Genomic DNA, 136,558 nt, shown 5'->3' with positions numbered 1-136,558 from the left:
GGCTGATGCTGTGGCCTGCTCCAGAGACAGTTTTCTTTTGAAAAATAACCAAATATTTGAAGGGGAGTGAAAAATCCGCATTGTATGTAGTGACCTGAGGATACCAGTAGATGTCAGCATTGTACAGGCCCAGTACGAGCCCACAGTAGATGCACACAGTACAAAATACTGCACACAAGGACAACGTCCCTTATTAAATCCTGCAGAACTTCTGCGGCACAGGGTCACAGAACTGCTTCATTCCATAAATATTTAGACCTTTTCCACATATAAACCGGTCACCTTTCTAAAGAAAAGGATAGGGAATTGATGAATTGAAATTTGCTGGTCCACCAATTACATGGACCTGATCAAAAATAGCCCAGATCAGAGTAAGTGCCCTTAGAATCCAAAATTACAAACTTAGTAAACCAATTAGTCAGAGAGCAGTGAAACTGTCGTTTAGAAGTAAACTGGTATGTCCCATTTCCCTTATCAACTGAAGATAATATGATGTCTGAAGCTAATCCCATTTTCTAAACATTTACTGATACCCAAACAGCCTAACACCAAGCCTTCTGCTACCAGGTCCTTCAGCTCCTTGCCATCGTGTAAGCAGGACTGTTCCTTCAATAATATTCACTCCCTTTGTGCATTTACAACATAGAACGTAAATAGGAGTATCTGATAAAGTTTAGATGCTGGAGATATGCCGATGAAAAACCAACAATCCAAATATTCACACTGTTTTGCTCCCTATCGATGCCGTCTGACCTGCTGGGTGTTTCTATCATTTTGTGAAGTACCCTTACTTATTAGACGTTGACCCTCTCGATGGTTGCTCTTTGAGGATAACTGTAGAACATAGAACAGTACAGCAGAGTGCAGGCCCTTTGGCCATGATTTTGTGCTGAACTTTTAACTCACCCCAAGATCAATCAAACTCTCTCCTCCCACATAGCCCTCCATATTTCTTTCATCTGTGTGCCTATCTAAGAGCCTCTTCCATCTCCCTAATGTAACTGTCTCTACCACCATCACTGGAAGTGCATTCCATACACCTACCATTCCCTCTGTTAAAAAACATACCTCTGATACCCCCCATACTTTCCTCCAATCACACTGAAATTATATCCCCTCATATTAGCCATTTCTGCCCTGGGAAAAGTCTTATCACCTTGGACACCGCTATCAAATCTACCATCTCGAACCCTCCTTTGCTCCAGAGAGAAAAGTCCTGGCTCACTCAACCTATCCTCATTAGACATGCCCTCTAATCCAGGCAGCATCCTGGTAGATCTCCTCTGCACCCTCTCTAAAGCTTCCACATCATTCCTATATTGAGGAGACCAGAACGGAACACGATTGTCCACTCCAATCTCTCCAATGTATCCCCAGAGTGGGATGCAAACGGTCAATGAATTGAAAGGAAGGAAGAGTACGCGTTTGACAAAGTGGCAACAAATGGCACCGAGACTCCAACCACAAACACAAGGAGCAATTATTCCACAGCGTTCAAACATGCTCATGAACTCAGCTCCCAGCCCTGCCCCCTGTCCTAGTGATGGGGATGGAGCAGCACGTTGGGTGTGGTCGCTCTGTACCTTAATAAAATACTACAGATGCTGGAAATTCAAAATAAAGGAGAAAATTCTGGAAGAAATCAGTGGTCAAGTAGTATCTGTTTTTCTTCATCTTCTTCTGCTTCTCCTTTTTCTTCTTCTTCTATTTCTTCTTCTCCTTCTTCATCTCCTTCTTCAGCCCATCAGGCCTACGGAGGCATAGGTCACCAACAGCAGCTTGCCACAGTGCTCTGTCTTTTGCGTTTTCTGATGCGGTGTAGCCCATCTTCTTGGTCTTCGCCTCCTCTGCCAGGGATGAGGAGCTTGGAGTTTTTGTTGGTGTTTCTGTTGCACGGTGTGTGTACGGGATAGGGTTGCTAGCCCCCTGCCCAACCCTCCTCCTTTCACAGCCGGGCTTCGTACCGTCCATGGTAGAGTTGTGTCTGCTCAGGAAATGTTTATGCTTTTTGCTTGAAGTGCCTTTCAACAGAGCTGGAGGAGAGATGAGCAGATTAAACACGGAAGGGGTGATTGGGAACTAGTGTGGTGATTGGGATGAATGGCAGAGGGGGGGGTGAGGGAGAGGTTAATGAAAAGCAAAGGATCTGTCAATATCTGTTACCAATAGAAGGAGATGAATCAAATCAGAAGAGCGGAAGGGACTGACAGCAGTGATTGCCAGAAATAGAAAATAAAAGAAGGGGCTGATTATCTGAAGTTGTTTAATCCCATATTGAGTCTGCAAAGCTGTAATCTGCTGTTGTGTCTGGAATTTGCAATGGCTTTCATTGTGATAGGAGAGAAGACAGTGTGGAAATGGGGCTGAGAATTAAATTGACTTTCAGCTGGAAGTTCAGGGTGATAGACTGAATTAACCATAGCTTTAATGAAAGGTTTCTCCTCCAGGCAACCAAATTTAGATTTGAGTTGAGGTCTCAGTTCCTCTTCTGAATAAACCCCCATTCAACAGAGTAAAATCTCTCCTCTAAGTAAAACATAGCTCATTGTTGCTCTGTGTTTCGGGGAGGGGGCATTACCTGCCTCAGGCTGCTGTTTGTTGACTACAGCTCAGCATTCAACATCATCAGCCTCCCAGCACGAATCAACACAATCAAAACCTGAGCCTTTGTATCCCCATCCGCAACTGGATCTTTGACTTACTCATCAGGGAACCTCAGTCAGTATAAACTGGTAATAGCGTCTCCTCCTCGCTGACAATCAGCGCAGGCTCACCTCAGTGATGAGTGCTCTATGCTCTCTACGCTCAGGACTGTGAGATGAGGCACAGCTCAAATGCCATCTGTAAATGGCACCACTGTCGTTGGCAGAATCTCAGATGCCAGTGAGGGGATGTACAGATGTGAGATAGACTTGGTTAGTTGAGTGGTGTCACAACAACAAGTTTCCTCTCAACTTTACTTTACTTTATTGTCGCCAAACAATTGATACTAGAGCGTACAATCATCACAGCGATATTTGATTCTGCGCTTCGTGCTCCCTGGAGTACAAATGGATAGTAAATATTAAAAATTTAAATTATAAATCATAAATAGAAAACAGAAAAGGGAAAGTAGGGTAGTGCAAAAAAAAACAAGAGGCAGGTCCAGATATTTGGAGGGTACGGCCCAGATCCGGGTCGGGATCTGTTCAGCAGTCATAGAAACATAGAAACATAGAAAATAGGTGCAGGAGTAGGCCATTCGGCCCTTCGAGCCTGCACCGCCATTTATTATGATTATGGCTGATCATCCAACTCAGAACCCTGCACCAGCCTTCCCTCCATACCCCCTGATCCCCCTAGCCACAAGGGCCATATCTAACTCCCTCTTAAGTATAGCCAATGAACTGGCCTCAACTGTTTCCTGTGGCAGAGAATTCCACAGATTCACCACTCTCTGTGTGAAGAAGTTTTTCCTAATTTCAGTCCTAAAAGGTTTCGCCTTTATCCTCAAACCGTGACCCCTCGTTCTGGACTTCCCCAACATCGGGAACAATCTTCCTGCATTTAGCCTGTCCAATCCCTTTAGGACTTTATACGTTTCAATCAGATCCCCCCTCAATCTTCTAAATTCCAACGAGTACAAGCCTAGTTCATCCAGTCTTTCTTCATATGAAAGTCCTGCCATCCCAGGAATCAATCTGGTGAACCTTCTTTGTACTCCCTCTATGGTAAGGATGTTTTTCCTCAGATTAGGGGACCAAAACTGCACACAATACTCCAGGTGTGGTCTCACCAAGGCCTTGTACAACTGCAGTAGTACCTCCCTGCTCCTGTACTCGAATCCTCTTGCTATAAATGCCAGCATACCATTCGCCTTTTTCACCGCCTGCTGTGCCTGCATGCCCACTTTCAATGACTGGTGTATAATGACACCTAGGTCTCGTTGCACCTCCCCTTTTCCTAATCGGCCACCATTCAGATAATAATCTGTTTTCCTATTTTTGCCACCAAAGTGGATAACTTCACATTTATCCACATTAAATTGCATCTGCCATGAATTTTCCCACTCACCCAACCTATCCAAGTCACCCTGCATCCTCTTAGCATCCTCCTCACAGCTAACACTGCCACCCAGCTTCGTGACATCCGCAAACTTGGAGATGCTTCATTTAATTCCCTCATCCAAGTCATTAATATATATTGTAAACAACTGGGGTCCCAGCACTAAGCCTTATCACAGTCTTATCACAGTTGGAAAGAAGCTGTTCCTAAATCTGGCTGTATGAGTCTTCAAGCTCCTGAGCCTTCTCCCGGAGGGAAGAGGGACGAAAAATGTGTTGGCTGGTTGGGTCGTGTCCTTGATTATCCTGGCAGCACTGCTCCGACAGCGTGCAGTGTAAAATGAGTCCAAGAAAGACATCAGCAAAACTAGGGAATTGATTGGGATTTTAGGAAAGGGAAGTAGAGAGGACACACAGCAGTCATATTTGAAGAGTCAGAGGTGGAAAGGACGAGTACCTTCAAGTTCCTGGGGCAACAGAGAGATATAGACAGGTTAAGTGAACGGCAAGGGTCTGGCAGGTGGAGTACAATGTTGGTAAATATGAGGTCATCCACTTTGGAAGGGAAACTGGAAGATCGGATTATTATTTGAAAGATTGCAGCACGCTGCTGTGCAGAGGGATTTGGGAGTGCTTGTATATGAATCACAGAAGGTTGGTTTTCAGGAGCTGCAGGCTATCAAGAGGGCAAATGGAATGTAGGCCTTCATTGCTAGAGGGATTGAATTGAAGAGCGGGGAGGTTATGCTGCAACTGTACAGGGTACTGGTGAGGCTGCACCTGGAGTTCTGTGTGCAGTTCTGGTCTCCTTACTTGAGGAAGGATATACTGGCTTCGGAGGCAGTGCAGAGCAGGTTCACCAGGTTGATTCCAGAGATGAGGGGGTTAGACTATAAGGAGAGATTGAATCGCCTGGGACTGTACTCACTGGAATTCAGAAGAATGAGAGGAGATCTTATAAAAACATATAAAATTATGAAAGGGATAGAGAAGATGGAGGCAGGAAAGTTGCTTCCACTGGTAGGAGAGACTATGACTGGGGAACATAGCCTCAAGATTCAGGGGAGTAAATTTAGGATAGAGATGAGGAGGAACTCCTTTTCCCAAAGCGTGGTGAATCTGCAGAATTCTCTGCCCAATGAAGCAGTGGAGGCTACCTCAGTAAATATATTTCAGACAAAGTTGGATAGATTTTTGCATAGTAGGAGAACTAAGGGTTATGGGGGAAAGGCAGATAGGTGGAGATGAGTCCATAGTCAGATCAGCCATGATCTTATGGAATGGTGGAGCAGGCTCGATGGGCCAAATGGCCTACTCCTGCTCCTCTTTCTTAAATTGTTGTGCTCTGTCCTATGCCAACATATTGATGTAAGGCACTAGGCTGAAGGCACACCAGCAGCTGTACTTCATTAAGAGTTTGAGCAAATTCACTGTCACCAAAGACTCTGACAAATTTCTACAGATGCACCATGCAGAGTATTCTGATGGGTTGCAGGACAGCCTGGTCCGTCAGCCCAGTACAGACGGCCTGATACAGACAGCCCGGTACGGACAGCCTGGCCCGTCAGCCCGGTACGGACAGCCCGGTACGGACAGCCCGGTACGGACGGCCTGGTACGGACAGCCTGGTCCGTCAGCCCAGTACGGACAGCCTGGTCCATCAGCCCGGTACAGACAGCCCGGTACAGACGGCCCGGTATGGACAGCCCGGTACGGACAGCCCGGTCCGTCAGCCTGGTACGGACAGCCCGGTATGGACGGCCCAGTACGGACAGCCTGGTACGGACAGCCTGGTACGGACAGCCTGGTCCGTCAGCCCGGTACGGACAGCCCAGTACGGATGGCCCGGTACGGACAGCCCAGTATGGACAGCCCGGTACAGACAGCCCGGTACAGACAGCCCGGTATGGGCAGCCTGGTACGGGCGGCCCGGTACGGAGGTACCAATGCACAGGATCAACAGAGACTGCCAAGGGCTGTAGACTCAGCCAGCTCCACCATGGACACAAGCTTCCTCACCATTGAGGACATCTTCAAAAGGCAGAGCCTCATGAAGGCAGCATCAATCGTTAAGGACCATCACCATCTGAGATGTACCCTCCTCTCATTACTACCATCAGGGAGGACGTACAGGAGCCTGAATGTTTTAGGAACACCATCATCCCCTCGGCCAGCAGATTTGTGAATGGTCTATGAACTTCGTATTCCTCTTTTGCACTGGGTGTTTGTTTTATGTTAACTTGTAACTTTTTTATATCTTGGACTGTACTGCTGCCACAAAAACAACATATTTCACAACATATGTCAGTGATAAACGTGATTCTGAATCTGATCATGCTGTCACTGTGCCAAAGAGTTGTGTAAAGTATCAAAAAGTGCTTTGCTGATTTCTCAAAAGATATTTCTGCATTAGCAAATAGAATAAATTTTCAATTCCTGGTTGCCTGTTATTCTCTTTATCAGATGCAGGCTTTCTAATTACAACTGGAAACGCAGGGAAGGAGCTCGATGTTTAAGTGCGTACAAGGAGGTATTGGAGACATATTACTGAATGCTGCCATCCTGGCCAAGATGCTGAACTCAGTGAACACTAAGCAGTGAATAAACTGAGCTGATCCTTGTTCAGTGTTGGGACTTGTCTCAGACGAAGGGTGTGTTCAGTTTCACCCTCGTATCAGCCAGGGGTAAGAGAAAGGGGAATGAAGTTCTCATTAAACTATAAGACATAGGAACTGAATTAAGCCATTCAGCCCATTGAGTCTGCTCTGTCATTCAATCATGGCTGATTTATTATCCCTCTCAACCCCATTCTCCTGCCTTCTCCCCATAACCTTGGACAGCCTTATCAATTTCCATTTTAAAGATATGCACTGACTTGGCCTCCACGGCCATCTGTGGCAATGAATTTCACAGATTCGGCACCCTCTGGTTTCAGAAGTCCTCCTCATTGCTGTTCTAAAGAGGCACCCTTCTACTCTGAGGCTGTGCCCTCTGGTCCAAGGCTCCTCCACTGGGGAAATATCCTCTCCACATTGACTCTGTCCAGGCTTTTTCAGCATGCTTCTCCATCAAGTTTAATGCTCAGAGTTAGTACAGAACGAAAACTAAGTGACTTCCCCACCCTGTGAGGAATATGTTAACACGAATTTGCAATATCGGATTCTGGAAATTACAGGATATTCTTAAAGAAGAAGATTAGCTTTATTTGTCACATGAACATGGGAACGTACCGCAAAATGCGTCATTTGTGACAGATCAACTCAATCAGGATCGTACTGAGCAGCCCGTAAGCGTCTCTACATCTCTCGTGCCAACATAGCATGCCCACAACCCACTAATCCTAACACCACATCTGTGGGAGGAAACCGGATCACCCAGAGGAAATCCATACGGTCGTGGGCAGAATGTACAATCATCTCACAGACAGCAGCAGGAACCGAACCCTGATCTCACAGCTGAGGCTGTAAAACCATTACACTACCCACTATGCTGAGCTTTCTTCTGCATGTTGGTTGTTTGACAGTCTTTGTTTGTGTGTAGGCTTTTTATTGATTCTATTATATTTCTTTGTTCTACTGTGAACACCTGCAAGAACATAAATCTCAGCTCAATATATGATGACATATACATACAGGTACTTTGATAATAAATTTTCCTTGAACTTTTAATGCTACCACATGTCATCCCTTTTCCAAAATTTTAAAAAATGGATATTCACCCTTTTCCAAAGCAAAAACTGGTGAAGTACTTAGAGAGCGATGAACTGGTGTAACACCCCTAGCACCCACAAAATGCTGGAGGAACCCAGCAGGTCAGGCCAAGGCCCTTCGTCAAGATCTGATGAAGAGACTCAGCCTGAAACATTGACAGTTTGTTTCCCTCCATAGATGCTGCCTGACCTGCCGAGTTCCTCCAGGGTTTTATGTGTGTCATTCTGCATTTCCAGCATCTGCAGAATTTATTGTTTTTCCGATATCTCACCTGCTCCTCTGTCCCAATGAAATGTGTGTTGACTTCAACTGTGACCTCTTATATTCTTGTGTTCTAATGACACAAGAACTATTGGTGTTTATAAATACTATTCTTGATATCAGTCAGCAAAAGTAATCTCTTACTGTACTTTGACGAGTGACGTTTCTCTCATGAATGAATTATTTTTCGATAGCAGGTCAGAGGGTGCAGATTGATTCTGAACCCATGTGGGTATGAAATGGCGCCTTACAGCCACAGTGCAAACTGGGCCCACCTGGTGGTCGTGGGGTTTTTTTGAGATATGGCAAGTTAACAGGCCCTTCCAGTCCAAAGAGCTGACAATACCTAGTTTACACCCGTGTGACCAACTCATCTACTAATCCAAATGTCTTTGGAACGTGGGAGGAAACTGGAGCACCCAGAGGAAACCCACACATTCACGGGGAGAATGTACAAACTCCTTACAAACAGTGTCAGAATTGAACCCAGGTCACCGACTCTATAATAGTGTGAAACTAACCACTACGTGTTGCCCCCAAGTGATTAAAACATGCTTGGTTTAAGTGGTGGTCCTTGCTGAGGGGAATGGGGGGTTTAATGAAACGATGGTATCCTCGGGCGTTGGGATTCAGTGGTCTCAGACGTTCCTTGTTTCAATGTCAGCTTATTAAAAACAGGAGGAGGGAGAAGTGGCGGTCATTCATGTTCTGCGGCTCGGAGATGACACGGCACACTCTAGTCTACCATCACCATGATGGGAAAGTTGTAAGTTCACATTTGATGAGAGTTGAAGTGTAAAAATGGATTGATCTCAGTGAGCTGTTGCAATCCGTGATCTGGTGTCTCCAGTACAGGAATGTCCCATATGTTTCTATTGGATTGCTGCACAGTATTCCCAAATTATTATCACCCCAGACAGGAAAATCAAACTAAAATCAGTAAACTTGACTTCTGTAACTTTAGCAGTAACGTTAAATGATTACTCGAGTGATGCAAAAGCTCCAGGTACATGTCCTTTCTTCAGAAATGAAAAAAGTGCTAAGTTACTGAGAGAGGGAGGAGTGGAGAGAACTCAGACAGAAACACAAACACGACAAGACAGAAGAAAATTGAGGGAGAACAATTTCTATTTGAAATCACTCGGTAAAGAGCTCATTTTATTTTATGGAGTTTAACCATTGACATTCAGACACTTGAACTGCAGTCTGTTCCAAACTTCAATGTGTCTGCTGTCAAATACAGATGTTACAACAGCACAGTAGAGCAGCAGTTAGTGTAATGCCATTACAGAGCCTGTGACCCAGATTCAGTCCTGCTGGTGTCTGTAAGACGTTTGTACATTCTCCCCATGACCGTGTGGGTTTCCTCCAGGAGCCACAGTTTCCTCCCACATTCCTACTGGTTAGTAGGTGAATTGGTCACATGAGTGTCTTTGTGCGGCGAGAACTCATCTTGGACTGAAAGGGATTGTTCCCATACGGCATCTCTGAACAAAAGACAGATAACAAGGAGAAAGTCTGTGGCAGCTTGGTGTTTCCATAGCAGCCAGTCAGGATACTCTCCACTGAGCATCTATTGAGGTTTGTCAACATTTTTGGTGACTTGCCGAATCTACACAAAATTCTCAGAAATAGAGATGCGATTGTGCCTTCCGTGTGATGACACTTACGTACTGGTCCCAGGAAAGATCCTCTTAGAACTTAAGGCTGGGTATTTAATACTTCAATAATATTTGAGGAGTCTTGTATATATATTGTATGATTAAGCATTCTTGTTCATTTAAATAATTAATTACGGGTTATATGTGCAATATATTAATTGCGTACGTTATCATGCTACATGCACGCCTTGCTTAAAGTAAAGTCTAACCACACCCACATTTCTTAGACTCCCGTGTTTCCTGGAATTACTTTCATGTTTTGAAGTTACAAAACATAACATTGGCAATGAGGAATTTTTAAAATGAACCCGACATGGCTATCAACCTGTTAAAGTGGAGCGAGACATTCAAAATACTAAAAAAATGCTTCGAGAGCATCGGCAAGTGAAAAAGGCACCCAGCATGTGGAAAGATAGTCAAGTTTAAAACAAAAGCAGCCAACACATGTTCTTAGAAGGGAAGACACAATCGAATTTTTTTGAAAGCCATGAAGCAAAAGAAGTCACGGGTTTATAAACAATGAATACTGGTTTATAATAATCAATAAGAAATTATCAGAAATAGCTGGCTACATCAGAAAAATTGATGAGTTGGATTACCCCACAGATAATTGCCTCATGTATACTGAACTATTGGAACAGCATTTTGAAGCAAATGAAATAACCAATGAGAAGTGAGTGCCAATTTTAGTAAGTACATTAGGTTTAAAGGTGTATACCGTTTGCTTCAAAGTTTGACTGCTCCAACAAAACCATCAGAAATGAACTTGGCTGGAATTGTAAAAGTGATACAGGAGCATTTAGAACCAAAGCCACTGGTCATTGCAAAATGCTTTAGTCTCATAAGCAGAATTAAAAAGAAGGGGGGTCAAATTCAGTGTACATGACTAAATTGTCTGAGCAATGTCAGCTTAATGAATCACTAAGATATTGTTTAGTTTGTAGAATCTTAGAAGAAAGCATTCAAAAACAGCTTCTAACTGAAGCACAGCTTACGTTCAAATGAGCAGTGGAATTGCTGTTTCAATGGAAACCGCAGACAGAAATGCAATTAAGTTGCAGCCAGGAATGAAAGTGGGCGTGAATAAAATTGCATTGTCTAAACAGAAACCAGCCAGGCCAAACAAATTGTGTGACAGTTGTGACAAGGTCTCACATTCTCAGAACAAATGCAGATCCAAGGCAAATCTTGCAGAGAATGCAACAAAGTAGGAAAGATAAAAAGAGCATCTTGGGCAGACAAAAATAAATAGACTGTTCAGGGAAGGGAAAAAGCCAAAGTCAAGTTATAGTTTCAAAAGGAGCACTAATCTGCATACTGTTGACGAAAAATCTGATAATGATGAGAGTGGTGCAGGATTGTGCAGCCTTGAGATTAACATTGTGAAAATTAACAATAGATAAACGATAAGTAAATTGGGCACTGACTCGGTTGTTTCAGTCATTCTACAAAATGAGTTTGAACAAATTTCAAAAATAACAAACTGAAGCCTGCAGATATCCAATTAAGAACTTTTTCTGGAGAAAAGATGAGCCCTGTGGGAATGACACTTGTAACAGTGAAATGCAACAACCAACAAGCCACATATGTTGTAGAAACAGAAGGACCAGAATTGCAGAGGCAGGATTAGCTGAGACAACTACAGTTTGATTGCAGATCCATCCACCATTTACACGCCACATTCCCTGCACTGAAGCCATCTGAAAGTGAATTAAGAAAGCTACTGGATGCTACAATAGTGTTCAAGGATGGTACTGGGAAACTCAAATATATCCAAGATAGAAGTGTTAAATGATAATGCCACACCTAAATTTTGCAAAGCCAGTCCTGCTCTTTACACTATCCATGATAAAGTTGCCAGTGAGCTAGAGCACATGGAGGCTGAAGGAATTCTTTCCAAGGTTGAGTGGAGCCCATGGGCAACACCAGTGGTCCCAGTAGCCAGGAAGAATGGGCTTGTTGGGACCTTCAGTGATTTTAAGATCACCATCAAACCAATACTGGAAGTAAATCCATATTCTCTGCTTTGGATGGAGGATATCTTTGCAAGCTTTTCTGGAGGAAAACACTTCAGCAAAGTGGACACAGAAAGAGACAGAAGAGGAGTTCAAAGTATTTCTCATTATAAACACTCACAGAGGGCTTTATTGCCATAACAGGCTTATTTTTGGAGTAGCCTCTGCACCTGCACGCTGGCAGTAAGCTGTGGACCAGATTCTGCAAGGCTGTACAGCACTCAGTGTTACCTGGATGACATCATTGTTGCCAATAAGATGACAAGAAACATCTCCAAAATCTCAAGACAGTGTTAAAAAGATCAGAAGATTATGGCCCCAGAGCACAATGTAATAAGTGTGAATTCTTTAAACCAAGCATCACTAACTGTGGTCACACAACTGATGTACAAGGATTACACAAGGGTGCAGAGAAAATTCAAGCCATGGTGGATGCCCCAAGGCCAAAGGACATGTCACAGTTGTGGTCCTTTTTAGGATTTGTCAACTACTATAACAGGTTCCTGCCAAACCCAGCAACTGTGCTCCACTCCTTGAATTCAACACAGATTGGTAAGAAATGACAATGGACAAAGCAATGGGAGTTGTCTTTCAAAAAGGTAAAATGAATGGTGATGTCAGACACTGTACTCACACATTATGATCCACATCATTCAGAGAAGCGTGCCTTTGATGCCTCGATTTATGGTATAAGTGAAGTCGTGTCACATGTTATGAGTGATGGAAGTGAGTGCCCCATAGCCTTTATATCACTTCCCCTTACCGCTGCAGAGAAAATATTATGCACAAATTGACAGAGCGTCCTTGAGTTTGGTTTGGGGTGTAAAACATTTCGACCTGTACTTGAATGGGAGAGAGTTCACCCTGATTACTGATCATCACCCACTTGTGTCCATTTTCAATCCACGGAAGGGCGTCCACTAACAGCAGCAACAAGAATGCAGAGATGGGCTGTTTCTTGGAGAAGACAATTGCAAAATTGGATTACAAAATGCTGGAGGAGCTCAGCAGGCCAGGCAGCATCCATGGAAAAGAATAAACAGTCCAAGTTTCGGGCCGAGAACCTTCATCCGGATGACTGTTTACTCTTTTCCATGGATGCTGCCTGACCTGCTGAGTTCCTCAACATTTTGTGTGTGTTGCTTTGGATTTCCAGCATCTGTAGATTTTCTTGAGTTTCAGACTATCAATTTTCCTCCAATTTGCTGATTCATTACCATCTCTGATTGTCATCAGCAAACTTAAATGAAAGGGGGCAACAACTCCACGGGGAGTTTTTTATAGAGGGATATTGAGGAGTAGATAGGGAGGCAGATTCTGGAATGGTGCAATAATAGTAGGGTTGTTGTGATGGTTGTTGTGTTTCTAATATTAATTGGCATCTCCTTAGTACAAGGGGGTTAAATGGGGTGGAGTTTGTTAGGTGTGTTCAGGAAGGTTTCCTGACACAATATGTAGATAAGCCAACTAGAGGAGAGGCTTTCCTTGATGTGGTATTGGGAAATGAACCTGGTCAGATGTCAGATCTCTCAGTAGGAGAGCATGTTGGAGATAGTGATCACAACTCTGTCTCCTTTACCAGAATGCTGGAAGGGGATAGGAGCAGGCAATTTGGGAAAACATTTAATTGGGATAGGGGGAAATATGATGATATTAGGCAGGAACTTGGAAGTATAAATTGGGAGCAGATGTTCTCAGGGAACTGCACAGCAGAAATGTGGCAAATGTTCAGGGAACATTTGCATGGAGTTCTGCATATGTATATTGCTTTGAGGCAGGGAAAGGATGGTAGGATTAAAGAACCATAGTGTACAAAATATGTAGAAAATCTAGTTAAGAAGAAAAGAAAAGCTTACTAAAGGTTCAAGAAACTAGGTACTGTTGGAGCTCTAGAAAACTACGAAGTTGCTAGGAAGGAGCTTAAGAATGGAATTAGGAGAGACAGAAGGGGCCATGAGAAGGCCTTAGTAAGCAGGATTACTGAAAACTCCAAGGCATTCAACTAGTATGTGAAGAGCAAGAGGATGAGCCGTGTGAGAATAGGACCAATCAGGTGTGACAGTGGAAGCATGTGTGTGGAGTTGGAGGAGATAGCGGAGGTACTTAATGAATACTTTGCTTCAGCATTCACCAGGGTAAAAGACCTTGGCAATTGTGGGGATGACTTACGGTGGACTGAAACACTTGAGCATATAGAGATTAAGAAAGAGGACGTGCTGGAGCTTTTGAAAAGCATTAAGTTAGATAAGTCACAAGGACCAGATGAGATATACCCCAGGCTACTGTGGGAAGTGAGGGAGGAGATTGCATCATCAAAAGGGACAGGAGAAGTACCGGAGGATTGGAGGGTTGCAAATGTTGTTCCCTTGTTCAAAGAAAAAGAAGAATAGCCCTTAACTCGGCAGTGGAATTACCAGGGCACCGTCATGACAGTGTTTCCATAGCAAGCTATTCTTGTTTTTACGAGGCCCAGTTGCTAGCTCGACACTGAACCTGACTTGGACTCGAACTCGAGAACCTTCGCTCCGGAGTCCAGCGCTGATATTATTGCGCCACCAAGTGGGATTCCCTTGTTCAAGAAAGGGAATAAAGATAACCCAGGAAATTATAGACCAGTGAATCTGAATACAGTGGTGAGCAAGTTGTTGGAGAAGATCCTGAGAGGCAGGATTTATGAGCATTTGGAGAGACATAAGCTGATTAGGGATAGGCAGCATGGTTTTGTCAAGGGCAGGTCATACCTTGCGAGCCTGATTGAACTCTTAGAGGATGTAACAAGACACATTGATGAAGGTAGAGCAGTGGATGTAGTGTGTATAGATTTCAGTAAGGCACTTGATAAGGTTCCCCATGCCAGGCACCTTCAGAAAGTAAGAAGAAATGGGATCCAAGGAGAGCTTGCTTTGTGGATCCAGAATTGGCTTACCCGCAGAAGGCAAAGGGTGATTGTAGATGGTCCGTATTCTGCATGGAGGTCGGTGACCAGTGGTGTTCCGCAGGGATCTGCTCTGGCAATCCTCCTTTTTGGGATTTTTATAAATGACCTGGATGAAGAAGTTGAAGGGTGGGTTAGTACGTTTGCTGATGACACTAAGGTTGGGGGTGTTGTGGATAGTCTGGAGGGTTGTCAGAGGTTACAGCAGGACATCAATAGGATGCAGAACTGGGCTGAGAAATGGCAGATGGACTTCAACACAGATAAGTGTGAAGTAGTTCATTTTGGTAGGTCAAATTTGAAGACAGAATATTAATGGTAAGACTCTTGGCATTGTGGAGGATCAGAGAGATCTTGGGGTCCATGTCCATGGGACGCTCAAAGCTGCTGCACAGGTTGACAGTGTTGTTAAGAAGGCGTATGATGTGTTGGCCTTCATCAACCATGGGATTGAATTCAAGAGCCGTGAAGTAATATTAGGGCTATATAGGACACTGGCAGGACCCCACTTGGAGTACTGTGTTCAGTTCTGGTCACCTCATTACAGGAAGGATGTGGATACTATAGAGAGAGTGCAGAGGAGATTACAAGGATGTTGCTTGGATTGGAGGGCGTAGCTTATGAGAATAGGCTGAGTAAACTTGGCCTTTTCTCCTTAGAGCAACAGAGTATGAGAGGTGACTTGACAGAGATATATAAGATGATGAGGGGCATTGATCATGTGTATAGCCAGAGGCTTTTTCCCAGAGCTGAAATGGCTAACATGAGAGGGCACAGTTTTAAGGTGTTTGGAAATAGGTACCGAGGGGATGTCAGGGGTAAGTTTTCACACAGAGAGTGGTGGGTGCGTGGAATGCACTGCTGGCGGTGGTGGTGGAAGCGGATACAATAGGGTCTTTTGAGAGACTCTTAGGTACTTGGAACTAAGGAAAATAGAGGGCTATGCACTAGAGAAATTCTAGGCAGACCCTAGAGTAAATCACATGGTCGGCACAGCATTGTGGGCCGAGGGGCCTGTAATGTGCTGTAAATTTCTATGTTCTGTGGTCTATATACTTTTTTTTTAGGATTTGTGGAATTTGATGACCTGTCAAAACCAGTGACATGTGTAGTGCCTATTATAACTTCCACCCCTTTTTTCCAGGCAGACCCTGGCTGATAATATATTTTCCCTTGTTAGGGGTCTAAATGGTTTAGAGTTTGTAAAATGTGTTCAGGAAAGTTTTCTAAATCAATATATAGAGGGACCAACTAGAGGGGATGCAATATTGGATCTCCTGTTAGGAAACGAGTTAGGACAAGTGACAGAAGTCTGTGTAGGGGAGCACTTTGGTTCCAGTGATCATAACACCATTAGTTTCAACTTGATCATGGACAAGGATAGATCTGGCCCTAGAATTGAGGTTCTGAACTGGAAGAAGGCCAAATTTGAAGAAGTGAGAAAGGATCTGAAAAGCGTGGATTGGGACAGGTTGTTCTCTGGCAAGGATGTGATCGGTAGGTGGGAAGCCTTCAAAGGAGAAATTTTGAGAGTGCAGAATTTGTATGTTCCTGTCAAGATTAAAGGCAAAATGAATAGGAATAAGGAAACTTGGTTCTCAAGGGATATTGCAACACTGATAAAGAAAAAGAGGGAGTTGTATGACATGTATAGGAAGCAGGGAGTAAATAAGGTGCTTGAGGAGTATAAGAAGTGCAAGAAAATACTTAAGAAAGAAATCAGGAGGGCTAAAAGAAGACATGAGGTTGCCTTGCCAGTCAAAGTGAAGGATAATCCAAAGAGCTTTTACAGGTATATTAAGAGCAAAAGGATTGTAAGGGATAAAATTGGTCCTCTTGAAGATCAGAGTGGTCGGCTATGTGTGGAACCAAAGGAAATGGGGGAGATCTTAAATAGGTTTTTTTGCGTCTGTATTTACTAAGGAAACTGGCATGAAGTCTATGGAATTAGGGGAAACAAGTAGTGAGATCATGGAAACTGTACAGATCGAAAAGGAGGAGGTCCTTGCTGTCTTGAGGAAAATTAAAGTGGATAAATCCCTGGGACCTGACAGGGTGTTCCCTCGGACCTTGAAGGATGCTAGTGTTGAAATTGCGGGGGTCCTGGCAGAAATATTTAAAATGTCGCTGTCTACAAGTGAGGTGCCGGAGGATTGGAGAGCGGCTCATGTTGTTCAGTTGTTTAAAAAAGGATCGAAAAGTAATCCAGGAAATTATAGGCCGGTAAGATTAACGTCGGTAGTAGGTAAGTTATTGGAGGGAGTACTAAGAGACAGAATCTACAAGCATTTGGATAGACTGGGACTTATTAGGGAGAGTCAACATGGCTTTGTGCGTGGTAGGTCATGTTTGACCAATCTATTGGAGTTTTTTGAGGAGGTTACCAGGAAAGTGGATGAAGGGAAGGCAGTGGATATTGTCTACATGGCCTTTGACAAGGTCCCGCATGGGAGGTTAGTTAGGAAAATTCAGTCGCTAGGTATACATGGAGAGGTGGTAAATTGGATCAGACATTGGCTCGATGGAAGAAGCCAGAGAGTGGTGGTAGAGAATTGCTTCTCAGAGTGGAGGCCTGTGACTAGTGGTGTGCCACTGGGATCAGTGCTGGGTCCATTGTTATCTGTCGTCTATATCAATGATCTGGATGATAATGTGGTAAATTGGATCAGCAAATTTGCTGATGATACAAAGATTGGAGGTGTAGTAGACAGTGAGGAAGGTTTTCAGAGCCTGCAGAGTGACTTGGACCAGCTGGAAAAATGGGCTGAAAAATGGCAGATGGAGTTTAATGCAGACAAGTGTGAGGTATTGCACGTTGGAAGCTCACTATAGGAAGGATGTGGAAGCATTGGAAAGGGTACAGAGGAGATTTACCAGGATGCTGCCTGGTTTAGAACGTATGCATTATGATCAGAGATTAAGGTAGCTAGAGCTTTACTCTTTGGAGAGAAGGAGGATGAGAGGAGACTTGATAGAGGTGTACAAGATAATAAGAGGAATAGATAGAGTGGATAGCCAGCGCCTCTTCCCCAGGGCACCACTGCTCAATACAAGAGGACATGGCTTTAAGGTAAGGGGTGGGAAGTTCAAGGGGGATGTTAGAGGAAGGGTTTTTACTCAGAGAGTGGTTGGTGCGTGGAATGCACTGCCTGAGTCAGTGGTGGAGGCAGATACAATAGTGAAGTTTAAGAGACTACTAGACAGGTATATGGAGGAATCTAAGGTGGGGGCTTATATGGGAGGCAGGGTTTGAGGGTCGGCACAACATTGTGGGCCGAAGGACCTGTACTGTGCTGTACTATTCTATGTTCTATGTTCTATGTTCAAACCAAGGTAGAACACACAGGGTTAATGGTAAGGCACTGAAGAGTGCAATAGAACAGAGGGTCTGGGAATACAGATACAAAATTCCCTAAAAGTGGCGTCACAGGTAGATAGGGTCGTAAAGAGAGCTTTTGGTACATTGGCCTTTATTAATCAAAGTATTGAGTATAAGAGCTAGAATGTTATGATGAGGTTGTATAAAGCATTGGTGAGGCCGAATCTGGAGTATTGTGTTCAGTTTTGGTCACCAAATTACAGGAAGGATATAAATAAGGTTGAAAGAGTGCAGAGAAGGTTTACAAGGATGTTGCCGGGACTTGAGAAACTCAGTTACAGAGAAAGGTTGAATAGGTTAGGACTTTATTCCCTGGAGCATAGAAGAATGAGGGGAGATTTGATAGAGGTATATAAAATTATGATGGGTATAGATAGAGTGAATGCAAGCAGGCTTTTTCCACTGAGGCAAGGGGAGAAAAAAACCAGAGGACATGGGTTAAGGGTGAGGGGGGAAAAGTTTAAAGGGAACATTAGGAGGGGCTTCTTCACACAGAGAGTGGTGGGAGTATGGAATGAGCTGCCAAACGAGGTGGTAAATGCGGGTTCTTTTTTAACATTTAAGAATAAATTGGACAGATACATGGATGGGAAGTGTATGGAGGGATATGGTCCGTGTGCAGGTCAGTGGGACTAGGCAGAAAATGGTTCGGCACAGCCAAGAAGGGCCAAAAGGCCTGTTTCTGTGCTGTAGTTTCTATGGTTCTATGGTTCTATGGTTCTTTGGTTAAGTCCAATCAATAACAGTCATTGTTTCTATCACCCACTCATTTTCCTCTGAACTACTCCAAGCCTTACAATAGCTCTCTCACAGACATACTCTGATTATCATTTCCATCAAAGGAACTGAGAAAGAAGTATTCCAAGTTTCCAAACCATTAACCAATCTCATGGAGTGCCTTTCATTTTACTTCCAATTTATCAGGGCACTAGAACTTGCCATGGCAGTATATTGGGTTAGATTTGTTAAATCTGATCCTTTATCCTTGACTTTTCTCCCTAGAAGTACTTATCGTTTAAGTTACTCAGGAAATGTTAATATAATGAAAGTTTTGTGATTCCAGTCACAAACTGGGAGTTTAATTGGATGTGCATCTTTCCAATGTTTTTTGCACAGCATTTCTTTGATGATTTGAATAAAGGTTTTTAAAAAGGTTACTAGAAGCACAAGCAGCTGTGTAGAGGGAAGGACAGAAAATGTAGGGAACTAGAAAACGAAGGGGAGGGTCCTGCAGATGCAGAAAGAAGGAACTCACTGTAGAAAAGTATCAGGTTCCTCAGAGAGAGAGTGCCTTTGTATCAAGTTGGCATGTACTCGCACATGTCCTACTGATACTCAGCGTTACCATGGAGTAGGACGACTACAAAACCGGAGTTTGTTTATGGAAGCACCCGAGGGCATACCTCAGCCATATACATGCCTGATCTAATACCTGTGAGAGTCATAATCTACAATGATCTTGTAATTACTAGTCCCTACCCAGTCATTGCACTACACCGTGTTTATGGGTCAGCAAGTGCAAAGCTGCATTACTGGCTGGTTGTTATGGCCCTCGGTCCCCATTCATAGCCTGCACTCAATGGCAGTTCCCTTCCGGTTCCAGTGTTTATATTTATCTCCCGAGCTGGGTGCCAGCATCAATGCACTTGCTTTATCCCTTGTGCCAAACTGCTGTTACCCTAAACACAGCATGAACATTTGGACGGAGACAGACAAAGGCTTGGTTTCCAGGGCACCGTCTCATCTAGGAAATGATGCATGTTACAAACAATCTGTTGCAGCTGAAATGCTCATTCATGTGACTGGATTTCACATTCTGCTTCCATCACTCCTGGCGCTGGGATAAATAAATAGTTCCCCTTTGAAATTACGCAATGTTAATACTAATATGTATGTTTCACTTGCCTCTGGCTTTACACCAGCTTACTTTTCAGTGTCTCAAGCATATACAGAGTTTGCATTAAAACATGTTGTTATATTTATTACATTTAAATGAAAGTTGTTGCAGACATTAGACAATAAACAATAGGTGCAGGAGTAGGCCATTCGGCCCTTCGAGACAGCACCGCCATTCACTGTGATCATGGCTGATCATCCACAATCAGTATCCAGTTTCTGCCTTATCCCCATAACCTTTGATTCCACTATCTTTAAGAGCTCTGTCCATCTCTTTCTTGAAAGCATCCAGAGACTTGGCCTCCACAGCCTTCTGGGGCAGAACATTCCATATATCCACCACTCTCTGGGTGAAAAAGTTTTTCCTCAACTCCGTTCTAAATGGCCTACCCCTAATTCTTAAACTGTGGCCTCTGGTTCTGGACCCACCCATCAGCAGGAACATGCTTCCTGCCTCCAGCATGTCCAAACCCTTAATAATCTTACATGTTTCAGTAAGATCCCCTGTCAGTCTTCTAAATTCCAGGGTATACAGGCCCAGTCGCTCCAATCTTTCGACATATGACAGTCCCGCCATCCCGGGAATTAACCTTGTGAACCTACGCTGCATTCCCTCAATAGCAAGAATGTCCTTCCTCAAATTTGGAGACCAAAGCTGCACACAGTACTCTAGGTGTGGTCTCACCAGGGCCCTGTACAGCTGCAGAAGGACCTCTTTGCTCTTATACTCAATTCCCCTTGTTATGAAGACCAGCATGCCATTAGCTTTCTTCACTACCCGCTGTACTTGCATGCTTGCTTTCAGTGACTGATGTACAAGAACACCTAGATCTCATTGTGCTTCCCCTTTTCCTAACTTGACTCCATTTAGATAATAATCTGCCTTCCCGTTCTTACCACCAAAGTGGATAACCACATTTATCCACATTAAACTGCATCTGCCATGCATCTGCCCACTCACCCAGCCTGTCCAAGTCACCCTGCATTCTCATAACATCCTCCTCACATTTCACACTGCCATTCAGCTTTGTGTCATTGGCAAATTTGCTAATGTTACTTTTAATTCTCTCATCTAAATGATTAATATATATTGTAAACAGCTGCGGTCCCAACACTGAACCCTGCGGTACCCCACTGGTCACTGCATGCCATTCCGAAAGGGACCCGTTAATCGCTACACTTTGTTTTTTGTCAGCCAGCCAATTTTCAATCCATGTCAGTACTCTGCCCCCGATACCATGTGCCCTAATTTTGCCCACTAGTCTCCTATGTGGGACTTTATCAAAGGCTTTTTGAAAGTCCAGGTACATTACATCCACTGGCTCTCCCTTGTCCATTTTCATAGTTACATCCTGAAAAAATTCCAGAAGATTAGTCAAGCACAATTTCCCCTTCGTAAATCCATGCTGACTCAGACCTATCCTGTTACTGCTATCCAGATGTGTCGTAATTTCATCTTTTATAATTGACTCCAGCATTTTTCCCACCACCGACATCAGGCTAACCGGTCTATTATTCCCTGTTTTCTCTCTTCCTCCCTTCTTGAAGAGAGCAATAACATTAGCCACCCTCCAATTCACAGGAACTGATCCTGAATCTATAGAACATTGGAAAATGATTACCAATGCATCCACGATCTCTAAAGCCACCTCTTTAAGCACCCTGGGATGCAGACCATCAGGTCCTGGGGACTTATCAGCCTTCAGACCCAACAGCCTATCCAACACCATTTCCTGCCTAATATAAATTTCCTTCAATTCATCCATTACCCTAGGTCCTTTGGCCACTATTACATCTGGGAGATTGTTTGTGTCTTCTCTGGTGAAGACAGATCCAAAGTACCTGTTCAACTCGTCTGCCATTTCCTTGTTCCCCATAATAAATTCACCCGTTTCTGTCTTCAAGGGCCCAATTTTGGTCTTCACTATTTTTTTTCCTTTGTACGTACCTAGAGAAGCTTTTACTATCCTCCTTTATATTCTTGGCTAGTTTACCTTCGTATCTCATTTTTTCTCCGAGTATTGCCTTTTTAGTTACCTTCTGTTGCTCTTTAAAAGTTTCCCAATCCTCCAGCTTCCCACTTGTCTTTGCTATGTTATACCTCTTCTCTTTGATTTTTATACTGTCCATTACTTCCCTTGTCAGCCACGGCCTCCCCTTACTTCCCTTAGGATCTTTCTTCCTCTTTGGAATGAACTGATCCTGCACCTTCCGCATTATTCCCAGAAACACTTGCCGTGCTGTTCCACTGTCATCCCTGCTAGGGTATTGTTCCATTGAACTTTGGACAGCTCCTCCCTCATAGCTCCATAGTTCCCTTTGTTCAACTGTAATACTGACACTTCCGAGTTTCCCTTCTCCCTCTCAAATTGTAGATTAAAACTTATCATATTATGGTCACTATCTCCTAATGGCTCCTTTACCTCGAGGTCCCTGATCAAATCCGATTCATTGCACAACACTAAATCTAGAATTGCGTTCTCTCTGGTAGGCTTCAGTACAAGCTGTTCTAAGAATCCATCTCGGAGGGACTCCACAAACTCCCTTTCTTGGGGTCCAGCACCAACCTGATTCCTCCAGTCTACCTGCATGTTGAAGTCCCCCATAACAACTGTAGCATTACCTTTGTGACATGCCAGTTTTAACTCTTGATTCAACTTACACCCTACATCCAGACCAGATTAGAGCTCATTGGTCTGTACAACAGCATCCACAACAATGTGATGATGTGTAATAATGTGTCGCAACTACAACAACTTCAGGAACTCTGCGGCTTGTGTTCTCAGTATTATTTATTTATTTTTTATCTGCACAATTGGTCTTTCTTTGCACATTGATTAGTTGTCAGGCTCTATGTATGGTTCTTTTTCATGATTTCTATTGTATACCTTTATCTTGTATTCACTTACTGGCAGGAAAATTAAAAAATATACCTTTCTGTAAATCACAATCAAGAGAAAGTCTGCAGTTGCTGGAAATCAAAGCAAAACACAGAAAATGCTGGAGGAACTCAACAGGCCGGGCAGCATCTATGGAAAAGAGTTAACAGTCAATGTTTCGGGTTGAGATCCTTCATCAGGACTTCCTGTAAATGCTTGCAAAGGAATGAATATGAAGGTAGTATATACATACAGTGAGTACTTTAATAATAACTTACTTTGACTTTGAGAGTATGTGAGAGCTGGTGGAAATTGTTATGGCCCATGGCAAACACAAGTGCATGTCTCAAGGTAGTTTGGCTCAGAGCCGGAGACAAGTGACAAGCATAAAGAAAGTGCTGGAGGAACACAGTGGCCAGGCAACATATGTGAAGGGAATGGACAGCTGATGTTTAGGGTCAGGCAGCTCAGAGCTGATGAATTTGAGATTGGGATTTGCACATTTTGTGAGACCGGAATGGTTAACAAAAAGCAGAATTCTTCTGTTGAGTTGGAATTCATAAATCATGCTGAGTCTAGTTTTATAGTGAATCATATAATTGAGACTAGGGGTATTGATCTAAGCTAAGCAGAATAAGGGAGAAGGTTCTGGTGAAGGCAGTCACAGAAAGTTAAAAGAAAAGGTGATAGTGCAATAAGAAGTGGGCAATGATAACCACAGGCTACCAGGAGGGGACAAAACAAACAATTACAAGACTACTCCATCCAAGTCAGCACAGGTGAAACAGGGTAAGACGACAAAACTGAAGTGTTTTAATCTGAATGCGCATAACAATGATAATAAAGCATAAAGAGAATAAATGCATATTTTGTAGTTATTATAGAGACATGGTTAAAAAGTGACCAATGTTGGGAATTAAATGTTCCAGGATCCTTAATTTTAAGAGGAGATATAGAAAGTGGCTCCATAGAGATGAAGGATTCTAGCTCAGAATATTAGGAGGTCGAATTACTTTATGTGAATCTCGGAAACAACAAGCACAGAGAACATTGGAGAGATTATCTTCTTCCGCAGTTCTTCACTCCCATTCTTGGTTTAGTGCTTTTGTGCTAGTTGATGAAGCCAAAGACAGGGAGGCAGCGGATTGTTTACTTGCCTGCACCAAGGCTTACTCTCGATGCCGGATTACACTGTGGAATTCAGGAACATCACGGTTGAGTGTGGCTGGAATGCAGAAACGCTGTTGGGCCATTACTATCACAACATCTGCAGAGCTTGAAAGACAATCTTTCTACCTGAGTGACGCCCACTGGCTTTGAAAGCCTCGTCACTCTGGTCCTCCGTGTTGACAAGTGTGTACTGGAAAGACCCTCCAGATCACCAGCCGGAACCCTAGTCCAATCCCAGAATGATTTCAGGTGGCTGGACCCTCATCTTAATGCTATTCCTCCAGAACCCACGGAGTTAGGGAGAGCTCCCTTAACACCACCCCCCCCACCACCCCACACACACACACACACACACACACACACACACACACACACACACACACACACACACACAAAGAGCATAACTGCTGGTGGAGAAACAATTTGTGCACTAACTGTGGAGCAGCTGATCACCCAGGCATCAGGTGCCCACAGCATCTGGGAAACAGCACCACCAGGTAGAGATGAGGGGCCTTCTATCTGGTATGCTTTCCCCAGCACCACAGCCTGACTCATTCTCTCTGTCCTTGCCCATGCCCCAGCAGCTCTACGCACACAGGAGCCTCTGATGGGTTCCAGTGCAGAAGACAGCTTCCTGGACCGGGCTCTCTGTGTGCAGCTTGGACTCCGTACCGAGCCTGTCTTTCACCCTTTCTGCATCATGGCCATTGATGAATGTCCCTTGGGGTCTGGGATGGGCAGAGAGCACACACAGCCTGTGCACATGAGCATTGGAGAGTACCGTGAGTCTATCCAATTCCTCCTTCTCAACTCACCCAACACTCCTCTCATCTTGCGTTACCCCAACTCTCCACTGAAGACCCCCACTTTGCCTGGTCATCTGGTTCACTACTGACTTGGGGACCCACCTGCCAGACCATCTGCCAGACAGCCTCAGCTGACTTCACCCCGTAAGTCCAAGGAGATGGAGGAAACCCTTGACCTCACTGAACTGCCGCAGGAATAACACAACCAAGCCATCACTTTCAGTAAGGGGGAAGCCAATACCCTGTCACCCCAGACCACATTGACTGCATGATTGACCTCCTCCTGGGCACCACCCTCCCCAAGGTCATCTGTTCCCCTTCTCCCCTCTGAGACACAAGCCATCTCTGAAGTGCTACAGAATGGCTTCATTCAACCATCCCAGTCTCCAGCCGGTGCAGGGTTCTTCTCCGTCAAAAAAACTGGGGTTTCTGTCCCTACATTGAGTACCGTTGACTCAATGAAATCACCGTTAAGAACAGCTACCCACTCCCCTTGATGCACTTGAAATACTCCATAGGCCCAGATTTTCACCAAACTGGATCTATGAAATGCCTACAACTTAATCCACATCCACTGAGGGAATGTTCATAGCACTATGAATACTTGGTGATGCCATTCAGGCTTTTCAATGGTCCAGCTGTTTTCCAAGCCTCCATGAATGAAATCTTCTGCGACATGCTACAGAGGCCTGTGTTCACCTACCTTGGCAACATTCTCATCCTCTCCGGGGACACCCAAGACCTCGTCTGTCACTTTCATTCAGTCCTTCAGCATCTCCTCAAAAACCTACTCTACTGCAAGCTGGAGAAATTCCAGATCCACACTCCAGTCATTTCCTTCCTGGGTTATGACCTTTCATCCCAAGGCCCAGAGACATTGTGCACCATTGTTGAATGGCCCCAGCCACACTCCCTCAAACAGCTACAGCGCTTCCTTAGCTTCTCCAACTTCTACTGCCATTTCATCAGAACCTACAGCCAAATCACCATTCCTCACACCTCCCTCACCAAATCACCTCCCTCATGGACGACCTGGTCTGCTGCCATGGACCACATTTTCAAGGCGCTCAAGAGACTCTTCACCACCGCTCCCATTCTCTGCCATCCGAACCCCTCTGGACCTTTTGTGGTAGAGCTGGACTCATCTGATGTGAGTGCTGGAGCCATCCTCTCCCAGCAAGGACCGGACAGTAAGGCACACCTTTGTGCCTCCTTCTTGTGCAAGTTCAACCCTACCCAGCACCGCTATCGAGTAGGAGACAGGGAGCTACTTACCATCAAATGGGCCTTGGAAGAATGGAGACATTGGCTGATGGGAAACACCAAGCCCTTCCTGACCACCAGAACCTCATATCCATTCAACAGACCCACCAGCTCAACCCACATCAGGCTTGGTGGCCCTCTTCTTCCAGCGATTCATCAATTTCACCATCTCCTACTGACTGGGCTCTAAGAATGCTAAGGTGGATCCCCTGTCACGATAATTCGACCCAGCTGAAACAGAGATCCACCCATTCCATCCTTGCCCCAATCGTCTGGGATCTTGACAACCGCCTATACATGCTGGCAGCTGTGCTCACCCATCTCTGGCCATCCAGGCACACAACAGTCTCTGGACTTTCTGCAACACTAGTTCTGCTGGCCCATCATGATTGCAGAAGTATCTCAGTTTGCCTCTGCCTGCTGTCTGTGTGCTTAGTCCAATTCCTCCAAACAGAGGCCCTCAGGGATTCTGCAGCCTCTACCAGTCCCTCGATACCCACGTCCCACATCACCATGGATTTCATCACAGGTTTGCCACCTTCCAATGGGGCCACAGTGGTGGATGGTTCTCCAAGGCAGCCCACTTCATTGCATTCCCCAAACTCCTGTCAGCTGCTGAAATGGTGGACCTGGTTCTCCAAAATATAGTTCACCTCCACAGTTTCCCTCTCGACATTGTGTCAGACTAGGACCCACAATTCGTCTCCCACTTCTAGCCGGCCTTCTGCTCCTTCTTCCGCACCTCAGTGAGATTGTCCTCTGACGATCATCTGAAAACCAACGCTCAGAAGGAGCAGTCAGAGAAACTTCTGTGATGCTTCACTGTCTCTGACTCTTCCACATGGAGGAAATAACTGCTGAGGGCCGAACTGTCCCACAGTCTACCTTCTCTGCCATGGGTTTGTCATCCTTTGAAGTGCTTCATGGCTACCAACCCCTGTCTGTCCCCACAGAGCAGCCAATGGTGGAGGTCCCGTCCACCAGGCCCTGGTTCACCATTGTCAGAATGCTTGGAAGAGGGCACAGAGAGCCATTCTGGCTTCCTAACAGCGCCTACCTCTAGCAGAGCCCAGCCAGACCCCTCCGACCTGGGAAGTGTCTGGCTGTCCACCTGAAATCTGCCCCCGCGTACCACCTCCCACCAGCTCTCGCCCTAGTTCATCAGACCTTTCAGGATTCACTCACTGCATCAATCTCATCACTTCCTGTCTCCAGCTGCCAGCCCTCAGGATCACACCAACCCTCCACATATCCTACCTCAAGCTCGTTGTCTGTGGGCCACTCTGTCCAGCTGAGCCTGCACCTCTGGAACCGAGGATGGTCAAGGCGGTCCTGTGTACATGGTTCACCAATTGATGGATTCTCGTCATCATGGACAGGGTGTGTAGTACAGCCCAGAGGAGAGGTCTTGGATCCATCTCTCATGGAGGAGTTCCACTGGACCCATTGGGATCATCTTGGGCCATGAGGAGCCGTCGGTAGGAGGGGGAGTACTGTCAGACCGACAACTCCCAATGTCCACCAGCTAAGGGGAGTCGCCTGCCACTCATTATCACCTGCAGCCTATTTGAACCCAGCTGTCATCCACAGTCCTTGTTCACCAGCCAGCCAGCCTCAAATAGTTGCTCCTAGCCTTCAGTTAGCTCATTGCCTGTGTGTTTAGTATCCGTACTCTATTGTTTTGTGGCCCCCTTGTGGCTGGTTATTTTTGCAGTCTATTATTAAAGTTATCGCTTATTGCTGAATCATCTCTGCTATTCTGCTTTTGGGTCAAACCTCCTCTACATTTCCTGACATCTAGGGTAATCCCAAAATCCCAGCACCCATGGACAACTGACTTACACTGGCTCTTGGCCAAGATCAAGGCCTTGGTCACTCGCTCTTGCTATTCAGCTAAACCTTGTTTACAAACACCTCCACGGTCTTTTCCTTTCTCGTGTTGCAATATCCTCCAACACATTTTCTGAAATAGGTATGCTCTCCATTGCTGACTTCTTGCTCAAGAACTGGAAAGCTATATTCTCAGTGGCCGAATCTCCAGGTTTAGGAGTTAACTCTCAGTCTCAATTTTCCCCCTTAAGATGTTCCTTAAAACCGGTATCTTTGACCAAGCTTTTGTTCATCTAACCTAATAGCTCCATTGGTTATTTTTGTTCATTCCTTTTGTTTGCTCAGTGACAGGCCTCAGGATTGTTCTACAATATTACAAGTGCTCCACAATCATAATTGTTGTTATACATAATTGTATAAGGGCTAAGAGTGTTGTAAAAGCGAGCCTGAAGGCTTTGTGTGTCAATGGAAGGAGCATTCGTAACAAGGTGGATGAATTAAAAGTGCAGTTTGTTATTAATGAATATGATATAGTTGGGATCACAAAGACATGGCTCCAGGGTGACCAAGGATGGGAGCTCAACATTCAGGGATATTCAATATTCAGGAGGGATGGACATGAAAGAAAAGGAGGTGGGGTAGCATTGCTGCTTAGAGAGGAGATTAATGCAATAGAAAGGAAGGACATTAGCCGGGAGGATGTGGAATCGATATGGGTAGAGCTGCATAATACTAAGGGGCAGAAAACGCTGGTGGGAGTTGTGTACAGGCCACCTAACAGTAGTAGTGAGGGTGGGGATGGTATTAAACAGGAAATTAGAAATGTGTGCAATAAAGGAACAGCAGTTATAATGGGTGACTTCAATCTACATATAGATTGGGTGAACCAAATTGGTAAGGGTGCTGAGGAAGAGGATTTCTTGGAATGTATGCAGGATGGTTTTTTGAACCAACATGTCCAGGAACCAACTAGAGAGCAGGCTGTTCTAGACTGGGTTTTGAGCAATGAGGAAGGGTTAATTAGCAATCTTGTCGTGAGAGGCCCCTCGGGTAAGAGTGACCATAATATGCTGGAATTCTTCATTAAGATGGAGAGTGACATAGTTAATTCAGAAACAAAGGTTCTGAACTTAAAGAAGGATAACTTTGAAGGTATGAGACGTGAATTAGCGAAGATAGACTTGCAAATGATACTTGTTGATGGTGGATATGCAATGGCAAGCATTTAAAGATCGCATGGATGAACTACAACAATTGTTCAGCCCAGTTTGGCAAAAGAATAAATCAGGGAAGGTAGTGCACCTGTGGTTGACAAGGGAAATTAGGGATAGTATCAATTCCAAGGAAGAAACATACAAATTAGCCAGAAAAAGTGGCTCACCTGAGGACTGGGAGAAATTCAGAGTTCAGCAGAGGAGGACAAAGGGCTTAATTAGGAAGGGAAAAAAAGATTATGAGAGAAAACTGGCAGGGAACATAAAAACTGACTGTAAAAGCTTTTATACATCGTCCATATTATTTCTCCCTTTCCCGAATCTATAACAGTTCCTGCTTCCCTTAGGATGTCTATTCCAAGGATTGTGCCTTCATTATTTGGACATACCCAAAAATACACTGGAAGCTGCACTCCCCCAATTTCTAGTATTTGCGACTCGCTTCTTTCCACTTTTGCTGTTTTCCCTCCTACACCTCTGATATAACTAGCCTGTCCAGTTGTTGGTAAGGATAAGTCCGTTATCGATACCAATGCCCCTGTGTCCACTAACATATTGCATTGCCGTCCCCCTAACAATGCTGTTATGTACATCTGCAGGTCACCAGTGCTAGCGGTGAAGCGCACTACCACATCATTTTCTGCCTTAAGAGGCGCCGTTACTAGCTCTTTGATCTGATCGACAGACTATTTGCTGATGGGGTGAGCGACTGGGTGTCTGCCGTGACCTTCACCTGGGTTTTCCCCCTCCCTTTTGGACATTGTCTCCAGCCTTGTCCCGATAGGGCACAGCTGTGGCATATCAACTGCTTCACTGTCTTATACCTGGTCCGGCAGTGCTTTGCTGGTGCCCTGGCTGCCGGCAAGCAAAACAAACTCTCCAGGACATCACAGCAGCTGCATCCACCATACCCACTTTACGATTTCTCTTGCCTTTTCTTTGGTCCATCTCACTGGCCCACAAAATTATCGCAGAGTAGTCGGACCCCACTGTTACACCTAAATCTAAAACTTCCTGGTGGGCTGAGCTCAGGCCTTCCTTCAGCATTTTTAGGAAGACTGGGTCATCCCTCCCTGGATTATCCAACCCTGAATACTCCTCATATGCTTGATATTTACGTTCTGCATAATCCATGGCTGTCTTGTCAGCTTTTTGAATCGCTGCCATTATCGTTCCCCAGCTACTCTCGCCTCCCCCCAGCCGCTGCCTCACTTCCCCTTTAAAAGAGCGATATCTTTCTTCATTACTGGTGCTCCCAGTTGTTGCCCATGTACCATCCTGCACCCCCTGGGCCATATAGACCCACATATTCCTTGGGCACTTCGCTTTCACCAACACGTGTATATCTTTAGGGTGCATCTGGTGAATTTCAACCATTTCCCTGAGCTTACACCAGAATTCTGAATTCCCACAGGCGACTTTAAGTGAGGACAACTCAAACAAGATGTTCTGTTTCTCCCCGAGGGTGAAGGACTTATGAATAGTTGTAATCAAGGTCAAGGGCTGGCTCGGATCATCAGGGTTCTCAACCTGACGTTGCCTGACCTCAATAGGTGCCATTCTGGTAGATATATCTGGACCTCTCCCTGAGATATCCCCACACTATGCAAAATATAGAACATAGAATAGTACAGCAAAGTACAGGCCCTTCAGCCCACATTGTCATGCCGACCCTCAAACCTTGCCTCCCATATAACCCCCACCTTAAATTCCTCCATATACCTGTCTAGTAGTCTCCTAAATTTCACTAGTGTATCTGCCTCCACCACTGACTCAGGTAGTGTATTCCATGCACCAACCACTCTCTGAGTAAAAAAACCTTCCTCTAATATCCCCCTTGAACTTCCTGCTCCTTACCTTAAAGCCATGAACTCTTGTATTGAACAGTGGTGCCCTGGGGAAAAGGCGCTAGCTATCCACTCTATCTATTCCTCTTAATATCTAGTATACCACTATAATTTCTCTTCTTATCCTCCTTCTCTCCAAAGAGTAAAGCCCTAGCTCCCTTAATCTCTGATCATAATCCATGAGAATCCTGGTAAATCTCCTCTGTACCCTTTCCAATGCTTCCACATCCTTCCTATAGTGAGGCGACCAGAAATGGTCACAATGCTCCAAGTGTGGCTTAACCAGAGTTTTATAGAGCTGCATCATTACCCTGCGACTCTTAAACTCTATCCCTCGACTTACGAAAGCTAACACTCCATAAGCTTTCTCAACTACCCTATCCACCTGTGAGGCAACTTTCAGGGATCTATGGACATGTACCCCGAGATCCCTCTGCTCCTCCACACTACCAAGTATCCTGCCATTTACTTTGTACTCTGCCTTGGAGTTTGTCCTTCCAAAGTGTACCACCTCACACTTCTCCGGGTTGAACTCCATCTGACACTTCTCAACCCACTTCTGCATCCTATCAATGTCTCTCTGCAATCTTTGACAATCCTCTACACTATCTGCAACACCACCAACCTTTGTGTCGTCTGCAAACTTGCCAACCCACCCTTCTACCCCCACATCCAGGTCGTTAATACAAATCACAAAAAGTAGAGGTCCCAGAACCGATCCTTGTGGGATACCACTAGTCACAACCCTCCAATCCAAAAGTACTTCCTCCGCCAGGGCCCTCTGCCTTCTGCAGGCAAGCCAATTATGAATCCACCTGGCCAAACTTAACTGGACCCCATGCCTTCGGACTTTCTGAATAAGCCTATCATGTAGAACCTTGTCAAATGCCTTACTAAAATCCCTATAGATCACATCCACTGCACCACCCTCATCTATATGCCTGGTCACCTCCTCAAGGAACTCTATCAGGCTTGTTAGACATGATCTGCCCTTCACAAAGCCATGCTGACTGTCCCTGATCAGACCATGATTCTCTGAATGCCCATAGATCCTATCTCTAAGAATCTTTTCCAACAGCTTTCCCACCACAGACGTAAGGCTCACTGGTCTATAATTACCTGGACTATCCCTACTACCCTTTTTGAACAAGGGAACAACATTCGCCTCCCTCCAATCGTCCGGTACCATTCTCGTGGACAACGAGGACATAAAGTTCCTAGCCAGAGGCTCATCAATCTCTTCCCTCGCCTCGTGGAGCAGCCTGGGGAATATTCTGTCAGGCCCCGGCATCTTATCCATCCTAATGTATTTTAATAACTCCAACACTTCCTCCCCCTTAATATCAACATGCTCCATAACATCAACCTCACTCATATTGTCCTCACTGTCATCAAGTTCCCTCTCATTGGTGAATACCGAAGAGAAGTATTCATTGAGGACCTCGCTCACTTCCACAGCCTTCAGGCACATCTTCCCACTTTTATCTCCAATCGGTCCTACCTTCACTCCTGTCATCCTTTTGTTCTTCACATAACTGAAGAATGCCTTGGGGTTTTCCTTTACGCTACTCGCCAAGGCCTTCTCATGCCCCCTTCTTGCTCTTCTCAGCCCCTTCTTAAGCTCCTTTCTTGCTACCCTATATTCCTCAATAGACCCATCTGATCCTTGCTTCTTAAACCTCATGTATGCTGCTTCTCCCACCTGATTAGATTTTCCACCTCACTTGTCAGCCATGGTTCCTTCACCCTACCATTCTTTATCTTCCTCACCAAGACAAATTTATCCCTAACATCCTGCAAGAGATCTCTAAACATCGACCACATGTCCATAGTACATTTCCCTGCAAAAACATCATCCAAATTCACGCCCACAACTTCTAGCCTTATAGCCTCATAATTTGTCCTTCCCCAATTAAAAATTTTCCTGTCCTCTCTGATTCTATCCTTTTCCATGATAATGCTAAAGGCCAGGGAGCGGTGGTCACTGTCCCCCAGATGCTCACACACTGAGAGATCTGTGACCTGACCCGGTTCGTTACCTAATACTAGATCTAGTATGGCATTCCCCCTAGTCGGCCTGTCTACATATTGTGACAGGAATCCATCCTGGATGCACTTAACAAATTCTGCGCCGTCCAGACCCTTGGAACTAATCAGGTGCCAATCAATATTAGGGAAGTTAAAGTCACCCATGATAACAACCCTGTTATTTTTGCACCTTTCCAAAATCTGCCTCCTAATCTGCTCCTCTGTATCTCTGCTGCTACCAGGGGGCCTACAGAATACTCCCAACAGAGTAACTGCTCCCTTCCTGTTCCTGACTTCCACCCATACTGACTCAAAAGAGGATCCTGCTACATTACCCGCCCTTTCTGTAGCTGTAATAGTATCCCTGACCAGTAATACCACCGCTCCTCCCCTTTCCCCCACCCTTTCTATCCCTTTTAAAGCACTGAAATCCAGGAATATTGAGAATCCATTCCTGCCCTGGTACCAACCAAGTCTCTGTAATGGCCACTACATCATAACTCCAAGCTCTCAGTTCATCACCTTTGTTCCTGATGCTTCTTGCATTGAAGTACACACACTTTAGCTTTACTACCTTACCATCTTTACACCGTTCATTCTGCTCCTCTTTCCTCAAAGCCTCTCTATATGTTAGATCTGGCTTTACTCCATGCAAGGTTGCACCCTGGAGAGGACACTCCAATGTCGCCTCACCACGACGGCACAACACGGAAAGCAGCAGTCTACCGGTTATAAGCCTGCGCTCAATTGGCGTAGAGCAAGGCGCCAGGAGTTGCTTTTGATGGAGGGAGAGACCATCGCGTCTCACTGGACAGCTACCGCCCACCTCAAGCTGGGCAGCCCCCAGCCAACTAGGTGCTCTCCCGCCACGGTCTGCCTGCTCCACTGGGTGCGTGGGGCTTAGGGGTACAAGTAGCCCGAACTGCAGACTGTAAACGCTGCACCAAGCACAACTAGTAGACAAAGAAAGAAGCCAGCACTCAGACTAGGATGCTGGAATATACGGACCATAACAACTGGTATACCAGATGGCCTTCAGGAGATCAGCGACACAGGCAAGATAGCAGTGATTAACAATGAACTGTCGAGACTCCAAGTAACCATCGCAACACTCCAAAAGACACGTCTCGCAGAATCGGGAACCCTACGTGAGTGAGACTATACCTTCTTCTGGCAGGAGAAGGCTCAGACGAGACCAGAGAGCATGGTGTCGGCTTTGCCGTGAAGAACTGGCTGCTGAAGATGGTAGAGCCTAGCAGGAAAGGGACAGAGCGGATTTTCTCACTTCGACTCCACACATCCGACTGGCCTGTCAACCTTGTCAGCGTCTATGCCCCAACCCTCTACTCTACACAAGACGCAAAGGACAAGTTTTACGATGAGCTCTCATTGACGATACAGGAGATCCCAAGTCAGGAACAGTTGCTGCTTCTTGGCGACTTCCACGCCAGAGTGGGCGCCGACCACGACTCCTGGCCAAGCTGCCTGGGGCGGTATGGGATTGGCAGCATGAATGACAACGGGCAACGACTGCTCGAGCTTTGCATGCTCCACGAATTGTGTGTCACCAACACCTACTTCCAGACCAAAGCTTAGCACAAAGTGTCTTGGCGGCATCCCCGCTCCAAACACTGGCACCAGCTAGACCTGATAGTCACAAGACGCCGTCACCTGAGAAACGTGCTCATGACTCGCTCCTTTCAGAGTAGCGACTGCGACACGGATCACCCTCTGGTTTGCTGCAAGATCAGACTTCGGCCGAAGAAGGTGCACTGCGCCAAGCCTCCAGGCAACCAGCGCATCGATGCCAGTAAGACACAACACCCAGACAAAGTTGCGGAGTTCATCAAGTCACTGGAGGATGCTCTCCTTGCAGACCCACCAGAAGGAGATGCTCAGCAGAGGTGGGATACTATCCACAGCACTGCACTCAAGGCCTTTGGGAAGAAACGGGGCAAGACACAGGACTGGTTTGAAGCGAGCTCAAGTAAGCTCACCGCTGTCATTGAGGTGAAGCCTGTTGCACTACTAGAGCACAAATGCCACCCCACCCAGGCAACACTGCAAGTGCTTAGGACAGCAAGAAACAAGGCCCAGGTAACAGCCAGGCGCTGTGCAAATGACCACTGGCTACAACTATGCGAATGCATTCTGTCATCATTTGACACAGGCAACATCCGTGGAGTGTACGAGGGGATCAAGAAAGCTATCGGGCCAACCCAGAGCAAGACAGCACCGTTGAAAACCATAACAGGCGAGACCATCAATGACAAAGGCAAGCAGATGGAGAGATGGGTGGAGCATTACTCTGAACTCTTCTCCAGAGAAAGCAGCATCTTGGACAGCATGCTAGATGACGTGGAATGCCTGCCTGTCATGGAGGAATTTGATGCATTGCCGACTGTCAAAGAGCTGAGTAAAGCCATCGACAGCCTGCCCACTGGGAAGGCACCAGGATTGGATGGCATTCCACCAGAGGCCATCAAATGTGCAAAGGTCATCCTGCTAAACCACCTGCACGATCTACTGTGACAGTGCTGGATAGAGCAGCAGTGCCGCAAGACATGAGAGGCTGAAACGTTGTCACCATATATAAGAACAAAGGGGACAGAAGCGACTGTAACAGCTACAGGGAAATCTCCTTGCTGAGCATCGTTGGGAAGGTCTTTGCCCACATGGTCCTGAACAGACTGCAGAAAATAGCTGAAAGGGTATAACCCGAGTCTCAGTGCGGTTTCAGGTCAGAACGCTCCACAATCGACGTGATCTTCTCCCTTCGACAGCTACAAGAGAAATGCAGAGAGCAAAGACAACCACTCTATGTCACTTTCATTGACCTTATGAAGGGTTTCGACCTTGTGAGCAGAGACGGCTTGTTCAATATCCTCGCCAGGATTGGTTGTCCCCTGAGGCTCCTCAGGATAGTTCAATCATTCCACACAGACATGAAGGGCGTCGTTCAGTTCGACGGCTCTTCTTCGGAGGCCTTCAACATCCGCAGCGGTGTGAAGCAGGGCTGTGTGTTTGCCCCCACCCTGTTCAGCATCTTCTTCACAGTCATGCTGAAGCACGCCTTTGGAACGTCAACTGATGGTGTCTACCTCCACACCAGATCGGACGGGAGGCTGTTCAGTCTGTCCCGGCTGAGGGTGAAAACCAAGGTTCATGAAGTACTCATCAGGGACATGTTGTTTGCAGACGACGCAGCCCTGGCAACACACTCTGAGGAGCAACTGCAACGCCTCATGGACAGCTTCTCAAGAGCCGGCCAGGACTTCAGCTTGACCATCAGCATGAAGAAGACCAACGTGTTGGGCCAAGGTGTTGAGCACCCTCTTGCCATTACCATCAACAACTACGAGCTGGAGGTAGTTCACGAGTTTACGTACCTTGGCTCCACCATCACGGACAGCCTTTCCCTAGACCCCGAGATCAATAGATGGATCAGACGAGCAGCCTCAACATTCGCCAGGCTGACCAGAGAGTCTGGGAGAACAGAAAGCTGACGACGCACACCAGAGTTGCAGTCTACAGGGCCTGCGTCCTCAGCACACTGCTTTACGGCAGCGAAGCCTGAAGCCTCTACTACAGACAACAGCAGCGTCTCAACGCCTTCCATCTTCGCAGCCTAAGACGCATCCTGGACATCAGGTGGACTGACGGAGTCACCAATAATGAGGTCCTGGCCCGCGCCCAGATACCCAGCCTCTTCACCCTGCTCCAACAAAGCAGTCTCCGCTGGCTGGGCCACGTACACCACATGGCAGACCGGAGGATCCCGAAAGACCTGATGTACAGGGAACTGGCCTCCGACTAGTCAGTACAAGGGTGGCCCCACCTTCGTTTCAAAGACGTTTTCAAGAGAAACATGAAGTCACTGAAAATGAACGTCGAGAGGTGGGAGGACATCGCAAGCGATTGCTCTCACTGGAGGCTGGAACTACGCAGAGGTCTAAAAAGAGGAGAAGAGAAGCTGAGGCTTGCTGCTGAAGAAAAGCGCACTCGTCCGAAAAACAGCACCAAGACAACACTGGAGGACAGTGCCTTCAAGTGCGGTCATTGCAGCCGAGACTGTCACTCCCGTGTGGGACTCTACAGCCACGACAGGCGCTGCTCTAACATAGACTGAAGCAAGACCTTCCAGGCGCAGAGCCATGGTCTCGCGAGACTAACGGATGCCACCACCATCACCATGCACTTCTTTCACTGCTCTACCGTTCCCGATCCCATTCCCTTGCAAATTAGTTTAAACCCTCCCCAACCATGCTAGCAAACCTACCTGCAAGGTTATTGCTCCCCCTCGAGTTCAGGTGCAACCCGTCCAATCTGTACAGGTCCCACTTGCCCCAGAAGAGATCCCAATGATCCAAAAATCTAAAACCCTGCTCCCTGCACCAACTCCTCAGCCACACATTCAACTGCCATCTCCTCCAATTCTTACCATCTCTGTCACGTAGCACTGGCAGCAATCCTGAGAACGCCACCCTTGAGGTCCTGTTCTTCAGCCTTCTGCCTAGTTCCCGAAACTCACACTTCAGGACCTCGTCCCTCTTCCTGCCTATGTCGTTGGTACCAACATGTATCACGACTTCTGGTTGCTTTACCTCTCATACTAGGATGTCGTGCACCCGGTCAGAGACATCCCGGACCCTGGCACCCGGGAGGCAACAAACCATGCGGGTGTCCCTCTCACGTCCACAAAATCTCCTGTCTGCTCCCCTGACTATAGAGTCTCCAATGGCGACAGCTCTCATTAGAAATCTATTAAATCATTAGAAAGAGGTGATATAGGATCGGAAGGTGCAGAATCTTTATGGGTTGGGCTAGGAAATCAGAGGAGTAAAAGGACCCTGATGGCAGTTATTTATAGGCCTCCAAACAGCTGCAGTGATGTGGACTACAAATTACAACAGGAAATAGAAAAGGCTTGTCAGAAGGGCAGTGTTATGATAATTGTGGGGGATTTTAACATGTGAGTGGATTGGGAAAATCAGGTCGGCACTGGATCTCAAGAGAGAGAATTTGTAGAATGCCTGCGAGATGGCTTTTTAGAACAGCTTGTTGTTGAGCCCACTAGGGGATCGGCTGTACTGGATTGGGTATTGTGTAATGAACTGGAGGTGATTAGAGAGATTGAGGTGAAGGAACCCTTAGGAGGCAGTGATCATAACATGATTGAGTTCACTGTGAAATTTGAAAAAGAAAAGCCAAAATCTGATGTGTTTGTATTTCAGTGGAGTAAAGGAAATTACAGTGGCATGAGAGAGAAACTGGCCAAAGTTGACTGGAAAGGGACACTGGTGGGAAAGACGGCAGAGCAGCAGTGGCTGGAGTTTATGCGAGAAGTGAGGAAGGTGCAAGACAGGTATATTCTATAAAAAGAAGAAATTTTTGAATGGAAAAAGGATGCAACCATGGTTGACAAGAGAAGTCAAAGCTAAAGTTAAAGCAAAGGAGAGGGCGTACAAGGAAGCAAATATTAGTGGGAACAGAGAGGATTGGGAAGTTTTTAAAAGCTTACAAAAGGAAACTAAGAAGGTCATTAAGAGGGAAAAGATTAATTATGAAAGGAAGCTAGCAAATAATATCAAAGAGGATACTAAAAGCTTTTTCAAGTATATATAGAGTAAAAGATAGGTGAGAGTAGATATAGGACCGATAGAAAATGATGCTGGAGAAATTGTAATGGGAGATAAGGAGATGGCGGAGGAACTGAACGAGTATTTTGCATCAGTCTTCACCGAGGAAGATATCAGCAGTATACCGGACACTCAAGGGTGGCAGGGAAGAGAAGTGTGCGCAGTCACAATTATGACAGAGAAAGTACTCAGGAAGCTGAATACTCTAAAGGTAGATAAATCTCCCGGACCAGATGGAATGCACCTTCGTGTTCTGAAGGAAGTAGCTGTGGAGATTGCGGAGGCACTAGCGATGATCTTTCAAAAGTCGTTAGGTTCTGGCATGGTTCCGGAGGACTGGAAGATTGCAAATGTCACTCCGCTATTTAAGAAGGGGGCAAGGAAGCAAAAAGGAAATGATAGACCTGTTAGTTTAACATCGGTGGTTGGGAAGTTGTTGGAGTGGATTGTCAAGGATGAGGTTACGGAGTACCTGGAGGCATATGACAAGATAGGCAGAACTCAGCATGGATTCCTTAAAGGAAAATCCTGCCAGATGAACCTATTACAATTTTTTGAGCAAATTACCAGTAGGCTAGACAAGGGAGTTGTAGTGGATGTTGTATATTTGGATTTTCAGAAGGCCTTTGACAAGGTGCCACACATGAGGCTACTTAACAAGATAAGAACCCATGGAATTACAGGAAAGTTACATACGTGGATAGAGCGTTGGCTGATTGGCAGGAAACAGAGAGTGAGAATAAAGGGATGTTATTCTGGTTGGCTGCCGGTTACCAGTGGTGTTCCACAGGGGTACGTGTTGGGGCCGCTTCTTTTTGCATTGTACATCAATGATTCGGATTATGGAATAGATGGCTATGTGGCTAAGTTTGCTGATGATATGAAGATAGGCGGAGGGGCCGGTAGTGCTGAGGAAACAGCGAGTCTGCAGAGAGACTTGGATAGATTGGAAGAATGGGCAAAGAAGTGGCAAATGAAATACAATGTTGGAAAGTGTATGGTTATACACTTTGGCAGCAGAAATAAACGGGCAGACTATTACTTAAATGGGGAAAGAATTCAAAGTTCTGAGATGCAACGGGACTTGGGAGTCCTCGTACAGGATACCCTTAAGGTTAACCTCCAGGTTGAGTTGGTGGTGAAGAAGGCGAATGCAATGTTGGCATTCATTTCTAGAGGAATAGAGTATAGGAGCAGGGATGTGATGTTGAGGCTCTATAAGGCGCTGGAGAGACCTCACTTGGAGAACTGTGGGCAGTTTTGGTTTCCTTATTTAAGAAAGGATGTGCTGACGTTGGAGAGGGTACAGAGAAGATTCACTAGAATAATTCCGGGAATGAGAGGGTTAACATATGAGGAACGTTTGTCCACTCTTGGACTGTATTCCTTGGAGTTTAGAAGAATGAGGGGAGACCTCATAGAAACATTTCGAATGTTAAAAGGCATGGACAGAGTGGATGTGGCAAAGTTGTTTCCCATGATGGGGGAGTCCAGTACGAGAGGGCATGACTTAAGAATTGAAGAGCACCCATTCAGAACAGAAATGCGAAGAAATTTTTTTGGTCAGAGGGTGGTGAATCTATGGAATTTGTTGCCACAGGCAGCAGTGGAGGCCAAGTCATTAGGTGTATTTAAGGCAGAGATTGATAGGTATCTGAGTAGCCAGGGCATCAAAGGTTATGGTGAGAAGGTGGGGAAGTGGGACTAAATGGGAGAATGGATCAGCTCATGATAAAATGGCGGAGCATACTCAACGGGCCGAATGGCCGACTTCTGCTCCTTTGTCTTATGGTATTATGGTCTCTCTTCTTCTCCATCCCACCCTTCTGCACCACCGGGTCAGACTCAGTGCCGGAGGCCCTGCCACCGTGGCTCACACCTGGTCAGTCATCCCCGCTAACAGTATCCAGGATGGTAAACTTATTATTCAGGGGAATGGCTACAGGGGTGCTCTGCACTACCCACCTACTGACCTTCGCTTTCCCCCCTCTGACCATCACCCAACGACCTGCTTCTGGCAGTCTAGGTGTGACTCTCCCTGTAGCTCTCATCTATGACTGTCTCATTCTCCCTTACGAGTTGAAGGTCATCCAGCTGGTGCTCCAGATTCCTTACATGGTCTTCCAGATTGCCCAGCCGCATGCATTTCTGGCAGATGTGACTCTGCGGGAGAGGCGAGTTCCCCCACGACTGTCACATCTCACATGAGAGGCACATCACCGTCTCAGGAGGCATTGTCAAGACTAACTGGGAATAAGCTTGTCCTCTGCCTCTTCTCGTCGAAGCCTCTTGAGTCAAAGCCTCAAAGCTCCACTCACTCACTGGCCGCTTTCCGCAGGCCGCTCTGCTAAAGCTACCTCTCTATTTATTTGTTTGAGCTGTTCAAACTGCTTGGTCGTATAAAAGACAGGTAGCAGTTAAACAGTACATAATTAAAACCGCAGAGTATGTACTACAGAATCTGCCACTTGTGAGTACCCAAACTCATGATGCCGGCTGTATTCCCTTGCATCACACTTGCGAACGCATACACTGAACTGCAGCTCCCCGAACGACTGTACATGCCCCTACTCTGGCGTCTCGAATCGTACCGTCGGTTACCACCTTTCGCAACTGGTGGTCCAAGTCTCACCAAGTTAACATGCAAAGATTCCCTCATTTACATAAACACACGTGCACACGCAGACACTACTTTTATATCTACCAGTTCAAGCTCTCCGCATTCGTGATACCTCGTGTCCCATGCACCACCGACCGAACAGATCCAAGTGTGAGTGTTATTTTAGAAAAATACTCACCAACTTAGACTGCTAGGAACGCTGGCCACACAACGGGTCACGAGGTATCCCACTCCCGACACCAAATGTTGTAGCATGGATGAACTCACCAGAGAGACAGAGTCACTGGTAGATACAAAGCAGCTTCTTTATTCGACACAACAAGGTACAGCAGACATAGTATGGACGGAGACACTTTAGGTAGAAAGGTCTGCTAGCCCAATGCGGGCTCAATATTTATATGTTAAACACAAAGGGCAATCGCTATTTAAAAAGTTATAGACAAGTGCATAGACAATGCTTTCTTTTGAAGCTACATACAAAACATCACACCTTCTGACTTCATCCTTTCCTTCTGACGCCAACATGTCTGGGTTGTGTTACGTACCCCGTAACTAGGTTGCCAAACTAGCAGAAATGGACCACTTCGTTGGAGTCTGGTTTAACAGAAACTAATAAAGTTTTATTAAAGAAATAAGTAACACAGTACTCTAATCGTAAGGATATAAATGCAACAGGTTAGCAATGATAAAACACACATGTAAACAGAACTAGGGTAATAGGAATCAAACCAAGCTCTATCGCAGTCTAGGGGTAAAATGATCAGTCTTAAGTGACGCAGAATTCAGTTCAGCTTAGTACAGTTCGCAGTAATCGTTGTTGTGCCGTTGGAAAGAGAGAGAGAGAGATAGAGATATGCAAATCTGATTCAGCAGACCTTTGATGTTCTTTGCAGTTGGCTTTCGGGCGGACCCTTTTTTATGTCTTCTGTGGTCACTGACTGAGGCTCCTCTGCTCCGGATACGACCGTTCTTCCGCGGTGAACCCGGCACCCTGGCAAGGGCAGACACACACACCAGGTTTCCGCCAATCGTACCCTTTCACCCTGTGCGTCTATGGTTGGTTCCCGTGACCAGACCTCCAAACTCCACCAACCTGTGGGGGCACACCGCTCTTCCAGGGTCTCGTTATCTCATGATCTCGTGGTGTGTCGTGCCTTAGCAAACCTGTTCTTTTTATCCCCCTGCTGGGGTATCGTCTGCCCATCAAACTTCAAACAGTTCAGGTTCAAAGCAACCGGTCTGTCAATATTCTGAAGTGTGTTTCTTTCTCATTAATCTCTCTCTTCTCTCTTATTAGCATTTTGATTGTTTCTCCATTGCCTCTCTTATCTCTCTCATCAACATCAATCTTCTGATAACTTAGTTTTTCATCACACCCCTATCCTTCAAAGGATTTTTACCGGGGTAAAAATTATGACCATGAATACATTATTATATACACACTAATATACAGGGTCATCAGCTATAAGGCTAATACAGAGAACTAAGTTTTCAACACCTTGACAGACAGTCAGCAATCACATTCTCAGTTCCTTTTATATGTGTTATTTTAAGATCAGGCTCCAACTTAGCAACCTTTTGTTTTTATCCTTCATAGTGCCCAAAAACACTACTGGGTTGTGATCAATGTAAGTTCTCAGTGGTTTCCGTCCCGGACAAATATAACAAAAGTCGTCCCACACAAACTTAGCATTCTTTGGCAAGAGCTTAGTAAGAGGGAGGGTAATATCCACAAAGTTTTTGCAAAACTTCCGATAGTATCCCATCATCCCCAAGAACCTTCTCAGGGCTCTCTTGTCTGTCGGGGTGGGGACTTCAGAGATAACCCACACCTTAGCCTGCATCGGTGCCAGCTGCCCCTGTCTTACCACAAATCCCAGATAAGTGATCTTTCCGTGGCTGAGTTCACTTTTTATGAGGTTCACTGTCAGGTTGGCTTCAAACAGCTTTTTAAACAGCTCCTCTACTGCCACAATGTGCCTCTCCCACGTGTCACTCCAGACCACTAAATCGCCAATATACGCTTCTGCATTCTTTAACCCTTTTGTCACTGAATTAATCATCCTATAGAGGTGTCGCTTACTAGGCTGACCTGATGTGACAACAAGACCATGTCCCGGCTCTTTGCATCGCCTCGGGACATCCGGACATACGTGTGCGTGCTGGTTAATTAGCTTTCTCAGCGGCTCGCTCTGTTCGGGGGTTAAGGGAGAGACCTTATCAGCAAAGCTGGCCAAAACAATAGAGTTCTCCCATCTGGTCGGCACCATACTTATCTTTTCAAAATGGGTTTTCCCCTTATCAGGTGGCACTCTAGCCTCATTAATTTTCGTGATAACACCGACTAGGTCTGCTCGCCTATCGTGGCAAGCTGTTAGCATATCAATAGCCTGTAACTGTGTTAGCTCATGTCTACAATAGTCAATAGCATCCTTCCTCCTGTGCGGCCAGTAAAACTCTTTCATGATTCTATCATCTGTCTTCCTCACCCCAAAATGTCCACCGAGGGGTATCTTGTGGGCCAGGTTAAGAATCTCATCCCCATAAATTTTAGGCACTACCACCTGGTGTACCACCCCCCATTCCTCATCTGCGGGCACGGTACGTGGTCTCCATTTCCTCATTAGTACTCCCTCCTTCACATAATAGCCCACTGGCTCCCTTTTTAATTCTGCTTCGGAGAGAGCTGTCTCTGCCAAAACCATCAGCTCCTTGTCTCGCTCCTGTGCCTGAATAAATTCCTTCCTTGCTAATGATAAGTCTACCTCAACTTCCGTTTCACTACGCTGCTTCTCACTTTCTAACCCCTCCTGGTACAAGGCTGGTAAAAATGTCTCAGCTAAATCTATATTCGTTTCAGCAGCCTTTCTCGACATGCGCCGAGTCACTGCGCAAACGGGATAAACCTGTGAGTCCATGGGCGAGGCCTCAATGCTGGCAGGCTGGCTTGTCAGTTTTACTGCTGAGAACACATTCCCGCCGGTGAGGTCATTACCGAGTAAGACCTCCACGTCATCCATCGGTAGTTCGGGCCTCACCCCGATCGTGACCGGTCCGGAGACCAAGTCGCTTTTTAGGTGTATCTGGTGCAAAGGTACTGCTTCAGTCCCTTTCTCAATGCCTTTTATCACCCTGACCTCCCCAGTCTGGGTCTCTGAACTAAAGTCTAACACACTCTTTAATATCAATGACTGTCAAGCTCCAGTGTCTCTCCAGATCCGCACTGGAACCGGGTTTAACCCCTCCTTCACTGACACCAATCCGGCCGAAATAAATTTCTCGCACCCTTCCTGAACTTTATCAGACCTCTTCTCCCCTAGTGGTTTGTTTGCCAGCTCAATACAGCCAGTCGGGACCGTCGTTTTTCCTTTCCCCCTCTCCTTCTTTGGGGCAAAGCACCTGGACGCAAAGTGACCAGCTTTCCCACAATTATATCATACGACCCCGGGAGACTTCCTACCAAACTGCTCCCAGTCTTCCTTATCCTTCTCACTAGTCCCCGGCTTACTTTCTGACTTTTCTGGCGGACTCTCTCCGCCCTCTTGACTACCCTTCTGGTAGCTTTTACTCGGGGTAAAGTTCGCTTTGTGCATTAACGTGTATTCATCCGCTAACTTAGCAGTTGCGGCTAAGCTTTCTGCCTCTCTCTCATCTAGGTAGGGCCTCATACCTTCAGGGACACAACCTTTAAACTGCTCAATCAGTATTAGCTGTAGCAGTCTGTCATAATCCCCGTTGACCCCTTTCGAGGCGCACCAACGCTCACAATACATCTGCATCTCACGGGCAAACTCTAAATACTCTGGAACCTCTGCCGGTATGCCTCCGGGACCAACTCATAAATCCTGAGTATCGCCTCTTTCACCACATCATACCTCAGGGCATCTTCTGCGGACAATGCCGAGTAAGCTTGCTGAGCTTTTCCTTTAAGTATGCTCTGAAGCAAAACAGCCCACTTATCCCTCGGCCAGTCCTGACTTGCAGCAACTTTTTCAAAATGTAGAAAGTACCGATCAACATTGGCCTCCTCAAATGGGGGAAAGAGCCTAACCTCCTGGGTTGCCCTGAACCCTCCACCTTGGTTCAGCATGGGCCTCTGCGCTAGCGTTATCCTTAACTTCTCCAGCTCAAATTCCCTTTCCCTCTGTTTCTCTCTCTCTCTTCTCGTTCTAACTGCCTGTCCCTCTCTTCTCAGTCCAGCTGCTTTATCCGGAACTCATGCTCGAGTTTCAATTTTTCAATTAGCAGCTGTACTGCTTCTCCACCAGGTTTGCCCATAGATACCACCTCCAGCTCCCCTTGGGGAAACACACCTTTAGATACATAATGCTCAATGATAGCTCTGTGCATCTCCGATCTCCTCATTGTCGACTTCCCCTTAAAAAGATTCAACCATTTGGCAACAGTTGCCAATTCTGATTTCCTGGCATCCTCTAATGCCAAGGTTGGTGCCTTTAGAAATTCCTCAATCTCCATTTCTGCTGTTTGCCCTTACTTTCTTTCGGGAATTTTAACCCAATCAATTTACCCAGTCCCAAAATTGGCATTCAAAATCGCGGATGAGGTCCCCACTTATGTTACATACCTCGTAACTGGGTTGCCAAACAAGCAGAAATGGACCACTTCGTTGGAGTCTGGTTTAACAGAAACTAATAAAGTTTTATTAAAGAAATAAGTAACACAGTACTCTAATCATAAGGATATAAATGCAACAGGTTAACAATGATAAAACACATATGTAAACAGAACTAGGGTAATAGGAATCAATCAAGCTCTATCGCAGTCTAGGGGTAAAATAATCAGTCTCGAGTGACGCAGAGTTCAGTTCGGCTTAGTACAGTTCGCAGTAATCACTGTTGTGCCGTTGGAGAGAGGGAGAGGGATAGAGATATGCAAATCTGATTCAGCTGACCTTTGATGTTCTTCGCAGTTGGCTTTTGGGCGAACCCTTTTTTATGTCTTCTGTGGTCACCATCTGTGACCCCTCCACTCCGGATACGACCGTTCTTCCGCAGTGAACCCGGCACCCTGGCAAGGGCGGACACACACACCAGGTTCCTGCCGATCATACCCTTTCACCATAGAAACCATAGAAACTACAGCACAGAAACAGGCCTTTTGGCCCTTCTTGGCTGTGCCGAACCATTTTCCGCCTAGTCCCACTGACCTGCACATGGACCATATCCCTTCATACACCTCCCATCCATGTATCTGTCCAATTAATTCTTAAATGTTACAAAAGAACCCGCATTTACCACCTCGTCTGGCAGCTCATTCCATACTCCCACCACTCTCTGTGTGAAGCCCCCCCCAATGTTCCCTTTAAACTTTTACCCCCTCACCCTTAACCCATGTCCTCTAGTTTTTTTCTCCCCTTGCCTCAGTGGAAAAAGTCTGCTTGCATTCACTCTATCTATACCCATCATAATTTTATATACCTCTATCAAATCTCCCCTCATTCTTCTACGATCCAGGGAATAAAGTCCTAACCTATTCAACCTTTCTCTGTAACTGAGTTTCTCAAGTCCCGGCAACATCCTTGTAAACCTTCTCTGCACTCTTTCAACCTTATTTATATCCTTCCTGTAATTTGGTGACCAAAACTGAACACAATACTCCAGATTCGGCCTCACCAATGCCTTATACAACCTCATCATAACATTCCAGCTCTTATACTCAATACTTCAATTAATAAAGGCCAATGTACCAAAAGCTCTGTTTACCACCCTATCTACCTGTGACGACACTTTTAGGGAATTTTGTATCTGTATTCCCAGATCCCTCTGTTCCACTGCACTCCTCAGTGCCTTACCATTAACCCTGTATGTTCTACGTTGGTTTGTCCTTCCAACGTGCTATACTTCACACTTGTCAGTATTAAACTCCATCTGCCATTTTTCAGCCCATTTTTCCAGCTGGTCCAAGCCCCTCTGTAGGCTCTGAAAACCTTCCTCACTGTCTACTACACCTCCAATCTTTGTATCATCAGCAAACTTGCTGATCCAATTTACCATATTATCATCCAGATCATTGATATAAATGACAAATAACAATGGACCCAGCACTGATCCCTGTGGCACACCACTAGTCACAGGCCTCCACTCAGAGAAGCAATTCTCTACCACCACTCTCTGGCTTCTTCCATTGAGCCAATGTCTAATCCAATTTACCACCTCTCCATGTATACCTAGTGACTGAATTTTACTAACTAACCTCCCATGTGGGACCTTGTCAAAGGCCTTACTGAAGTCCATGTAGACAATATCCACTGCCTTCCCTTCATCCACTTTCCTGGTAACCTCCTCGAAAAACTCCAATAGATTGGTCAAACATGACCTACCACACACAAAGCCATGTTGACTCTCCCTAATAAGCCCCTGTCTATCCAAATGCTTGTAGATTCTGTCTCCTAGTACTTCCTCCAATAATTTACCTACTACTGACGTTAAACTCACCAGCCTATGATTTCCCGGATTACTTTTCGATCCTTTTTTAAACAACGGAACAACAGGAGCCACTCTCCAATCCTCCGGCACTTCACCCATAGACAGCGACATTTTAAAGTACCCTGTGCGTCTATGGTCGGTTCCCGCAACCAGACCTCCAAACTCCACCAACTTGTGGGGGCACACCGCTCTTCCAGGGTCTCGTTATCTCATGATCTCGTGGTGTGTCGTGCCTTAGCGAACCTGTTCTTTTTATCCCCCTGCTGGGGTATCGCCTGTCCAGCAAACTTCAAACAGTTCAGGTTCAAAGCAACCAGCCTGTCAATATTCTGAAGTGTGTTTCTTTCTCGTTAATCTCTCTCTTCTGTCTTTTTAGCATTTTGAATGTTTCTCTATTGTCTCTCTTATCTCTCTCATCAGCATCAATCTTCTGATAACTTAAGTTTTTCGTCACAGTTGGTATCCACAGCCTTTAGGAATGCAAGTTAAATCCACAATACATTTATTTGGCATTTTACGTGCTAAAATAGAAGACAATTCATATCTATGAAGTATACATAGTGCCGTCTTCGAAACTACCTGTAAACTTCATCCCAGAGGCGTCAGCAGTGTCTGGTATTCACAGCTTTCAGGAAATGCATTGTTACAAATGAACTCAATCCACAGTACTTTGTCAAACAGGAGACAGGTGGCCAAGCCATTTAAGTATAAATGAATCATCTACCCAAAAACTCACTCTAACATGGGCAAATCGGAACAAGTTAAATGCTTATGGACTGCAAAAAATGCAAGACAACACTTAAGAATGAAACCAGGAAGGTTAAAAGAAGGCATGAAGTTGCTGCAGTAGACAAGGTGAAGGACAATCCCGAGGGATCCTACAGATACGTTAACAGCAAAAGGGTTGCTAGGGACAAAATTGGTCCTCTGGAAGACCAGAATGGTCATCCATGTGTGATACCAAAACAGATGGGGGAGATCTTAAATGAGTTCTTTGCATCAGTATTTACTTGGAAATGGATATAGTGTCTTTAAGAGTGAAGCAAAGCCGCATCAAGTACATGGAAAAGCAAAAGAGAATCTGCAGATTCTGGAAATCCAAGCAACATACGCAAGATGCCGGAGGAACTCAGCAGGCCAGGCAGCATCTATGGAAAAGAGCATAGTCGATGTTTTGGGCCAAGACCCTTCATCAGAACTGGAGAAAAAAAGATGAGGCGTCAGAGTTAGAAGTTTGGGAGAGGGGAGAAACAAACACAAGGAGATAGGTGAAACTGAGAGGGGCTGAGGTAGAGAGCTGGGAAGTTGATCGGTGAAAGAGATACAGGGCTGGAGAAGCGGGAATCTGATAGGACAGGACAGAAGACCATGGAAGAAAGAAAACGAGGAAGAGCACCAAAGGGAGGCGATGGGCAAGAAAGGAGATAAGGTGAGAGAGGGAAAGGGGAATAGGGAATGGTGAAGGTTGCGAGGGAGGTGGGTGGTGGTATTACCGGAAGCTCAAGAAATCAATGTTCATGCCATCAGGTTGGAGGCTACCCAGACGGAATTTAAGATGTTGCTCCTCCAGCCTGAGTGTGGCCACATCGCAACAGTGGATGGACACATTGGAATGGGAATGGGAAGTGGAATTAAAATGGGTGGCCAGTGGGAGATCCTGTTCTTACTGGCAGATGGAGCGTAGGTACTTGGCAAAGTGGTCTTCCAATCTACGTCGGGTCTCACCGATGTGCAGGAGGCCACACCAGGAGCACTGAACACAGTAAATGACCCCAACAGGCTCACAGGTGAAGTGTCGCCTCACCTGGGAGGACTGTGTGGGGCACTGAATGGTAGTGAGAGAGGAGGTGTAGGGGCAAGTGTAGCACTTGTTCCGCTTGCAAGGATAAGTCCCAGGAGGGATACCAGTGGGGAGGGATGAATGGACAAGGGAGCAATCCCTGCAGAAAGCAGAAAGTTGGGGGAGGGAAAAATGTGCTTGGTGGTGGGATCCCGTTGGAGGTGGCAGAGTGACAGAATTATGTGCTCGATGCAGAGGCTGGTTGGGTGGCAGGAGAGAACAAGAGGAACCCCATCCCTGGCAGGGTGGTGGAAGGATGGGGTGAAGGCAGACGTGCATGAAATGGAAGCAATGCAGTTGAGGGCAGCATTGATGGTAGACACTGTACAGATTACAGAGGAGGAAATGTTTGCTACCCTGAGGCAGATCAGGGAGGATAACTTCCCTCTGGCCCTACAGGAGGCAGGTGCAGAAATTCCGGGGCCCTAGCAGGTATATTTTAAAACATCTAGTGACAGATGAGGTACCAGCGGATCGGAGGATAGCCAATATTGTTCAGCATTTTTAAAAAGGGTTCTAAACAGAAACCACGAAAGCAGGAAACCTCCTGTTGCAAGTTCTTCAAAAGACAACTGTGAACAAACTTCTTGTCATCTATGGTTTCTCCTCATCATCTGCTGATTGAGTTTTAATTTGCTGAATGAACTTTAGAACTTATTTTTATTCAAATGTTCAACAAAAGTTTGTTGCCTCAAAATCACGCTTCATTTAATATCTAATCAATATTACCAGGAGTTAATAACTTGTGAATTTTATCTCTTGATCTTAACCCTCAGGGGGTTGCCTAGCTGTTCATAAACAAAGACAACTTACTAAGAAACCTCTGGTTTGTGTGGTGTGAATTTGAACCACTCCTATGTCGGTCCACTAGATCAAGTAAATTCTGCAAGTGGGGGGAAACGTTTGCAGAGCTGCCAGATCTGAGACCCAATGGAATTTGAGGATTATAATCACCACATTGATCTACTTCAGGCAATTTATGCAGGGTTGCCTGTTGGTAGAAGAAGAAATATAGTTACAATGTGTTTACATGTATAACAAATTCAGAACTCATTAAAAAAATGACCATCTCTAATTTATGTTCAATAATTTGGACTCTTTTTTTGCAAATGTGAGGAATATCCACACATTTTGTCAACTGATGGAAATTACCCATTCAAATCAAAATAATACCACTGCGAGTGGTTATAAGAAAATAGCTAAAGTTTATTACAATAAAAAATAGCTTATTTATTATAATAAAAATAGAATGTATTTGAATGCCAGATACATTCAAATATATCAGTTTCGAAACATGACAAATCTTAATTTATGACCACTGTGTAGAACAGCCCATCTTTAGTTACAATATCTAATATTCACTTGGTTCCCATGAGCTCATGCACAGTAAGATATTTTAAAAAGGGACAAATTCAGCACAATATGGTCTCTTGGGATTTATGTTAACTGATCAAGCATTGCTTAACTCCTGAACCAATCACACTGAAAAAATTTGTTAAATAAACAAGTCAGGAAGAGTTAGAACAGTGAAGTCATTGCAAAATGAAGTACAGTATGGATTCAGAGAAGGAAATGTAAAGTGGCTGGTCAGAGGCTTTTTCCCAGGGCTGAAACGCCTAGCACAAGAGGGCATAATTTTAAGGTGCTTTAAGTCTTTTACTCAGAGAGTGGCGAGTGCGTGGAATGGGCTGCCAGTAACGGCGGTGGAAGTGGATATGATTGGGTCTTTTAGGAGACTCCTGGATAGGTACATGGAGCTTAGAAAAGTAGAGGGCTATGGGTAACCCTCGGTAATCTCTAAGGTAAGGACATGTTCGGCACAGCTTCGTGGGCCGAAGGGCCTGTATTGTGCTGCAGGTTTTCTATGTTTCTATGAAATACGTTTTCTCTTGAATTTTAGTCACTAAAACTATTAAGAATGAGAATTTCTACATCAACTATTTACTTTTAAGCAATGGGCAGCGTGTTTGACAATATACTCACAGAGCCACACAACATGGAAATGAGCCCCATAATTCATCATGTCTATTACCTTCCCATCTTTACCAAACCCATTTCCAAGCATCCAGCCTATTCCATTTAATGCCACGATGTCTCGAGTGCCTATCAAAATACCTCTTATATGCTATGATTCTACTTGCCTCTATCATTCTCTCAGGTGGTGTGTTCCAGATTTCAGGTTTAAAAACAAGTTCTTCTTTCAAATCTGTTATCCCTGTTCTTAAATCAATGTCCTCACACCTCTCCAAAGATTAAAAGTTCTTCAGACAAGCTATACTCTTTTAATTTTGTATACCCAAACCAGCTACCTAGTCTTTCAGCCCAGCCATTGCCTCTCTTAAGAAAGCAAACCTAGCCTATTTTGTCTGATAATATCCCAAGGAATCTCCTTTGCACCTTCTCCAGTACAATCACATCCTTCCTCTTGCTCCGAAAGGGTCTCTCTCTTTCTCTCTCATGACTCCAAAAGCCGTCAGCTTATTTGTGATATAAATACTGGTAGGTACGACTGCTTCATACCTACCAGTATTTCCCACTGGTGACTTCATTCACGCAAAAACATTTGGTGTCAGAAGACGGATTCCTTCTTGCGACCCATCGTTATTTTTGAATAATATAATAATAATATAAAGATTTGAAAGACATAAAGTAATGTCTGAGTGTCTCCTTGTGTGTTGATGCCAGACTAAACTTTCTGTGGTAACTTGGCAAGGTGGGACCACCATTTACAAAGGGTGGTTTCTGAAGGTTCGAGAGGCTAGTGGGGGTGTGTATATTCAATCCAAGAACTGTAATTTAGGGTACGCATTTGCGAGTGTGTGTGCCTTAGTATAACAACTACAGACAAAGGAATACAGCAGGTATCATGAGTTTAGATGCACATAATGTCAGATTGTGGAGTATGCACTGTTTAACTTGTTTCTGTCATTTATGTTTTACGTTGTGTGGGAATTAGAGAGGAGATATTTCAGTGAGAGTTTTACAGAGATGTATCTGTCTGGAGAGCACTTGTTGAGGTCAGGCAAGGTCACATCGAGAACCCTGCAGACCCAAGTCAGACATCAACTGTGACTACAACTGTTCATAAACCCTTCACCCACAGGGAGAAACAGCACATTCTGTCAGAGTTGCCTTCACTGAAAGTTGCATATGGCAATTCAGAGAGAGAAACAACAGAAATTACAAGTGTACAGAAATAAACTACAACTGCCAATTTAGTAAAGTTACATGGAGACGTGAAGGACTGAGAAAAACAACAGCAACACATTGATGATCAGAGAGAGTCGGAGGGAAGGGAGATAATCCTCCCATACATAGCCGGTAATGAGGGTGCTGCCTGAAAAGACAGGGTTTGCTCACAGATTGACAGGACCTAAATGGTACTTTTAACAAACGACACTTATGTCTGCGTGCAGGCTCGGGAAGGCAGTCAATGTTAACACTGAGGAAGCACAGAGGCTACAGAAAGACTGAGACATATTAGGAGAATGGCAAAGAAATGGAAGATCCAACTAACATATTCTTATTTTGTGATCAAAAACTCCTTCAATCACTGGCAGAAGCATATCTTGGACACTTCACGTTGAAACATTGCACCTATGGTTCATTCAAAATACCAATGAACCTGCAGTACACAGCAATCACAGTAACCTGCAGTACACAGCAATCACAGTAATTCCTTCTTACTCTAAAATACTAAAGCACCCCTTTGCCAGCTTTCTAAAATCATACATATTTTGGACTCTGCTTACATTCTTACAAAATATAAACTTTAGCTTAAAAGCAAACACTTTAAGTACATAAATTCAATACAGATGATTCATTATCAACACAAAGTAACAAACTGAGACATAAAATTCCTGGCTGAAAACTGACAAAACTCAGTTAAAGGTTCTGAGGAAAATGATAATATGTACACTTCTATGGCTATTCCGTGAACTTTCAACATTTCCTGTTTTCACAAAAGGGAGTTTAAGCAATAGGACTGCCTTCATACAATACTATCAATAATCACATCCTCCAAATCTTCATTTTCACTGTAACATTGAAGATGATTGTTAATACCTCAATTTCCTTGTAGCTCCTAACTTGTTGAAGTAGTTTCATTTTCACTCCTCCTCCTTTCTGGCATCTCCAAGCCTGAATGCTTGAAACCACAGTGAGCAAAACGGTTCTGAATCGTCTTACTGCTTATTTCTTGCCAACAATCAGTGTCAAAAATCACTGAATGAAAAATAATTAAAGTAAAAGAATGAAACAACTGGGCCAGATTAAAACAAGAATATAAATACTCAGAACACTATTGCTGGAAGCTTCAACTTTCAGAGCATTTCTGAAAGTAGCTTACTCACTACTCATATTTAAAATCCTTTTAAGGTTAGTTTTAATCAAATTATGTCATTTATTGATAACATATCACTATATAAAGAGCACTCATCAATTACTGGATGAGAAATCATTACCTTCAGTGTTCACACTCTCACTGTTTCAGTGTTGTGTATTTTCAGGTTCCACTCTGAATAGCTGAATGAGGGGTAAAGTTTCCTGAACTGTACCCAATAATATTCCTAATTCCAAAGTTCAGAACAGCACCAGCTGTCGCAGCAGCAGCATTTTAACAAGACTTCTAATATACTGCCAACGTGCAATGAGATGTGTCTGTGGATTTGGTCTCAGAGCACTAGGTCAGTGCAGCACGTGACTTTGCCTGGTAGTGTGGAAAGGGAACACTCATTTCATCAATCTGAGAACTATTCGATGTCCCACGGGTGAAAGGACAGCTTGTAAAAAAACTACTCCTAAATACCTGAGTGTTCAAACCACTCTCAACATAACTAACTTCCACCCTTTCCTCTGATGCAGTTGTGAGCATCCATTTTCTTCAACACGCACTGTCAGCTAATGTATTTAACCTAAAGCAGCAGTACAACTCGTTTTGACTTATCATCGACACTGTGGGCTGTTGAACGACAACGAGCTGTAATTTTCCACTTCCTACATGGGCTATTAAACCAAATATTCTGAATCAATCATTGCCTTGTTTCAGAAAAGGTATCTTTTGTAATCAATTGGAAAATCAATTGTTCTCTCTGTCGTAGCCAATCACAACTTTAAGATGAGGGGGAAAAAAAAAACACAAACTAAAGATTCCAGCACTTCCTTAACTTTAACTACAAGTCTTCAGTTCTTATGTATTTAGTAAAAATGCACTATGAACTACTATACTATTAATAACCATCACTTGCACATCCACAATTTGGATTATAATGATTCCAATTCTTCTCATTAACTGATTAATAAAAAAAAATAATTGAAAAGTGAACTTCACTTACCATTTCTTCCAAAGTGGACAACTGCCGTATAAATTGGATTATAATGCCAGAGCCCGAGAGGGACCTGAAGGCTGGAGCAGAGAAGGAGCATCTTGTACCTCCTGTATATCAGACCAACCTACTCTAACACCAGTCTAACTACCCCCCTACCCACAGGCCATGTGCCTAAAAGTTTCCTAAATGTTGCTCAGGTATCTGCACCCACCACTATCACTGGTAGTACATTCCATGCACCCACCACTCCGTGCAAAAAACTTACCTCTGATATCCCCCTATAATTTCCTCTAATTAGCTTAAAATTATGCCACCTTGTACAAGCCATTTCAGCCCTAGGAAAAAGTCTGGCTGTCCACTCTACCTATGCTTCTTATCTTAGACACCTCTATAATGTCACCTCTCATCCACACTCATTCCAAATAGTCCAAACTCACTCACCTGCCCTCAAAAGACATTCTCTCCAAGCCAGACAGCTTCCTGGTAAGTCTCCTCGGTACCTCTCCAAAGTTCCCACATTCTTCCTATGGGGCTACCAGAACTGGACACCATACACCACAAGTGGTCTAAACAGAGAGCTGCAGTATTAGCTCATGTCTCCTGAACTCAATCCCCTGACTAATTTAGGCCAACACACCATGCACCTTCTTAACCAGCCTCTCAATGTGTTCAGCAACGTTGAGGGATCTGTAGATGTAGACCCCAAGGTACCTCTGTTTAACCACACTGCTAAGAATCCTGTACGCTGCCTTCAACTTCGATCTTCCAAAGCGTACCACTTCACATTGTTCTGGACTGAATACCTTCTGCCACTCCTCACCCAGCTCTGCATCCTATCAATGTCCCGTGTTAACTTATGAAACCTTCTAAATCAGGCGTTACTGATTTTTTTTTTATATGCCATGGAACAAAACCATTAAACAAGGGGTCCGTGGACCCCAGGTTGTGAACCCATGTTCCGCACCATTCACAATACCACCAACCTTCCTATCATCTGCAAACCTATTAACCTATCCTTCTACCCTCATCCAAATGATATACCAAAATCACGAAGAGCAGTGGGGCCCAGAACAGTTCCCGGTGGAACTGTTCCCAGCCTATTCTGACCTGAGGTAGAATACACTTCATCCGCCATCACCCTCTGCCTTCAGTAGGCAAGACATTTCTGAAACCACAAAGCCAAGTTTTCCTGGATCTCAGGCCTTCTGACATTCTGAATGAGCTTACAGTGAGGAATCTTGTCTAACAGCTCAGTAAGTTCCATCTGGACCACATCCACTGACAAAACAAATTAATTATGGTAGAGCAAATTGTTTTCCCTCTTCACTTATAGTAATTTTTGTTTCTTATCAGTACTTGCACGTTTGATGCATTGCACTGGGACAGAATTATGGTCATCATGATTTTTGTGCAATTTCTGACTTACTGAAAAAACATCTACTTCTGGACATCTCAAAAATTAAACTGAACTAATTTGTTACCAGGAATGGCCAGTACCCATTGCTGTGTGGAAAAACTTGCCACTTGGGTCTCCGTTAAATCATTCCCCTGTATTTCGACTCCCCTACCATGGGAGAAAGACTATCACTATTCATGTTACCTACGTCCAACATGATTTTATAAACCTATAAAAGGTCACATCTCAGCCTCCTGTACCCTAGAGAAAAGTGCCTTGATCTATCTATTCATTCCTCATCTCTTAACCCCTCCAGTTCTAGTAGCATCACTGCCAACCTACCCTGTGCCCTATTTAGCTCAACGACTTCTTGTAGCTCAGATTTGCTAGAAACACCAATGAAACCAATTTGGGCAACAATCTAGATTTGATCACATACTTCTTGTTTCAAGTCAACAGAAGCCCAATGAGAAAAGTTAAAACCTTAATTTAAATTTAGGAAGAAACATTTTCCATCAGAAAAAGCTGAAATAGTTTACTAGGACAAGGAAATAACAGATTAGTATCAATCTATGCCACAACACAGCCCCAGCTGCCTGATGAGGAAAAGTGTGTGTGGCAATTCTCATCACAAGACCATACATCCAATTCATCAGGTCTCTACAGGAATAATATCAAACAAAATATCAAAATATACACCAGCTGATGAAACAACACTCCGCAACAACTGCGACTGGTCCACTTGGTAGCATTGCTTGGAGACGATGAACCAAATCGTTAAATCTACCTGCCAACATCCGAAAATACTCGAATATTTGCTTCGTCCATGTATCTCAGTGGCCAGACAAACACAGAAAATTCACCCTCAATTCGTCGAATGGTCATACACACCATCTCCTCCGATGTCTTCTCCCTTTCCTGCTTTGCAGTAATTTTAATAAAAGTAACTCTTGTTCAACATTAGCTCTAACTCCAACATGATGCGCTCAGATCAGTCGCCATTGTTTGAAGTACACAAAGAAACTCCATCATCAACTAGTTTGTGTATGCTATGATGTAACATATGGCGTAGAGCCTGTGCAAAAGTTTACATCAGCCACCAGCGACATGCTGTTCTACTCCGATGTCATAATGTCTTATATTGTTTTTTAAATTAGCTATAGGTGTTGTTAGGGTATTCTGCAGAAGTTTATTGTGGATTTTAAATTTCACATGCGATATACTATTTAGAGATTTAAAACTCCAACCACTGGCTTTTGCCATTGGCTGTTTACTGTTGAACAGGACTGGGTGGACGGGGCCGGGCAATTGTAACCTCAGCGTTTAACCGATAAAAATAAAGATACGCTGTCGATACCCCATACCGCCTAGTGCAATGTGTGCATGAGGGAAGCTTTGACCAGTCCTCAACGACCTCACATCTTAACGGTAGAGTAGACAAACTCTGTCGATACGCCATACCGGTACGGTGAGTGTCCGGGGAAGCTTTGTACCAGTCCTCAATGACCTTGCATCTTAATGGTAGAGTAGACGGACGCTGTCGATACCCCATACTGGTATGGTGAGTATCTGAGGGAAGCTTTGACCAGCCCTCAACGACCTCGCATCTTAACGGTTCAGTAAACACCCATCAGCCCCGACCCAGAGGAACGGTTTCACCCACTGAGACACGGCGGGCGAACAACTTCAGGGGCTTCACGATGGCCTTGAGAAGGACGAAACCGGCCGTGCCGAGGTCATCTTCCATCTTGCAATGGAGGAATCTCAACAAAAGTTTCATGTTACGGAAACAGAGTTATCTCGGTTGAAAGACATGCGTGATCAGCAACTGATTGATTGGCAGAAGAAGGTAGAGCACATACAAATCCTTGAACAGAAAGACAAACACAAGGCAGATCTGGTACAAGCTCTTAAAGAGATTCATGCTGAATATCAACAGTTTGTTAGGAGAAATAAAGAGCATATGGACAATTATAAAAAAAAGGACATCCAGTGAGGTACGAGGCAAGATGGCAACACAACACTGAGCGCTGACGTATAACCCTCCTTTTTCAAGTTCTTCAGGGCTCATAGACGGTCTTAATACAATGTTGAGTTGGAGAAAGATCTAACTAAAGACATGGCTTCAAAAAAAGATCCAAATTCAACCAGGAAACGAGATACCAGCAGACGACACCAAGCTAGCGATTCATCCGAGGAAATAGCTATGCTAATTAAACAAACAATGGCAACGGAGATGGAATCGCTGCAAGAAACGGTAGCCCACATGCTAGAGGAGCCACTGGAAAAGGCTCTCGACCCCATACAGAAGCATATGGCAGAGAATGGCAACATTCTCCGGTCGTTAAAGGAGCAAGCGGACATTCACGCTAAAAAATTTAGCACGGTCTTCAATAGACAACATTCAGGTTTGCTTACGCAAGAATGAGAAAGTTACTAACTCCTGTCTCGTGGAGGTGTCTAAGATATGGAAGAAGTTAAACGACTTGGAGGACAGATCCAGGAGAAACAGTGTGCGGCTGGTCAACTTACCGACAGGTGCTGAGGGCGACGATCCAAGAGGTTACCTCCCGAAGATGCTGCTTGATTGGATTCCAGTGCTCAAGAATTCCCACAGCACTCCATCGGAGATCGACAGAGCATATAGGATCTTTTCCAACAACACCTCAAGACCATGGACCATGATTTTTAAGCTTCTATGGTACACCGACTGGCAGGCTATCCTGGAGGGTGCGAGGAAAGCCAAACCTACTCTCCCTGATGGCACCCAGCTGCAGTTCTTCGCCGATTACAGCCCCGGCATGATGCAGGAACGGCAGGGATACAAGGAGATCCACGCTAAACTTCGACAGAAGGGGATCGACTCGTTCCTCATATACCCAGCGATTCTGAAAGTGAATATCAAGGGCATAAAGATGTCGTTTAACTTGGCAGAGGGAGCAAAAGTAGTTCTGAAATCATCGGTGCTGGGAGATATGGAAGAAGACACTGGGCAAAGTCCACACGCCCCTCGGGAGGAGATGGAACTGTATTAAGAGCTCAGACTAGCCTGCCTGCACAATCTAACAAGCACGGGCAAGTTAACCTTCTAGGTGTGAAGTTTTCTGGTTATTCTTTTATCGGAAAGTCATTCGTTGCACCTTTGTATTTAGTTAATTAAGGGGCCAATTTGTTTCTGACTATTGCAGGTCAGAGTTTTAAGGTAATATTCAATATACCCAAAAGTAATACTTCATCAAGAATGAAGCTGAAAAACAGCAGTTTGTTCTGACTAACTTTAAAATGTTATGTCTCCAGTAGACTTGTTTACATTCCTGGGCACCAGATAAGACGTCATTGGCGCCATCGGTAAGCGACAGTCTATTGAAGCGACAATTTCTTGCAAGATAGCTGTTGGGATTTTGATTATGTGTTATACTGTATTTGAGACGGAAGCGGTTTTACTTATATAAGTTAACGGGTTTGCCCAGGTTTCTTTTTTCTTGTCTCGTTGATATAATTGTCTATGAGAACTGCTTTTCCTTTCTAATTTGTTGGTGCTGGAAAGGGGGCGGTTGATGTCAGTGCAGTGTCTGACATTGCTAAGTGACACTCATAGATGTTACAAAGCAAAGGGTTGAATGGGAGGGGTGGTGGGAGGGGGGATGGAAGGGGGGGTTGGAGGGGTGATGGGGGGGTGGGAAGGGGTGATGGGAGGAGGGGGGAAGGGGGGATGGGAGGGGGGATGGGAGGGGTGATGAGGGGGGGGTGGGAAGGGGGTAACTCAGGGCTCCACCACCAACTTACAACAACAGATCCGGGGAAGATGAACAACACAGATAAATTATAAAATCTTACTATTGTATCATTTAATGTTAGAGGATTAAACTCTCCCTACAAACGTTCAAAGGTTTTAGATTTCTTTCACAGAAAGGAAATAGATATTGCGCTGTTACAGGAAACACATCTTAAACCTGATGACATTCCCAGGGTTCAAAACTGTTTTTATTACCCTGTTGTGGCATCAGCTGATGGTACTCGTACGAAAGGAGTTATGATAGTAATGAGACGTAATATTAATGTATCAATTGAAAGGACGGGCGCCGACAATAAAAGACGTCTAGCTTTTTGCTGCACATCCATTCAGGATAAAAAAGTTGCATTCATCAGCCTATATACCCCAACTATATTCGAGGTTGAATTTTTTCCCTCAATTACCTCACAATTACTGAAGTTAAGTGACTACCAACTACATGTTGGTTCGGACATGAATGCTTTGGTAAACATTAACCTCCATAAATCTTCCTCAACTATATCAAGCTCCCAAGAATCTGCTTCCAAAGCACTTAACCTTTTCCTAACAGATTTAAATTTAACTGATGTGTGGCGGGTGCATAATCCATCTGCTAAAGACAATACCTTCTTCTCCACAAGACATAAAACTTCCTCTTGGTTAGATTACATTCTTATATCCTCCAGTCTGCCGCCTTTAGTACACTCAATAGAATTTTTGCCCAGACATCTATCTGATCACAACCCTGTCATATCTACTTTTAATTATGGCAAAATTAAAAATAAGGCTACTAGGTAGAGGTTTAACTCCACCCTTCTAAAAAAACGACGAAGTCCTGCTTCGGGTTTAATTCGAAGAAGGAAGTCTGAGAATCGGAGCGGGAGGGCGGAGGAAACCATTTTTGAATTTTTCGTTTTTTTCCCATCGGCGTTCAGAGAGGCGGGACTGCGCAGGCGTGTGATGTCGGGCAGTGAAGCGCAGAAGATTTAAAAGGAACAGAGCCTTATACAGCGGGCAGCGTAGTTTGCGGGCGGTGGAGTGAGCCGGGAGCAGTATGAGTGTGAGGGCAGTTTGTTGTTCTCGGTGCTAGATGTGGCAGGCCCTGGAGTCTCCAAGCCTCCCGGACATCCACATCTGCGCCAGGTGTGCCGTGATGCAGCTCCTAAGGGACCGCGTTAGGGAACTGGAGCTGCAGCTCGATGACCTTCGTCTGGTCAGGGAGAGTGAGGAGTTGATAGAGAGGAGTTACAGGCAGGTGGTCACACCAGGGCCACGGGAGGCAGACCAGTGGGTCACGGTTAGGAGGGGGAAGGGGAAGAGTCAGGTAATAGAGAGTACCCCAGTGGCTGTGCCCCTTGACAATAGGTTGTTCGTCCATCACTGATGTCGATGAGGACCTCGACACCATTATGATGGTGTCGAGACTAGCGTGTGACTTGGATTTAAGTGAGGGAGAGTTGCGCAGCGTCAGCCTCACTCTCTCTTCCCAATTCCCATCTGGATCCAGTGGCAAGACAGAGTCTAGACAGCTGGAGATGGGACTAGGCGCAGTGGATGATCAGGATGTCTTCTGTGTCTTGTCCTGCTCTACACGTTCCACAACGCTTGCAGAGACCGCCTTCTTGACCGTTGGACCTTCCATTGGTCTCGTCCGCTCAATCCGCCGGAGTCTGTCTTCACATGCTGGGATAGACAACTCCCTATCACACCGAGGGTTTTAGACCTGTAGGCTACCCTCACCTGGTTTAGCCGGCTTGTCGAAGCCGTTGCCCGGGGTGTGGCCGCTGTCGCATGCAAACAGCTACGGGGAGCCACAGGTAAGAGCTGAGTGCCAGCTGAGACCAAAGGTGGACTAACCGCCCTGAAAAGGACGCGACATGTTCCCCCACCAGAGGTGCTACCCTTCCCTGACACCCCATACACCCCAATAGGTACTCTTGTTTGAGTACTGTTGGGGGGGACAGCTTACCTGGGGGAAGTGACAGTGGCCATGCCTCCGGCACAGAGTCCGGCCCTGCAGCTCAGAAGAGTAGGGAAAGGAAGGGGAGGGCAGTTGTGATAGGGGACTTGATAGTAAGGGGGTCAGATAGGCGATTCTGTAGACGCAGTCCAGCGACCGGATGGTAGTTTGCCTCCTTGGTGCCAGGGTCCGGGATATTTCTGATCGTGTCCAAGATATCCTGAAGTGGGAGGGTGAGGAGCCAGAGGTCGTGGTACATATAGGTACCAATGACATAGGTAGGAAAAGAGAAGAGGTCCTGAAAGGAGAATATAAGGAGTTAGGAAAGGAGTCGAGAAAAAGGACCGCAAATTACTGCCTGTGCCACGCGACAGTGAGAGTAGGTATGCAATGAGGTGGAGGATAAATGCGTGGCTGAGGGATTGGAGCAGGGGGCAGGGATTCAAGTTTTTGGATCATTGGGACCTCTTTTGGTGCAGGTGTGACCTGTACAAAAAGGACGAGTTATACTTGAATCCTAGGGGGATCAATATCCCGGCGGGGAGATTAGCGAGGGCTACTGAGGTGACTTTAAACTAGAATGGTTGGGGAGTGGGAATCAAATTAAAGAGACTAGGCGAGAGGAGGTTAGTTCACAACGGGGGGATGGTAACCAATGCAGTGAGACAGAGGGGTGTAAAATGAGGGTAAAAGCACAAAGTAGTAAGGTGAAAAGTAAAGGTGGCAGGCCAGCAAATCCAGGGCAAAAATCAAAAGGGGCCACTTTCAGCATAATTGTATAAGGACTAAGAGAGTTGTAAAAGCAAGCCTGAAGGCTTTGTGTGTCAATGCAAGGAGCATTCGTAACAAGGTGGATGAATTAAAAGTGCAGATTGTTATTAATGAATATGATATAGTTGGGATCACAGAGACATGTCTCCAGGGTGACCAAGGATAGGAGCTCAACATTCAGGGATATTCACTATTCAGGAGGGATAGACGTGAAAGAAAAGGAGGTGGGGTAGCATTGCTGGTTAGAGAGGAGATTAACGCAATAGAAAGGAAGGACATTAGCCGGGAGGGTAGAGCTGCGTAACACTAAGGGGCAGAAAATGCTGGTGGGAGTTGTGTACAGGCCACCTAACAGTAGTGGTGAGGTTGGGGATTGTATTAAACAGGAAATTAGAAATGTGTGCAATAAAGGAACAGCAGTTATAATGGGTGACTTCAATCTACATATAGATTGGGTGAACCAAATTGGTAAGGGTGCTAAGGAAGAGGATTTCTTGGAATGTATGGGGGATGGTTTTTTGAACCAACATGTCGAGGAACCAACTAGAGAGCAGGCTATTCTAAACTGGGTATTGAGCAATGAGGAAGGGTTAATTAGCAATTTTGTCGTGAGAGGCTCCTTGGGTAAGAGTGACCATAATATGGTGGAATTCTTCATTAAGATGGAGAGTGACATAGTTAATTCAGAAACAAAGGTTCTGAACTTAAAGAAGGGTAACTTTGAAGGTATGAGACGCGAATTAGCTAAGATAGACTGGCAAATGACACTTAAAGGATTGACGGTGGATATGCAATGGCAAGCATTTAAAGATTGCATGGATGAACTACAACAATTGTTCATCCCAGTTTGGCAAAAGAATAAATCAAGGAAGGTAGTGTACCCGTGGCTGACAAGGGAAATTAGGGATAGTATCAATTCCAAAGAAGAAGCATACAAATTAGCCAGAAAAAGTGGCTCACCTGAGGACTGGGAGAAATTCAGAGTTCAGCAGAGGAGGACAAAGGGCTTAATTAGGAAGGAAAAAAAAGATTATGAGAGAAAACTGGCAGGGAACATAAAAACTGACTGTAAAAGCTTTTATAGGTATGTGAAAATAAAAAGATTGGTTAAGACAAATGAAGGTCCCATACAGACAGAAACAGGTGAATTGATTATGGGGAGCAAGGACATGGCAGACCAATTGAATAATTACTTTGGTTCTGTCTTCACTAAGGAGGACATAAATAATCTTCCAGAAATAGTAAGGAACAGAGGGTCCAGTGAGATGGAGGAACCGAGGGAAATATATGTTAGTAGGGAAGTGGTGTTAGGTAAATTGAAGGGATTAAAGGCAGATAAATCCCCAGGGCCAGATGGTCTGCATCCCAGAGTGCTTAAGGAAGTAGCCCAAGAAATAATGAATGCATTAGTGATAATTTTTCAAAACTCTTTAGATTCTGGACTAGTTCCTGAGGATTGGAGGGTGGCTAATGTAACCCCACTTTTTAAAAAAGGAGGAAGAGAGAAACCCGGGAATTATAGACCGGTTAGCCTAACATCGGTGGTTTACAATATATATTAATGACTTGGATGAGGGAATTAAATGCAGCATCTCCAAGTTTGCAGATGACACCAAGCTCGGTGGCAGTGTTAGCTGTGAGAAGGATGCTAAGAAGATGCAGGGTGACTTGGAGTGGTTAGGTGAGTGGGCAAGTTCATGGCAGATGCAATTTAATGTGGATAAATGTGAGGTTATCCACTTTGGTGGCAAAAACAGGAAAACAGATCATTAAGAAGAGGTGCAGTCGACGTTTCAGGCCGAGACCCTTCGTCAGGACTAACTGAAGGAAGAGTGAGTAAGGGATTTGAAAGTTGGAGGGGGAGGGGGAGGGGGAGATCCAAAATAATAGGAGAAGACAGGCGGGGGAGGGATGGAGCCAAGAGCTGGACAGGTGATAGGCAAAAGGGATACGAGAGGATCATGGGACAGGAGGTCCGGGAAGAAAGACAAGGGGCGGGGGGTGACCCAGAGGATGGGCAAGGGGTATATTCAGAGGGACAGAGGGAGAAAAAGGAGAGTGAGAGAAAGAATGTGTGTATAAAAATAAGTAACAGATGGGGTACGAGGGGGAGGTGGGGCATTAGCAGAAGTTAGAGAAGCCCGGTGCTCCCAATGTGGCCTTTTATATATTGGCGAGACCCGACGCAGACTGGGAGACCGCTTTGCTGAACACCTACGCTCTGTCTGCCAGAGAAAGCAGGATCTCCCAGTGGCCACACATTTTAATTCCAAATCCCATTCCCATTCTGACATGTCTATCCACGGCCTCCTCTACTGTAAAGATGAAGCCACACTCAGGTTGGAGGAACAACACCTTATATTCCGTTTGGGTAGCCTCCAACCTGATGGCATGAACATTGACTTCTCTAACTTCCGCTAATGCCCCACCTCCCCCTCGTACCCCATCTGTTACTTATTTTTATGCACACATTCTTTCTCTCACTCTCCTTTTTCTCCCTCTGTTGCTCTGAATATACCCCTTGCCCATCCTCTGGGTCCCTCCCCCCCCTTGTCTTTCTTCCCAGACCTCCTGTCCCATGATCCTCTCATATCCCCTTTGCCAATCACCTGTCCAGCTCTTGGCTCTATCCCTCCCCCTCCTGTCTTCTCCTATCATTTTGGATCTCCCCCTCCCCCTCCAACTTTCAAATCCCTTACTCACTCTTCCTTCAGTTAGTCCTGACGAAGGGTCTCAGCCTGAAAGGTCGACTGCACCTCTTCCTAGAGATGTTGCCTGGCCTGCTGCGTTCACCAGCAATTTTTATGTGTGTTGCTTGAATTTCCAGCATCTGCAGAATTCCTGTTGTTTGCGTTTTTAAAAACAGATCATTATCTGAATGGTGGTCGATTAGGAAAAGGGGAGGTGCAACGAGACCTGGGTGTCATTATACACCAGTCATTGAAAGTGGGCATGCAGGTACAGCAGGCAGTGAAAAAGGCAAATGGTATGCTGGCATTTATAGCAAGAAGATTCGAGTACAGGAGCAGGGAAGTACTACTGCAGTTGTATAAGGCCTTGGTGAGACCACACCTGGAGTATTGTGTGCAGTTTTGGTCCCCTAATCTGAGGAAAGACATCCTTGCCATAGAGGGAGTACAAAGAAGGTTCCCCAGATTGATTCCTGGGATGGTAGGACTTTCATATGATGAAAACTGAATGAACTGGGCTTATACTCGTTGGAATTTAGAAGATTGGGGGGTTCTTATTGAAATGTATAAAATCCTAAAGGGATTGGACAGGCTAGATGCAGGAAGATTGTTCCCGATGTTGGGGGAGTCCAGAACGAGGGGTCACAGTTTGAGGATAAAGGGGAAGTCTTTTAGGACCGAGATGAGGGAAAACTTCTTCACACGGAGAGTGGTGAATCTGTGAAATTCTCTGCCACAGGAAACAGTTGAGGCCAGTTCACTGGCTATAATTAAGAGGGAGTTAGATATGGCCCTTGTGGCTAAAGGGATCAGGGGGTATGGAGGGAAGGCTGGTACAGGGTCCTGAGTTGGATGATCACCCCTGATCATACTGAATGGTGGTGCAGGCTCGAAGGGCCGAATGACCTACTCCTGCACCTATTTTCTATGTTTCTATGTTCTGTTGCAACTGAGAAGAAAACTGACAGAATTTATAAATGTAAATAAAAAGTGTCTCAGATGTGACAGTGATTTGGGCCTCCATCAAGGGTTTCTTACGAAAAAATGCTATATGGTTCAGTTCTTACCTACATAAAAGCCGGCTTCAAAAGATTTCCACCTTAGAAGAAGAATGTAAGGTTTTGGAAAATGATCTCAAAAGGATATACACCATAACAAAAGAAAACGAGCTCAAAACAAAACAAGCAGAAGCAGGGCAGAATATATGATCCATATAACCAAACATAAGTATTACACAGAAGGCAGCAGACTGAGCCATCTTTTTGCTCTAACGCTCAAACAACAGGAAACTAAAAAGTCTATACCAGCGATTAGATGTGCTAAACGTGGGGTAGTATCTTCAACAGAGGAAATAAAAGAGACATTCAAGAATTACTTTAAAGAATTGTATACAATTGGCTCAGTTCCTTCTGAGAATGACTTCACAAATATTTTTAGTGGATTAGATCTCCCTACATTGTCATTAGAGGACACCAAAACTCTAGACTCTCCTATTACGCTGAATGAGCTACTCAAAGCAGTTAAAGCTACAAATAAGGGCCGTACGCCAGGCATAGATGGCATACCTGTGGAACTTTACCCAGCACTTTGGGATATTCTTGGACCAGTATGGTTAGAAACATTAAATTATGCTTTTGGAAATGGCGCTTTCCATAGAGATCTAAACACAGCTGGGATCACAGTTATACCTAAGCCCGGTAAGGACCCCTTGCAGTGTGCCAATTACCGTCCAATCTCCTTGATAAGTGCGGACCTCAGAATATTTTCCAAAGTCTTAGCCAGTAAATGAGACAGTAGTTGGGAAAATAATTAGCCCAGATCAAAGGGGCTTTATCAAGGGGCGTCTCACATCTGATAATATTCGTTGGCTCTTACACGTACTGAGTGCAACATATAAAATCCTGCCTGCCTGTGGCCTGCTATTTCTAGATGCTGAAAGAGCATTCGATCGCCTTGAATGGCTATTTCTTTGGAGAGTTCTAAAAGAATTTAAGTTCGGCGATAAATTTATCAATATGATTCGAACACTGTAGGCTAATCCTTCAGCCCGGGTATGTGTGGGAGGAGGTTTCTCAGAGTTATTTGACATAGGACGGGGCACACGACAAGGGGACCCTTTGTCTCCTTCAATTTTTACTATATCTATTGAACTGCTTGCACATTTAATTAGAAACTCTCCTCAGATCTCCCCTATTACAATAGGTACAACATTGCATTCAATATCAATTCACGCGGACAGCATGCTAGTTTATATGGCAAATGTTCAACAAACTCTCCCCTATGTTTTAAAAACACTGGAGCAATTTGGATTTCTTTCAGGATACAAAGTTAATTTGTTAAAATCAGCATTGATGCTGATTAATACGGATAAAAGTAAGGTGTCTCTCTCTCCCCAGATTAAAGTTACAAATGAAGTCCTCTACTTGAGTATTAAAGTTAATACTTTCCTATCATCTGTGGCTAAAACAAATTACTCTTTAATTCTGAAAAAAAATAGAAGATGATATTAATAGATGGAGACACCTGCCGGCATCAGTCGCGGCCTGTATATCGGTCATTAAAATGAACATCTTACCCTGCATTAATTTTATCAGCCCAATGATCCCACTTGCACCTCCAGCAGGATATTGGCAAAAACTGGACTCCTTACTACAATGCTATGTTTGGAATGGTAAAAGACCCAATATAAAATGGTCAGCTCTACAATTGAAAAAGTCGAGTGGGGGATTGGCATGTCCAAATTTTAAACTGTATCACGGGGCATTTGTATTAAAAAGTCTTAGCTATTGGACGGAGGAGGATTAAGTTTTGTCCTGGAAAAATATAGAACAAGAGCTAATAGCACCAATAAGGTTGAAGGACTTTCTCCTTATAGGTATGTCTACCAAAAAATATGATTTGTATTGCGGTCCAATTTTAACCCATATACTACAAGTGTTTAGAGCAGCAGGAAAAATTCCTAAAATTTAAATACGTATGGTGCAAATCATCTCCATTATGGAACAATAACCGTTTTCTGTCTGGGGGGAAACCATTCACTAACAGAACTTGGGAGGATAAAGGTATTACTACACGTCAAGATATTAATGGGGCAAGTACTATCCTTAGCTTTCAAGAACTGATATCTCGATATACTATTGATAAACATTCTCTTTTCTTCTATTTTCGAGTAAGATCAGCTTGTAAAGCCTACGGCGTTCCCTGGGGACAGATTTAAAGGACCATCCCATTTTAAGTTCTGTACAGAGTGCTCCAGGACAGATAGTGTCATAAATCTATGATAAATTAAACTCCCAGAATTATATGCCCACATCGGGAATGAAAGCTTGGGATAGGGACATATCGGAATTGGGACAAGACTTAGACCAGAATGCGATTTGGGATAATGCTGCCCGTGCTTCGAAAAACCCAAATCATCGGTATATACACTTGCAATTTTGTCATAGAGCATAAAAACACCGAGAATTAGACATCAAATGGGACAGGTTCCTGACCCATATTGCTCATTTTGCCCCATGGAGCCATTGGCTCTTTTATACATGTTGTATGGGGATGTCCAGGGGTTTTTGATTTGTGGGGAAGGTTATCAGTACTCTTACAGAACTAACAGGGGTACAATTACCAATGGACCCTGCTGTACATCTTCTAAATGATGATTCCCACCTTTCCCTTACAGAAAAAACACGCAAAATCTGGCTGGCAGGCCTGACTGCAGCTAAGAAGATTGTAGTCCAGCGTTGGAAACCTCCCCATGATATTCAAATACTCACTGGCTTCGGAGCTTTTTGGACATTTCTTACCTGGAACTTTCATCAGCAAGAGTAAATGATGCACGACCAAACACAATCTTAATGTGGACAAATTTGATATCTAACTTAAAAGATCTTTTGTTAAAATAAGAATGCTTTGTCTGTGTATGTACTACTATTCAGTTGATTGGTGGAGGGGAGAGGGATAGGGGGAGAGAGGGGTGGAGGGGGCATGGTGATGAAGGTTGGGGGGTGGCTGGGTTAAACAGACAAAATGTAATTGGCAACTGGTTGTATTGAATGTAATTTGTTGGTGTTGCAATAAAAAATTAATAATTTAAAAAAAAGATTGAGGAAGGCAGCACGAAGGCACTGGAAAATGTCAAGAAGGAACTAGAATACTATCATAAAGAAATAAATGAGCTAAAATTAAAAGATGAACCAATGAAGAACTTGCTGTTAGAAAAGAAAAACAAATTGTTCAGACAGAGAGAATACAGTGAGGAACTGAAGAAAAAGACTATCTATCAGACAAGGGAATATTAGAAACTATTAAACATAAAGACACAGCTTGAACAAGAGATTAGCATTTACAAATATTTACAGGGTCAAGTGGAATGGAAAGCAAGTGACTGCTCATCTCAGCCATCAATAACTGAAAAAGAGGCAAGAGATACGAACGACACGTGTAATGTCTTCAATTGATGAACACAAGGAATTTTTGTTTTTATTTTATATTTAATTTTTTCAACACCAGGAATGTGAGGAAAATGAAGAATTGAGTGCCCTGGATCAAGACTAAAGCTGGTCTATTGAACACAAAATGACCGAGTTCCATCTGCTCAACATTCTCACTGAGAAGAAGAGCTCGGAACCTTAAACACGTCACCGAGAAATCCACATCTTCCACTTCTGCATTATTTCAATAACTGTGTATGAAAGATCACTAATTCTGCTTGTTTCACACATGAAGTGGGACTAGGGAGGGGGGAAGGGAGGGGTACAGGGGAAGTACTCAGCGGGGGAGTAGGGGTACGGGTGAGGTACTGAGGAGAGGGTGCAGAGGTACAGGGGAGGGGTATGGGGGAGGGAGGAGAAACTACAGGGGAAGGGAGGGGCAGGAGAGGGGTACGAGGAGGGGGCAGGGTGAAGGGAGGAGGGGGAGGGGGAGGGGTACAGTGGGGAGAGAAGGTACAAGGAGAGCGAGGAGTAGGAACAGGGAGGGGGTACAGGAAGGGGGCAGGGTGAAGGGAGAGGGGTACAGTGGGGAGGGGGAGGGTAGGGGAAGGGGTGAGGAGGAGGGGAATGGGTGAGGAAGAGGGTAGGGTTGAGGGGGAGGGGAGGGTGACAGGAAGGGGGAGCGGAGGGTGAGCGGAAGGGTAAAGGGGTGAGGGGATCAGTACTAGATTATCGAAGGAACTGGATTACAGGTAGTCAGATTAGTGAAGGTCGACTGTATCAGATGTTGGTAAGGCCTAATTTGGAGCATTGTGTGCAGTTTTGGTCATCTACCTACAGGAAAGATGCGAATAAATTTGCAAGAATACAGAGAAAGTTTAGAAGCATGTTACCAGGACTTGAGGACCTGATTTATAGGGAAAGTTTGAATAGGAGACACTCATTTACGAGCCTTGGTGGATACCAGAGCCACACTGACCTCTGTACTCCCTCCCCGGGATTACCCTTGACTCATATCAGGGTGGTAACCGTGGGAGCAGCAAGGATCCTCTTATCAGAACCTCTGTCAAATAATGTCACCCTATCGCTGGGGGACAACACTATAGAGGAAGCTGTGATGGTGTTTGAAACTATTCCTTTGCCTTTGCTGGGAAGACAAGCACTCTGCAAGCTGGGAACTACCATTTATTGCACTCCTCAAGGCATGTATATGGACATACCCTCGCCTCGTACCCATCAGTTAGTCTCACTGCTCCACACGTTTGAGAGTAAAACCGAACCCACACTGTACTGTTGGCAGCTGTCTGGCAACCGTTTCACTGTAAAAATAAGCCGTGTGAAGCAGGAGTTAGACAATCTGACGCCGTTGCCCCTGTAGAGGTGGTACGGGCACTGCTGCAAGTGGTGCAATATCCTAATCGATTGCATTGCACAGTATGGTACACCTTACAAGGTGATCCCGACTATCAAAAAAGGGTGTCCGTTTATGAGGGCCAGAAGATGAGAGTACACCCAGAACCCTACCTCTATTTTGGGCCAGGAGGATTAGGCGTTCCAGTACGTCTTTCTGAAGTGCTAGTGCTGTACTGCCCTGAGAGCCCTGAAGGGATGATACTAGGACAGTAGTGAAAATATTGTGGAGGGAAATAACAGCCAGACATGGAATACCCATGGGGATAAATAGTGACGGGGTACCCGTTTCACGGGAAAGACAGTAAAGGACTTGGCGCAAGCCATGGGGTTCCAGTGGAAATTGCATACTCCCTACCAGCCTCAATCTGGAATAGTGGAAAGGGTAAATGGGGAGCTGAAGAACGCCTCATCTAAGGTGTGTCAGGATAATAATTTACACTGGCCAGAGGCTCTCCCTGTAGTATTACATGCATTACGGAACAGGAAAATCCGGTCTACTGGATTGACGCCCCACGAGGCTCTCATGGGACGTCCAGTGACCACAGAAGTTAGGTCCCCAGTGTGTGTGGAAAAATTGGCCCTGATCTGGAAAAATGAACAAACATTGGCCTTTGCACAGGCCATACGTAAACAAGCTTCTGAGCTGCATGAGAAAACATGACAGGCTCATGGCCCTCTAGGGAGTACCCCTATGCACTCATTTTGCCCAGGAGATAAGGTGTATGTAAAAAGCTTAGACAAGAATTCTTTCTCTCCTAGGTGGAAGAACTCCTACTGTGTTATTGACCACCGGAACTGCCCTCAAGGTAGACGGAAAAGAAGACTGGGTCCATGCGGTGAGATGTAAATGGCATCATCCACCAGAAACGGAGCCAACAAAATCTGAAACCATCTCACCAAACCTCTAACAAAAAAATGACTTTGATGGGAGGGCTGATATGTCTGGTAGGGTTGATTCCGGTTGTGTGCGGGGGTCCTAGTTATGGGGTGGGACGGACGGCTACTGAGATAATTAAATTAGCAGCCACCCTGGAGGAGTTGGCTAACAATACTGCCGACACTCTGGAAGACACTCAGTCCCAGATATATGCAATTACCACTGAAATGACTGCCATCAGGCAGACAGTATTGCAGAATCGGATGGCCCTAGATTTCCTGTTAGCCGAGAAAGAGGGCACTTGTGTCCTCATAGGGAAAGAGTGTTGTACGTACATCCCTGCTGTCCCCGAGAACGTTACTAACATGAACCAGCACTTATGGGAAAAGGCGAAGGTGAAGGAAATAGAAAGCCAGATGAGAAACTTTACTAATGGAACAAGTTGGTGCGATGGAATATAGGGATGGTTTTCCAGTTGGGGAGACTGGATCCTACATGGGATAATCATAGTGGCAGTCACATATATCATAGGATGTTGTGTGTGTGTGTGTGTGGAGTACTAAGGGTGTGCAGCAGTCAGTTAATAAAGAGGGCCCTGGGAAGGTCTGAAAGTATCCCTATGATGCCTCGAATAGTAAGGGCCACCGCTAGCCAAGAGCACCGGTGGGGAGAAAAGGTGTAACCTGCGAGAGAAAGACACTTTCCCAAGGCTTACGATCCCCCTTATGAGGAGGAGGAGATACCCCAGTAAGGAATGATAACCTAAAAGATTAACAAGGAGGGAACTGTGGAAGAAAATATCCAGAGCTGACACTGTATTGAGCAAGGAAGGGTTAGTATGATCTTCAAATGTAAAATCAAAGTCTACTGTGACTAATGTACGCTGTGCTGCTGACAACGTGCCTTTCAGTCAGGCTGATTAAAATAACTGTGTTTCTATTTGTTGTTCTAAGAATCATCACATGTCTGATACACTCGTTTAGCCTGTCTGATATACTCTTTTGAGAAATTAACACTGAAGTAAATGTGTAACTGCTCGGGGACATATCCTGCAACTTTGCTACTCAGCAGAACTGCCATTGAAGTTCCTCCTTCTGATGATGTGTTTTTCTCTCATATGCTTGGGATATAAACAAGAGCATGACCCATTGTCAGAAAGAGTCTCACAAACTCCGCTTTGATGAGGATGGGCTCTCCACGATATCATGCTACAATAAAGGCGTTCTGAAGCGATCTCCCTCCGTGTCCGAGTGTTAGTTCTTTTTCCGCAACGACACACAAGGCAGATGTGGAACAAGCTCTTAAAGAGATTCATGCTGAATATCAACAGTTTGCTACGAGAAATAAAGAGAACATGGACAAATATAAACAAAAGTTTGAGGAAGCCAGCAGTAGGGCACTGGAAAATTCAAAGAAAAAACTAGAATACTATCCTAAATAAATGAATAAGCGGACGTGGAGTGTGCTCTGAACATTCTGTGTGCCAACATCAGTGAACTTGAGACCAGGTATCCAGAGGCTTTGCTCATTACAGCCAGGGACTTTAACCAGGCCAACCTCAGAAAGGCGTTGCCAAAGTTATACCAACATGTCTTCTGCCCCACTAGAGGCCCCAATATGCTTGACCGCTGCTACACAGCTGTCAAGGATGCCTACCGTTCCATCCCACGACCTCACTTCAGAAAATCGGACCATCAGGCCATGCTCCTCCTCCTGGCTTACAAACAGAAACTGAAGCGGGAGGTCACGGTGTCAAAAGTAGTGTCGCATTGGACGGAGGAAACGGATGAGGTCCTCCGTGATTTCTTTGAATCAGTGGACTAGTTAGTATTCAAGGACTCGGCAGCTTAACCTTGATGAGTATGCCTCAGCTGTCACGGACTTTATCTGGAAATGCACAGAGGACTGTGTGTCTCGCAAGACGATCCAGGTATTCCCTAACCGGAAACCTTGGATGAATTATGAGGTCAAGTCTCTTTTAAAGTCTAGAGCTGCAGGTTTTAGGTCCAGGGATACCGGTCGCTACACAGGATCCAGGCGTGAACTCTGGAAAGCCATTATGGGCGCCAAGAGGCAATATCGAGTCAAATTGGAAGCCCAGGCTAACCAGAGGGATGCCGGTAGACTATGGCAGGGTCTAAATGAGATCACTGGGCACAAAGAAAAGGCTGGGAATATCAATAACTGTGGCGCTTCTCTTCCTGATGAACTAAATGTATTCTACGTAAAATTCGAACAGAAGAGGAGCGTCCCGCTCCCTCCGGATGAACTGGACCTGGTGGTATCGAGATTCATCGTCACCAAGGAGGACGTTAGAAAGGTATTTCTGAAGATAAATTCAAGGAAGGTGACGGGCCCAGATGGTGTCCCGGAACAGGTTCTCTGGGCCTGTGTAGGTGAGCTAGCTGGAGTGTTTGCTGACATCTTCAACTGCTCCTTGCTTCACTCTAAGATCCCCTTGTGTTTTAAGAAGGCAACGATAATCCCAGTGCCGAAGAAGAGCAAGGTGGCATGCCTGAATGACTATTGACCTGTGGCTCTGACATCAATTGTTATGAAGTGCTTCGAGCGACTGGTTATGGCACACATCAACCACAGCCATCGTGGTCAACCTCGACGCTTTGCAATTCACCTACTGGAGCAACAGGTCAACGGCAGATGCCATCTTTTTGGCCCTACATTCCTCCTTAGAACACCTGGAGAATAAAGACACATACATAAGGCGCCTTTTCATTGACTACAGCTCTGCCTTTAATACCAACATTCCAAATAAACTGATTGCTAAACTCCGGAACCTGGGCCTTAACACTCCGATCTGCAGCTGGATCTTCAACTTCCTCACAGACAAGACCCAGGCTGTAAAAATAGGGGACAAGCTCTCCTCTACAATCACTCTGAGCACCGGTGCCCCACAAGGCTGTGTACTCAGCCCCCTGCTGTACTCACTGTACACCCATGATTGTGTAGCCAAGTTTCCATCGAACTCAATATATAAGTTTGCTGACGACACCACAATTGTAGGCCGTATCTCGGGTAATGATGAGTTTGAGTACAGAGAGGAAATTAAGAACCTGGTGGCATGGTGCGAAGACAATAACCTATCCCTCAACATCAGCAAGATGAAGGAATTGGTTGCTGACTTCAGAAGGAGTAGCGGACTGGACGACCCCATTCACATCAGTGGTGTGCAAGTGGAACAGGTCAAAAGCTTGAAGTTCCTCAGGGTCAATATCACAAATATCCTGACTTGGTCCAACCAAACAGAGCCCACTGCCGAGAAGGCCCACCAGCACCTTTACTTCCTGAGAAAACTAAAGAAAATTGGTCTGTTCCCTAAAACCCTCACTAATTTTTATAGATGCACCGGAGAAAGCATTCTTCTAGGGTACATCACAACCTGGTAGGGAAGTTGTCCTGTCCGACCAGAATAATCTGCAGAAGATCGTGAACACAGCCCAGCACATCACACAAAACAATCTTCCGTCCTTGGACTCATTTTACACCACACGCGCCGGAGTGCTGCCAGGATAATCAAGGACACGACCCACCCAGCCAACACACTTTTCATCCCTCTTCCCTCCGGGAGAAGGCTCAGGATCTTGAAGATTTGTACGGCCAGATTTGGGAACAGCTTCTCTCCAACTGTGATAAGACTATTGAACGGATCCTGACCCAGATCTGTGCCATACCCTCCAAATATCCGGACCTGCCTCTCGGTTTTTTTGCACTACCTTACCATACATCCTCTATTTTCTATTTATGATTTATAATTTAAATTTTTAATATTTACTATCGATTTGTGCTCCAGGGAGCGTGAAGCACAGAATCAAATATCGCTGTGATGATTGTACGCTCTAGTATCAATTGTTGGCGACAATAATGTAAAGTAAAGTTAAATTAAAAGAAGAACTAATGAAGAACTCACTGTTAGAAAAGGAAAAAGAATTGTTCAGACAGAACGAATGCAGTAAGCTTCTGGAGAAAGTGAATGAACATCACACAACCGAATATCAGAAACTATTAAATGTAAAGACACAGCTTGAACAAGAGATTGTCGCTTACAAAAATTTACTGGGTCAAGTGGAATGGAAAGCAAGTGACTGCTCATCTCAGCCATCAATAACTAAAAAAGAGGCAAGAGATACGAATGACACGTGTAATGTCTTCAATTGATGAACACAAGGAATTTTTGTTTTTATTTTATTTATTTTTTTACACAAGGAATGTGAGGAAAATGAAGATTTGAGTGCCCTAGAGCAAGACTGAAGCTGGTCTGTTGAAAACAAAATGACTGCAGATCTGAGTTCCATCTATTCAACATTGTCACCAAAGAGAAGAGATCGAAACCTTCAACACATCACCAAGAAATTGACATGTTCCATTTTTACATTATTATTTCAATAAATGTGTATAAAGGATCACTAATTCTGCTTGTTTCATACATGAAGCAGGGCTAGGGCGGGGAGAAGGGGGAAGGGTGGGGGGAAGGGCGAGGGGAGTGGGGAACGGAGGGGTACATGGAGGTACTGGATGGGGAGTAGGGGTACGGGCAAGGTACTGAGGAGAGGGTGCAGAGGTACAGGGGAGCAGGTAGTGGTAAAGGGGGAGGAGAGGCGCCACAGAGGGGTATGGGGGAGGGGGCAGGGTGAAGGGAGAGGGGTACAGGGAGGAGGGGTACAGTGGTGAAGCGGAGGGGAAGCGGAAGGGGTGAGGAAGGGAGGGAGAGGTGAAGGGGAGAGGTGAGGGGGAGGAGAGGGAAAGAGGTGGGGGCAGTGGAGGGCTGAGGGGAACAGTGGGGAGGAGAGGGAGGGGTGAGGGGTACAGTGGGGAGGGGAAGGGGTGAGAGTGAGGGACGAGGGGGGGCGAGGGGCCAGGGGTGAGGGGGGGTTGAGGGGGGGGAGGGGGGAGTGGTGAGGGGTGAAGGGAACACAGATATTTCCCAAACTGGGCAATATTGCTCTAAATCTACAACAACTTCCAAGTTATTGAGGATTAAACTGTAACTGTGGTGTGATGTCATTCAGCAGCAATTATATCTTGCTACTAACTGTGAGGTTCATTATAAATAGCATCACTGAAGACCGATTCCTAAGGGCTGGCATGAAATCAGTATTGTCAGGTACTGATGTCACAGTCTGTTCACTCCGCACTTTTACAGTGAGCACATAATGTCTGTGTCCCAAAACCATTCAATTTCCCATTGCTGTCAACTGTCCTAAACATGTGCACATGTATTCTGCCAAAACTGAAAGCAAATGACTGGAACATAAGAAACAGAAACAGGAGTAGGCCATTCAGCCTCTCACATCCTCCCTGCCAAGGCTGATTTTTCACTTCGGCACCATTTTCCTTCACTTACCCCTGATCTTTCAATTCCCTTACTACAAAACAAAATATACTTTGTGTACTTGTTCTGTAGTCATCAATCTTTGTCTGATAGTCTGCGGAGCTGAAATGAATGACTAATACAACCTTAAATTTCTCATTGCCCTTTGTGTGCCCATTTAAAGAACACACCTTGGTGTTCAGCTGCCAGACATACACACAATTCTGCACACAATACACACAATGTCCATTTCCATAATGCAAATTGGTTCAAAGGTTATTGATGGATTCGGGAACACTATTTGTACTATGCCGGACTGAAGTGGTTACAATGCATTCACAATTGGGAAAACTGGTTTAAATCGGTGCTTTGTTCTACTATAACCTGACTTTCTATAACACAAGGTTTCTTTGGAATGAAATTCCAGCATTATAGCAGAACTACTTGCAACTTAATATATTACCACATATCTACTGACATTTTCCCACAGTAAAGTATGGTGGGCTATGGTACCAGTGTAGATCGATGGGAGTGGGCTGTTTAAATGGTTTCGGCATGGACTAGATGGGCCAAAAGGCCTGTTTCTCTGCTGTACTGCTCCATGACTCTGTCAAAACCATCTTACATGGCTAATGTTTGTGGCATTTGCTGCATTGTTGTATAGATTTCTGCTTTTCAACATGTATCACGAATAATACATGCTTAATGGTTGGGAAAATAGGAAGAATATGCAATCTAATTTGCAAAACAACAAAGTTTCCACTTGTCGACTGTATATTTTACAAGAATGGCATATTCTATAACAGACAACAATACAGTATATCCAGAGTTCAGGCACAAGTAAACAAGTGCCACACCAGCACCTACACCTCCTCCCTCACAACAATTCAGGGTTCCAAACAGTCCTTCCAGGTGAGGTGACACTTCACCTATGAGTCTGTTTGGATCATCTACTGTAACTGGTGCTCCTGGTGTGGCCTCCTATATATTGATGATACCCAACCTTGATTAGGAGACAGCTTCGTTGAGCACCTTCGCTCCGTCCACCACAAAATGCGGGGTTTCCCAGTGTCCACCCATTTCAGTTCTACTTCCAATTCCCATTCCAACATGTCAGTCCACGGCCTCCTCTGCTCCCATGATGAGGTCACACTCGTTCCAGAAGGGAGGCTCATGGAGTGAGCTGTACTTTGGCGTCGCTCCATACCCTTTACTTTTTTACATGTAACCACTCTTATTTACTTCACCTATATCGACATAAACAAATTATACTACAAACATATCATCCAACTTCGACTTTTACTTACTGAAAATGTACACCAGAGGACGAGAAACTAAAAACGGAAAGGGTCCCGGCGGGGATGGAAAAAAAGATGGTGATCCTGGAACAGCGAAGGAAGCTCCGGTAACTATGGAACTAATGAAGAAACTTCTAGAAGATACAGTTAATCGAAGACTCACTGCAATTGAAGAAGTGTTGAAGTTGATGCAGGAAGATTCAAGAATATTCAGACGTGAACTTGATCAACATCAAGTCAGATTCTCGGAACTAGATGAAGATGGCCACAAAAGGGATAGAAAAATTGAAACTCTTGAAAAAAGTTTAACTTCGGTAACTCAGCAGTTGGAACATTATCAAGCTAAGACTATCGATCTTGAAAATCACTCGCGACGACAGAATTTGCGAATAATTGGTTTTCCTGAAGATGTTGAGACGGGAGATCCTACCAAATATTTCACTAAATTGCTAATGGATGTGTTTGGCTCCGATATATTGGAGGAGCCCCCACTATTAGATCGTGCACATCGTTATTTTGTTTTAATTCAGAAAATGTGGCCAGACCGAGACCAATCATTATTCGGTTTCATTACGTCCATGAAAGGAACGAGTTATTCGAGCTGCTCGGAACTAAGGTATGATCGAATTTCGAGAATTCAAGTTCAGAATTGTTGAAGACTACAGCCAAGACGTACTGAAAAAGCGGATGGCTTTTAAACCACAGATGGCAGAACTTAATCATCAGGGCTATAAGATAGCGCTATTGTTTCCAGCCCGTCAGAGAGTGGTTATGCCGGACAACTCATGTAACCTGTTTAAAAATCCGATGGAAGCCCAAAGTTTTCTTGATGATCTGTCTCCCTCTGTGGAAGATTAACTAATGTATCGCTTTGTTTTTTTTTTCTCTCATCTTTGATTTGTATAGGTCAAGGGGTTTTTTCCCTTGATCTTGCAGTGTAGGTTCGCTTTATATTGTTAAATGATATGATGCTTTTCTGTTAGTGATCTTGTATATCTTATTCTTAATACTTTTTGAAAGTTATTTAGTCACAATTTTAATGTTGGTTTTCTTTTTGAGATGTTACTGGAATATTATATTTTAAAATGGTGGATTGTTTTCTTCTTCTCTCCAGAATCCTTTCTGTCTCTAACGTCACTTCCGATCATTTATACATGAAAAATTAATATAGTAATATGATCTAACGTTTGATGTTCTTCAAAATATGAGCAAGAAGGAACTATTCGATGCTTATAATCGTTTTAAGCTGTTTCTTACCGTTATAGCTATTTTTTACTTTTTTTTGAATATGGGTGGTATCTTTTTTGATAAACATATTTCTTTTGGATTGCCTTTCTGGAAAGATGGGGGTAGGATTAGCTTTAGATTTAGCTTTGGCCATTGTCTGGCTTTTTTCGGGGATTTTGTGGGAGGTGGGTGGTATTTTTGTTCCTATGTTTATTTCATTTTTTGCTTTTTAAACGGGCTAACCTGAAACTACCAAAATGTCTGAAATGTCATAACTTCCGGTTCCTCTTTGGACCTTTTTTCCTCTTCCGGAGTCATGAGCCTGTACTCTGGTTAACCCTTTACATACCTTATACTCGAGCTCATTACGATGAATCAAATTATTAATTTGGTTTCTTGGAATACAAATGGCTTAAACCACCCGATTAAACGGAAGAGAATTTTTAAAGTATTCCATAGGATGAATGCTCATATTATTTTTGTACAAGAAACTCATGTCCGGAAAGAGGATAATCAGCATTTTTTTAGATTCTGGAAGGATCAACAGTGCCACTCGAACTCACAGGCTAAAGTAAAAGGCATCTCTGTTTTTATAGATCCGTCAATTTCATTTCTGCATTATGAGACGATTTCAGATCCCAATGGCAGATTTTTGTTAATTACCTGATTGCTATTTAACAAAAAAGTTGCTATGCTTAATGTTTATGCCCCAAATGTTGACTGTCCTGATTTTATTAAGAACCTCTTTACTTCTCTTCCTAACTTAAATGACTCTATGCTGATTATGGGTGGAGACTTCAATTGTTGTTTAAATCCTTTGATGGATAGATCCAAGTCCAATCAAGTACTTCCAAACAAATCGGCTACCCTTATTAACTCTTTTATGACCGACTCTGGAATCTCAGAGATTTGGAGATTCTTAAATTCAAATGAGAAACAGTTTTCATTTTTTTCACATGTATATCGGCACTACTCTAAAATTGACTATTTTTTTTATCAACTCTCGATTAATTCCTCGTTACTAGTTGCAAATATGATTCTATTGCTGTTTCTGACCATGCACCATTGAAATTATTTATTAACTTAAGGGATACATTTACTAACTCTGGACAATGGCGTTTTAATACCACTTTACTTCAAGATTCAGATTTTGCTAGGTTTATAGAGGAACAGATTAATTTCTTCTTTACAATGAATTCCACAGAGGATATTTCCAGTGGGACACTTTGGGATACTTTCAAAGCATATATTCGTGGACAAATTATTTCATATACTGCTGGATTAAAAAAGCGAACTAATAAGGAAATACTTAAACTGGTTGACTGGTTAAAGAAGTTGATAAGAAATACACTATAGCTCCTAATCAGGAACTTTATAAACAGAGAATTGAACTTCAAATGGAACATAATCTCTTATTATCATCTTTGATTGAAAGTCTATTAATCAAAACTAAGAGTCAATTTTATATACATGGTGATAAAACTGGGAAACTTTTAGCTAATCAATTGAAATCGGCCTTGGTTAAACGACAGATTCTTAAGATTTGTAAACAAGATGGCACTTTGACAGTTGACCATGACGAGATTAATAAATCCTTTCAAGAATTCTATACCTCCTTATATCAATCAGAATTTCCTGATGACTCTACCATAACGCATGAATTTTTTAAGAAATGGAATATTCCAGAATTATCATCTAATGAACTTTCAAAACTAGTTGTACCTATTACAGTAGAAGAAATAAAGAATGCTATTTTTTCAATGAACTCAGGTAAGGCACCTGGCCCAGATGGATTTACAGTAGAATTTTAAAAATTTTTCTCTACTACACTGACTCCTTGGTTATCTAGTGTTTTTAGGGATGCAGTATCTATAGGTAAATTACCATAATTTTTATCAAGCTTCTATTTCCCTAACTCTTAAAAAAGATAAAGACCCCATTGAATGTGCATCTTATAGGCCTATATCTTTGTTGAATGTAGATTCTAAGATTTTTTTCTAAAATATTGGCAATGAGATTGGAGAATATATTACCTCAAATTATTTCTGCTGATCAGACTGTATTTATTAAAAATCGTTACTCTTTTTTTAATATTAGGAGATTAATGAATATTGTTTATACACCTTCACCCAAAATTCCAGAATGTGTTATTTCATTGGATGCTGAGAAAGCTTTTGACAGAGTTGAATGGACATACTTATTTAATACCCTTGAGAAATTTAATTTTAGTTCGATATATATATCTTGGATTAAACTGATAAATCTTACTCCTTTGGCTTCGGTATTTACTAACAACCAAAGATCCCCTCTTTTTCATTTATTCCGTGGTACTAGGCAGGGCTGTCCTCCTAGTCCACTACTATTTCACATTGCTTTGGAACCGCTAGCTATTGCTATTCGTGACTCCCCTAATATATTTGGCATTACCCACGGAAATGAGACTCATAAATTATCAATATATGCAGATGATCTACTATTATATATTTTTAACCCAGGAAAATCTATTCCAGCAGTATTAACTTTGCTTGCTCAGTTTAGTAATTTTTCCGGTTATAAATTAAACCTAGGTAAGAGTGAACCTTTTTCCATTAAATATGCAGGTTCCCACTTACAAAAACTCTCCATTTAGAGTGACTACTGACTACTTTACTTATCTAGGAGTTAAAATTACTAAGAGACATAAGGATTTATTCAATTTTAACCTTTTACCATTAATTAATCAGGTTAAACAACTGATTACTAAGTGGTCCCCATTGTCTCTATCATTGATTGGCCAAATCAATGCTGTTAAAATGATTATTTTACCTAATTGTTTATATTTAATTCAAACGATACCAATTTTTATTCCTAAGTCCTTTTTTGATACTATTGATTCTAAAATTTCCTCATATATGGCAAAATAAAAATTCCAGATTAAGTAAAAAATACTTAGTTTTTAATTCCCATATAAACCCTACTTGTGATAGATGTCACTCTGAGGTGGCTTCTTTAACTCACATGTTTTGGTCCTGTCCTCTTTTGGAAAAATATTGGTAAGGTATTTTTGATATTATTTTGATATTGACAACATTACTGAACATGTCTGATTCAAGATATTGGTCTAGACCTGTTTTGTTCTGTTTTTTGGGGGTTTTTTCCCTCTTTTTCTTTTGGAGATTTTTTTTGTTTATAAATTTTTTTCTTTTTATTTCTTTTTTATGACTAATTTCATTATGAGTTTGGAAGACTATTATTCCTATGTTACTTAAAATCCTTTTTGTATACGCTGATTAGATTATTCCAATCTCTTTGTACCAACTTTGTTATTGAGTTTATAATTTTGAAAGTTAATAGAAAGATTTAAAAAGAAAGAAAGATGAGGTCACACTCAGGCTGGAGGAGCAACACCTTATACTCTATCGAGATAGCCTCCAACCCGATGGCATAAACATTGATTTCTCAAGTTTGCAGCAATTGCACCCCATCTCCATCACCATTGCCAATTCTTGTTTCCCTCTCACATCTTCTCTTCTTACCTCCCCATCACTTCCATCTGGTGCTCCTCCCCCCTTCCCTTTCTTTTATGGTCTTCTGGTCTCTCCTATCAGATTCCGCTTTCTCCAGCCCTATATCTGACCAATATACCAATCAACTTCTCGGCTCTTTACTTCACCCCCTCCCCCTTTCTGCTTGGGAATTGCTATGAGAAATGAGGACGGCTGAAACCTTGAGTTGACAAATGTAGGATAATAGTAGAAGTCGGACAATACAGGTTTCCCCTGCTATCCGAAGGTGGAGCGTTCCTATGAAATGGTTCGTAAGCCGAAATGTCATAAAGCGAAGAAGCAATTACCATTAATTTATATGGGAAAATTTTGTGAATGTTCGCATATCCAAAAATAACCTACCAAATCATGCCAAATAACACATAAACATAAAATAACAGTAACGTATAGTAAAAGCAGGAATAATATGATAAATACACAGCCTATATAAAGTAGAAATACTTTTCCACAATCATTACTGCACTGTTCTCCGTAGCGAAAATCTCACGCAAGCGCCGTTGGCAGAAACACGGCGCAAGTGCTCTCCAGTAACCTTTAAGCTATGAAGCTGCCAAATCATACCAAATAACGTAAAAATACACAGCCTATATAAAGTAGAAATAATGTATGTGCAGTGTAGTATCACTTACTGGAATTGGGAAGACAGCGCAGAGCACACTGATGATAGTGTGTTAGACTGAGCCGTCGCAGGCTGGGGTGGTGCAGTGGCCTCCACCCTCCAGGCCACCGACCGATACATTGCCGTGAAACATGCAGGGGTACAGCGGTAGCCAAAAGACACACAGGAAATCTTCAAGAAAAAAGCCGAAATAAACATGCTAATTAATTAGGTGCCGCCCAGCACGTAATTGTCAGCCCAGATCAGTACCGATTGCATCGCCTCTGATCTGGGCCGACATTTACGTGTCGGGTGGCACCTGATTAATTAGCATGTTTATTTCGGCTTTTTTCTTAAAGATGTGCTGTGTGCCTCCCGGCTACTGCTGCATTCTCCACAAATCGGTATCTGTCCGTGGCCTGGGGGTTGGGGTGGTGGGACACTGTGGTGTCATCTCATAGTCGTCTATTTCCATTAGAGCAGGCAGCTCATCTTCTCCAATGACTGCCCGCCTCGATGTCGAAGGTCAAGGTTCATCGCCTGCTGTGGCTGATCTGGAAGGCTTGCTTGACTGCTGAGCCTCGCGCATTTTTCCATCATACAGTTCTTTGTAAGCACTCAAACCATCCTGCAAATATCCCCTAAACCTACGTACCCTTTCAAAATTAAAGTCGTATTTTATCATTGCAGCGAAAACCTCACGCAGTTGCTTCACGTTCATTTCGTTACTGCATTCAGTTTCGATTGTTATCCTTTCCTCTTCCAATTGCATCAGCTCTTCATCTATCAGTTCTTGGTCATGGGATGCCAAAACCTCTTCAACATCATCTTCGTCAGCTTCCACAAGCCAAACTCACGTTGTCCTTACTTCATTCACCACGATCGAAACACTTAATTATGTCTAGTTTTACACTAAGTGTAACACCCTTACGAGCTCTTTTAGGCTTTTCCAATACCTCAGAATTCATCTTGCAAACAGCTGCTCACAGGCATGTGTTAAAGCAATGCCATTCTGAATCCTTTTATCGCGCGCTGAATTTTTTCGTAACAGTGAAAACACCTTCTGTTAGCGAAAACAGGATACTAATGTAGGTCTTTTATAACAGTGAGGTTTCGTAAAGTGAACGTTCGAAAAGCAGGAGACACCTGTATCTACGTTACATGTTTTACAGAATAACCAAAGCCAGCAGCCTATTCCCTTGAATATACAATAAATAAACATCTCACACACACATGCAAACACCAATGGACCATTGCTCATTTTACAGAGACTTCCACTTCCACGTGTTGGGCATGTGGCCAAGTGGTTAAGGCGTTCATCTAGTTACCTCAAGGTCGCTAGTTCGAGCCTCAGCTGTGGCAGCGTGTTTGTGCCCTTCAGCAAGGCACTTAATCACACATTGCTCTAGTCTGTGCGAGGAGTGGCACCCCACACAGACTTCCAATCTGCGCCTTGTAAGGCATGAAAATGCCCGACTCAGTCCTCTCATGGTCTGAGTCAATGTTCCCTCCCCTTCCTCCACTTCCATTGACAGAGGAGTCAAGAACTAGAGACACTAAATAAGTTGAAAGTGCTTCATGGAAGGGGTGCATGTGTGTGATGTCAGTCCACCTGAAAGGTTCTGGGATAAAGGCACATGGGAAGCATTAACAGGCAGCTGAGGGTTTGACTGCCAAAGAAGAAATATGGTAGCACGTGCAAAATTTGAGTTTGCTACTGGCTAGCATGCTCTAAGAGGTCCACAACCTCGTTGAAGGGTTTGGAGGCCTGTGTGCCTCAATGACCCAGACAGCTATGTTGGCTGGAGTTTGCACTTTATGCTTTGTCTCTTGGTAGGGTCACCAATGCCAACAGGTCAAAGGGTAGAGACCAGATCTCCCAATTTAGGGGTGCAGCTCAGGGCTAACAACACACACTGGTAAAACAAAACTGTTACAGAAAAAGAAATGAAGAATCCTTCTACATCCAAATGTGATGGTATTCCTGAGTCTCCACCAGGACTTGCATGACTGACAGTATTGAAAACCAAGCTGTGGATATGATGAAGGAAGCCCTCAACACTACCAGAGATGGAGGACCTTCATTGCTGCCCTAAATGTCAGAGCTGAATTGAATTGACTTTATTACTACATTCTTCATATACATGTATGAGTAAAAACCTTTACCTTACGTCTCCATCTAAATGTGAAATGTGCAATTTATAATAAATATTATGTACAACAGGATAGACAATATAACATAGAAATACAGCTGTGTCAGCATGAGCTAATCAATCTGACGGCCTGGTGGAAGAAGCTGTCCCGGAGCCTGCTGGTCTGGCTTTTACGCTGCGGTACTGTTTCCTGGATGGCAGCACCTGGAACAGTTTGTGGTTGGGGTGACTCGGGCCCACAATGATCCTTCGGCATTTTTTACACACCTGTCTTTGTAAATGTCCTGAATAGTGGGAAGTTGACATCTGCAGATGTGCTGGGCTGTCCGCACCTCTCTCTGCAGAGTCCTGCGATTAAGGGAAGTACAATTCCCATCCCAGGCAGTGATGCAGCCAGTCAGGATGCTCTCAATTGTGCCCCTGTAGAAAGTTCTTGCGATTTGGGGGCCCATACCAAACCTCTTCAACAGTCTGAGGTGAAAGAGGCTCTGTTGTGCCTTTTTCACCACACACCTGGTGTATACAGACCATGTGAGATCCTTGGCGATGCTTGGGCTGAGGAATTTAAAGCTGTTCACACTCTCAACCCCAGAACCATTGATGTCAATAGGGGTTAGCCTATCTCCATTCCTCCTGTCGTCCACAAGCAGATCCTTTGTTTTTGCGACATTGAGGGAGAGGTTGTTTTCTTGATACCACTGGGTCAGGGTGATGACTTCCTTTCTGTAGGCTGCCTCGTTATTATTTGAAATTAGGCCAATCAGTGTAGTGTTGTCAGCAAATTTAATTAGCAGATTGGAGCTGTGGGTGGCGACACAGTCATGGGTATACAGAGGAGGGCTTTGGACACAGCCCTGAGGGGCACCTGCGTTGAGGGTCAAAGGGACAGAGGTGAGGGAACCCACTCTTACCACCTGCCAGTGATCTGACAGGAAGTCCAGGATCCAGCTACACAAGGCAGGGTGAAGGTTGAGGTCCCCCGAGCTTCTTGTCGAACCTGGAGGGAATTATGGTGTTTAACGCTGAACTGTAGTCCAAGAACAGCATTCTCACATAAGCATCCTTCTTGTCCAGATGTATGAGGATAATACGTAGAGCTGTGGCTATTGCTTCTGTCGATCGGTTGTGTCAGTAGGCGAACTGTAGGAATTATTCTCCCTACAACAGGGTGACCACAACTGCAGATATTTCTCCAAATGTGGCCTTACCGATATATTTTACAGCTGTAACATGATGTCCCAACTCCTGTACTTAATATTCTGATGTGTGAAAACAAACCTTCATCCCTCTGTCCATCTGTCTTGTAACTTTCATGGAACGATGTAGCCATATTGTGTTTGAAGCCAATATAAATATGGCACAGTTCAAAGTGTTATAGCACTTAGCTAGGCACATCTTGGAAAATCATGCAATTTCTTGATCCATTAATTTCAAATGCGGGGCATCTCAATGCCCGTGGATACTTCAGCAGAGATTGTCTGCCACTTCCTTCTCAATCTGCTTTGGGAAAGATGATAAATAATTTGAGCTGCAACTCATTCCTGAGAATGAGGAGGTCCACGTCAAAGAAACAGGACATAGTCTCATCCCTGTAAGGAATTCACTTCAGCTTCTTCCTTTTCACATATCGACATTACAATGAATCAGAATCAGGTTTAATATCACTGGCATATGTCGTGAAATTTGTTAAATTTGCAGCAGCAGTACAATGCAAGACAGGATAAACAGAGGAAAAACTGAATGACAGTGAGTTTATATATACATATATAATTCACTTAAGAGTGGTGGAAAAACAGGTATTTTAAAAAACGTAGTGAGATAGTGTACATGGGTTCAATGTCTATTTAGAAATCGGATGGTAGAGAGGAAGAATCTGTTCCTGAACCGCTGAGTGTGTGCCTTCAGGCTTCTGTACTTCCTTCCTGATGGTAACAGTGTGAAGAGGGAATGTCCTGAGTGGTGGGGGTCCTTGATGATGGAAGTCACTTTTCTGAGGAACTGTTCACTGAGGAGGTCTTGGATACTGTGGAGACAAGTACCCATGATGGACTGACTAATTTTACAACTCTCTGCAGCTTACTTCAATACTGTGCAGTCAGTTGATGCTGTCTTACTTGGATTTTCAGAAGTCTGACAAGGTGCCATACAAGCTACAAGCTCATAGTGTTACAGGAAAAATTCTAACATGGAGAAAGCAGTGACTGATTGGCAGGAGCAATGATGGAAGCCTTTTCTGGTTGGCCACCAGTGGCTGGCAGTGTTCCACATGGGTCTGTGTTGGGACCAGAATCAGAATCAGAATCAGAATCCTTTATTATCGCCAAGTGTGTGGACACAAACAGGGAATTTGATGCCGGTTTCCCTGAGCTCTCGCTGTACAGAATCAAAAAGCAAACAAAATAGTGCAAATAATCATGAACTATATACAATGAGGTATGCCAGTGTATGTACAAGTGGACTTGGTTTATAATAGACTAAAATTCAAGTGTTCATAAGACTGATGGCATACGGAAAGAAACTGTTCTTGTACCTATTTGTCCTGGCATACAGTGATCTAAAGCGCCTACCAGAAGGAAGGGTTTGGAACAGGTGATGTCCAGGGTCTGATGGGTCTGCAATGATGCTGCTTGCTCGATTCCTGACTCTAGATGCGTATAAGTCCTGGATTGAGGGCAGCTTCACACCAATAATCCTTTCTGCAGCCCTGACGGTTCTTTGGAGTCTATTCTTGTCTTGTTTGGAAGCTGATCCAAACCAGACAGTGATGGACGAACAGAGAACAGACGGGATTATTCCTGAATAGAATTGAATCAGCAGCTCCTGAGGCAGGTCGTACTTCCTGAGTTGACGTAAGAAATACAACCTCTGCTGAGCCTTTTTGATAAGAGTGCCCGCGTTGGGTGTTCACTTCAGGTCCTGGGAGATTGTGACACCCAGAAACTTGACCAATTTTTTTTTGTGTTGTATTCAATGATTTGGATGATGGAATTGATAGCTTTGTTGCAAAGTTTGCAGACAATTTGAAGACAGGTAAAGGGGCAGGTAGTTTTGAGGAAGTAGAGAGGCTGCAGATGGACTTAGACAGATAAGGATGGACAAAGAAATAGCAGATGGAATACAGTGTTCAGAAGTGTATGGACATGAACTTTGGTACAAAAAATAAAAGGGTTGACTTTATTCTAAATGGAGAGAAAATGCAAAAACCTTGTGTAGGATTCCCTAGAGTTTGAGTCTGTGGTCAGGAAGGCAAATGCGATGTTAGCATTCATTGCAAGAGGACTAGAATATAAAAGTAAAAGTGTAATGAGGAGGTTTCATGAAGCACTGGTGAGGACTCACTTGGAGTACTGTAAGCAGTTTTGGGCCCCTTATTTTAGAAAGGATGTGCTGAGACCAGACAGGGTTCAAAGGAGGTTCACAAATATGATTCCAGGATTGAATAGTTTCTCATATGATGAGCGTCTGATGGCTCTGGGCCTATATACATGAGAATTCAGAAGAACGAGGGGTGACCTCATTGAAACCTATCAAATGGTGAAGTGGATGTGGAGGGGACCTTTGCGATGGTGGGAGAGTCTAAGACTTGATGACGCAGCCTCAGAATAGAGCAGCATCATTTTAGAATGTGATGAGGAGGAATTTCTTTAGGCAGAGAGTGGCGAATCTGTGGAATACTTTACCACAGGAAACTGGAGGCCAAGTATTTACGTATATTTAAGGCACAGGTTGACAGAATCTTGACTGGTCAGGACATGACGGTATCTGGGGAAAAGGGGCCGAGAGGAAAACTGGATCAGCCATGAGAACATAAGAAATAGGAGCAGGAGTCGGCCATGCCCTGCCATTCAATATGATCTTGGCCGATCTGGCCATGGATTCATCTCCACCTCCTTCCCTTTTCCCCATAACCCTTGATTCCCCTACTATGCAAATGATGAAATAGAGGAGCGGACTCGATGGGCCAAATGGCCTAAAACTGCTCCTATTTTTTATGGGCTTGTGGTCTAGGAACCTTATTCCTGGTGAGGTTGCAGAAGGATGGGTTAAGGACAGACAGGCGAGAAATGGAAGAGATGCAGATGAGGATGGCATTGGTGATGGAGGAAGAAAAGCCCCTTTTTTTGAAGGAGGAAGATATCTCCTTAGTTCTGGGATGAAAAGTGTCTTCTGGAGAGCAGATGTTAATTGAGAGAAAGAGGTGGTATTTTTACAAGTGACAGGCTGGGAAGAAGTAGAACATTAAAAATCACTGATTTGGAAAATGAAATATAAACCTTTGAAATCCCTGGGGTTTCACATCTTTGTAGGTCCATATTGTTTACTATAAATTACCTGTTGCTCCCAAGCCCTAAGATACTCGAAACAAACCTTTCCATTTCTAAGGCAATTTCAGTGATTAACTCCCAATTGAACACATTTTCAATTTAAAATCATACTATTATTAATTAATCACATAGAAAATAGAACATTGTACAGTACAGCACAGGAACAGGCCCATTGGCCAGACTAATTGTATTCGTAACCCCAGGTCCAATAATAATCCGTTCTGCCTACAAAATGCCCATATCCTTCCATTCTCTGCATATTCGCATGCCTAATTTTAGAGCCTCGATTGCCTCCAACACTACACCAGGCAGCACATTCCAAGCATCCACTACTCTCCGTGTAACTTTGTGATTTCTAAGCCATTCTTCTGTAGGTTTGGTTTGCTAGAAAACAAATCTCCCAAGTCGCAGTTCTCTTGCAGGCTGCATCAGGATTTCCCTGTATTTTGCTGCATTCATTTTAACTTCTACCTTCACAAGCCTTCTACGGCCTGCTGCAGTGAAGCATCCCCAAAGTACGATGCAGCCACCAGCATGCTTCACAGTAGGGATGGTGTGCTTTTTGATGATGTGCGGTGTTTTAGTTTCATCAGATCATAGATCCTTCTTCCAACTGACTTCAGAGTCTCCCACACGTCTTCTGGCAATCTCTAGCTGAGATTGCATGTGAGTTACTTTCAACAGTGGCTTTCTCTGTCACTCCCTTAGAAAGCTGTGACCGGTGAAGCACCCAGGCAACAGTTATTGTTCACAGTCTCTCCCATCTCCGCCACTGAAGCTTGCAACTCCTCCAGAGTTGTCATTGATCTCTTGGTGGCCTCCCTCACTTGCACGGTCACTCAGTCTTTGCAGATGGCCTGCGCTCGGCAGATTTACAGCTGTGCCATATTCTTTCTATTTCTTAATGATTGACTTAACTGTCTCCAACGGATATTCAGTGACTTGAAAATGTTATTGTATCCATCTCCTGACTTGTGCTTTTCAATAACATTTTCACGGAGTTGCTTGGAGGGTTCTTTTGTCTTCATGGTGTAGTTTTTGCCAGGATACTGACTCACCAGTAGTTGGAACTTTCTGATACAGGTGTATTATAACTACAATCAATTGAAGCTCCTCGACTACACAGAGGTCTCCAAAAACAGATCTCCATTTAACTAATTATCTGACTTCTAAAATCAATTGTCTGCGGCAGTAATGATTTGGTGTGTCATATTAAAGGGGGTGAATACATATGTAATTAATTATTTTGTGTTTTACAGGTTTCCCCCGCCATCTGAAGGTAGAGCGTTCCTATGAAACTGTTCGTAAGCCAGAATGTCGTAAAGCGAAGAAGCAATTACCATTTATTTACATGGGAAAAATTTGTGAGCGTTTGCAGACCTAAAAATAACCTACCAAGTCATGCCAAATAACACATAAAACCTAAAATAACAATAACATATAGTAAAAGCAGGAATGATATGATGAATACACAGCCTATATAAAGTAGAAATACTTTTCCACAATCATTGTCGCACTGTTCTCCGTAGCAAAAATCTCACGCAAGCGCTCTCGGCAGAAACACTCTCTCCAGTAACCTTTAAGCTATGAAGCTGCCAAATCATACCAAATAACGCGTAAAAATACACAGCCAATATAAAGTAGAAATAATGTATGCACAGTGTAGTATCACCTACGGGAATCGGGAAGACATTGAGCACACTGATGATGGTGTGTTAGGCTGAGTCATCGGAGGTTGGGGTGGTGCAATGGTCCCTAGCCTCCGGGCAGTGAACCGATACCGATCTGCGAAACATGCAGGGGTACAGCGGTGACCAGGACGCACCCAACACATCTTTAAGGAAAAAGCCGAAACAAACATGCAAATTAATTAGGTGCCACCCGGCATGTAAATGTCGGCCCAGATCAGAGGTGACGCAGTCGGCAATCGCCTCTGATATGGGCCAACATTTACGTGCCGGGCGGCACCTAATTAATTAGCTTGTTTATTTTGACTTTTTTCTTAAATATGTGCTGGGTGCGTTCCAGGCACCGCTGCATTCTTCGCGGATCGGTATCTGTCCGCGGCCCGGAGGTTGGGGTGGTGGGACACTGGGGTGTTGTCTGTTTCCATCAGGGCAGGCAGCTCATCTTCTTCTATGTCTGCCTGCTTTGATGTCAGTCTGCTGAAGGCTTGCTTGACTGCTAGCCTCGCGCACTTTTCTTTCATACAGTTCTTTGTAAGCACTCAAATCCTGCAAATGTGCCCTAAACCGACGTACCCTTTCAAAATTAAAGTCGTACTTTATCATTGCAGCGAAAATCTCACGCAGTTGCTTCATGTTCAGTTCCTGGACAACTTCACTTTTGGTCCGTTTGCTACTGCATTTGGTTTCAATTGTTATCCTTTCCTCTTCCAATTGCATCAGCTCTTCATCTATCAGTTCTTGGTGATGGGATGCCAAACCCTCTTCAACATCATGTTCGTCACCTTTCACAAGCCAAACTCACGTTGTCCTTTGTTCACCACGATCAAAATGCTTAATTATATCTAGTTTTACCATAAGTGTAACACCCTTATGAGCTCTTTCAGGCTTTTCTGATACCATAGAACTCATCTTGCAAACGGCTGCTCACAGGTACATGTTAAAGCAATGCCGTTCCGAATCCGGGGGAGAGCAGCTGCTCGGGGCGCGCTGCCTTTTATCGCGCACTAATTTTTTATCGCGTGTTGAATTTTTTTTTTGTGACAGTGAAGACACCTTCTGAAAGTGAAAACAAGGTACTAATATAGGTCTTTCGTAACAGTGAGGTTTCGTAAAGCGAACGTTCGAAAAGCGGGGGACACCTGTACTCGGACTACTGCTTTCTTTTCAGTAGTGTGCATCTGCACTTTCTGGAAAACATCTCTCCAATCAGAATCCAGCTCCCCTTCTAGGGTTGTGTCAAACTCTACATAGACAAGCTGCCTACACTGGCTGATAATGTTCATGCCTACAATACATGGGGTAGGAGGTTTGTCGCTAACAGGATCCCTGACTACAAGAAAGCCACAATTTGGTATCTTTCTGCCCATTGCGTGAACCTCTAGCTCTAGATACCCCAGGTAAGGAATATCAAGACCATTTGCAGCTGTTAGCCTAAGCCAGCTAGCAGTGGACAACATATCCTTGTCCTCTCCATTCAAGTGTTCTCAAAAGAACTACTCAGTCAGGATGCTTAACTGACTATCTGTGTCCAACAGTCAATGGACAGCGACAACTGATATTTCAAGCTCCACAACTGGACATGTCCCTATGGCGCATTGCAGCAACTGGTCACAGGGTAGCTGTACATTATCTGTATCTATGAGGTTCCGCCGAATTGCCCAACTCCCAACCTCTTGCAGGCAGGAGGTTGCAGGTTCCACTTCCCTTGCACCCTGCTTCTGTGGGCAATTCTTGGCCAAATGCCCTCCCACCTGACACTTGAAACATATTGGTTGCCCATCTTCTGTGAACCTAGGCTGTAAATTACGTCTGCCACTAGTAGTGTGTGTAAAATCCCTCAGTACAGTGAGATCTTTCATTGCTTGAGTCAATTCACAAAGGGTTTTGCCCTGCTCTGTGACCACTTTAAGGACGTCATCTAGAGTGACAGACTCCAATTCCCGAGCTTTAAGAATTGAGCACTGTGCCTGACCACTGCTGCACTTTGACTTTCCAGACTTTGTATTTCCCAGGGGCTCTTCTACGAGCCACAGACGAGCCTCCCCTCTCACTTCTATCATTGAGGACTCAGGGTAGTCCCGCACGAATCTGTGGAGCTCCCTTCTGAGGGAAGGATCCCTGATCCCCTCTATAAATTGATCTCTTAGCACCACCCTCTCATTGGTCACAGCATCCGGGGAAGTGCTTCAGTATCAAGTTAAGAGCTTGGGCTAGGGCATGTGAAAACTCTCTTACATCTTCACCCTCATGCTGTTTGCGACTGTTTACGTAGAAGCTACGTAACAGCTGGGGTGCACTACGCTTGTCTCTAAAACCTTCCCTGAGATAGGTGAACAAGTCATCAGCGCGGTCTTCCCCAGCATCACTGCACATACGTGCTTCCTCTAAGGCTGTACCCCTGAGCAGGGACATAACGAAGTCATACTGATCCTGGTCAGACTGATTTCCACTATGAAGTGCATGTTGTACTTCTTCAATAAAGTCATCAACAGACCTCCCATCTTTCTCAACATCCCCCATAGATGGAGCAATGTGTCTTTCCCTTGGGACATATACAGAGGACCCTTTGGTTATCTATGGTTGCCATGGCTTCATCATACCTAGTACACAATTCCCTAATTTGTTCATTCAAATCAAGTTCAACTGGTGTGTCCTCTGAGCGTGACAGAGTAAAAGCCCAAACAACAGGAATTCTGCAGATGCTGGAAATTCAAGCAACACACATCAAAGTTGCTGGTGAACACAGCAGGCCAGGCAGCATCTCTAGGAAGAGGTACAGTCGATGTTTCAGGCCGAGACCCTTCGTCAGGAAAAGCTCAAGTCTTTAAAGTTTTCACAAGCTTGCAAAAAGGAGTTGCTGCCGAGTTTTGCTGCTGACGTGCTGGCTTCACGTCCCGCGGCTCCCGCGGTCCACGTCAGTCGCTGACATCCCGGCCAGTCGCGAGGCTCCAGAAGGGCGGCGGGTAGCGTATGCTAGAACTGTGGGAAGGAGGGGCATTTCCAGCGGGAATGTGAGTGGCCAGGGGTGTGCCACATCTGTGGGGAAGCGGGTCACTTTCGGAGGGATTGTGAGAGACAAGATGCCCCGCAGAGGGAGAGCCCCCGGGCCACTAAGAAGGGAGAGGTGTCGGGAAACTTAGGAGAGGCTCAGTGAGGGAATGGACTGGAGTCTCAGGAGGAACATGTTCCCAGAAATCAGCCATGGAACCCCCAAAAGCACAAGCCCTTATTCCGGATGGACTGGTGGGACCCCGTTGGGATGGAGGGAATCTTTGCAAGAGCCATCCTTGACACAGGATCGCAGGTTACCTTACTGTACCGGTCATTCTACAACAAATATCTGAAGCATTTGCCAGTAACTCCGTTTAATGCACTGGAGATTTGGGTTATAAGTGACGGTGATTACCCGTACGATGGGTACCCGTCAGTGAGATTGGAATTCTCGGAGGGCAATGTGGGAGTGTCGGAAGCCCTTGAGACGTTGGTGTTGGTTTGTCCGGTCCCGGATTGAGGCCGGTGGCGTTTGTCAGTCGGAGTTTGTCGCCATCTGAGAGAAACTATCCCACTCACAAGTTGGAGTTCCTGGCGTTGAAATGGGCGGTGGTGGACAAGTTGAGCGACTATCTATACGGGGCCAAATTTGAGGTGAGAACTGACAACAACCCTTTCACTTATATCCTGACCTCGGTAAAGCTGGACGCTACTGGGCACTGGTGGTTAGCGGCCTTGTCTGTCTATGAGTTCAGCCTGAAGTACAGGCCGGGGAGTCGGAACATCGATGCAGATGCCCTGTCTCGTCGGGCGCACAACAAGTCGGGCATGGCTGAGGAGTGGAAGAGTGTCCCTGCCCCGGGAGTAAAGGCTATGTGTCAAGTTGGGAGCGACGGGGAAGCAGGAGCCCCGATGGGGCCGGATCGGGCAGTGGATCAATTGGGGGCTGACGATGACGCGCTACCCACTGTTTACTGTAATGTGACTGCTCTGAGGAACAGGCGGTTGCCGGAGCTGAGCCCCCAGGAAGTGGGGGCGGCTCAGCGGGATGAACCGAGCATTGGCACTATCTGGTACGCGGTTAGACAGGGGTATATAGGTCAGGTGGAGAAGGCAAAGCATGCCTCCGTTCCCCTACTACTGAAGGAGTGGCCTCGGTTGAAGCTGAAGAACCAAATCTTGTACCGGGTCACGTCGCCCCCGGACTATCCCGCGGTGCTGGCAGCTGGTCATGCCTGAGAAGCATCGGAAGTCTGTACTCCAGGCACTACATGATGATTCCGGGCACTTGGGGGTGGAAAAGACCTATGGATTACTCAAGGCCCTGTTTTACTGGCCCGGATGAGGGGGGGAGGTGGAAGAATACTGTAAGACCTGTAGCCGTTGCGTCAGGAGGAAGACCCTACCCGCGCAGGCGGCTCCTTTGTCCCACTTGCAGAGTGCGGGACCCATGGACCTGGTGTGTATGGATTTCCTGTCTATTGAGCCAGACACCAGCAACACCGCCAATGTCTTGGTCATCACGGATCACTACACTAGATATGCGCAGGCTTTTCCTACTAAGGACCAGAAAGCGACTACAGTGGCGAAGGTGTTATGGGAGAAGTACTTTGTTCATTATGGCCTCCCCCGGCGGATCCATAGAGATCAGGGACGGGACTTCGAGAGCAGGCTTATCCATGAATTACCGGATATGCTTGGGGTCGAGAAATCCAGGACCACCCCCTATCACCCGCAGGGTGATCCTCAGTCCAAGAGGTTTAACCGGACCCTGCTGGACATGCTCGGCACTCTGGAGATCGGACAGAAGAGTAAGTGGAGTCAGCACATCGCCCATTTGGTTCACTGTTACAATTGCATGCGCAATGACACTACGGGGTACTCGCCTTATTATCTGATGTTCGGGTGGGAAGCGAGGTTGCCCTTTGACCTTTGTTTTGGGATTGAAGCGGGTGAATTACCTTCAAAGCCATATCTGAAGTACGTGTCCAATATGAGGAGAGAGCTAAAAAGGGCGTACGAGTTGGCCGAGGCGGTGGCCACCAAGCAGAACCAACGGAATAAGAAGAGATATGATCAGAAAGTAAAGTTCGCCCAACTATTGCCGGGAGACCGAGTCCTTATCCGGAATTTAGGACTACCTGGGCAGCCACTCCCTATGTGGTAGAGAGTCAGATGCCGAATCTCCTGGTTTACCGGGTGAGACCCGAGGATGGGAAGGGGCCTGTCAAGGTACTCCATTGGAACCACCTGTTGCCTCTGGGTCGAGAGGTGCAGGTAGACCCAGAGCCCGAATGGGAGTTTACGCCTAGTACGAGGATTCTGCGAGGGCGCGGGGCGAGGGGAGAGCCCACTGCGAAAGAGACGGGGCCGGTCCCCAACTTGAAAAGGGATACGTCATCGGAAGATGATGATTTGGACGTGTGGCACCTGTTTCCGTTCGCTGATTCCCCGGTGCCGGGAGAAGAGGCTCCTGGCCCTTCCCTCACCGAGTTAGGGGAAATGAGGGAGGGTGTTGTGGAGCCGCCTGTAATACAGCCCGGATTGGGGGAACAGAGGGTGGAACCAGAATCCGAGGCAGAGGGCTCATTGGTGCCGAGGGGTCCCGGTGAGGGTGAGGGTGAGGGTCCGACAGGTAGGCCCGGAGTGTCACCTGTGGTGTCTGAACTGGAAGAGTCAGCAGAGGAAGTACAGAGGTCTCAGAGGGGTTGACACCCCCCGGAGAGGTTGACCTATACAGCGCCGGGAGAACAGGGTGTGATCTCTACAGCCCTGGGAAGTTATGTCACTGCTGTCTGCACCTGGGTTGGGTTTTGGGTTTTGCAAGGAGCACTGGTGAACCCTGTTAATGTCACGAGGGCATGATTTTTATTTGGTGGGGGAAGAGTGTACGGGGTTTCTTCTTTGTTATGATAAATTTAAAATGGCTTCTTTGTTATGTTAATCTTCTAAACTGCAGCATATGTGGATTAAAATGGCTTCTTTGTTATGTTAAATGCTGAAAAAGTCTCTAGCTAGTCATTTTCTTGGGTTACTACAGATAGCAGGGTGCTATTAGCCAATGGGTGTCCATGTTATCGTTTTTTTCAGGTGATAATGCTGTCTCATATGACTGGGAACGGGGGCTTTTGGCGGGGAGTCAGAGGAGAGACGGAGAGGACGGCGGATGTGTGAAAGGCTCCGGTCGATCATGCCGGGCGGTCCCGAGCCATGAGTCGACAGGATCCTGATGATCGTCAGGAATTTACTGAGCTCCAACGGTTAAGCACGAAGAACTTGAACTTTGATAAGTCTGGCACCTTTTCCATTCCTTTTTTTTCTGTATTGAACTTATATTAATTTCATAGACTTAGTAATATCGATAAAGTGTACTTGGTGAAACGTATTGTGTGTGCTGGCTGATGATTGATGTTTGAAACTGATTTCGGAGGCAGTGGTACAGCAACCGACCCAACCGGAAGCGTCCAGGTGGGCGCTGGACGGGATTTCCCGTAGATATATACCAGCCAATATAGCTGAGCGTTACACAATCATAAAAGACTGTTGTTGACCAACATCATTCATGGGTGGCAATCTTACATCATGCTGCAGTTTTGTCTCAGCATGATCTGAAACAATGTGGTTAAGTGTTAAACTACCTTGAAAACTAGTCTATTGAGAGCAATTTAGGCTGGAAATAAAGGGTAGACGTCCAAATTCAATTCTGTTCACTTCTCAGCTCTGAAGAACGTGACGGAGCAAAAACATTAACCTTGTGTCTCATTTCACATGGTTCCCTCCTCGCACTGCTCATTCCCAGTATTTGCATTTTAACTTCAGATTTGCAGCATTGTGGTTTTTGGTGTGGATCTGGACACCCTGCTGAATGAGTTGAGGAGAAGGAGAGAGGCCCAGTGTTTGCTGGGTCTGTGGCAATCATCCTTGGTCACGGTGAAGTGACAGTGGGAGGTGATCACTAATGGGATCAGTGGTGGAGTGAGGCACTGAGGACACGGTGCATTGTGGGAAAAATTCGGTCACCTCACACACATGGTCACAGTTGGCGAGTAGTTTGTAGGATCCCACCTGCCAAGTAGAGCATCACTGGCCTCACACTGTGTCTGGACCATGCACCATAATGTCTGAAGTGGGAACTTCCTGGATGTCATTCTCCGTGACCCCCCCCCCCCCACCCCCAACCGCACCTGAAATTAGAATTGTATTTCATTCTGATTTACTTTGGGAAAACATGTAGCTGGGAGAAGAGGTTAGTAATTGTCAGGTTCCCTGAATGAGCATTGGGAATGGTCATAATGGTCATTGGGAAAGGATTCAAAGAGCTGAATGTTTCTCATGATGTTTAAAGTTTAGTTACTGACCTTTACACTGTCCATTGTTGCAACACGCTGTAAGAAAAAAAAACACCATAGAAAGGGTGCAGGGGAGATTTACAAGGATGTTGTCTGGATTGGGGAGCATGCCTTATGAAAACAGGTTGAGTGAATATGGCCTTTTCTCCTTGGAGCAACCGAGGATGAGAGATGACTTGATAGCGGTGTAGAAGATAATGAGGCATTGATCGTGTGGATAGTCAGAGGCCTTTTCCCAGGGCTGAAATGGCTGGCGTGAGACAGCACAGTTTTAAGGCGCTTAGAAGTAGGTACAGAGGAGATATCGGGGTAAGTTGTTTTTTATTTATGCAGAGAGTGGTGAGTGCGTGGGATGGGCTGCCGGCGGCAGTGGTGGAGGCAGAAATGATAGGGTCTTTAAGAGACTCCTGGATGGCTACATGGAGCTTAGAAAAATAGAGGGCTAGGGTTAAGCCTAGGTCGTTCTAAGGTAAGGATGTGTTCGGCACAGCTTTGTGGGCCGAAGGGCCTGTATTGTGCTGTAGGTTTTCTACGTTTCTAAATTTCAACTCACTCATCTTAGCTTCAGGCTCCCTTAAACTCGGAAAAAGACCGAGACTATCTACTATTGTATAAAATCGCACCCGAGAATCTACATTCTGCTGAGAAATAGCCTAGACTAGTGGTCGCCAATCCGTCGATCGCGATTGACTGGTCGATCTTTGAGACTTTCCCAATAGGTCCCGAAAAAAATCAAAAATAAATACACAATTACTGTTGTAATGTGAGCATTACAAAAATAAGTAATGCTAATTAGGATAATGGTAATATAGCAATACTTTCGCTACTGAAAGCTGATTGTAAAGAGAGATTGTTTTTGGGTTGTGGGGTTTTAGTTCCGTTCTTTCTGCCCAGTGCGCGTTTGTGTAGCTCTCCCGCCATGCACCGCGTTTTCAGCGTAGCCAGTGCTGCATCAAAGTGACTAATTAGATTAGATAAGAATACAGACTGTCGCAAACATCAATATATGGCACTCGCTCGTGATATCCTGCAAGGTAGCTAGCTAGCATGGCCGAGGCTCCACGAAAGAAGGCAAAAATGTACAAATTCCACCCAGAGTGAGAAGAGGAATTTCTATTTACCTCGGTGAAAGACAAGTGTGTATGTATGTTGTGCCACCAAACACAAGCACTGACTAAAACAGGGAATCTGAAGCGTCACCACAGCACCAACCACCAGAAATTTAAAGACACCTACCTCACAAAGAGCACATTTCGTGCCAGGAAAGTTGAGGAGCTGAAATCGGGGTTGAAGACCCAGCAATAGTTTTTCACAAAACATGCTGCTCCAAATAAGGCAAGCTATTGAAGCATCATTTCGTGTATGTCACCTTTTGGCTAAACACAAGAAGCCTTTTACAGATGGCGATTTATTCAAGGAAGCAATGGCCATTACGGTAGAGACTGTTTTTAATGGCTTTAAAAACAAAAGCAATATCACAACTGCAATACATAATATACGGCTTGGCCCTGCAACAGTGACAGGGAGCGTAGAGTCACCGTCAGAGGATGTGGATCGACAAGGGTTAAAGGACTTGTCACTCTGAATATTTTTCACCACAGTTCGATGAATCCCTGGATGTAATGCAAACAACTCGGCTTGTTGTATTTGTCAGAATGGCTATAAAGGATTTTACAACCAAGGAGGACTTCCTCACTCTTTTGCAATTAAAGGAGAGAACGAGAGGTGAGGATGTTTACGAGTTTAAAAAATAAGTCCATGAAAATGACATCCCCATTCATAAACTGGTGGCAATTACTACTGATGGACCCCAGCAATGCACGGTGTTCTGGTGATTGGTTTTATAGCACTAAAAGTCAGTGCCTACTTCGGGTCAACTTATCAATGTGAAATTGCATTTTCACAGATGAACATTATTAAATCTAAGTATAGGAGCTGTCTTACTGACAGACTGTCTCAGACTGGCTGTCTGTTGTTATGAGGCAAATTTCATGGAACTAGCAGAAAGTATTCAGCCCCAGTCATCACACTGAGTGCAACAGTCAATTTTTTATTCATTTATTTTTTGTGTTGAAATAAAATTAAATAATGAAACTTAGAATTAATGGTGTGAAGTATTGTAATGTCCTTAAAGAAAGACAGTGGTTTGATATGCTAGTTACAGTGCTTACTTGTTTGAATTAATTTGAAAGTTTGACAAAAATATTTTGTGTAATTCAAATAAAATTAGCCCAAATAAAAGGACTCAAACTGGAAGTACAATCTGAGCTGTTTTGTCTCTAAATGATTTAGTAGGTAGATCTGGCCTTTCACTCAGTTCGGGGTAGGGGATCTTGCGTTTAAAGAGGTTGGAGACCACTAGCCTAGACAATCCACGTTTTTCCTTCTCCCTACAGCACTCACCATTCCTGTAGTGGTGATCTGAGCTGTACACAATACTCAATCAACACTCATAACGATCCTTCCAATTACTCTGCAGTTCCTAATAGTCTGTGTTTTCCTAATCTTCATTATCTTACACTTGCCCAAATCAATTTCTACCTGCCATTGATTTTCCAAACTGAATACAAATTTCACATGGCAGCGGTGAATTTACATTGACTGAATAATCTGGAATTTAAATAAGGTTTTACATACATTTTAACAACTCAGGGAATTCACCTTCACCGTCTTGTCAGTGGTTTACATATCACTTCAAGCTAACGCTAAGGTGGCACAGGGCAAATTATACTTGGTTGTCAACCTCTTAAGACAGCAAATGCCTGATACCCTGTTCAACATTGCTGGTGACTTCAGAACATAGAATAGTACAGCACAGTACAGGCCCTTTGGCCCACAATGTTGTGCCGACCTTCAAACCCTGCCTCCCATATAAGCCTCCACCTTAAATTCCTCCATATACCTATCTAGTAATCTCTTAAACTTCACGAGTGTATCTACCTCCACCACTGACTCAGGCAGTGTGTTCCACGCACCAACCACTCTCTGAGTAAAAAACCTTCCTCTAATATTCCACTTGAACTTCCCACCCCTTACCTTAAAGCCATGTCCTCTTGTATTGAGCAGTGGTGCCCTGGGGAAGAGGCGCTGGCTATCCTCTCTATCTATTCCTATTATTATCTTGTATACCTCTATCATGTCTCCTCTCATCCTCCTCCTGTCCAAAGAGTAAAGCCCTAGCTCCCGTAATCTCTGATCATAATCCATACTCTCTAAACCAGGCAGTATCCTGCTAAATCTCCTCTGTACCCTTTCCAATGCTTCCACATCCTTCCTATAGTGAGGCGACCAGAACTGGATACAGTACTCCAAGTGTGGCCTAACCAGAGTTTTATAGAGCTGCATCATTACATTGTGACTCTTAAACTCTATCCCTCGACTTATGAAAGCTAACACCCTGTAAGTTTTCTTAACTACCCTATCCACCTGTGAGGCAACTTTCAGGGATCTGTGGACATGTACCCCCAGATCCCTCTGCTCCTCCACACTACCAAGTATCCTGCCATTTACTTCGTACACTGCCTTGGAGTTTGTCCTTCCAAAGTGTACCACCTCACACTTCTCCGGGTTGAACTCCATCTGCCACTTCTCAGCCCACTTCTGCATCCTATCAATGTCTCTCTGCAATCTTTGACAATTCTCTACACTATCTACAACACCACCAATCTTTGTGTCGTCTGCAAACTTGCCAACCCACCCTTCTACCCCGACATCCAGGTCGTTAATAAAAATGACGAAAAGTAGAGGTCCCAGAACAGATCCTTGTGGGACACCAGTAGTCACCATCCTTCAATCTGAGTGTACTCCCCCCACCACGACCCTCTGCCTTCTGCAGGCAAGCCAATTCTGAATCCACCTGGCCAAACATCTCTGGATCCCATGCCTTCTGACATTCTGAATAAGCTTACCATGTGGAACCTTGTCAAATGCTTTACTAAAATCCATGTAGATCACATCCACTGCACTACCCTCATCTACGTGCCTGGTCATCTCCTCAAAGAACTCTATCAGGCTTGTTAGACACGATCTGCCCTTCACAAAGCCATGCTGACCATCCCTGATCAGACCATGATTCTCTAAATGCCCAGAGATCCTATCTCTAAGAATCTTTTCCAACATCTTTCCCACCACAGATGTAAGGCTCACTGGTCTATAATTACCAGGACTATCCCTACTACCTTTGTTGAACAAGGGGACAACATTTGCCTCCCTCCAGTCCTCCGGTACCATTCCCATGGACAACGAGGACATAAAGATCCTAGCCAGAGGCTCAGCAATTTCTTCCCTCGCCTCATGGAGCAGCCTGGGGAATATTCCGTCAGGCCCCAGGGCTTATCCATCCTAGTGTATTTTATCAACTCCAACACCTCCTCTCCCTTAATATCAACATGCTCCAGAACATCAACCTCACTCATATTGTCCTCACCATCATCAAGTTCCCTCTCATTGGTGAATACCGAAGAGAAGTATGCATTGAGTACCTTGCTCACTTCCACAGCCTCCAGGCACATCTTCCCACCTTTATCTCTAATCAGTCTTACCTTCACTCCTGTCATCCTTTTTTTCTTCACATAATTGAAGAATGCCTTGGGGTTTTCCTTTACCCTACTTGCCAAGGCCTTCTCATACCCCCTTCTTGCTCTTCTCAGCCTCTTCTTAAGCTCCGTTCTTGCTTCCCTATATTCCTCAATAGACCCATCTGATCCTTACTTTCTAAACCTCATGTATGCTGCTTCTCCCACCTGATTAGATTTTCCACCTCACTTGTCACCCATGGTTCCTTCACCCTACCATTCTTTATCTTCCTCCCCGGGACAAATTTATCCCTAACATCCTGCAAGAGATCTCTAAACATCAACCACATGTCCATAGTACATTTCTCTGCAAAAACATCATCCCAATTCACACCCGCAAGTTCTAGCCTTATAGCCTCATAATTTGCCCTTCCCCAATTAAAAATTTTCCTGTTCTCTCTGATTCTATCCTTTTCCACGATAATGCTGAAGGCCAGGGAATGGTGGTCACTGTCCCACAGTTGGTGAATAGTTTGTAGGATCCCACCTGCCAACCAGAGCACCACTGGCCTCACACTGTGTCTGGACCGTGTACTATCATGTCTGACGTGAGAACTTAGCTCATTCTGCAGACCCTCTCCCCCAGCCCACACCCAAAATTTGAATCACTTGCTCTGTATTTCATTCTGATTTACTTTGGGAAAACATGTAGCTGAGAAATGAGGTTAATAGTTGTAAGATTTCCTGAATGAGCATTGGTATTGGTCATAAATTGGTTAAATGGGAAAGGATTCAAAGAGCTGAATGTTTCTCATGATGTTGACAGTTCAGTTACTGACCTGCGCTCTCTTCCTGGTTGCAATCCACTGTAAATGAAAAAGAAACACAATCAATTGTTAGGGAGCTGATCCACTGCCCTGAATCTGCTCGGTCTTTACATCTCCTTTAAATTTCAGCTCATTCGTCTTAGTTTTAGACTCTCTTGAATTTGAAAAAATTACCTTGACCATCTATCCTATCCAAACCCCGAGAATGTATCAAAAATTCTATAAAATTACTCCTGAGATTCTACATTCTGTTTAGAAATAGCCTAGACTATCCACCTTCTCCTTCTCACTACAGCACTCATCCTTCCTGTAGTTTGATGAGCAGAGCAGTACACAATACTCAATCGACACTCCTAGGGATCATTCCATTTACTCTGCAGTTCTTAACAATCTGTGATTTCCCACCTGCCAACCAGAGCAGCACTGGCCTCACACTACGTTCAGTACCATGTTGCATAATGCCTGATGTGGGATTGTACAGCACAGATCTGCATGTCATTTTGTCCCCACTTTGCAGTCACTTCTGGGAGACCACAGATGGACAATCTCTCCTGGGCCCTGAATACCACCTCTTTGGTCAGGAAGGCACAGCAGCATCTCTACTTCCTGAGGAGATTGAGGTGAGTGAGTCTGCACACCACCCACCACTGAACCCCCCATTGTAACGGAATTTTACAGGAGCACTATCGAGTGTGCTGTCCAGCTGCATCACTGTCTGTACCGGTATTAAATGGCATCTGACTGCAAGTCTCTTGAAAGATTGCATGTTCTGCTGAGGTGATCGGTGTCTCTCTTCCAACCATTAGGGATATTTATCTGGAGTGCTGCGTACACAGGGCCTTAGAATTGTCAATGATCCCTCCCATCCATCCAGGCACCGTAGCATTAAGACAAGAATGGCTAGGATGGGAAACATCTTCTTTCCCAAGGCATAAAACAACTGAAATCTCTGCTACCACCCTTGTCTCATCACATATGAAGCATTCACAGCGTTTTACTGTCTACTTTTTAAACTTGTGTCATAGTTGCGCCTTATTATTTGTGGCAATAGTACTCTATGTGTTGTGTGTGTGTGTGTTGTAGGTACTGTGTTGTGCACGTTGGTCCGGAGGACCATTGTTTCATTTGGCCGTATACATGTCTATCGTTGAATGACAATAAACTGAACTTGAATTTCATTTCATTCCGATTTACTCTGGGAAAACCTGTAGCTGAGAAAAGACTTTAATAATTGGCAAATTTCTGAGTTTTCCTGAATCTGTGTATATGTTGCAAGTTTGGCTGAAGAGAAGTTTCAAAGAACTGGAAGTTTCTCATGATGCTACAGGATGAGTTACTGAGATTGGAACTTCTGTATACATTCTCCGATGCAAATATTTTCAGTATAACAAACAGAGAGCTGCTGTTACGGCATTTCAATCACTTTTTCTCTATTATCTACACGACTCTGGAGCTTTTACCAAGCTGCTGTTGTACACTCAGTGGCCATTTTATAAGGTACACCTGCTTGGTAATGCAAATATCTAATCAACCAATGGTGTGGTTGCTATTCAATGCACAAAAGCATACAGACATAGTCAAGAGGGTCAGTTGTTGTTCAGACCAAACTTCAGAATGGGGAAGAGATGTGATCTAAGTGACTTTGACCATGAAACGACTGATGTGCTTGATGGGGTGGTTTGAGTATCTCAGAAACTGCTGATCACCTGGGATTTTTACCTGGGAGATTACAGAGAATGGTGCAAAAACAAACAAAAAATCCAGTGAATAGCAGTTCTGTGGGCAAAAATGCCTAGTTAATGAGAGAGGTTGGAGGAGAATGGAGAGACTCGTTCAAGTTGACAGGAAGGGAACAGTAAATCAAATAACCACGTGGTACAACAATATTGTGCAAAAAAACACCTCTGATATAATCCAGGTACGATCTCTGGAATGCCATCTCACGGGTGAAATGGAAATTCTGGATCAAACTTGAATCAACGAAGAATGCTCGACAGCTGTACCAAGGCTAGAATAATGTCACCTGTTATAAAGTTTAATCGAGTGACATGGGGGACAGCAGGGCCTCACTTCCAGATGAGCTCAATGCGTCCTACACTAGTTTTGACCATCAAAACATGGAGAAACTATCACAAACTCCCACAATCCCCGATGATCCTATGATTTCAGTCGATGAAACCGAAGTGAGAGCTGCCTTCAGGAGGGTGAACCCACGAAAAGCATCCGACCCCCGACAAGGCACCTGGCAACATACTAAAGACCTGTGCGAATCAACCGACTGGTGTGTTCAGTGAGATTTCAACCTCTGGCTTCGGCAGCGTGTTGTACCCACCTGCTTCAAGCAGGCTTCAATTATATTGGCACCCAAGATGGGCAAGGTGACCTGTCTCAATAACTACTAAGAGTGAAGAAGCATTTTGAGAGGTTCGTGATAAATATATCGACTCCTGCCTGAGATGCGACTTAGATCCACTGCAATTTGCCTACCGGAGCAACAGGACAATGGTAGATGCCATTTCTTTGGCCCTTCACTCAACCCTGGAACATCTGGACAATAAAGATGCTTACATCAGGTTGTTCTTTATCGACTACAGCTCAGCATTCAAAACCATCATCCCCTCAGAACTGATCAGTGAGCTCCAGGACCTTGGCCTCAATACCTCCTTGTGCAGCTGAGGTTCCTCATATGCAGACCCTTGTCAGTTCATCTTGGCAACAACATCTCCTCCACAATCTCCATTAAAACCGGTGCACCACAAGGCTGTCTGCTTAGCCTCTTGCTCTACTTGCTTTATTACTGTGTGGATAAGCACAGCTCCAAAGATGTTTCTATGTTTCTATAATGGCATCGCTATTGTTGGTGATGAATCAGCATACAGGAGGGAGATTGAAAATCTGGCTCAGTGCTGTCATAGCAACAACCTCTCGCTCAATGTCAGTAAGATGAAGGAACTGATCACAGACTTCAGGAGAAAGAAACCAGAGGTCCATGAGCCGGTCCTCACAGGATCAGAGGTGGGGATCTGTCCTGTGACCAGCATTTACCTGCAATTTTGAAGAGAGCACAGCAGTTCCTCTACTTCCTTAGCAGTTTGTGGAGATTTGGCATGACATCTAAAACTCTGACAAACTTCTATAGATGTGCGTTGGAGAATATACTGACTGGCTGCATCACGTCCTGGTATGGAAGCACCAATGGAAAATCCTGCAAAAGATAGTGGATTTGGCCCATACATCATAGGTTAACCTCAGAACCATTTGTTCCCCTGACCTAGAACATCTAATGATTAGGTGGCAACCATTCTACTTACCAAGAGAGTTCTCCTCCATGATCCTGACTGCAGTTAATATACTGCCAAAGGCCAACATTAAGCAACATTAAGTGCTGCCATCAGCAAACAAGGAGCAGCCTACCCTGATGCCTTTCAAATCAATGTCGGGAACTTGAATGAGGCTTGTTTGAAGAAATCTCTGTCCAGTTATCATCAGCATATCACATGCAGCTCCAGGAATGCCCATACACTTGACCACTGTTATACTTCGATTAGGAATATGGGGTTGCTGGGGGCGGGGTGGTGGTGCTACCACCCTGAAACGAGTTTTTGTAGGGTTGTATGTCTCCTGTCATCCCCTCAAAATTAATCAATAAGCTTCAAGACCTGGGTCATAATACCACCTCGTGCAATTGGATGCTCAATTTCCTCTCTTGCAGACCCCAGTCAGTTTGGATTGGCAACAGAATCTCCTCCAGAATCTCCATCAGCACAGGTACACCACACAGCTGTGTGCTCAGCCCCTGCTCTACTCGCTTTATACTTACGACTGTGAGGCTCAGCACAGCTCCAATGCCAGATTGAACTTTCCTGATGATACCAGTCACTGGCTGAATAAAAGGTGGTGACAAATCAGCATATAGGAGGGGAATTGAAAAATCAGGCTGAGTGGTGCCGAAAGGACAACCTCCCATTCAACGTCAGCAAGACCAAGGAGTTGATTGTGACTTCAGGAGGTGGAATACAGAGCCTGTTGGTCCTGTCAGTGCTGCAGTACTGTTTCCCGGATGGTAGCAGCTGGAACAGTTTGTGGTTGAGGTGACTTGGGTCTCCAATGATCCTTCGGGCCCTTTTCACACACCTGTCTTTGTAAATGGGAATAATGGGAAGTTCACATCTACAGATGCGCTGGGCTGTCCACAGCACTCTCTGCAGAGTCCTGCGATTGAGGGAAGTACAGTTCCCATACCAGGCAGTGATGCAGCCAGTCAGGATGCTCTCAATTGTGCCACTATAGAAATTACTTAGAAGTTGGGGAGCCATACCAAACTTCTTCAGCCGTCTGAGGTGAATAAGGCACTGTTGTCCCTTTCTCACCACACAGCCGGTATGTACAGACCACATGAGATCCTCGGTGATGCTTATGCTGAGGAACTTAAAGCTGTTCACCCTCTCAATCCCAGATCTATTGATGTCTGTAGGGGCTAGCCTGTCTCCATTCCTCCTGTAGTCCACAAGCAGCTCTTCTGTTTTTGTGACGTTGAGGGAGAGGTTGTTTTCTTGACACCACTGTCAGGGTGGGCTGTCTCATTATTATCTGAGATTAGGCCAGTGTAGTGTCGTCAGCAGATTGGAGCTGTGGGTGGCGACACAGTCATGGCTACACAGAGAGTAAAGGAGGGGGCTTGGGACACAGCCCGAAAGGTCACCTGTGTTTTGGGTCAGAGGGTCAGAGGTGAGGGAGCCCACTCTTACCACCTGCCGGCGATCTGACAGGAAGTCCAGGATCCAGCTGCACAAGGCAGGGTGAAGGCCGAGGTCTCTGAGCTTCTTGTTGAGCCTGGAGGGAATTATGGTGTTGAATGCTGAACTGTAGTCCAAGAATAGCATTCTCACATAAGGTCGCTCTTCTCCAGATGTGTAAGGACGGTGTGTAGAGCTGTGCCTATTGTGTTGTCTGTCGATCGGTTGTATTGGCGAATTGTAGGGGGTCCGGTGTGGGTGGCAGCATGCTGTAGGACCAGCCTCTCACAGCATTTGCTTATTATTGAGCTGAGTGCAACAGGACGCCAGTCATTCAGACAATTATGAAGAATCCACTGCAACCCCTCTATGTTCTTAGTAGTTTACGAAGATTTGACATGCCATCTAAAACTCTGGCAAACGTTTGTAGCTGTGTGGTGGAGAGTATATTGACTGGTTGCATCACAGCCTGGTATAGAGCCGACAAAAGGAATTGGATATGGCCCAGTCCATCACGAGTAAAGCCCTCCCCAGCATTGAACACATCCCCATAGAGCAGCGTCACATAAAAGTAGGACCCCACCATCCAGACCATGCTCTCTTCTCACTGTAGCCACCAGGAAGAAGATACACGAACCTCAGGACCCACACGACCAGGTTCAGGAACAGTTATTACTCCTCAACCATCAGCCTCTTGTGACAGAGCGGATAACTTTATTCAAGTATCACTGAACTGTTCCCACAACCAATAGACTTACTTTCAAGGACCCATCTCATGTTCTTGATGTCTATTTATTTGTTTGTTTGCTTATTTATTAATATTTTTGCATTTGCACAGTTCCCTTTCGCACATTAATTGCTTGTCTGTCCTGTTCAGGGTGGAATCTAATGATTATATTGTTTTTCTTGTATTTACTGTGAATGCCCACAAGAAAATGACTCTCAGAGTTGTATATGATGACATATATGTATTTTGATAATAAATTTACTTTGAACTTGAACTTCGTTACGAGATCGGTAATGGCTACATCAGTGCCAGTCTCTCGGACAATCTAGTCTTTACCAGAAAAATTGGTCTTCAGAGGACACATTGTACCTTGCACAGCATTCAGCTCTGAATCACCTTGACAAGTAGGGCAAATGCAAGCAGGGTTTTTGAGTGATACTAGAAATTGAGGTCATAGGTTAAGGATAAAAGGTGAAGTATTTAAATAGAACCCAAGGTGAACTTCTTCACTCAGAGGGTGGTCTGAGCTGCCACTGAAAATGGTGGATCCACTTTTGATTTCAGAGAAATTTGGTTAAGTACATGGTTGGGAGGGGTATGGGGGACTATGGTTCAGATGCAGGCCAATGGGACCAGGCAGAATAATCGTTCAACACAGACTAGATGGGCCGAATGGACTGTTTCTGTGCTGTAGTGCTCTGTGATTCTCTGACTCCAAGAATGCATATGTCAATATGCTATTCATTGATCACAACACAATAGAACCAAATAGGCTCATCTGTGACTCCTGTACCCTGGTCTCAGGGCCTCCATTTGCAACTGGCTTCTCGGCCTTTTGACAGGCAGACGTCTGTTGGTTAGTACTGGTTATTCATTTCATTCAAAAGGTCAGTGTGCACTGCCCCCTGCTCTACTCCCTGCATCACTAAGACCATATGGCCAAGTACAGCACTCACTCAGTCTCCAAGTTCACCAATGTTACCAGTCATGAGGAGATTGAGGACCTTGTGCCATGGAGTCAGATCACTGACCAAGCCCTTCACGTCAGAAAGACCAAAGAGCTGGCTGTTGGCCTGAGGAAGTAAGGAGTGAACACAAACCTGCTCACATCAACAGGGCTACTGTTCAGATGGTCGATAACTTCACGTTCTGAGGCAACCATATCACCGGTCTCCTCACCCTGACGCAGTGATTAAGAAAGCAGGTCACTGTCCTTCTTAGACTCTGAGAGGATTCAGCTGGTTCACAAGGATTCTCTCAGACTTCAGATTCAGGTTAATTTATTTGTCACACGTACATCAAAACATACAGTGAAATGTGTAACTTGCATAAACAACAGCACAACCCGAGGATGTCACACATTCCGGCATGAATATAGCATGCCAACAGGCAATGATAACACAACAACAGCAAGAAAAGAATAGTAAAACAAACCCCTTTACTTACTTTCTCTCTCTCTCTCTCTCTCTCTCTCTCTCTCTCTCTCTCTCCACTGAACCCCCCCGCTCCCCCCAGACTGCAGACTAACAGTCATCAGGCCTCCAACTTCCAGATACGCCAACTCAGGGGCTTTGACCACTGGGCCACAGTGTCTGATTTTTCCAACTTTGGTCTTCAACCTTCGGTATTCAGCCCAGCACTCATCGATCACGGGACTCTAAAATCCAGGCCCTGAACACTGGACTCGCACGGGACTCTTACTCCTGGATTTACCGACCTGGGGTATCACCAGCCCTCATGCCTCCAGTCTGTACGGACCTCCAATCCCGTCACAGGGGCCACTGGTCTTGGTCCTCAGCAGCTGGCGACCCAACATCCATCCACTGTGATCACTGGCCTTCTACTGCAGAGCGTTCCGATTTGGACTCTGACTCCGCAGCCTCGATCCTTTATTTGCCAGCCCTGACTCTCCATCCGTATCCCCAAAGTCGTCTCAAAACTCCTCACGCTGCCCCAAGACCATCCTCATGAACCTAAAAAGCAACTAAGTCTGAGCCACAACCTTCAGAGGTATTGCAGCTTGATGCCATATTGACCGAAGTCTACCGAATTTCTATAAATGTACTGTCCCCTTTCCCACTGGTGCTGCCACATTTTCGTCCTCTGAACTCTCTCCCTCCCAGTTGCTCTGTGATTGTCATTTTAGCATTTATTATTGCACTACTTCAGGTTGCATTATAATCTTGGCATTATTCTGTTGTTTTACGCCTGTTGCTGTATTTATTGTTGTATTTATTATTACTGTATACACTGTTTACTCTGAGAGTTTCATGTGAACAAGGTATTTCATTGCACCCTGGTAGATTTGACAGGTAAAACATAAAACAGCCTTGATACAGTTGATCATCAAAACCCTTCTGGCTCAGCAATACCGTTCAACGATGGAAATTGCCTCTTGTTTTCCGGTCTGGCCTCTGGGTGATACGTTTACAATGTGGTTAAAAAAACCATGCAAGCCACTCTGCTGAGAGCAATTGTGGATGAACAATAAATGGTGGGACTTGCACATCTGATCACATCCCAAATTTAAAAAAAAACACAACTGGTAAATGTCCTGCCTCTAAAGAATATGATCGGGCAGAAACATTAATCCTTCACAAACACTACCCCTCTTACTGATCATTGCCAGAATTTTCTGGATGGCACTGACACCACCAGCAAAACCTCTCAGGTTCATCAATGTATTTCAGTGCAGGAAATCCTCCATTAGATTAGATTATGAGAACACTCAGTCCTCTTTTATTGTCATTTAGAAATGCATACATGCACTAAGAAATGATACATTATTTCCTGGTCTGGTCTCTTATGTGACTTCTACATAAACTTTACGTAAGAAGTTTCTCAAGATGATAAAATTTAAATTGCAGACAGTTGCATTTCATCATTATAGATTTTTTCATGCAACACTGTTCTGTTAAGACAGAAGGAAAACCCACTTCTGGGGAGTTAGTCCAGGGCTGTGAACCTGAGGGGAAGCTCACCCCACAGACATCCAATGAAAAGCCCTCGTCCTCAGAAAAAGAGTCTGCCCATCTATCTGATCCATGTCCCTCGGTTATAGCAAACTCCTGAGACTCCAATGCTCGAACAGGAAACAGGAAACCCAGCCCCTCCAATGTGTCCTCACACACAACCTTTTTCCAAAGCCTTAGGATATTCCAAGTGTCCTACATATTGTGAGATATTTCTGTGGTGTTCACATGAACATTTTAAAACACATTACTTGATCTAAAACTGAGGAAGGGTGAATATAAGATGCATGGGTCATTCACTTAGTTTTAACTATTGTAAAAACATGAAAGCTTTCAAGCATTTAACACAAACAAGAAATAATGTATCTTACCACATAATATTCCAATAATGAATATAAACATAATAATGCTTCCTCTTTTCCATTTGAATATACCACTCCTTCGGTTTCCCATTATGTATATATGATCTAGTTCAAAGATAAAAAACAAACAATGAACAAAAACAAATAACATGCGACAGATGCTTTTCATGCAAATAACGATTTCAATTTTTGTAATCTAAATACAGCTTTGCATAAAATGTTATGCAGGGTGAATAACATTCTGCCTCTGATGAACGTTTCTTGGTTTGTATTGAAATGAAAATGTGGTGCATTCTTGACGTTACTGACATGGACAGTTCAAAGCAAATTTACATTACCGTGTACTACTTGAGATTCATTTTGTTGCAGGCATTTACAGGGAAAAAATGCAATAGAATTTTATGAAAAGTTGTATATAAACAATGACTGCCAAACAACCAACGTGCAAAAAAAAGACAAACTGCAAATAAAAATAGTGCTGTGAACCTGAGTTGCAAGAGTCCTTGAAAGTCAGTCTGTAGGTCGCAGAATCAGTTCCTAGTGGGAAATGTAGCTACCCACTCCAGTTCAGGAGCCACATAGTTGTAAGGAGGAAGGAGCAAATAAAGGAACTCCCTCAGAAAATTCAAAAAGCTGCCAATACTGCAGATCCACTCTTATACTTACCCTGGTTATACTGGGGAGTCATTTCTTTTGAAAACCTATTCAAATACTTCTAAAAACAGAAACTATTGCAGCTCTGACATTATCTGTGGAGAGAGGATCAGAGTTAACATTTCAGATTGATGATGTTTCACCAGAGTGGAAAAGGTTGGAAAAAGGCAAATATTACCATTGAGAAACCTGAGCAAGTGAGGTCAATGCCGTGATTGAGACAGTCGAATAGACCATAAGACCATCAGACATAGGAGAAGAAATAAACCATTCAGCCATTCTAGTCTGCTCTGCAGTTCCAACATGGCTGATTTATTAACTCCCTCAACCCCATCCTCCTGCCTTCTCCTTTGTAATCAAGAAACTATCAGCCTCTGCTTTAAATATACCTAATAGAGGGGGTTGTGGAAACTAGAAAATATAATGGCTCTGGGATATGTGCGAATATCAGAATCCATTGAATTCAATATTGTATCTTGAATTGTCAACGGGCTTTGTTAAAGTCATGTACATCTTCACCAGAAGTGGAGAAGGAGCCAAATCCAAGGACTTTAGAACTGGGGTGAATGAGGAATTTATGTCAGAGACAAGTGAAACTTAAGTTCACACTTGTGAACTGTATTACGTGACTATAAGTAGCTATAATCCACACTTAGCCTCCCAGAGGGTGAGAAGACTACAGTGTGAGGAACAAATGGAAGAAATACACCTGAAGAGTGCTTGAAGCTTGAGGAAAGAGTGAGACGGGGGCAAAATTACAATCCTCTGCTCTGTGTGATACCATACCATGACAAAAACAACAGTTCAAGAGGAAAGCCCTAGTTTAACTTCAGGTACGGCTCAGGCTTCAGAGAAGCACATGCACAGAACCACGATCATCTTTCCAGATACTGCGGCATGTTGATTGCTCAAGGATACTGTACAAATTCTCCAGGATAGCAGGGAACATACCTCCAGATACAGTTATCTGACGTATCTTCTGGAGGGGCTCACCACAGCAAGGCAGGTGGATGCCTCTGGAGCTCAAAGGAATGGATCTGCTGGGTGCTGGGACAGGCGAATCCTGTGCCCCAGTTACAAAGTGATAAATGTTGTATTTGTTCCTGCTTTCTCCACTTTCTCTGGCACCTTGATTCATATATGCATTTCCCTGCACATAAAGTCCCATTTAACTCTTCCCGTCTCACCTCAAAGATCTACCTGATACAATTTCTGCACCGTTTACCCATCCACTGTGGCAAAGGTGGGGGCAGTATTCTCCACTAAAATGTGCATGAGAAGGGGTGGGAGATACTTCACGGGCACTATATTATGAGCTGTAGGACCAGGACCGGGTACAGTTAACTCCCTGAATACTGAAACAAAGGGAATGAAATGAGAATATTGGTTGATGGAAAACAGTGTGCATGTGCAATATCCCCAGAACGGGTTAAGGGGAGGGAGGATGAACCCTTTGCCAAACACCAGTGGAAAAGTATCTCTGCAACACACAGAAACTTGAAGCTGCTCACCTTTTCCGCTGCTGATCCCGTAACGAACCCCGGTCTGGGTTTTCCTCATTTCCCCTTCCTGAGGTCCACAATGAACTATTTGCTCCTGCTGACATCGAGAGCAAGGTCTAACACTGCTCAGACAGCCAATGTCTCTCACTTCTGTGTGTCTCATCACTGTCTGAGAGTCTGCAAACGGGGTGTCATTGTCGAATTTGTTCAAATGGAAACAGTGCTCTTTTGCCACAGAAATTGCTGTTATTGCTCATAAATTAAGCCACATGATTTGGTCTTTAATCCTGGGTGTCCATTGCTACCTGTTCATGTCAGGAAATGTAGAGGCCTGACGCAAAAGCAGAGCGATGGAGACAATTTAGCAGGAATAATAACTTCAATTATAGACCACAAAATAACAAGCCACAAGGGCCACAAGACAAGGGGAACAGAAAATAAACACAACTGGCAACGAGGCCATCTTTAGGCAGGGAGAGTGAAACCTAAGAGCAACTGCTTGTGGCCAGAGGGTTCGATGAGTGAAGAAGGTAATCAGTCCAGAGCGAGTGGTGATGGGAAGTGTCTGCTTGTGCATGCAGGGAAGTGTCAGCAAGAGCAGGCCTGACAGGACCATCCCCATCTACGGCCAGCTCCCGACGGCCCAGGATGATCCAGACGGGTTTGGTGGAACTCATAGATGTATGCAAGATGTATCTGAACACTACCCAAGACCTCTCCTCGGAACCATACCCTTCTCTGTCAACCAAGTACTGCACTCCAACTTCCACTGTTAGGGTGTATTCTGGAGTATGTAATGGAAAAATAGCAAATTTCAACAATGACCTGTCTTCAGATCTGAATGTGGATTGCAGCTTGAATTTAAAATGAAGTTCAGAGCAAGGGTAATCCTAAACTCAGTTTTTTTTTCCATGGGCTAAATCGTTTGGCCTTTCTGTGGGCTCAGAGACAGTGGTGATTAACGTTCATTTTGGGTGTGTGCAATGTTGGTGCAAAGATCTAGGGGTGTAAAAATTATATGTAATTCAGCAGAGCATTGTGCTGCTGAAGCAACCTGCAGTCATTGTGGTGGGAGGTGCTGGTAAGCACACTGTGGGGCCACTGTCTGCTACTTCTTTTGTTTCCACGTTTCCTCACAAACGTCCTGAAGTGGAATTTGATGCCATAGAGGAAGAGTCTTCTACAGACCACCTAAAGGTGGCAGTACCACCCGGGGCAGGAGAAGAGCTGCCCCTGAGCCCATCCCTACACACTCCAGCTCAGACAGGGGCACCGGGTAGGAGAAGATCAAATCAGAGGGGTGCAGTTCCAGAGGGGAGACACTAGCAACACTGGCCTGTGGGTAGGTGGGAGAGGGAATTAGTTACAGCTGCCAGGTTGAATCTGGTCAGTTGTCTAGGTTCGTAGAGATCCGCTACAGTAGATGCTAGGGAGGGCAGAGCTGGCCGTGCTGACTTTCTCCCAGGGGTGGTGCCCAGCCAGGAGGCCGTGATTCTGAGTCCCCTAGGGATTAAAGTCCTGCACCAGCATCTGGTTTAGCCCATGAACTCCCAGGCCCAGATGTTGCAGCTTCTGCATAAGAATGGAACTTTTGGGGCAGGGGTGGGGTGTGTTTTGCTGTTGATGACCATGACCAAGTCAAGCAGGGCATCATGGAGGAAAGATTCCCTCTGGAACGTCTTTGGATGAGAAGTCTCCATAGATTGTTAGGCTGTCAGAAAGCACGTCAGCTTTATCACTTTGTTCACAACAGGGACAAGATATTAAAGCTGATGAATGCATGTCAAGGACCAGATCCTGGCTAGGATCCCAGCAGTCGTATTTTCAATGTCAACTTACATGTGGTCAAGAAATCTAAACCAAGCATCACCTTCCAGCTATGGAGGTCAAACATTCAGTGAATAGGTCATGACATTCCCATTCATTAAAAAAAATTCTGTATTGTATTTCCATAAGACCATAGGAGCAAATTCAACCTTTGGCCCATCGCGTCTGACTATAGACAATAGACAATAGGTGCAGGATTAGACCATTCTGCCATTCTATCATAGCTGATAATATTCCTCTCAAGCCCATTCTCCCGCGTTCTCCCCGCAACGTCTTGATGCCATTACTAATGAAGAAGCTATCTAGCTCAACTATAAATCTACACAATGACTCGGCCTCCACGGCTGTATGTGACAATGAATTACACAGATTCACCAGCCTCTGCCTTGAGAGATTCCTCCTCTTCTCTGTTCTCAAAGGACATCCTTCCCTTCAGAGTCTGCACCCTTTGCTCCGAGACTCCCCACATCCTCTATATCCAGGTCTTTCAATATTTGATAGGTTTCGATGAGATTCCCCTCATTCTTCTAAACTCCAGCAGTAACAGGCCTGGAGCAATCTAATATGCATTTCCAAATCTCGTTGAAGGAAATTCCCTCTTGGTTGACTTGGCCAGTGAAAATATGTCTTGATATGTAAAACCTGGCAACTAATTGATCTGCCAATTTTATCTGACCAGGCTGTTCATTAGTCACGTAGATACCATCTCTTATTTCCTAATATCCATTGTGGAAGTTTCCAATATCCCATTACTTTTCCAGCAGACGGACTGTCATTAGAAATATACTGTACCAGAAATCAACTTCCAGTCACTCTGATTCTCCCAGTTTTTCCTGGGTTCTCGTCATTAAAAAAAAGAGTTTGTTTACATGGTTAGAGTCTGTTTCTTCAAATGAGAAGTAGAGGGTTCTCACATCAGGGAGAGAAATGGGGAATTAGTGATGAGCTGAAGTTCATTATTAAGTCACAGGTTGCAAACTACCTCACTCAGTTTCAGGTTGCTGCCAGGGAGAGGGATGGGGCTGGTAACAATGGAATGGAGTAGGCAGCTGCCCAATTTAACATCCACTCTAAGAACAGCAAAGCTAATTCTGTTCTTCCACAGAAATGGAGACACTGATCCCTTCCATAACCATGGTCTGGTTCAGTTCATCCTTCACAAAGAGGTACAAGTAAGAATTGAAAGTGCTAACTAATGGCTTTGGGGCATTTGTTATGAATATTGAGTAACTCCCGCACAAATCCATTTGTAACCCACCACGTTAGGGACATAGTCTCATCAGCACTGACCACTGAACATCATTTAATAACTCACAAATGATTCGAAGATGAGTGAACCTCTTTTCACAGACAGGCACAGATGAGATGGTTGAGAGTCTCCTCAGAGGGGCACAAAACCAGGAAGGAACTAAAAAGTATTTCTACATTGCGCATTGCAGGTGAACTCGAATGTCAAATGTAGAAGTTATCCAAACCACAAAAATAATTTGGTATTTCATAGAAACTTGGCTATTTCTGTCAATACATGAAAAAATATTTTTTGCTTTCTAACAGCAAACATAAACATCTAAATGGAATTTCATATAGTTTGTTTTGTCTTGAAGCGACTGTACCCATCAACAGGATTATTATTGTCTTTCTGGGTAGTTCTTGGGCTTTTCTGTCATGTCTCTTTGTTCTACATCTGTTCTTAAAATAAATTTGACCCTGTTGGTGCTTCTGAGCTCCAGCTTCTTGTACAAGTTTCGATTTCCCCAGTTACTATCGCCCTCTCGTCTCTGGCAACTCTACAGCCTGTTAGGCACTTAATGTTTCCAAACATAATAAAAAAAGAGAAAGGCGTAAACACTCAGAGGGACAGGCATCACACGTGGAAAGCAAAGGTACTTGGAATGATTCTCTAGATTTATCTCAGACTTGCAGCATCTGCAGTTTTCTGATTTTCGGTAACCTTTTGCACCTTTACTTTTCCCCAGCGTGCTTCAGGAACTTAGTTGCCACTTAGAACAGGTCTGGGTTCAACCGTACGAAGCTTCATCGGGGTTCAGAGACTGGGAATGCATTCACTTCCATAGGGTCTCCATGGAACTCGAAGGAAACGTTTACCTTTGCCTCTCTACCACCAGCCATCTCTCAAACCTCTGATCCCTTTCAACAAAGTCCAAGGATCTTAAAGTTTACCTTGTCATTACAGTTGAATGGATGTATTAAATGCCTCCATTTCTTCTTCCCAGCATCTGCCCAGGCTCCCCACAGCCTAGAAACTGGCCAAAGACAGGCCATTGCCTACAAACATTAGCTATAATTTTCTCTCTCTACATATGCCAGCTGAATGCTTATGTCTCAAATAAACAGTGCTACAACTTGAGGTAACATCAAAAAAGAATCAATGATTTGCTGTGAGCATGAAGAGATTATTATTATTTTTTATTCAGAGATAGGGAGCAGTATAGACCTTTCAGGCCCTTCAAGTCACACCGCACAGCTGCCCTCAAGTTAACCGTAGTGGGACAATTTAAAACAACCATTTAACCTACTAGTCTGTACGTCTTTGGACTGTGGGAGGAAAACTGGAGAACCTGAAGAAAGCCCACGCATTCCTCAGGCAGGACATACAAACCCGTTCCAGGGGATGCCAGGATTCAACTCCAAACCAAGATGCCCTGAGCTGTAACAGTGCCGTGCTAACAGTTACACCACCACGGCGTACTGTGAACAAAGAGATACCGATGTACTATAGATCCTCATTTACAGATAACACCAAGCTCTGGGGTGCACTATTTCAGCCCTTCTGTGAAAAAAATTCAATGCTCAACATTAGACTTTTGAGGTTTGAGGTAACGTGCTACTGAGCTTAGTCTGAGGCTAAACAGTAAAATTTTTAACAAATAACGAAAAATAAATGATGTACCGACACTTACCCTGGAGACAGCACTTTCAGATATGCAGGTGTACCTCTGACACCAGTTCTCTTTACTTCAGGAAAAAAATGTGGAAACAAAAGTCAGCCCTGCTTTTTCTTGACTAACTGATAATGTTCAGTCCCGGAGATGGCCTGCTGAAGATAATTAACCTCCTGATGAACTGGATAGTTTCTCTCAGTTGGGTTGGATTAAATTCATTTGTATAATCAACAAAAATATTCAAATCTCCTAATTAATTCAGCACAATTCAATTTTGTCTCACAAAATTAAGTAAACATTATGAATATCATATTTGCATAAGACCATATAGGAGCAGAAGTAGACCAGTTGGCCCATCGAGTCAGCTCCACTATTTCATCATGGCTGATCCATTTTCCCTCTCTGCACAAGTCTCCTGCCTGCTCCTCATATTCCTTGATGTCCTGACTAATCAAGAATCTATCAATCTCTGCCTTAAATATACCCAATAACTTGGCCCCCCACAGCCATCTGTGTCAATGATTTCCACAGATTTACCACTCTCTGGCTAAAGAAATTCCTCCTCATCTCTATTCTCAAAGGATACCCCTCTATTCTGAGGCAGTGTCCTTGTCTTCTGGTCTTAGACTCTCCCACCATAGAAAACATCCTCTCCACATCCACTCTATCAAGGCCTTTCAACGTTCAATAGGTTTCTCTTAGGGCACTCCTGATTCTTCTGAATTCCAGTGAATACAGGCCCAGAGCCATTAAATGCTCTTCAGATGACAAGCCTTTAAATCCCAGAATAATTTTCATGAACCTCCTTTGAACCCTCTCCAATGTCAGCACATCCTTTCTTAGATAAGGGGCCGAAAACTGCTCACAATACTCCAAATGAGGACACACCAGTACTTTAGAAAGCCCCAACATTACAACCTTGCTTTTATATTCTTTACTTCCACCTTTATTTCCTGAGGAAGCTAAGGAAATTTAGCCTGTCCCCTAAAACCCTCACTACTTTTTATAGATGCACCATAGAAAGCATTCTTCTGGGGTGCATCACAACCTGGTATGGAAGTTGTCCTGTCCAAGACCAAAAAAAGCTGCAGAAGATCATGAACACGGCACAGCACATCACACAAACCAATCTTCAATCCTTGGACTCACTTTACACCACACGCTGTCAGAGCAGTGCTGCCAGGATAATCAAGGACACGACCCACCCAGCCAACACAATTTTTGTCCCTCTTCCCTCCAGGAAAAGGCTCAGGAGCTTGAAGACTCATACAGCCAGATTTGGGAACAGCTTCAATCCAACTGTGATAAGACTGCTGAACGGGTCCTGACCCGGATCTGGGCCGTGCCCTCCAAATATCCACACCTGCCTCTCGGTTTTTTTGCGCTACCTTACTTTCCCTTTTCTATTTTCTGTTTATGATTTATAATTTAAATTTTTAATATTTACTATTGATTTGTACTCCAGGGAGCACAAAGAACAGAATCAAATATTGCTGTGATGATTGTATGCTCTAGTATCGATTGTTTGGGGACAATAAAGTATAAAGTAAAAGTATTTTGGTCCTCTTGAAGTGAATGCTAATGTTGCATTTACCTTCCTCACTACCGACTCAACCTACAAATGAACCTTTAGGGAATCCTGCATAAGGACTCCCAAGTTCCTTTGCACTTCAGATTTTTGAATTTTCTCTCCATTTAAAAATAGTCTACCCTTTTATTTCTTCTACCAAAGTGCATGACCATATACTTCCCGAGACAGTATTCCACCTGCATTTCATTGCCCATTCTCCCCATCTGTCTGTCGCTCTGTAGCTTTTCTACTTTCTCAAAACTATCTGCCCTTCTACCTACCTGCGATTCATCCACAAACTTTGCAACAAAGCCATCAATTCCATCATCCAAATCATTGACATATAACATAAAAAGAAGCAGACCCAGCATAGACCACTGTGGAATACCACTGGTCACCAGCAGCCAACCAGAAAAGGCTCCATTTACTCCCACTCTTTGCCACATGCCTATCAGCCACTACTTTATCCACGCTGGTAACTTGTTAAGCAGCTTCGTGTGTGGCACCTGCTCAAAGGTCTTCTGAAAAATCCAAGTACACAACATCCACCAATTCTCCTTTGTCTATCCCGTTTGTTGTTTCTTGAAAGAATTCCAACAGATTTGTCAGGCAAGATTTTCTCTTAAGGAAACCATGCTGACTGTGGCCTATTTTATCATGTCCCCAAGTACTCTGAAACCACACCCTTTACAATTCACTCCAACATTTTTCCAACCTCTGCGGTCAGACTGACTGGCTTATAATTTTCTTTCTTCTGCCTCTCTCTCTTCTTGACGAGTAGAGTAACATTTGTAATTTTCCAAGGGAATCATGCCAGACTCAATTGAATCATGAAAGATCACGACTACTGCCTTCACAATCTCTTCAGCCATCTCTTTCATAACCCTGGGGTGTACACCACCTGGTCCAGGTGACTTATCTACATTCAGACCTTTCAGTTTCCCAAGAACCTTCTTTCTAGAAATGGCAACTTCACACACTTCTGCCCCTGACACTTTGAAACTTCCAGTATACTGCCAGTGTCTTCCACAGTGAAGACTGATGCCAAATACTTATTCAGCTTGTCTGCCATTTCCTTGTCCCCCTCTCCAGCATCATTTTCTTGTGGTCCGATATCTACTGTCACCTCTCTTTTACACTTTATGTATCTGAAACTTTTGGTATCCTCCTCAATATTATTGGCTAGTTTACCTTCATATTCCATCTATTCCTTCTTAATGACCTTTTTAGTTGCCTTCTGTTGGTTATTAAAAGCTTCCAAATCCTCTAACTTTCCACCAATTTTTGCTCTATTATATGTCCCCTCTTTGGCTTTTATGTTGGCTTTGACTTTTCTTGTTAGCCATGGTTGTGTCCTGTTGTCTTTAGAATATTCAGCCATTGCTGCTCTGCCTTCATCCCTGCCAGTGTTCTTTTCCAGTCAATCCAGCTCCTCTCTCATGCCTCTGTCAATTCCTTTACTATGACGTAGATGGAAATAATTTTGTCTCTTGAGTTCATGCTGGCTTAAAACCTACAAACTGCTTGTAAATTATTTTCCTCTGTCCTCATCGAGTTTCCCAAGATGTTACAGAAAATAAAGAGCAAACGTAAGTTAACTTACCTCTTGAATTTGTGCTGTCAAATAATTAAATCTTCTTTGACTCTTCCTCAAACCCATGTTACCTCCGTACAGAAAATTGTGAGAACTCTCCCAACAAGTATATGTCACAGTGTTGGAGAGATCCAGTTGCCGTTCTATTCACTAATATCTGAGTATCGCTTCTATTGTTTGAGTGCAGTTTATATCAGATAATCCAGTCCCCTCAATTCCAGAGACCTGGAGGGCTACCTGTAGGAAGTGCTGCTCCTGACTGGCACTTTGAAAGAACTGGAGCTGGAGTTGGACTTGATCAGGATTGTCTGGGATACTGATGGCATCATAGTCAAGAGCTTTAAGGAGTTGGTCCACCTAAGGTCCAGGTTGCAGATAGTTGTGTGAGAACTGAGGAGAGTATGTGGAAAAGGCTGACTGTCCATGGTGTCCCTGTGACTATTCCCCTCAATAATAAATATCCTTTGGATACTGCTTGTGGGGGAGAACCTTTCAGGGAGCAACAGCAGTAACAGGTTGGTGGCACTGTGACTAAATCTGAGGCTCGGCACATAAAGGTTAGGTAAGGCAGGATGATGGTGATAAGAGACTCACTAGTTAGGAAGACAGACAATAGATTCTGTGGCCACAAATGAGACTCCAGGATGGTATGTTGCCTCCTGGGTGCCCGGGTCAAAGATGTCTCAACGGGGAGGGTGAGTATCCGGAGGTCATGATGCATGTTGATACCAATAACTTAGGTAGAAAGTGGGATGAGGTCCAGCACAGTGACTGTAGGAAGTTGGGAGAGAACCTACAACACAGGACCTCAAGGGCAGTCCCTGGATTACCCAGGTGCCATGTGCTAGTGAGGGTAGGAATGGAAAGCCAGCTCAGAGGCATGTGTGGTTGAGGAGCTGGTGCAGGGAGCAGGTATTCACATTGTTGAACTACTGGAATTTAATCCTGGGTAGTGGTGATTTGTACTGGAGCGATGGGTTGCAATTTCACTGGAGTGTGGTAACAAGGCTGGGAGATTCACAAGAGACGACGTGGCAGCAGCATGGTTACCGTAAAGCTATTACAGTGTCAGACATAAGATCAGGGGTTGATTCCTGCCCCTGTCTGTAAGTATAAAGCAGTCTGTGTGTCCTCACCATAACCACGTGGGCTTCCGTTTCCTCACACATTCCAAATACGTACGGCCAGGGTTAACATCAGTGAGTTGTGAGTTGGCGCCAGACGCACGGCGACACCTGATTTAATTTGATGTAAATGACGCATTTCACTGTATGTTTCCATGTATATGTGGTAAATAAAACTAATCTTGTTCTCGTGGGTGTGTGTGTGTGTGTGTGTGTGTGAGTGTGTGTCCGTGTGTGTGTGTCTGTGAGTGTGTGTGTATGTGTGTGTGTGTGTGTGTGTGTGTGTGTGTGTCTGTGTGTGTGTCTGTGTGTGTGTGTGTGTGTGTGTGTATATATGTGTGTTCTTCTCTGTATCATGAGTGATTTCAGTTCTTCAATATTCTGTATAGTTTACCTGAGTTCTCGTGGGTTTTGCTGGTTAACTTCTGTAATAAATCTTTTATTTTGTTTGAATTGCCAAAGTCTCTGTGAGTCAGTCCTGCACTGGAATTCACTGGTGACCCTGACATTCAATGCCTCCACTTCTTATTCCCGACCTTCACCCAGACCTGACTATCATTGGAATATCAACCAACATATAAATAGCAGGGAAAATGACCAACAACAGGCCATAGTCGACAAACAGTGCCAGTGTGATTAGGCACAACTCAAACACTATCTGTAGATTTGCCAAGGACAACTATTGTTGGCAGACAACACACATCAAAGTTGCTGGTGAACGCAGCAGGCCAGGCAGCATCTCTAGGAAGAGGTACAGTCGACGTTTCAGGCCGAGACCCCTCGTCAGGACTAACTGAAGGAAGAGTTAGTAAGAGATTTGGAAGTGGGAGGGGGAGGGGGAGATCCAAAATAGTAAGAGAAGACAGGAGGGGGAGGGATGAGCTCTCATATTCCCTTTGCCAATCACCTGTCCAGCTCTTGGCTCCATCCCTCCCCCTCCTGTCTTCTCCTATCATTTTGGATCTCCCCCTCCCCCTCCCCTTCTCAAATCTCTTACTCACTCTTCCTTCAGTTAGTCCTGACGAAGGGTCTCGGCCTGAAACGTTGACTGTACCTCTTCCTAGAATTGCTGCCTGGCCTGCTGCATTCACCAGCAACTTTGATGTGTGTTGCTTGAATTTCCAGCATCTGCAGAATTCCTGTTGTTATTGTTGGCAGAGTTTCAGATAGTAATGAGGAGGCAATTAGGAATGAGATCGATGAGCTTGGTGAGTCGTGTTACAACAAAACGTCAGCAAGACCAAGTAATTGATAGTGGAGTTCAGGGAGGGGGAGTTGCGGTCCTCATCGAAGAATCAGCAGTGGAAAGGGTGAGCATTTTCAAGTTCCTGGGAGTCAACATCTCTGAGGATCTACCTGGGCCCAACATACTGATGCAATTACACAAAAGACATGGCAGTGGCTATAGTTTATTAGTAGTTTGAGGAGATTTAGTGTGTCATCAAAGACTCTCACAAATTTCTACAGATGTACCTTGGGGAGCAATGTAACTGGTTGCATATATGAAAAAATCATAGTTTTTTTATTATTACTATGTATTGCAATATACTGCCACCACAAAACAACAAATTTCATGACATAGGCCAGTGATATTAAACCTGATTCTAATTCTGAATCATTAGCTATGATTTTCTCTCTCTACATGTGCTAGCTGAAAGCTTACATCTCAATTGCATGGTAATCTGTGTTACAACTTCAGAGCTGCACCAAAATATCAATGTCCTGTTGAAAGAAAGAAGAGATGTACCTTTCTGTTTGCGGATAACACTAAGCTCAGCGAGGCACAATTTCAATCTTTCTGAAGAATGTTTGATATCGGATTTCTATGTTTGAGGTAATGTGCTATTGGGTTTAGTGTGAGATCAAACATTAACATTCTTAGCAAACAATGAAAAACACCCTGGAGAAACTGCTTTCAGCTCTGCAGGTACATCTCCAAAACTAGTTCTCCTTAGCTCACAAAAAATATAGGAACAGACATTAGCTATGTTATTTCTGGACTAGCTGATTATGCTCATTTCTGGAGGTTTAATTCATTTGCACAACAAACAAAAATATTCAAATTCTCCTAACTAATAAAGCATAACTGAATTTTGTCTCGGGAGATTAAGTACACATTATGAGTGTCATGTTTCTTTACAACATAGACAGAGTTCATTCTGGCTCAAGGAGCAATCACACTCTTCTACCAACTTCTTATAAACGCTTCCCTTTACATCCTGATTGACTTGCCCTCATGTTATCAGTCACTTTTGGGACAGGTGCAATTTGGACAGTCAATTCGATCACCAACCCACATGTCTTTGGGATCTTTGGTAGGTGAGTGGAAACAGGAACATCCAGAGGAAACCCATATAGTCATTGGAAAAACATGTAAACTCCAATTCAGGAATTAAGTTTCCAAGTAAAAGACCAATTATTGTCACAATACATGTGGGATTGTGCAGACCTTTATGTGCTCTTCAATATGAAAAAAACATTTCCTGAAATTATTTTTAAGTGCTACTGAAAATAAAGAGTAGGAGTAAGATAATTTCCCTCTTGACTTTGTATTGCCAATTAATTAAATTTTAATTAACTCGACCTTCTGGCTACTAGCACTATGCAGTAGGTGTGGAGCATTAGGGGCACATCTTATTAGGTTCACGAACAGTTAATACTCTACAACCATCAGGCTCCTGAACCAGCACAGATAACTTCACTCAGTGCACAACCTACAGACTCACCTCCAAGGACTCGACAACTCGTCCCAGCATTATTTATTTCTCTGCACAACTTGTCTTCTTTTGCACATTGATTGCTTGTCGGTCTCTGTTTATGTGTAGTTTTTAAAATTCAATTGTATTTCTTTATTTTCCTAGAAATAAATCTCAAGATCGTGTATGTCAGCATACAGTGTACATCGTTTGATAATAAATTTTCTTTGCCTTTGACCTTAAGTTTACCCAATTACAGCTCCTGGCTGCTTGTATTTAGGAACTGAGGCTGGAGTTGCAGGTATGGGCTGACAAATGGTTGATGGAGCTTAAACCAGATTGGACATAGTGTAGGTCGGATGGATTGGTATTTGGTTTGCTCTTTTGATTCGGGTTTTGGTTTGTTCAGCACAGCACTGAGGGCCAACTGGCCTGTTCCTGTACTATACTGTTCTATGTTCTACTTAGAATAATTCAAGATGCTGACTGTACCATAGACAAGCCTTTTAGTTAAGTGGTCACATCTAAGCTGCAGGCTGCATGTATCTGGGCTGGAGTGGCCACCTTAGCAACATATAAATGCCCTTTAGACAAGCATATGGATGGGAGAGGTTAGAGGCATATAAACACGGCTGATAGGAATAACTCTCTTGGCAGCAGTCTGCAGTCTGTTGGGCCGAAAAGCCTGTTTCCATGCTGTATGACTCTATGTTTATTGCTGAAAACTGGGAGATTTTCCTGCTTATTGAATATGAACCGTATTAATACAACAACACTGTGACAAGAGACCTAGGCAAGGAAGTAATCGAGATTAGAATTGAAACATGATTTCAAGACTGAGACGAGAACAGGGCTCTTGACTAGAAGCTAGATGGGAACCTGACAGACACAAATCCTAAGTGCGATCGCAGAGTGAACCAAAGTTGAGCTGATGACTGAGCACCGAACTCCAGTTCAGGTGCTCTTTAAATATCCAGATCTTGGTGCCAAAACATGGCCGCCCATTAGCGGAACGGGACAGAATCGTTAAAGTGACTGCGTCAGCCATCCATAATCCAGAGAATCTAAATCACAGAGGCTGGCGCGGTCAGGGGCGTACTGTAACAGGACCCTTACCCTACAGCCGACTCCTAACAGCCCTGGCTGCTCAGGGTGACGTTGACGGTAATTATGGATCAGTGCTGGAGGTAATTCGGTCGACCTGGGAGTCTCCTCCATAAGTTCACTAGAGTCCTTAGTCCAAACAGTGTCCAGATCGGAGACCTTTAGCTGACTCAAGAGACTTGACCAAATCAGAGTCCAAATCCTCATCCATATCCTCGGATGACGGCAACAAGTAGTCTCTGACCTGGTCTTCTTGCTGTGACTGGCCGCAGCCGACGAGAGATTCCTATACCCTGTCGGGCCCATGTTGGCTAAACCGTACTGTGACGAGAGCCCTAGGTGAGCTTGGTAAAGACCCCTGTTGGAGTGTCTGAGACTATAACTCAAACATGATTTTAAGACTAAAACCTGACTAGAATCCAAGTGAGATAAAAATTCTAAACACAGTCGCAGAGTGGACTAAAGTTGAGCTGATGACTGAGCACCGAACCTGAACTCAAGGTGCTCTTTGATTATCCAAACCTTAGCGCCAAAACATGGCCGCCCATTAGTGGAGTGGACTGGAATCGTTAACAGGACTGAGCCAGCCATCCGTACTCTGGAGAATCAAAGCGCCAAAATCCCGGAGGCTGGCACCTAGGGGTGCGTACCATAACAAGCGACTTTTAAGTTTGCCCTTCCTGTGTTATTTAGTTGCTTAATAAAATTTCCAATGGTCCAGGAGAGATTAAAGGGAGTCTCAGGGGAAAACAATGTGGGTTTAAAGGAAATGTGGGAAGCAGATGCTGGAATCTGGAGCTACAATCAAGTTGCTGGAGAACTCAGTGCTTTGGTCAGCATTTGCTGGGGGAAAGATCTTTGCTGGGAATTCGACCCTAAACATTGATAATTCTTCCAGTCTTCACAGATGCTTCTTGTCCCACTGACTTGCTGCAGCAGACTGTCTGTTGCTTTGGGAGCCCCAGTGAGATTCAAGATAGCATGGGAAAAGAGTCTGAGTGACCAGTGGCAATGGGTTCCCTACCAGGAATGATCTGAGACTCATGGGCAGGATGGCTTCCTTCCCTATTGTAAGAGGGAAAAAACATCTGCAGATAGAGATGTCAAAAAGGGGAGGAGTCAAATATGGACCATAGAAAATTGAAAGCTGAGTGAAAATGACAGGAAATTTAAAAAAAGAGTTCTGTGTGCGAGTAAGAATCAGCTCTGAGGCAGTTATCACTGGAGGAAATAGGTGAGGAAGAGAGACTGAGTAGATCAGGGAGACAGACTGTTCCACATGCTTCACAAAGTGACAGGCAGAGCCTCGCACCATGCAAATTCTCATGACTGTGGAATTCGAGGAAAGGAGAGGAGTGAAAGGAAGCATTCTTCAAGACAGTTCCTGGAAGACCGTGTTAGGGATCTGGAGCAACAGCTGGATGATCTTCGGCTTGGACGACACAGAGAGGAGATGATCAATCAGAGTTACAGAGAAGTAGTGACTCCTAAGTTGCAGGCAGCGAGTAGCTGGGTGACTGTCAGGAGAAATGGAAACGTGAAAAGAACACTCCTGTGGCTAAAACAAAGGAGCTGGTTGTGGATTACAGGAGGAATGGAGAGGGGCTAACCCCGATTGACATCAATGGATCTGGGGTTGAGATGGTAAACAGCTTCAAGTTTCTCAGCATCCACATCACCGAGGACCTCACGTGGTCTGTACACACCAGCTGTGTGGCGAAAAAGGCACAACAGCACCTCTTTCACTTCAGATGGTTAAGGATTTGGCCCCCAAATCCTAAGAACTTTCTACAGGGGCACAATTGAGAGCATCCTGACTGGCTACATCATTGCCTGGTATGAGAAGTGTTTCTCCCTTAATCGTAGGACTCTGCAGAGAGTGGTGCGGACAGCCCAGTGCATCTGTAGTTGTGTATTTCCCATGATTCAGGACATTTACAAGGACAGGTGAGTAAAAAGGGCCCATAGGATCACTGGAGACCCAAGCCATCACAACCACAATCTACTTCAGCTACTACCATCTGGGAAGTGGTACCGCAGCATAAAAGCCAGGACCAACAGGCTCTATATTACATTGTCTGTTCTATTTATTATTAATTATAAATAACTATTATTGCACATTGCACATTTAGATGGAGACATAACGTAAAGATTTTTACTCATGTATGTGAAGGATGTAAGAAATAAAGGCATTCTACAAGTGCATGAAGAGCAAGAGGATAAGATGTGACAGAATAGGACTGATCAAGTGTGACAGTGGAAAAGTGTGTATGGAATTGAAGGAGATAGCAGAGGTACTTAATGAATATTTTGCTTCAGTATTCACTATGGAAAAGGATCTTGGCAATTATAGGGATGACTTACAGTGGACTGGAAAGCTTGAGCATGTAGATATTGAGAAAGAGAATGTGCTGGAGCTTCTGGAAAGCGTCAAGTTGGGGAAGTCACTGGGACCAGACGGAATGTACTTCAGGCTACTGTGGGAGACGAGGGAGGAGATTGCTGAGTCTCTGGCGATGATCTTTGCATCATCAATGGGGACGGGAGAGGTTCCAGAGGATTGGCGGGTTGCGGATATTGTTCCCTGATTCAAGAAAGGGAGTAGACATAGCCCAAGAAATTATAGACCAGTGAGTCTTACTTTAGAGCTTGGCAAGTTTTATTGGGAAGATCCTGAGAGGCAGCATTTATGAACATTTGGAGAGGCATAATATTATTAGGAATAGTCAGCATGGCTTTGTCAAAGGCAGGTTGTGCCTGATTAAATTTTTTAAGGATGTGACTAAACACATTGATGAAGGTAGAGCAGTAGATGTAGTGTGTGTAGATTTCAGCAAGGCATTTGATAAGCTATCCCATGCAAAGCTTATTGAGAAAGTAAGGAGGCATGGGATCCAAGGGGACATTGCTTTGTTGATCCAGAACTGGCTTGCCCACAGAAGGCAAAGAGTGGTCTTAGACAGGTCATATTCTGCATGGAGGTCGGTGACCAGTGATGTGTCTCAGGGATCTGTACTGGGACCCCTTCTCTTTGTGATTTTTAAAAATGTCCTGGATGAGGAAATGGAGGGATGGGTTAGTAAATTTGCTGATGACACAAAGGTTTGGGGTGTTGTGGATAGTGTGGAGGGCTGTCAGAGGTTCCAGCGAGACATTGATAGGATGCAAAACTGAGCTGAGAAGTGGCAATTGGCGTTCAACCAGATAAGGGTGAGGTGGTTCATTTTGGTAGGTCAAATATGATGGCAGAATATAGTATTAATGGTAAGACTCTTGGCAGCGTGGAGGATCAGAGGGATCTTGGGGTCCCAGTCTATAGGACACTCAAAACTGCTGCGCAGGTTGACTCGGTGGTCAAGAAAGCATACAGTACATTGTCCTTCATCAATCGAGGGATTGAGTTTAGGACTTGAGAGGTAATGTTACAGTTATATAGGAGCCTGGTCAGACCCCACTTGGATTATTGTGCTCATTTCTGGTTGCTTCACTACAGGAAAGATGTGGAAACCATAGAAAGAGTGCAGAGGAGATTTACAAGGATGTTGCCTAGATTAGGGAGCATGCCTTATGAGAATAGGTTGAGCGAATTCTGCCTTTTCTCCTTGGAAAGATGGAGGATGACAGGTGACCTGATAGAGGTGTATAGGATGATGAGAGTCATTGATTGTGTGGATAGTCGGAGGCTTTATCACAGGGCTGAAATGGCTAGCATGAGAGGGCACAGTTTTATGGTGCTTGTAAGTAGGTACAGAGGAGATGTCAGGGGTAGGTTTTTTTACGCAGAGAGTGTTGAGAGCGTGGAATGGGCTGCTGGCGATGGTGGAGGAGTCAGATGATAGGGTACATAGTTCTTAGAAAAATAGAGGGTTATGGGTAGGCCTAGGTAATTTCTAAGGTAAGGACATGTTCAGCACAGCTTTGTGGGCCGAAAGGCCAGTATTGTGCTGTAGGTTTTTATGTTTCCATGTTTCTAAACCACCACTGAAAGTATCCCAAATGATTTTAGCATGGTCTGCTGCAGCAGTTCAAATGCATACGCTCACAAGAGGGTGTTCCTTGCAACCTCGGTGAACTCTAGAGATTATTGTGTGTGAAAATCCCAGGAGAACAGCAGTTTCTGAGGTACTCTCATCACCCCATCTAGCACCAACAATAATTCCATGCTCAAAGTGACTTGCATCACATTTCTTCTCCAATCTGATATTAGGTATGAACAACAAGTACACCTCTCAACCATGTCTGTGTGCTGTTATGCATTGAGTTGCTGCCAAATGAATGGCTGAATTTGCATTAACGAACAGCTGTACAGGTATACCTAATAAAGTGGCCACTGTGAGCATGTTCTGTGTATTGTTTGAATGGACATGACTGAGATGCTGCTACAATCAACTTTTTCCTTGTACCCTGTATCTCACCATACATGTGCACATGGTAATAAACGTGACTCATGTTATTGAAACCTCAATGACAACAACTTTTCTGTTCTGCTCCAGCTCTATATTCCATGATGAGTCAGCCTTTATATTTTAATATCTTCCTTTTCATCTTTTCCGAGAGCAATTGTACTACCTATGTTGATCGAAACCAGATTCAACACTTCCTCCTTCCCTGCCTCTCCGCAGCTGTCATTTTCTCCTCCGTGCTGTGCAGCTGCTCAAGAAGCTCAAAATAAATCTATTATTAAGGTACAGAAATGTCACCATGTACTTCCCTGAGTTAATTTTCTCGCAGGCCTACTCAGTAAATGCAAGAAACAATGTCAATTGAATCCAGGAGTCAATAAAAGACTGCACCCTACAGGATGGACAAACAGCATGTGCAAAAGACAACAAACCGCAAATACAAAAGAAAAAAATAATAGTAAATATTGTGAACATGAGATGAGGAACCCTTGAAAGTGAGTCCATAAGTTGTGGGAACGGTTCAGTGATGGGGCGAGTGAAACATAGAAAACCTACAGCACAATTCAGGCCCTTCGGCCCATAATGCTGTGCCGAAATTACCTAAGGTTACCCATAGCCCTCTATTTTTCTAAGCTCCATGTACCTATCAACGAGTATCTTAGAAGACCCTATTGTATCCACCTCCACCACCGTCGCTGCCAGCCCATTCCATTCACTCAGCACTCTCTGCGTCAAAAAAAACTGACCCTGACCCTGACATCTCCTCTGTACCTACTTCCAAGCAGCTTAAAATTATGCCCTCTCATAAAGCTGAGTGAAGTTATCCACTCTGACTCAAGAGTTTGCTGGTTGAAGGATAATAACTGCTCCTGAACATGGTGGTATTGATCCTGAGTCTCCTGTACATTCTTCCTGATTGTAGTAGTGAGAAGAGAGCATGGCCTGGATAGTGGGAGTACTTGCTGGTGTATACTACCTTTCTGCAACAGTGTTCCGTGTAGACGTGCTGAATGGTGGGGAGAGTTTTACCCATGATGGACTGGGCTGTATCCACTACTTTTTGGAAGATTTTTCATTCAAGGGCTTTAATGTTTCCATACCAGGCTATGATGCAGCCAGTCAAAGAAGTTTGTCAGAGTTTTAGATGTCATGCCAAACCTTCACAAACTTCTAAGGAAGTAGAGATGCTACCTGCTTTCTTCATAATTGTACTTGCGTGCTGGGCATAGGACAGATGCTCTGAAATGAGAACATTGAGAAATGTGAAGTTTCTGATCCTCTCCATCTCTGACTTCCCAATGAGGACTGGCTCATGGACCTCTGGTTTCCCCCCGCTGAAGTCAATAATCAGTTCCTTGTTCTTCCTAACATTAAACAAGAGGTTGTTGCTGTGGCACGACTCAGCCAGATTCTCAATATCCCTCCTATATGCTGGTTCATTAACATAAATGTCAGCAGACTTAAATATGGCATTGGAACTGTGCTTAGACTGACAGTCATAAGTATAAATTTATAGAGTCATTGAAAGTAAGTCTGTAGACTGTGGAATCATTTTGGTGTTGAGGTGAGCGAAGGTATCCACGCTGGTTCAGGAATCTGATTGTTGACGGGTAACGACTGTTCCTGAACCTGGTGCTGTAGGGCCTAATGTTCCTCACCCTCCTTCCCAATATCAGCAACACGACCAGTCCATGCTCTGGGTGGTGGGGCTCCTTTATGATTGATGCTGCAGTCTTGTTGCAGCTTGGGCACAATATCACCATTTTACTCCAGTTCCTCCTGTATTTGTTGCCGTAGTATTGTACGAAACTCTATTGTTCCATAAGATACAGTTGCATTGAGAATATTCCAGTGCTCTCCCATTAAGATTGGTCACTGCATCACACAAGCAATAGCCACAGTACAGCTGACCCGCTGAACAAGGATCAAGGATCAACTTTATTCACCGTATGCGTTCATGTGTATTAGGAACTTGCTGTGGTGTGTTGGTGGGACATGCAACAAAATACAACACTTGACAGTTATAAAGAATTATATAAAAATAAGGTTAGAGGTTAAAGTACAGATGTGGAGTAAACTTAGCTGCAGGTGAAGAGAAGAAGGGCCGTGTTATGAAGTTGTGAACTAGTGATTTTAAAAGTGGCATGGATACATTGTCCCATATGTTGAAACACTACCCTATCCTCTTCAGATCAACACCAGCTCTTTCACCCTGCTGACATCAAGGTTGGTGTCTGTTGTACTGACACAGTAGCGGAAAGTTTGTGATCTCTTTCCCATGCTCCATCTCATCATTGTTGTTGATCTGGCCAGCAACGGTGAAGTCGAAGAACAGAAAATGCTGTAAATACTCAGCAGCCGGGCTATATCTGTGGGAAGAAAAATAGTCAATGTTTCAGGATGCATGAATATAAAGTCTTGTTGCAGTGATGAAGGTGGCAGCTTTTATTTTGTACAGAAAGATACCTCAACTTATATAGAACAGTGCAACACAGTACAGGCCCGAGAGCCCATAATATTGTGCTGACCTTTTAATCTCCTACAAGAGAAATCTAAACCTTTCCTCCCACATGGCCCTCCTTTTCTCTTACATCCTTGTGCCTGTCTAAGAGTCTCTGAATTGTTCCTAATGCATCTGCCTCGATCTCCACCTCCGGCTGTGTAGTCTATGCAACCCCAATGCTCTGTGTGTTTTTGATCAAAAACAGGATGAGCAAAAGGAAGTTAACTGCAACAGATGTGGTTACAAACATGGATACAGAAAATGTCCAGCCTTTGGTCAGGCATGCAAGTTATGCCAGAAAAGAAATCACTTTGCAAAGATGTGCAAATCGAAGGAGCACGCAAGGAAAATGCATGCTGTGGGACAGAGTGAGGGCAACTGTGACATGTTCATCGGCACAGTTGAAGTGGAACAGGAGGTATGCATCAAGAATATTAACAATGCAGAGATGGAGGATGAAGATGATTGGACTCAAGATCTGATAATAAACAGGAGGAATGTGACATTTAACCTTGACATTGGGGCAAAGTGCAATGTAATGTCGGCAGAAACATTCAACTCGCTGGACATCAGAGGAAGACTGAGAAAATCCACCTGCAAGCTTGTTGCATATTTTGGCCACAAGATGGCGGCAAAAAGAAGAGTTGCTAGGAAGAGAGCTGGAGGTCAACTGGGTTACACCTTATGAATTTTCTCCCCATTTAGAATATAGTACACCTTTATTCCTTCTAACAAAGTGCATGACCATGCAAATCCCTACACTATATTCTGCTGCTTCTTTGCCATTCTCCTAATTGGTCTGCAGACTCCTTGCTTCCCCAACACTGCCTGACACACCACCTATCTTTGTATTGTCTGCAAACTTGGACACAAAGTATCAGTTTCATCATCCAAATCATTTAAGTATAATGTGAAACAAAGCTGA

The 136,558-nt window shown here is 44.4% G+C and overlaps 1 pseudogene; it reads left to right on the top strand.

Moving 5' to 3' along the window:
* The first annotated feature begins 34,623 nt into the window (after positions 1-34,623).
* On the top strand, positions 34,624-76,288 carry LOC140210427 (uncharacterized; annotated as a pseudogene).
* The last annotated feature ends 60,270 nt before the right edge of the window (positions 76,289-136,558 follow it).

The sequence above is a fragment of the Mobula birostris genome, chromosome 15 (assembly GCF_030028105.1).
Source record: "Mobula birostris isolate sMobBir1 chromosome 15, sMobBir1.hap1, whole genome shotgun sequence".
Lineage (NCBI taxonomy): Eukaryota > Metazoa > Chordata > Chondrichthyes > Myliobatiformes > Myliobatidae > Mobula > Mobula birostris.
The sequence above is the reverse complement of the archived record's forward strand: the minus strand, read 5'-3'. Positions and strand labels throughout refer to the sequence as shown.